This window comes from Armigeres subalbatus, chromosome 2 (assembly GCF_024139115.2).
Source record: "Armigeres subalbatus isolate Guangzhou_Male chromosome 2, GZ_Asu_2, whole genome shotgun sequence".
Taxonomy (NCBI): domain Eukaryota; kingdom Metazoa; phylum Arthropoda; class Insecta; order Diptera; family Culicidae; genus Armigeres; species Armigeres subalbatus.
This window is the reverse complement of record NC_085140.1, coordinates 461,923,223-462,045,118: the sequence shown is the minus strand read 5'-3', so window position 1 is coordinate 462,045,118 and position 121,896 is coordinate 461,923,223. Positions and strand designations below refer to the sequence as shown.

General features: G+C 40.9%; 7 protein-coding genes across 10 annotated transcripts; 4 read left to right on the top strand and 3 right to left on the bottom strand.

Annotated features, from left to right (window-relative positions):
* Positions 1–11,482: 11,482 nt before the first annotated feature.
* Positions 11,483–12,218, top strand: LOC134213875 (cytochrome c oxidase subunit 7A1, mitochondrial-like). Its single transcript, XM_062693314.1, has 3 exons — positions 11,483–11,635; positions 11,845–11,928; positions 11,994–12,218. The coding sequence occupies exons 2-3, from the start codon at positions 11,851–11,853 to the stop codon at positions 12,138–12,140; spliced, it is 225 nt and encodes a 74-aa protein (XP_062549298.1). The 5' UTR covers positions 11,483–11,635; positions 11,845–11,850; the 3' UTR covers positions 12,141–12,218.
* Positions 12,182–22,279, bottom strand: LOC134213874 (coiled-coil domain-containing protein 28A). Of its 2 annotated transcripts, none has more exons than XM_062693313.1 (4): positions 22,007–22,279; positions 21,774–21,936; positions 12,765–12,845; positions 12,182–12,599 (listed from the first exon to the last, which is right to left on the bottom strand). In XM_062693313.1, exons 1-4 carry the CDS (start codon positions 22,148–22,150, stop codon positions 12,385–12,387), a joined length of 603 nt encoding a protein of 200 aa, XP_062549297.1. In that variant the 5' UTR covers positions 22,151–22,279; the 3' UTR covers positions 12,182–12,384. The 2 variants fall into 2 exon arrangements, with proteins under 2 accessions (XP_062549297.1, XP_062549296.1); XM_062693312.1 differs by having other exon boundaries at positions 12,765–13,058; positions 22,007–22,275.
* Positions 22,280–22,916: 637 nt separating this feature from the next.
* Positions 22,917–24,035, bottom strand: LOC134218339 (vesicle transport protein SFT2C). The gene is made up of 3 exons (XM_062697277.1): positions 23,688–24,035; positions 23,473–23,624; positions 22,917–23,354 (listed from the first exon to the last, which is right to left on the bottom strand). The coding sequence occupies exons 1-3, from the start codon at positions 23,880–23,882 to the stop codon at positions 23,084–23,086; spliced, it is 618 nt and encodes a 205-aa protein (XP_062553261.1). The 5' UTR covers positions 23,883–24,035; the 3' UTR covers positions 22,917–23,083.
* A 4,395-nt stretch (positions 24,036–28,430) lies between these two features.
* LOC134213873 (major facilitator superfamily domain-containing protein 1-like) lies at positions 28,431–32,685 on the top strand. Of its 3 annotated transcripts, none has more exons than XM_062693308.1 (8): positions 28,431–28,617; positions 28,674–28,789; positions 29,425–29,696; positions 29,809–30,085; positions 30,152–30,886; positions 30,944–31,056; positions 31,123–31,222; positions 32,101–32,685. In XM_062693308.1, exons 3-8 carry the CDS (start codon positions 29,480–29,482, stop codon positions 32,282–32,284), a joined length of 1,626 nt encoding a protein of 541 aa, XP_062549292.1. In that variant the 5' UTR covers positions 28,431–28,617; positions 28,674–28,789; positions 29,425–29,479; the 3' UTR covers positions 32,285–32,685. The 3 variants fall into 3 exon arrangements, with proteins under 3 accessions (XP_062549292.1, XP_062549293.1, XP_062549295.1); XM_062693309.1 differs by having other exon boundaries at positions 28,667–28,789; XM_062693311.1 differs by lacking the exon at positions 32,101–32,685 and adding an exon at positions 31,299–31,536 and having other exon boundaries at positions 28,432–28,617.
* Positions 32,686–43,585: 10,900 nt separating this feature from the next.
* Positions 43,586–45,601, bottom strand: LOC134218338 (KIF-binding protein-like). Its single transcript, XM_062697276.1, has 2 exons — positions 44,163–45,601; positions 43,586–44,103 (listed from the first exon to the last, which is right to left on the bottom strand). Exons 1-2 carry the CDS (start codon positions 45,470–45,472, stop codon positions 43,638–43,640), a joined length of 1,776 nt encoding a protein of 591 aa, XP_062553260.1. The 5' UTR covers positions 45,473–45,601; the 3' UTR covers positions 43,586–43,637.
* A 41,304-nt stretch (positions 45,602–86,905) lies between these two features.
* On the top strand, positions 86,906–89,308 carry LOC134210523 (uncharacterized). Its single transcript, XM_062686561.1, has 2 exons — positions 86,906–87,122; positions 87,399–89,308. Exons 1-2 carry the CDS (start codon positions 86,906–86,908, stop codon positions 89,306–89,308), a joined length of 2,127 nt encoding a protein of 708 aa, XP_062542545.1.
* Positions 89,309–89,577: 269 nt separating this feature from the next.
* Positions 89,578–91,356, top strand: LOC134210522 (uncharacterized). The gene has a single exon (XM_062686559.1). The coding sequence runs from the start codon at positions 89,578–89,580 to the stop codon at positions 91,354–91,356; it is 1,779 nt and encodes a 592-aa protein (XP_062542543.1).
* Positions 91,357–121,896: the final 30,540 nt, after the last annotated feature.

Sequence of the window (121,896 nt, the reverse complement as noted above, 5' to 3'; positions counted from 1 at the left end):
CCTTCCTCTTGTTTTTGTTAATACTCATTGCTGAGCGTGGAGACGTGACCTTCTAAGAGGTTTTTCCCAGAACGGTGTCCCTGCAGGATTACCACCGCTTGTCGGAATTTTACTTCCGCAAACGGGTCCAACGTAAAACGAAGGCACGGGTCCTTGCAAAGATCGTAACGGGATCAGTGGGTACAAATAGCGCTAAGAAGCACCGTTGAAATTAAAATAGCTTCGGGTAGTATTAAAAACTTCCTTCCGCAAGAGAGAAAGAACCGCACAGCACGAAAGCACGATGCGGTCTGATTATATAAAAGTTTATTTAATCATCATGAAATGTTCTGTGAAATTGTTCTGTAGCATACCAACTGCCGTTTTTGCAATTCTGAGGTCAATCGAGCAATCAGAACCAATTTCCAGATCGAATGAGTGACGGAGGTGTATTTTCCTATACATTTTGGCTGAAATCCCCATACAAACTTCAAATCAAATGCGCCAGCTTATGCAACAAGCGATTGAGCTGAAATTTTCAGAGATTGATTTTCTCACCCAAAGACACAATTCTGGGGGGTGCCCCGTGGAATTCGACAACATTTTTTTCTCCCCATAGTAATCTGGGCCAGTCTAGTGGTGAGGTATCCATGTAAGTAACGATAAGATAGTCGAGAGAAAGTATCAACGCCTCCCATTCAGTGTACTAGACTAGAATGCTTGAATGGCTTCTGCTATCAGCGCACCGGAACGACGCTCATTGTTGTGCGTTCGCTTCACTCAATAGGCTTCCATTGGTGAGTGTTAAAGACCATTAAACGGTAAATCATCTAACGTCCAATTTTAAAGATCTTAGGAAGCTCATAACTTGCACAGCGGAAGAGCATCAAGTTGGCTTAGATTGATCCGATTTTTTCTCATGAACTGATTTTTTTCAATGCCTGCTTGAGAACTTTACGATTACATGTTACCAAACTCTTACCATTACTGTTGAACTGTTGGCAAGCATGCTGGAATCAAAAATCGTTATGTAATTGACACATCAGGAAAATGGAAAAGCCAACAGTGTTCTGATATTAATCGCCAGATAAATTTGTGTAAATATAAGATTTTTTGAAATAAAAATTATTTTCTATATGGAAATTCAGCAGAAAGACGGATAAAATGATAAAATGACAGTTTCTCGACGCATAATGAGCAAAACGACTTGATGGCTAATCAGCGCATTTAAAAAATCGAATGTGCCAATCACTAGTAATTAAACCTACTGGGATTGCTTGTTCCTGGATCACTCATGCAGTATCGGTTGCATTGTGATGTAAACAGCGGGCTTCGATTAATAGATGTTTTACTATGTACAACGGTGTGAGTCAGTTTATCTTGTAATCTTGTAATATCAACGCACCCTCTGACCATAGCCTATCTGCACATAACATATAGGCATCTTTGCCGTGGAATGTGGTCCTTCGATGATTTTGGAACGCTAGCGAACCTAGCGGTGGAAGTCAAGCTTTACTGAACAACGCACATTAGACAGAGCAGCATCGCATGCTTTGCTTTCTCTTTCTGTCGCCCTGGACGTATGGGAGTGCCGTTCGTCGATTGTTGATACACAAGAAGCCTACTTTGAAATTTTCAGTTTGTTCTATGATGTCTATCTGTCTTGTGCTATCTGCGTTGTATTTAAATACCGCTGAACGATACGTCTACTGGGCAACACGTCCGGTGTGCACTGCACTAAGATCTCCTTAGATGCAACCGGACCGAGATCTTACTTAAGGCTCGCAAGGGTCCGTTTCGTTGTTATATGTTGCCATAAAATAGAAATATATGCACTTGCTTTTCTAAATATACGGGAATATTTAAATTTACTAATGATATTGATTAGTGACAAGTAAATTCATTCATCGATCAGATTAGAACGAGCTCAGTGCAGTTAAAATATAAACGCAATACTTAGCTGCAATTCACAGAAGATGTTGGGATTGTCCTTGAAGTAATCACGTTGTGAACACAGACTTCCTGTATTGACGGTGGTTGTTATGAATATGAATACCATTGCTGATACCGGAACAATAAGATTTTCTTCATCACTGGTCGTCTGAAAAGAGGTAGATAAAAGAATTGGGCCGCTTTCACTCGCCGGCCCGCAAAACATTAGTAAGTAATTAATCTTACTACAAAGACAAAAATACAGTTCTAATAATTCTGTCTTATTAATGGATATCACACATGCCCATCTGATACTCAACTTAACCAAAAACATATCCTCAATACTTAATAAAATGATAACTGTATATAGTTTCTATTATTGTCCATATATACCTACTATTCAATCTAGGATTCCAAATCGGATAAATTAATTCAGTTGCTAACTGAAAGCTTATCCTCAACGCTTTGGCTGTCAATAGTCTCCACAATATGAACCTTAAAGGTTATAACTTTGTTTAATCCTACATCTGTTTATATTAAAACTCAATCCTAACTGCCCCGAAACCGCTTTCAACACATAACTGCCCCGAGCACAGCCACTACATGCGACCCACAGGACCCCAATCGAGGACGGCCTACACTATACCGTTGTGAGCTTACACTCTCTCCTGGGCTGTGCGACGCTGAAAACATGCTCCTAACGTTTGATGCCTAAAAATAAAAATAATTAAACTAATTACACTAAACCTTACACTTTTGATCGAACCCGGCTGACATTCGCGTTTAACAATGTGTTCCATGAGTGCTGATCACTCATGATAACGCCCCGAATCGGCGAATAAAATTCAGTTTAACGCAGAGTTTAAACCCTCTCTTGCGCTAAGTGATGCTGAAAACCTAACTTCTAGGAATTTGATTCGTAGAAACAAATTATACTGAAATTGGTGCGTGGCAAAATAAGTTATACTATTAGCTAATTTAGTTAAACCCTGACTACCCCACATTATACTGGCCCGTTTGGAGTCATCCAGTGGCACTTGGTCTTAGCATTCATTTTCTTTTTAAATTCTATAACAATTCACCACGCTTACCCCCATATTAGTAATATGTAGAACGAATGCTTGACTATTACTATACTAAGTATAGTAAAAGACCGGAAGTAATAATTGGGCCAGCCACCACCACAACGGTGTGAGTCAGTTTATCAACGACAAAATCAGTGAGATGCCAAAAAATACGACATTCTACGGTGGGCTGGTTAGATTAGGGTAGTGTGAGTAGGGACATGAAAAACGTGAATAAAAAGAGCAGAAAAGTTTCCATAGACATTGTTTGCAATGAGTGGTAATACGAGTGGTGGTACATTAATTCAGTGGAAGTGCCCACTATTCGTACAGAGCCCATAATACGCATATAAACTCTAATGACATTCACTTTTGGCTTTTTTTATCCTATTACAGGGCTGGTAGCGACCGAAGCCACTGAAAATAGTGACTTTAGTGACCAAAGCTGACGAAAAAAGGGACCAAATAGTGACTTTCAGTTGCAAAAAAGTGACCAAATAGTGACTTCCAATTTCAGTTGCAAGTTCGATGAGACGAAATCAAGCGTTTCTGGGTCGAAGGAGAATATTTTTTCCGTAATTTGTGGCGGAAAACATCTTTCACTCACAATCTCTTAGGACAAACTCAGAAGAAAACCAATGAGTAAAATTATATTGCCCTCTCTTTTAACCCCACGGAAATTTTACTCAATATCAGTCAAAAGTAGGACTACTCAAAACTATGAGTAGTCTTGCAAGCAAATCAATTTTTTACGCCGCTGGAAGTGAGCGAAATATGGTTATCACTAATAACACCTGTTTGTCTTCTCCAAAAATGATTTCTCGGCGAAAATCTGCGTGAATGAGTATTCTCTTCTCTTGAGAATGAGTGAAAATTGCTCCAATTGATCATTGGATTAGCTGAACACCTACTTTAGAAAGATGCAGAGAATTCTACGATTTGTCACTGGTGCCACGGAACTTTCTGTAGTTTTTAGTGCGACAGGAACAACAGTACGGATCGGTTTGGTAGAAAACGAAACAAGATTATGAAGATTCATGTACAACGAGCCTGGGATTGAACGCTTGACCTTCTGCTTGTAACAAGGACCATGCTCTCTGAACTTTTAAAAAGTTTTCCTACAAAATACGCAGATTTTCCGACTTGCTGCGTATTCATGAACGATTTTTGCTATGGAATTCGACAGCGCATGCATTCTTCAAAATTGGGGAGACTTGATCTCCTTTCTATGATATCTACTCAATAAATATTTTTTAAGAGCAAACCCTTCATTACAGCTGTCCAATTAAAAAAATTGAGAACAAATTATATTTGCTTGAATTTTTTAGACAAATTTTTATATAGATGACTAATGAGAGATCAAGTATCCTCAAATTGAGGCAACAATTCAAAATCCAAAAATCCTGAAATTGTGGTGGTATGTTGGCATTTTTGCCCCATTTTTAGGGGCCCTCCTTAGCCGTGCGGTAAGACGCGCTGCTACAAAGCAAGACCATGCTGAGGGTGGCTGGGTTCGATTCCCGGTGCCGGTCTAGGCAATTTTCGGATTGGAAATTGTCTCAACTTCCCTGGGCATAAAAGTATCATCGTGTTAGCCTCATGATATACGAATGCAAAAATGGTAACCTGGCTTAGAAACCTCGCAGTTAATAACTGTGGAAGTGCTTAATGAACACTAAGCTGCGAGGCGGCTCTGTCCCAGTGTGGGGATGTAATGCCAATAAGAAGAAGAAGAAGAAGAAGATGTTGGCATTTTTATCAATGAAAATCAATCATCATATTTAGGGATTTGTGTTGTGAAATCATTTTAAAATGCATTTGGTCATTATTGGGAGATGTTGTTCAAAATTTTGCGTGACCACTAAAACCATTTTTAAGAGGAACAAAACACAGTGAATAATAGAGTAAATAAGGTTGTCAATCAAAAAAATAACTCGCCACATAACGATCTTTTGTCTAGAGGATCTATTATAAAAATACGGTATCACAATACTACTTTAGTTCTTGGTGAAACAGGGGAGAAGCATGTCTACCAAGGGGTCAAGTCTTTCCACCTTCCACTACTGTATAAAGATTGAATTTCAAAACTTGAAATCGACAGGTCACCTGATTGCATGATTGTATACCAATTTATAAATTGTGACGTAAAATACATTCAATTTGCTACTGGTGGAATGCCAATAAGAGCAGCGAGTTAAATGGCTGGCAAAGTTTCTGAGCGGATCCGTAATTTCATTTCTGCCATGAACAAAGCATCCGATGGATACATAAAGCTTTATAAAATAATCTTGGTCACAGAGCATAAAATATTCATCTTCATGAAGCAACTTCAGTCCGAATTTTGACAAACATCGCATGATTATTCAAAACATACACTGAAATAATTTTAAACCATGAATTCAAATGTTTCACACGTGATTTTTCACTATATGTAACACCTTGATTATTCTCAAGTTTTACACGTTAATGTATGGTGAAGCTTTTCTTCACTTTGGTGATGTTTAGTAAATGAACGTAACGTGGATGGCATGTGATAACTAATGTTTTCAGACTTGATAATTGTATGTGTGTGGAATGAAATGCATATTGGACATAAATGACTGTCATGTGTATTTATTTTAATTTAATTTGTTTTTTTTTTATTTAAATGCATTCCAATAAAAAGGAGAACGGATTTAATTTCTAGTTAAACATTATGTGCATGGTTTTTAAGCAATCATTTTATTGGCCAATATTTGCAATATATGTATATAAGAGTGAAACCAGAGTAAACGCAACGACCTGCCAGAGTACGCGACGTGCTTTAAGATTAATAATTATTATCACTAATAACTATCAAATTGCACTACTGTAGCGTCGCATTGTGCCATCGCGTATTCTGGCCCCATCCTAAGACAACATGTATCGTGTAAATTTTGAAACGCAACGATAGCATTAACATGATTTTTCCTCCCGGAAGGAAGCTCATTTTTCCCGCAGTATCTGTTAAATTTTGGCGATTTCCTTCATATTCCGTTCGTTAGATAGCCACATCCGATGCAGGATTTTCTCCTTGGCCAAATCTTTCTGTGCGGTCATTTTCATCTTGGCGATGGTAAATTTGTGGAATTCTCGATGATGGACAGATGCGGAAAAATGCTTCCGAAAACAAATCAGACAAAATTCCTTTTCCTAAAATAAACTACATTTTTATTCCTTACATTGAGACATATCAGAATGTTTAGTACTTACGATTTGAAGAGACAGGAGCAAAAGTTTTTCGTCTTTGCGAATAATAGCTGTAATTTTTGTTTGACTTGAAGTATGCCGCAACAATGCTAAGCAAAAATAACTGCGGATTTTGTTTGTTTGCCTCCTTGAACAGAACCTATCGATCTTGTTGCGATACTAAAATGCCAAACACGTTCGATTCACGTGGTATCTCCAGTAGTAAAAATCTTTAACAATTCCACGTTAATATGTCGTGGAGTACTTGTGAAAAATTGTTATGTCGGAATGTTTACAAAGTTAATGGAAATTACAGTGAGATTAAGATGTAAGACTTTTAGAAGTTATTCCAACCCAATCAGAATATTGCATTAGACAGTATATAACTGTACCTTGTTTGAACATTAGGTTTGATCGTGTAGATTATTTTCAGTGTAGAATGAAATAATCAGACGACTACTCCACCAATTCATTCATTCGACTGTCACTGAGTGTGCTTACTACGTGCAGAAAAAAAAAAAATTAGCATTGTTTATATTGATGTTTACCGTTGAAAGGGCCTCGCGGATGCAAATCGGATACAGTTTCGTGTGATAAATTACTTTACTCAATAAAAACGTGTTCAGATTTCAGATAATTTATCGATTTGTAGAATGTGCATTAACATTCAATGACTAATATTCAACTGAATATTGACTGTCAAGAGCCGAAAATGAATGTGCCTGGAAGTGAGCTGACAAGTGACGAAAGGTGGTCTGCACCAAAAAAATTCGATTATTTTACACTCTGCTTGGTCAATAGTTTCAAAATAGTTGAAAATAGTGACTTTTTGCGAGAAAAAGTGACTTTATTGACTTGAGGTCGAAAAAACGAACAGTGGGTAATGTCTGTGACATAACCGCTAAGTGGACGTAGGACTTAACTTGACCATGCCTTTAGAATACATAACATGTCCAAATTTCTCACATCAACTATTTTGGATAAATAATCGGCGTTGCATACCATTCCTTGGCAAAATCTTCTCATCAAACCGACACAGAAATCAGATCTACCTCGAACAAGAATCATCAAAAAAAATTCAGGAAGTATCTGTCCGGTCACGAAATATTAGCCTCGACAGTGGCAACCTTCCCACTGAAGAACTGCCTGAAATGAACCACAAGTTGGCTCAGCAGGGGATGTAGACTGTATCTCAGCCCTTCCACTGAAGAGCCTTCTAATCCGTGCGATAGCGACTGAAGGAGAACATTATTTTTAACTCTTAGCGCCTTGAAAAAGGCTGTTTGCTTCGGCTAAGTAAGAAAACGATCTTTTCAAATAACCGCGAATTTCTAGTGATGGTATAAAAAAGACTGAATGCTCTGCGAGCGAATGCACTTTTCTTTTATACCTTATTTTGAATCTTCTCTGCTTCCCAATTGGTGGGCCAATCAGCCAGTGTCTTGTATCCCGCTTCTTTGTCAGTCAAAGCGTCATCATCATCAACGCGTTCGAGAAGGGCTTCTTCTTTTTTACGCTTGTTGCTCGCTGCTGGCGTCTATTTCCTAACGGGACTTTTCGCTTGATACAGGCCAATAAGCCGGGCAAGCGAGCTTAGAATTGCAGTTCAGGTGGGAAGTACGTGTTCTTTTCTGAGACAACATTGTTAGTAGTAGAAGGAAGGAAACACCTGGACATGGGATTTCGGGTGATAAGATTTAGAATTGGTAACATGGGACGATCATTCAGTCACGTTCGCTTTGTGTGCGGTCAGTATCAAACAATGTTTATCTACATATTTTTTTTATCAATGCCAAAAAATCCAACATATGATGAAAAATCGATTGATAGTTTATTAATGTTTAAGCTGTTATCGGTGTTTTTTTCTATCCAAATAAGATTATGTGAGAGATTTGGACATCTTATGAATCTTTAAAGGCATGGTCAAGCGAAGTCCTTCGTCCACTTCGCGGTTAAATCAGAAAAATTATCCGCTATTTATGAAAATCACGCATAAAATTTTATCTCTAGAATATTGGATTTGGCACCCAAGTACAATTTCTATCCCGAAGGGTATTGAAAGCATTGATATTGATCTCTGTTATTGGCTCTCTGAAGAACCGTTTGTTTTTTGGACATACATGCTGCATCATGTGGCTTTTCTTCAGCCTGTCTCGGCTCAGCACCGATGCCGGCCGGTCTCGGCTCGACTCTGCTGCTGCTGCCGGTATCTGCTCAGCATTGCTGCTTTGTCGGGTCTGTAGGGTGGACTGCTGCTGCACTGGCTAGGTTTCGGCTGATGATGGTGGCTTCGATGGTGTCGAGCCGAAAAGCGGACTTCATTCCCTGCTAAAAGGTGTGAGTGCTGTTCAATCGATGATGCGGTTGCTTCGCTTGTCCCGGTCAGAATGAAAGGAAAAAATCGCGTTGCGCTCTTTTATGGCTTCTCGGCAGACCCAGCGGCTGCTCATTCGCTGGTGTCTGCACCAATCAGAACGTGGTAATGGAATGATGCAAGAATTATGCGGTACCCATATTTATAGGTTCCCTTGATCTCAATGTTTTTCATTGAAAACAGTTTCATGCCTATTGAAACAAGTTTGTCGGGTCTTATCAATCATGGACATGGAAGGCATACTTGAAATCTGTCGATTGAGGGGCTTACCGCAGAAATTCGTCCACTGAGACGAACGCTATTAACGTTTAAAATCTTTCAACACAGCGTAACGCGGTCGATTTGAATATTTTGAAATGACACCCGGTATAGTAAAGAGAGACGTAAGTCCTACGTCAAAAGAGACTTTTTAGTGACTAGGCCGAAAAAAGTGACCCGCTACCAGGCCTGCTATTAGATATTAATAAAAAGGTTTTAGCTCTAAAAAGTAATAAAAAAAATATTTTCGAGGTTGTTGCCAAAATCGGGAAGAAAATGTTGCCAAAAACGGGTGTTGCCAAAATCGGGGGTAGACAAAAACGGGTGTTGCCAAAATCGGGATGGGACTGTATTGGAGAGTGCATTGCTTCCATCTAAGAGTTAGTGATTAGTCCCAAATCAATATCTGTGGTAACGGATGAAAATGATGCTACTCTCATACAATAGTCTTGGCTTGTACCACCTACGAATTTGTGCGAACTGCTAAATGCTAATGCTAATGCTAATTTGTCGCAGAATAAAAATTTTTTGTCTTTATTAAAGAGTTTTTAAGTCATAGGCTGGCTCATCTCTGCAGAGTAAACATCTGGTCCGTTGTTGGTCGTCCTTCTCGAAAACCGCTTTGGTATTCGCCAACAAAGGTCTCCGCAAATGGACGTAGTCTACTAAACAGAATTCTGGAGATTACCTTGTAGGCGATATTTAATAGTGATAATTGGCACAATCGAGTCTGTACCCTTTTTTGTAGACAGGATGGCCTCTTATCCATCACGCCGGCTCCAAAGCATTTTTTCTCCCTTCCAAATCGCCACCAAATCGTTGGTGGCTCCACTGCTTGACCATCATCCTCAATCCTGATTCTGTTTGTGGCCTCTCTGTCCAATCTTACATTCAACAATTACTCAAAGTGCTCCTTCCACCTAGTAGCAACCCCTGCTCGGTCGGTCAACAGATTTCCGGAGCTGTCATTGATCATGACTGACCTACGCATGTTGCGCTGTTTCTGGCAAAGCTTCCCTCTGCCTACGAGAATACTTTATCGTCAAACCCCTGTTTGGGAATTCTCTGATGTCGTGGGAGAGAACAGCTATTGAAGGCGTATCTACTTTGGTTTAATAGGTAGATCAAATAGCACATGGACTACCAAGAGATAACATCCATTTGGTTACGCGTGTAGACTCCAGGGAATTTTTGGATGACCTGGAACGAAACACCTGTTGAAGGCAAATGTTGAAGATGCAAAACAAGTAGGTACTTAGTACTTTATTCTTCTTAGAGTGCCTTTTCATAGATTTATTTATTTTCAAAATTCTTTCTACGTCACGTGCTGTTAAAAGGGGGCCGTTAAACGAAGTGACGTAAAAAGAGGTGCCGTTCATGGGAAAACATGTAATGCCTATTTGAGAACATTTTCTACTGCATTACACAGTAGAATGATTCTGAGTTATCGAAAAAATATAACTTGCAAATGTTGCAGCTTTATACCAAAATTTGTGGTAGGTATTAATCTGATACCATTGATCATCAGAATCCATTAAAAAACGGCTGAGTTATTGGCTCTTATTTCCTGACCTCTTTTCGTGACGGTCCCGAATTTGAGACTATGGATCCCTCCTATCTTACCGTAACGTAATTCTACATCAACAAGACATTGTATGGGCAATGCATAGGTGGCGTATTAAAAACAAATTGAATGATTTGCATAGTGATCAATAATCATGTAATCTTTCTACCAAATTGGGGTTTTCTTTAATTGCATTTATTTAAAGGCTCAAGTAGCAATGACGAAGCCGCTTCTCTTTTGAAATAGTTTTACAATTTCATGAAGTTCCTCTTAGTTCTAGTGGTTAGTTTTGGAGAGAAAAAAATTAGGATAGGATAGGGCCTAGGTAGTGTTGTTTTTAAATAGCCTTGTTGTAAAGTTTTAGTGGATGATTAACGTAGCGTGGACGTTGGACGAACTGTAAAGATACAAAAATACGTATTTTCCGTGTGGAGGGGGGAGGCAAAGTAGACATTTCCGAACAGCTAACAGAGGGGTTAGACGAAGACATTGATACCTTTTAAAAACTTGTGTACAAGAATCATGTAGTCCAAGTCTGATTTCCCTTGGCCCCGAAGGGATGAACATACATCGGACAAGGCAACTCCGTATTCGGGACATTCTCAGACAACGTGGTTGATGTCATGATAACCTGCACCGCATCTACAGCGATTGCTGTCTGCCGTGGAATTAAATGGAGAGTACTTAATTCGTCTTAGACGGTTGAATACATTCCACTAAAAGAGCTTTATATATTTTTCCCATAAATAAAGATTATTAAAGATTAGCGAATAAAAGCGATGTAAATGATAATAAAAATAAACAATTATGAATATGAATAGTGATTAATGATTAAATCATATCTTTGTATGATTATGATTAATGAATTAAATAAACCATTTTTCATTAATCATGAGTAAATCGTGGCACGTACTCATGAGTTTTTTTTCTTCTTTATATTTTTCTTTCTTTTTTAAACAAGATAAGTGAATTATTCTGATTTTTTCCATCTAATTGCCTCTCCCTGTTGTAAATAGAGAATCCATTTCATGGAACTATGCATCAATCGAAAAACGATTCGCGACCAATGTGGAGCTGCCAAAAAAGTACCATCGCATTCTATTAGTTAAAAATAGCGCAAGTGCAGAGCGCAGAAACTGCAATAATACTGCATAAAGTACTCACACTGAGCATGCATTAGTTTCTAACGGTCGTCAGACGAGAAAGAGTTTCCATTCGACACTACATCGCGTGCGCTACATTTAATTCAAGTTTTATGTAAGTGTTTTATAATTTAGCAAAAGTGAATTTAATTTCAAGAGTACAGAAATAAAATTACAAATTGTTTAAAAATTAGGCTGTAATAAGCCGTAAATCCTCGAACATTGAGATTGATTAGAATCGTATGAATGGGCAATTTCAAGGATTGCATAACCGAAACAGCTGAGAAGCAAAGTCATATATTTTAATTTTCATCATACTCGTAGATCGCCATGGGACACCCCGAACCAAAGGTTTACATCTCCGATAAGCTGCCCGAATCCCTGCGGAAATCGATGCAAACTTTCCAGGTAAATACTCTGAAACGCATGTTACATAAATTTGTCATAATTAATTGTAACGATTTCACTTCCAGGCAAAGAACGATTTGCCCATCTTTCTAAAGGGTGGCCCATTTGATAAAGTGCTTTTCTTGACCACTTGTGGACTGTGTGGAATTGGTGTTTTGGGGATCGTCCATTTCATCTACACAATGGGCTTCTCTAAAAAGAAGGCAGATTGAGCGATTCTTGTGATATCTTGTTAGAGAAAAAACAGTGCAAATAAAACAGCGGCGATTTCCGCTACATAAATGTAAAAATCATATGATGTTTTATTTTCGAATCACATTGTTTTTAACATAAATTAAATTATTTGAAAAAATAATAGAAAAAAAACGAATGTCATGAGCCCCAGAAAAGTTGATTTACTGTTTCCCTTACCCAAATATTCGGAGATGCACATTTTCACTAGAAGCATTATTCGAGTCACTGCTCCACGTTGCTTGAGTGAAGTTTTTCGATTGAGAATGATAGCTGTTCCAGCTTGGCCACCAGTTTGCGCATGTTGTTCTGCGATTGAGCTTCATTGTTGCCGGCGTTGGCACCGAAGGACGCCTCATTGCCTAAGTCGAAGTGCAGCTTTGCCAGGCTTTCTTGTTGCTCCCGGATGCTTGTCATTTGCTCCATTGTGCAACCAGATCCTGTAATTAAGTAGATAAGTTGGAAGGTATGTATTTTACAGCTTTATATTTAATAACAGTTGTTACTGAGGTTGCCAATTCAAAACTATACGATTATGATAGTAGAATGGAGCGAGTATAGTTTTGAAAATTTGTCTGTTGATAACATTATTGAGAATTACTTACCGAAAGCTTTTAGCTTTCCCGAATGGAAATCTTCGAGCAAACCGAGTAGGGCCCGCTCCATGTGTCGCACGTCCGGTACTTCTGATATAAAAGAGTGATGTTTTAGTGGGCGGGAAGTGAAACTATGGCTTTTGTTCAAACTAATCGAGCTACTATTGGCGGTGGCGGCATTCGAGTGTTGCCGGCTGCTACTGGCCTGTGACTGGTCAGAAGCCTTCTGGCGGAGATTAATCCGCGAACTGAGTGGGAGATTACTGCTGCTACTAGAGCTAACCGCACTGCTTGGCGTCAGCTCTGGGCGCAGCAAGGGCAAACAAAACAAAACACAGCACGGACGGAATTTGTGGTGGTTTCAAATCATAACCGAACAGAAACATGAAAAGAAGGAATAAAAACAAAACACAAAAACTACGGTTTTAATCAAGCTTACAGAAACATAGTTGCAACCTAAATAATGTTAACCCTTTGAACACGTAGTACACACATTTAATTGATTACAAGCCGCCGTGAGTGGATTGTCACGAATCCAGCAGTCACAAATTTAAAAATTACCTACAGACATTTCCAATAACGAAATCTTACAACGCAAATCACTGCACAACTCGAATTTGTAGACACAAAACCTGCAATCAATCTGAATTATCAAGTTTATCTGCCTTATCAATTTAGTAGATTTCCAAAAGAGTGTGCGTTGTCGTTCGGAGTAACGATTTCTTCTGGGCAGTTGTATTGAATTTTGTGCACAAACGTGTTATCTACTGCATCATCTTGATCACAGAAAACCAGAACTAGCTGATGAAAAATTGGGTGATTTTTAGCTGAGATGTTTTATATGACCTCCGGTACCAAGATCCTCGATCCATTTGACTAACTCAGGGTGTCTACTGATCAGTAAAAATAAAATTCTCTGATATCTAGCATTTTTTGGGAACCGGTCAGCCTCATCGGATGTAGCGGCGGCGAAGGAAGCAGCTTTACGGCAGATAGCCGCAAATATCCTCTAGGAATTCCTTTTTTTTATTTATTTATTTATTCAACTTTCAACTAATCTAATACAATTTGTTTAGTAGCAATCGTGGTGGTTACAATGGCAGCTGTCCCTTGCTATTAATCTACACTGTACCCCGCCCATATTGGCTTCTATGAGCCTCCCGTTTTTCATCACCACACAGACGTTCCTAAGCGATGTTGTTCATGTGGTTCATGTGTTCATGTCTTCTACCAATTGCAGTGATGTCTGGTATTACAAGTTTTGATAGTCAGACAGTAAGTTTACTTCTAATTTCGTATTTCGTAAGGTGTCATTTGTTTTATCTTGTTTAATTCACCTATCACATTGTCTTACTTAGTTTTTTTGTTTTCTACGTAATTCAGTTAAAGTCGATACTCATTGTAGATTATGTTGCGTCGTTCCTTCATTTTATTTGTCTAATACTAATCTCCCAGGGTCGTTTCTGCATATATGGAAAACCTAGTTTTAAAGTTTGAAAGAGCATCGCTTTAAAGTTGAGCGAAGATAATGAAGTTTGCCCTACCGTATCTAATCGTCTTAAATCCTTACAAGTAAAATAACTATCATTATCTAAGTCGTGGTCAGCTATAGGATTCACTTTTCGGTGGCAAAATAAAGCTTCATCACGCCTATTCCCTATCTGTTAATAAAATTTATCGAGAATGAAGCCATTATTAGATTGTTAGTATACCATAGTTGTCTAGTGTGGTATTTTATATTATGGCTCTTTAATTTGGACATAACAAAATAAAAGAAGCGCCACGCTCCTAGTTTTGAAAAAACTTCTACTCAGTGAATCCTATTAATGTCAATTTCCTATTAATGTCGATGAAGTTGATTATAATTTCTCTATATATACCTATCTAGCTAGATTTAAGCGTAGCTACGACTCATCATCTTCAGGGAACACATCAGAAAAGTATTGCAAAAAAGGAGGAGATCTCACTTCATTATTACTGAGTAAAGAAGCCCACCTCATTGCATCACTATTCCAGGCTCCAAGACACGATGATGTCCGTTGGATCACATGCACTCATGCACATCCGTAAAATCAGTGCGTCAATGCCAAATTGTGACGCGGCATTGAACAAAAATACTCAACATGTGATACCACCACGACAGGATATGTCTTTGGTTGCCATATCAGTGCTAATGGCGTAAGCCCACCCATCGCGGCAAAATCACATATCCGAGGGGAGGGAATTCAAAAAACCTTCCAAATTATTTATTTATTTATTTATTTCATCTTTAGGAAAAATTTAGGGAAAAAAAGAGAAAAGAAAAAGCTCAATACTAGTATCACATTTCGGCCATCTCTTGTAGGTATGGATTTGTAGAGGAGGAACAGCTTTGGGGGAACTTCGGTACCAGTCTTTGAAACCAGTCGTCTATACGCTCAACTCCAGCAAGCGTATGTAATTCATCCGTTGGGAACAGGAAGTCCAAATCTAGTATCATCTTTAGTAGGCGATTTTGCTTGACTTGTAATTTATTGCGGTGAGTTTGAGCACAGTTGTACCAGGCAGGGAAGCCATACGCAACCGTAGGCCGGAAGATGGTTTTGTATAGCAATAACTTTGTGCTGGGATTCAGGCGAGACCGTCTTTTCACGAGCGGGTATAGAGATCTCGTTAGTTAGTCATATTTATTTTATACATGACGACACGTGACAACCAAAGTTTAGTTTTTTTATCCAGAATCACACCAAGGCAGCCAACAGTTGAAGACACCGTTGCAAGATACGTGTCTCTGCGGTAAGTATTTCGGGCTTCGGCGACGTGTAAAGAAAATCGCCTGAAATTTGGTAGGATTGGCTTTAACTTTCCATCTCTCTTGATGCTTCTGAATCGAGTCGTGTGCTTCTTGAAGTTTGTCGATCACAACATTTGGGTCGCGATGTGAAGCAATGAATCCAGTGTCGTCCGCAAACAGGTAATACTGTACCCCGTCAACTTTGACGATATCGGCGGAGAAAATGTTGTATAAGGTTGGGGCTTAGCACAGAACCTTGGGGAACTCCAAAAGGTATTCCTACTGGGTCTGATGTACAACCGTTTACCGAGACTTGGAAAGATCGGCCCGTCAAAAAACTACACACAACTTTAAGAATTAGCATAGGAAAATTTCCGAGTAGCATTTTGTGCAGTATCGCTTCGTGCCAGACCGAGTCATAAGCTTTCTCTACGTCGAGCAGGATTAACCCAGAAGATTTCCCCCGTTGGAAATTTCTTTTGACATCGTTCACCAACCGTACAATTTGATGACTGGTGGAATGACCTTTTTGGAAACCAAACTGCTCGTTCGGGATAATTCGGGTGGATTCCAAGTGCTTGTCAATTCGTGTTACGATTACTCTTTCGAACATCTTGCTCAAAGTTGGTAAAAGGCTTATGGGTCTGTAGTTCGAAGGACAAGATGCATCCTTGTTTGCTTCTGGTATGGCAACAACTATTGTGTGTTTCCAATTGGTAGGAAAGTAACATAATTTTAGACAGGCAGACATTTTATTTGAGAGAAACACACAGCCTTTCCTAGTAAGATGCTTCAACAACCAGTTCCGGATGCTTTAAGGTTGCGTATGATTTTAACTATTTCTTTAGGTCGAATCAACCAGTCGTTATCGTTGGCCGGTAATGACTGGTTGATATTATAGACACTATAGGTTCCATAGACGAGCTGAGGCGTAGGCGAGTGTAGCCAAACGAACTGTCAGTTAGTGTAGCCAAACGAGCATGACGTCACGATTGCAATCCAAGCAACAACGGAGCGTGTGACGTCAAATTCACATGATACACTGTGAAAAAGTGGAAAAACACACATAATCGAAATGACCCAACCGTTCCTGCGCTCGGCTATGGAACCTATAGTGTCTATAGTTGATATGATCAACGTATCGCTTGACTGCTTCAATGGTATCCCATTAGCTAGCTGCTTGATTTGAGTTGGCGAATCCGAAAAGTTGATATTAAAACTCGAGCGAGCAGCTTCCTGTTACAAAATATTTCCGGCCTTGTTACTTTTAGCGCAGTTCCAGTGGGAATGTCTAGCATTGAAATCACCGACTACGAAGAATGGACCTTCACGAGACCCTTCACGAGTCCCGACGAAATTGAGACCAGTTGGAGCACCGCCGTGCAATAGCAAAATATGCGGAGATGATGCATATCTCACTTCCTCCATAAATTGAGATCAATATACCGGCAGCTTCGATCAGTTTCGTCGAAATATCAATTTGTTTGAATTGTAATCCCTTTCGTCTGGCAAGTAGCACACCGCCGCCTCTGCCGACATCATCACTAGCGGTCGAGCCGAACACAGCAGAAATTTGGGTGATGAAAAGATAAATAATTAGGTCGTAATCATGTTTCCGTGACTACCGCTACGTCGATGTTGTATCGCAGGATAAAGTAAAAAAACTCCATATGCTTATTATGAATGGATCTACAATTCCAGTTAGCTATACGAAGCGACAGTCGATTAGCCATTATAAAAGTACTTCATAATAAGCTCAGAGAGAGCTAAAAATTGTTGCTCCTTGTTCCAGCAGCTTTGCAAACGCCCGAACAAATCCTTTGCTAGGCAAAGGAAATCGGTGACGGTGAATAGGTTCGGATCTTGCACATCTGTTCTCTGGGAACTCGTAACTTGCACAACTTGGGAGAAGGTGAGTCGGTCGGTTACGCACGTGTTGTTTTGTTGCCCTTGAACAATAGGAGCATTCCTAGGATGCCTTGGCACCGCAGCCGACGAAGCGCGGGAGATAAATGTGGATTTTTTGGAAAGACGCCGTCGGTTCTCTTCTTGCTGCTTTATGTAATTCGTGCGACTGGGGCAGCCGCGATAATTGGCAGTATGGTTACCACTGCAGTTGGCACATCGAATTTCGCTACGTGTGGAAACAGCGTCGTTTAAGTTGGCCTTAGCCGGAAGCTTACATTTGTCGATAAAATGTTTCTCGCCACACTTGACACAAAGGGGAGAGAGGTTACAATATCGCATTCCATGCCCAAATTGTTGACAACGGTGGCATTGTACTGCGTCATCGGATTTCCTGACAAAGTATCTCCATTTAACCACCGTGTTGAACAATGCATTGATTCCTTGCAATTCCGATAGATTTACGGAGCCTTTCTCGAAGTAGAGCAGGTACAGCACACTTTCTACAGCTCCAACATTTTTCCGTGAAAAAATTTTGATCTCCGCGTGGTTGAAGAAATTCCTTTAGAAATTTCTTCTGAAATTTATTTTAAATTTTTTATTTTGTTTTATTTTTTTATTACGAATTCTGTTGGAAATAGGAAGGGAACTCCCTCACAAAGAATAACAAACTAGAGTTCCCTCTCACTCCACGGCAGGCTACTGACTGATACTTCTGCCAGCAGCTGCAGCTCTCTTTATTTCAACAACAGGTATATACAATAATCCATAACAAACTTCCTTAATCTATACCAAAGAGCAACTACAACTAACCGGCGCCCGCTTCTAATCCATCTTTGTTCTACAGCGAAGCGTCGCACACTACCTGATATTCCAACAAATTCCTTGGAATTTTGATTCGGTAATTTCTTTAGAGAAAATTCAGAAAACTCCTCAAAGAAATTTGTTTGGGAATTTCTTCGGGAATTCCTTCAGAACTTCTTACGGAAATTCCTTCAGAAAAACATTTGCGAATCCCTTTAGCGATTTCCTCGGAAATGATTTAAAGAATTGCTTTGGAAACTTCTTCAGGTGTTCCCTTGTAAATTTCTTTGGAAACTCGTTCGGAAATACAATTGATGCAAAATTATGAGATTGTTTATATCGCTTCCGTCCGCGTGACTAACATCTAGTTTGTTTGCAGGCCACGTTTTTTGGGAACCGGTCAGCCTCATCGAGGAGAAGGATCCTGCACTCTCCGGAGGTAACGACCGCAAAGGGAACAGCTTTACGGAAGATAGTCGCAAGGACCCTGTGTCGGAAAGGGGTGAAATCGGCTTCAACGCAAGCCGTTGACCTACCCTAAGCCCAAGCCTGTCCTGAGATTGGCCTGAACTTAGTGGCATTCCGGCTCGATACACTGTTTTTCGGGATGGGGAACTCCATTCATCAGGAAAGGTGCGGCTTTCCCAGACGTCGTTGACGAGTTTTAGGAAGAAATTCTTGGCGACCGAGGGAGCTGCTTCAACATGGAATACCCCAATTTATTGGGCACGGATGAGTTCCCGTTGCATTTTGCAAGAGCATGGGCCAACTGAAAACAAGCAGTTGGGGGTTCCGCGAGAATAATGGTGTTAGTGAGGGTTGGTCCTCTAGAGTAGTAAGATAGTTCGCTGGAACTCTGCCGAGAATAAGGAGGTAGCTGGCAGGAAAGAAACAGAGATTGCCGATTTCCGGTAAATGGGGACCGCTCTTGATTTGCTACTGATCGCATTCACCCGCCTCCTCAATTCGGCGACGGTTTAAGTCGGGTAGATGCTATCTATAAAGTTCTCCCACTGTTTGGATTTTGCCTTTCTAATAACAATATTACATTGCCTGTGTTTCTCCTTGTAGGTTTCTGGTCTAAGTAGTGGTCAGGGTTCAGCTTCCTCAAAGCGAGCAGAGCCTTGCGTTTGGTTTTGGCAGCGCGTTTGGTCTCCTCGGTCCACCATCTGAGTGCTCGACGACCGGGGCGGCCACTGTATTGCGGAATGGTTTGTTAGGCAACGGTGATGACTGCTTGATACGCGCAAACAAAGGACATATTGTCAGATTTTCTGGATATGATACACTGCGCGGCGTTTGTAATGTTCCCAAATGGGTACTTGCACAAAACTTCACGCGGCGAATGACTGTCGAAAGGTACGGCCGCGCTAAACGATACACCGCAATGCTATTCACCCATAAGAATCAAGTAAACGGGGTGCGAAAAGCGCGGCGGTACCTTTCCCGAAGGGTACGCCGCGAGCAATTTCGAGAAAATCAGGCAATAGTGAGCTCGTACTCATATTTCCAACGACAGCGCCTGTTGACGTTGGCAAGGGGTTGACATCCAAATCTCTGCCAACACACCGGCAGAGATTTGCATGAGATAGTGGTAACTGCCATACAAATCCGTACAGGACGTCAATAGCGGTGGCGAAGTGCCCCTTTGAAAAAGGTCATTGATTGTGACGATAACAACTTCTTCAAACGCTTTCAACTGAACCGTGCATACCATTTTTTCTTTGCACGATCACCACTAGGTGGATTTTTTTACATTTTAACATGAATCTGTCAAGTGCAAGTATGACTAAACTAAATTCAATGTGTTACCGAATGAGGTAACAATATAGTCAACTACTAGTTCCATCCATAAAAAAAACCATCCCATAAAAAAACAACTAACACACATCCTGGACATTTTCAACAACCGGCGAAATGAAATCAGGCAACCCGCTTTTTGGAGCGAAAAAGCGACAACCCGGAAACTGAACGAAAGGGGCAACGAAGAAAGTCAAAAAAAAAAGGGGAATCGAGGAGTCAGTCGCAGACCGTTGAAGCAGAGAGTTGAAAAACGAGGAGTCTCCGTATCCAACCTCCGCGCCGTGGTGAAACGTGTTTGCCAACCCGTCGGACCACAACCAAGCCAATACAACGTCTGCGAGTCCAACCTCCGCTCCGGGAAACGGGCCAGCGAACCCGTCGGACGCCAAGCCAGCCACCAAAAGTCTTCGAGTCCAACCTCCCCTTCGGAGAACGGGCCTGCAAACCCGTCGGACGCCTCCAAGCCACGTGTAAGTCGTCACATCCAACCTCCATTCCGGGAACCGGGCTTGCGAACCCGTCGGACCACAACCAAGCCAATACTAAGTCTGCGAGTCCAACCTCCGCTCCGGGAAACGGGCCAGCGAACCCGTCGGACGCCAGGCAAGCCACCAAAACATCTTTGCGTCCAATCTCCCCTTCGGGGAACGGGCCTACGAACCCGTCGGACGCCTCCAAGCCACGTGTGGGTCATCACACCCATCCTCCGCTCCGGGAAACGGGCCAGCGAACCCGTCGGACGCCAGGCAAGCCACCAAAACATCTTCGAGTCCAACCTCCCCTTCGGGGAACGGGCCTACGAACCCGTCGGACGCCAACCAAGCCAACAAAGGTCTTCGAGTCCAACACCAAACCCCACTTCGAGGAACGGGCCAACGAACCCGTCGAAAGAACCCAGCCACGTATCGGGCCTACGACCTACTAGGCGAGGCAACGTCTTCGCCGTCGCCTGCATCCTGCCTTTCGTTCCGAGACAGCCACCTATACGAACGCTTCCGGCGACCAACCAAGCGACGTCACGTGTTCGCCGTCGGCACCATCCTGCCCCTCGTTCCGGGCCAGCCAACCCGTCGAACCAGGTCGAACCCATTCCTCCGTTCCGGGCGTATGAACCCGTGTAACGCCACACAAGGTATGTCAACAGAGCATCTTCTAAGTCGCATGACCCAACCATCAGGTACCCAACGTAAGCAAACGGCCGCACCGAATGTTAACCCTCCCCAAAACTAACCCTACCAAAATGAACCCACAATAAACAAAGTAAAATGTATAAAAAAATCTTTTAAATTAACCACTCAGCCCTAGGTAGCATGCCAGTCCGTTGACTTTCTTGTCCAGTCCGCTTCAGCCAGATTAATGTGTCGTGTGTTCCCCCAAGCAGGAGTCGTGCCGACCCTGAGAAATTAAGAGCAGAGAGCTAGTGAGGGGGACGTAAGGACGTCCACTCCGCAGGCGTACGGACGTCAAAGGAGTTTGTAACAAATGTAGGCAATTATAACCTATTTGGCCTATAAAATCTGTTTTAGAATATGACTAAACAAAAAAAACAATGCCGGCAATAATTTCCTTCTTAGAGGTGAGCTAGCCCAGGGCTGCAAGTTTTCAAGTAAAGACATTGAAAAAAATCATCCTGCTTCGGACTATAAAATCGACCTAAGATTGCGCATTCAAAGGGTTAAATTAAATAATCAAATAAATGGCTAAGATTTAGGTACGCTGAATCGTTCGCTTACCTCTTTGAATCTTTTTCGGTTTCGCCTTGGCTTCCTGATTCTTACGCTCATTGATATAGTTCAGTCTGGCCGTGGGAGGGGCATCGTTTTTCTCCGCCTTTCCCACGCTGGCAGGATAACTAGTGGAGTTCTGACTGCGACTTGTTTCGCCGCTAGAAAAAATCTACCATCAAGGGTGATAAACGTTAATCTCAATGGCTTAGCGCAAAGTTCATTAATCTCGCATGACTCACCTTATTACTAAGCACGGGCGAGATTGGCGTTTGGATTGATTTTGCCTGCCCGCTGGAGGACAAATTGGTGATTGTTGCCTGATCGTCTTCCTCGTCGTTGGAGACCAGCTTTTGCCGTTCGACGGCCGCATCATCGCATTCCATCGTACGGCTTCCTTACCTTTGGATTAATGATTTATTAGACGAAAAAACTAATTTTTAATCATTTCTGCGCGATACACGAGAGATAGCACCTCACAAAAACAAGGATGTTTTGGTTGATCTGTCAAACTAATCTGATGGTTACTCAACAATGTTTGCAGAAAAGACATAAGGGAACTCGTGTGGCACTCAGCATTGATACTTTACAGTACCGGTCAAAACGTTTGCTTCCTTTATTTCTCATGTGGTTGGCTTTCTGCCAAATCGCACCAAGTGCCAATGAAAAATAACCCATTTTCTAGCACTTAAAAATCGTGTAGCAGATCCAATCTCAAATCGTATAGAATATTTTTCCAACCTATAACTGAGGATATCTAACAACAGATGTACGAATGAATTGATATGAATTCATATTCATTTTCATTTAACGAACAAAATGTCACAAGTCAGTCAAAAAGGCGCTTGGTGCGGCTTCGCTGAACCATGTTTAATATGTTACCGATAACTAATATGACTCAGCCTTTTTATTTTATTTTGAGATTAGATTATCAATTTATCAATCGTTAAACTTACTTCCTATGAATAATGTTAAAATACATATCATATGAACAAAAAAGAGGATTGAACCAGTCACTGATTGGAAGCCTCTTTGAAAGCCCATAAATATAATGAGAATGAGAATTATTGTTAAATGTTGCATAATGCCTAGCTTAGTTGTCCCAATATTTATCGAATTCGTTCCATGTTCTACAAAAGTTAGACTATCTGATTGATTATTAAAATGTTAATGAAAGTTTATTATGCGAATTCTGTTATTTTACAAGTACATTTACCAAATAGTAATACAATTTCCATTTCTACTCTAATTATAGGGATTGCTCCCAGAGTGAATTAGTTTCAGTATTGCCACCGTAGGCATAGTTTTCTCTCTCCTCTTTACACAGGTAGCGTATTCGATACAGAACTACGGAACATTTGCCCAAAGAACTTGACTCCCGTCATGCCGCCTGGAATCGTTCCCAAGATCATCCAGAGTAGTGTTATTATTTGTGCCACCGCAAACAACACGGTAAGTGCGGTACTTTGTTCAACCATTGCAAAGTACAGAGTCGCTGTTAGGCAGCAGCTGTACGATATGGAAAGCGCTACTCGATCCCGGGAGAACATCTGTCGGAACATCGCACCGAAACCACTCAGGAAGGAAAAGCTGTAAGAGAGATCATTTTTAAAATTTGTTCAGTTCAGAATAGGACAGCGGATTGAAATGCTGCCATACATCGAAATATTGTATCTCAGTCGAATACTTTTTGAATACCAAAACATACCTCATGATGAAGAAGATGCTCCCCAACGTGTACAACAGGGCAAACTTCCTTGCCTTGAGAATCAACACTGGGATGTAGAATGTGGACACAATCATGCAGAACACTCCCAGACCCAGGCATGTTACAAATCCTACAATTCGTTGTATTCGACTCTGCAATCCGAGAAACAATTAATACAAATCGAATCAGTGTGTTCAAGTTTAACAAACGCTTACCAATTTGGGGCAGCATGTTTCCTGCGGATCCTTGAGCCAGCTGTTCGCTTCACTTTCCTGGTTCTTTCCAAAAAGTTTGCCCACCAGCCCAGGGGTGGAGATCGAGGGCATCTTTGGCATTTCAAGCTTGAAGCTTTTCTTCTGATCGCTCTGCAGCAGCAGATACTCGTCCAAATCTTTCTTTAGGTCAGCCATTATGGACCAATTATTTGTGTTATATTTGCTGTTAATGTAACTAAATCACCGCAATTAAATCTTTTGATTGTGGGATCTATCGTTCTTCGTATTTTATCTGCTGTACATTTCGTCTTCTACCCACGTATGATGTTTTGAAAGCAACGAGTACTGACCAGGTGAGTGCCTTGTTTATTTTTATGAGTGTCATTCGAATGCGAGAGCGAGATGTCATTGCGAAGATAAATGGTGATAATGGTCTGGTCGATAGTATTCTACACCGCATCGCACAGTTGCACCGATTGCACAGCGGGGGGCTAATATGCTACAGCGTTTCTGATAGTAAAGTGCACACCCTAAATTTATTTCGCTGGAAATCAGCCAATTTTTTTCTGAATTTTCCTGCAAATAATACAGTAAAATATTTCAAACTTTCAGCAATGTTGGAGTCAGAATTCCAATTTGACAGCTTTTTTGCTGGAATTCCAGCCTCAATTTCAGCAATTATTACAGTGGCTGGCTTTTTACTGATGGTTCAGCAAAAATTTATATGCATATTTTTAGGCTTCTTCTTCTTATTGGCATTACATCCCCACACTGGTCAGAGCCGCCTCGCTGCTTAAATGTTCATCAAGCACTTCCACAGTTATGCGAGGTTTCTAAGCCAAGTTACCATTTTTGCATTCGTATATCATGAGGCTAACAAAAAGTTTAGTTACTAGATAAAGATTGTCGCTGTCCGGAACATCTTTTGCTGGCGAGGATAGAGGAGCTAAATGTCAAAGAAGGAAAATCCATACGATTTGACAGCTTGGTACTCAACATGTTCCGGACAGCAGAACAAAGGGAACCGAAGCGAAAATCTTTATCTAAAATTGCCTAGACCGGCACCGGGAATCGAACCCAGCCACCCTCAGCATGGTCTTGCTTTGTAGCCGCGCGTCTTACCGCACGGCTAAGGATGGCCCATACTGAAATTTAAAAACAAGTTTCGTAAAATTCCAAGAATAAAATAGTCATATAAATTATTACCGCTCGCGGAAAACTGGATACAAGAAAAGGTTGAGCCGAGACGAGTTTAGTTCAAAGTGCAAATTAATCGCTCAGCGACGGCAGAATGTGCGGCATGCCAAATGCTGTGTAAAGTGTACCATTCGTACTTCGCGTACCTGAAGGAATAAAATAGACCCCATTACGCGGTCCTTAGCCTCTTACCCAGCAACTCCTATCATTACCTCCTCGTGGCGCTAGCCGGGATACGAGCAACCTCGGGCAACCGGGAATATCGGGTAACCAACCCCGGTGGTAACTATCGTCGTATGCTGACAGGGAAGGGGGGTTTGCACATCTTCCGAGGTGCGAATTTTACTGAGCGTCTGTCTGAAAATAGGGAGGAAAGTCCTCCAGAAATTTAGGGGGTTTGGTGTGAGGCCCGGAAACCAGGCTTTAAATAAAACTCACGCAACGAATCATCAACAAAAGAGTACACTACTAAAAATGCACACATGTTTATTGGCAAAAATCAATAGATTTAACTTATGATGTATATCAGCGCATACATAACCATTTTCCACGCGAACTGCTAATAAAATATATACAGTGATCGTTCGCTAATTGGGGCACGACCTCACCCCAACTAGCGAATGCCGTTCGCTAATTGGGGCACTTTGACAAGCGTCAATGTTGTTTACTTTTTGCATTGAACAAAAGAAAATTTTACGCGCCAGAAAATATCGATCCCGCCAAACACGGAAACAAGACGCCAACGCGTTTTTGACATCACATTCTGACGTTTAACTGCTTTTTAATTGGGTTTCGCCCCAATTATCGAACCCCCAACTAAAAAGCGCCCCAACTAGAAAAAACCCAATTAGCGAACGTTCACTGTATATCCAAATAAACTTTATGTGTGGTCTCGAATTAGCAATTATTTAATTTATGTGTGGTTCTATATCGATTATATGGAGCTATTTCAAGCATTTATAACGGCGACACATATATCTTATATAGATATTTTTGGCAGTGTACGGACCGGAACAATTGGCGAAGACCACTGCAACGAAAAGGGACTAGCGATTGGAAACTCGGTTCGTGGAACTGCAAATCTCTCAACTTCATCGGGAGCAGACGCATACTCGCCGATGTGCTCAAGGACCGTGGATTCGGCATCGTTGCGCTGCAGAAGGTTTGTTGGAAGGGATCAATGGTGCGAACGTTTAGAGGTAATCATATCAGAGCTGCGGCAGCACACACGAGCTGGGAACATCTTTCATAGTGATGGGCGATATGCAAACGCGCGTGATCGGGTGGTGGCCGATCAACGAGAGAATGTGCAGCTTGAGGATCAAAGGTCGGTGTCGTAGCCTTACAAATCCAATTACATTTTCAATTTTCGGAGTTGAAGACAAATTTTCCGCAGAATCAACGGCCATAGCCCTCCTCCAGAAGCACTGTTGATGATAAGGACGCATTCTACGCGCAGCTGGAACGTGACTACGACAGCTGCCCAAGCCACGGCGTAAAAAAACGATATAGGAGATTTGAACGCTCAGTTTGGCTAAAAGGAGAAGTTTAGACCGACTATTGGGAAGTTCAGCGCTCACCGGCTGACGAAGGAAAACGGCCTACGATTAATTGATTTCGATGCCTCCAAGAATATGGCCATCCACAGCATCTACACAGCCTTCCGTACCGGTACACCTGGAGATCACCACTGCAGACAGAATTACAAATCGACAAATATCCACTGCATGTTCACCGATAGCTGCTGTTGATCAGTGCAGCGCTCTAGCCAGTGCCTCACCACCGTGTTTAAACAGCTCTCCTGGTAGTTGGGCAACTCCAGGGGCTTTGTTAGTTAGTCGTTGAGTGATTTGACAATTCCTTAATTTTGATGAACTTGAAGAACTTTTAATTTTTACACTGGAAACACGAGAAAAAACTTCCAAATAAAAAAAAAATAGTTTTGACTTCGAGCAATTAAACTTTTATTTTTAAGGAAACGGAGCACTTTTCAATTTGAAAGTGCAAAACATTCCGTAAAACCATGTTTGTTTTTTGTCTGTATGAAGCCGGTTCCCAGCTCGTTGGTGGTGCTGTCGCTCGATGCCCGATATTCCACACTTTCTGTCTTGTCCAGCACATTTTCTTGCAGCGCTACGACATTAAAGTTGCGGGTATGTAATTCATCGTAGATTATTCTGTTGCAACCAGTGAAGCTTAGCGACCTGCAGTTCCATGTCCCAAGCTTCCAATCGGGATCCTTCATTCGTCGCCTAGGTCGTTGGCGCATTGTATCGAGTCGTATTATCTTCTATGTCGTTCGTAATGGTTGTTTTTAAAGGCAGCTTATTGGGCCTGCGGAAACATGCAAAAGCGAAATACATGTTTTAGCCTTTTTTTAAACTATCAAGTTTGCGCATGTAACGCCTGTCATCCGCGGTACAATGGCACTCTACCCAACATCGTTTTTGGTACTTCTGTTTTTGGTACCCAGTTTCTGGGTGGTATACCCGAATTCAGCTGCTCATTTTGGGTGTTTGGTTCGTACGCAGTAAGTGCTAATTATCGGCATTTAACTTCTCCTGGCGAAAACTTGCAATTAGTTGAGGTACATCTTTTTGTGTTTGCATGGCTTTTTTGTGTCAAAAAATAGCCCGTCGATACTTCCCAAGCATTGTTATCATGAATTAAACGAAATTAAAACAAAAACATTGTACGTCATATTGAATGGATGGTGGGTAGGCGTATTAGCCTTCTCTTCAGTCCCCTGGTATAATATTAGGGCAAGTGTTCATGTAGCATTTAGATTGGTATAAACGTAATTATTTGCAACATAGACTTATGCAGGGGTTCATCGAATTCACTCCTCCGATGGTTTTTGACATTTGAGCGGGTCGTCTACTCGAACAAAAGTTCATTTTGCGTTCATTCTGCGACCCGCTCAAACGTCATAATTTCTTGGGGGAGTTCATTTTGCGTTAGTCTATTGAACTCGATTTTTCTGAAATTGTTATTGCGAGAAAAGAGAAAAAAATCTAATTTTGCGGAGCAAAGAAGAAGAAGCAGACTGAGTGTCGAAAACTTCAAAATGGCATGCACTGTACGAAAAGTGTTGATATTTCTTGATATCAAGAATATTCGAGAAATCTAAAATGTTTCAAAATCACATAAATAAATGACAAAATGCCTTCAAAGTATCATAAAACTTGTTTAAAAAATATAGCGGCATGTAACACTCGTTTAAAGTTGCATATTCCCGTTGATTTTAATAATCAACATTCACACCGAAAAAATAAATCAAATTTTTTTACCGTGCAACAAGTGATTTGACGTTTGCGGAACAGCTTTCCTCAGTCGACCGTCGGACCACGGTTCGAATTTTTCAATCTTCTCGCAATACTTAGGTCCTTTTGAAAAGTTAAGCGAGATTCGTTTTATTCACCCCGTCCATGCGGTGTAAAAAGTTTTCGAGCAATCGTATGTGTACCCGCATTTTATTTTCTTTTTATTGAGGTTTTCGCTTTTTTATGTTGCATTTTGCTTTCTTTCGTTGCTTCTTTGCCTCCAGTTCCATATGCAGAAGCAGCTCCAACCTCCAATCAATCAGTCTGCTGGTGACATTAATTTGATTCGCGTCGTCATCGATTAGCATTCAAAGATTAGAATAATCAATTTTTGTTTGTTTACGCTTACCATTTTTACACAAAAGTTATTTTTTGGAGAAAAAAGTGCAGTGCCGTTCAATAGAATCAAGGTATTTTGCATTGATTGCGTCTTTGCAGTGGATATTAGAGACAATTTAGTTTCCAGATTTTTTGCTGGATGAGTCAATCTTTTTGACCCCGGGAACAGCGTCAGGAGACAAAACAACAAAAGCCAACAAAGGAAATTTCGGTGTCCAAATCAAAATCGGTCACTTCAAGACGGTGAGTGTTGATAATTTTTGCTCATGGGAAAAAGACCAAAAGGGGTGGAACTGCCTTATCAGCAGATGGTGATCGTCAGCGTCGCAATACTTTTAGACAGTCGATTCGAATAAATTAATCTGCTCTTGTATTTGCGTTAGGTTCAATGCTGGTCAAAATCTTACGTTTGCATTCATTTCACATTCATATAGATTAGAAGTTATTCGCTAATGATGCTCGTACATCAGCTTCCCGCTTTTGCCTTGTTCCAAATGTGGCAGCATATTTTTCCAGATGGTACAGTACTTTGAATATCTTGCGACATAATTGAATCTCGGCTACTAAACATTATGTCGTTTTTAAAATTACGAAAGAAATCGAAAAATACCAAGGAATTCTCGAATATCCAATCGGTTTTTGGCAACCGAGGGCTGACAAAATCAGGATGGCACTGTGTGTCACGTTTTATGTGGGGCGATTGAATCATCGTTGGTCGCGATTATTTCACACATAACACGTATAGAATAAAACTTCGTGGTGATCATTAAGAATAATTATTACACTCGCTTCATGCAGCCCGCATCGTTCAAACGCTTTTCTCCATTGTAAAGCTTGATGTTCGTGTATTGTGTTTTACTTTTCCTTCTGTTCGATAGGGCGATATATTTGAGTCTTCAGCATACGTCTGACCAGTCGTTGTGATTGAAAGGAATGCCGAGACTGTACGATGAGGATGAAGCGCGAAGACCCATCCTTCAGCAGGATACGGACAGCGAGGAACCGACGGCGGGATCGAGAATTCTGCGCCAAAGCGATGACGACGAGCTGAGCCAGGGAAGGTCTGGTTGCGGTACCAGCGCTTGTTGCAACCCCAGTTCCGCTTTGCACCGGTTTATGGCGCTGATCTTGATGTGTCTGGTAGGATTCGGTAAGTGTCATTTGTTTGTAAATTGGCTATCTCCGATTTTTGTGGAATTTCTTAAATGAACGATTAATTAATTTGCTCTTCGTCCTTCAATTCAATGCGACGCGTGGCACAGGATCGTACTTTTGCTATGATAACCCGGGCGCACTGCAGGACAAGTTCAAGTCCGACCTGGATCTCACGACGTCACAGTTTGTGTGGCTCTACTCAATCTACTCGTGGCCAAATGTCATTCTCTGCTTTATCGGAGGTTTTCTCATTGACCGGGTATTCGGAATTCGGTTAGGAACCATAATCTACATGTTCATACTGCTGATCGGCCAACTCATCTTTGCCACCGGCGGAATGATAAACCAATTTTGGCTGATGATTCTGGGACGATTTCTTTTTGGGTAAGTGACATTATTTGAAAAAAAAATCTCAGAGTAAAATTTTCCCATTCTTATTCATGTTTCTAGAATTGGCGCCGAATCGTTGGCCGTCGCACAGAACAACTACGCGGTATTATGGTTCAAAGGAAAGGAACTGAACATGGTCTTTGGGTTGCAGTTATCATTCGCTCGTGTCGGTAGCACCGTGAACTTTCTCGTCATGGTGCCAGTTTACAATTATGTTCGAAGCATCGGCTATGAAGGTCACCAATGTATGGGCGTTGTCCTTCTGATAGCAACTCTTACCTGTGTCATGTCGATGCTGTGTGCACTGGTCCTGGGATGGATGGACAAGCGAGCCGCTAAGATATTGCGACGCAACGATAACCCACCGAATGGAGAAGTGGCCAAACTATCCGACATTAGTACTTTCAAGATCACATTCTGGATGGTGACAATCATCTGCGTTGCGTACTACGTGGCAATATTCCCATTCATCGCGTTGGGAAAAGTATTTTTCATGCGCAAGTTTGGTTTCTCCCCTGAGGATGCCAATACCGTCAACTCGATCGTTTACATTGTGGCCGGCGTTGCGAGCCCTATCTTCGGATTGATTGTCGACCGGACCGGACGGAATGTGCTTTGGGTGTTTCTGTCGATTGTGGTCACCATGTTTGCGCATGGTCTGCTGGCGTTCACCTTTTATAATCCTTATATTGCAATGGTTACGATGGGAATGGCATATTCAATGTTGGCCAGCAGTCTGTGGCCTCTGGTGGCGCTGATTGTCCCAGAATACCAGCTGGGAACGGCATATGGAATGTAAGTCTGTAACAGCATCAATTATTTTACTCTAATTAATGTTTCTCTATCACACAGTTGCCAATCGGTGCAAAATCTAGGATTAGCAGTTATTTCAATGTTCTCGGGTTTGATCGTCGACCAAGGTGGCTACTTCATGCTGGAAATATTTTTCATTGGTTGGTTGGTTGGTAAGCTAAAACATACTTATTCCTTTCATTCAATTCTGCTTAACCGTGGTTGTTTGTTTGTTACAGTTTCCCTGATAGCAACCATCGTCATTTGGTTGTACAATTCCAGCAACAATGGAGTGCTTAACATGTCGCCAGCAGAGCGTGATTTGCTAGCCAGCAAAACGTAAGTAAAAATATTTTCTTTTCAATGTGGGTGCGATGGGTATGACTAATGTAACATTTGTTGAATTTTTATCCAGAGTGGGCGAGTATCAAAGTTTGTGAGGGATCCGGTTTGGAAAATGGCTGCGAAATATTCGTTCTTTTCGCTGTTGTTGTTATTGGGGTGAGGCGGGTAGAACGTGACAGAATCAAAATCGTTAGTCGAAGATGTATATTTTTGTACAAACATAAATGTAGATTGCATGGATATTATGTGATAAAATTTATATACCATAATTAGTGGAAAAAAAAAATTTAAATAAAATTTAAAAATAATTTTTGAACCTTTGTTTGTATGTCATCAAATACAATACACTCGATTTTTCAATCATCATATCGAATTCATACATTTTTACTTGGTATATCACACTATTGAAAAACTGCCAGTATCAAGAAACCCATCGAAACAAAAGCTTTTGTTGATGAGTCTATGCTGAGGTTGTGGATTCCAATCCCTCAACCCAAATCCCAAACTTTTCATTCGAATTCAAAACCATGATCTACTTTGTAGCCTTTGATCTAGGAAAGACTACGATCGCTAAACTAAACGCTAAAATAAAGATTTTAAATAAAATGTTTAAATTGTTCGTTTCGGCTTTCTCACCTGAGACGATTGTTAAATGGAAATGGGAGGACAATTCTCATATCATATAGAAAATTACTTTTTAAATGCCCTTCAAATGTCACTCTTAATCTGCTCCTCTCTAGCATGAAGAGCCCCTCAATTGACCTTGAAGATCTTGAAGAAATGATGCCCGGAATAAGCGAAAGCTTCCAATCCGTCGTAGATTCAGACTCCGATCGTACTGATCGCTAAGTAATGTTTCCCCATAATTGCAGTCTTATCGAGGATGCCAACAGCACACTAGCAGGAGTGCAGCCGGTTAGTTCGGAGGGTTCGCTCAATGCCGATCTGCAGCCGGAAGAGCAGCCAACCGTGGAATCCGAATCGATTCGTAATCGGTTTGTAAGTCGCGTGCTGGACGGGCCCGGTCATAGCGATTCGGAACCACTGATACAGTAGGACTTGGTAGGCAGAGTATTCTTGTAGTGTTCAGTCGTTCAGTGGCAGAGAAAACAAGTAATTTACTTCCGTTATAATCTTTTTTTAGGATTAGACAAAATTTTGTGTTTATTGTTTATGTGATCTATTTTCGTCTGCATGTATTTTTGTGAAACTTGCATCAGAGCACAAGTTACGTAGGAACAGATAGGAATAGTAATCAAATATTGCAAGTAATAGAATATTTAGGTATGAGAAGTTAATCAATTGATAACATCGCATCGTGTCAGAAAGTATTCCAGGAAGTGATTATATAAGGTACGAAGAATTCAAATTCATGAAAGTGTATTTTTATAAATGGTGATTATTTTACTAGTTTAATTGTTAAACAAACACAAAGACTTCACATACAAATTAAAGAATTTATAAAGTGTGTGCAGGTGTTATCTAATTGTTAGTATGAAATAACCATTTATTCTAAAGGGTGCATCATGAAGACTTATTCCACAGGTGGTCAGTGAGAATGTTAATGTGTCAAGCATGGGATTTTCTATTGAAGGTCGAAACACAAACAAAGTTGTACAGGAGTATTCGAATAAAAAATCAGAAATATGAGTCAACAAGATAGTTGTAGAAACAATCGCTCAAACAAATCGTAGGTTTTCTCTATGGTCTTCTGGGGATTTCGAACCGAAGCAGATATCGTCGAAGTCCAAGTCACCTAAAATCTTGTTCATGAAATGCTGAAAACTTTAATTAGCGTTGCACAAACTAAATTTCTTGTATAACTTGTATCAGAGAAACACGGATTTAACACGGTTAGAACTAGGTTTATTTGGAATAACCATAACTTGGTTGGTAAGGAATTGAACCAGCATGGTTGAAAACTTTCACTTTTATACCCTCTGGTTGTTTATTGGTTGCTATGGCTACCTCGACGGCTCGGTTGTTTGTTGGAATCCTGACAACGACGTTCAATGCGGGTCTCGGCAGTCCCAGGTTACTTTGTTTTTTTACATGTTTTCACCCCCAGTGTTGTAAAATGTCATTTGCATTCGTTTGTATATTTTTTTAAGAACTTTTTTCAGAAGCTAGCTATCAATTCATGTTGTATGACGATTTTATAGCGGTTAAATGGGCCTACAACTTTGTCTAACGAGACTTTGCTGTAAATATGTAATCTGGGGCGTGGGAGGCAAAATGTCATTCAAATGACATTATGTCAAATGACACGTGACATTTTGGAGAGTTTTCACTCTCCAGCCTTTGATGTTATACTTAGAGCAATGTACCCTTGGACAAAAATATAACCCTACTCAAGCGTTATGAGTACATTCAAAATTATGGAAGAAATTTTGCTTCTAAAGAAAGTTATGAACAAATTAGTCAAATGACATGCAGATGACATTTTACAAGCCTGTTCACCCCCTCTCAATCCGATATTCCTAGCTTTGATGTCAGCATTTGAAATTGAGTAACTACCAGAGTCTTCGTGGGCCGGGCACATAGCCAGAATGTCGGACAGTAATCCGAAGAAGGCGAGGTGCACAGCAAACATGGTGGATCGATCAATTGAAAGACGATTTGCGGACCCTCCGCAGACTGCGTGGTTGGCGACGTACAGCCATGGACTGAGCTGAATAGAGAAGACTTTTATGCACTGCACAGGCCACTCCGGCCTTAGTCTGATAACTAATAAATAGAGTCTTCGTGAACAGAGTTGATGGGTGCGACGTTCAGCGTTCCTCTCTCGATCAGATCCCGGATGAAGTGATGCTTCACGTCGATGTGTTTGGTTCTTTTGTTCTCCAGGTTTTTAGCCACCCACACATAGCTACGATTGCACTCGAAAATGGTCACCGGGTTGGCAGAAACATGCAGATCTTCCAAGACGCCACTGATCCATACGGCGACAGAGCGCTGCTGCATTAAGAGCGACATATTTCGCTTCGCTTGACGACAACGATACGGTGGATTGCTTTTTGATGTTTGATCTTGTAGACGAACCCCCTTACCGACTTTCGGTCCTATAATCGGCTGCCCAATCGGTGTAAGCAAAGCCGAAGAGCGCTGCTGCTTCGCTGTTCCTCTGGTATTCAAGATAAAGTGTTTTTGTCCCGCTCAAGTATCGCACCACTCGCTTCAAAGCGTACGGTCGACTAATCTTGCTGGGAACGCCCCATGTACCCGACAGTAGAAAGGCAATATTCGGGCCGAATAAAAGCAAAATTTCAATTTTGCCGAATATTCGGTTTGCCGAATAATAAAAGTTAATATTCGGCCGAATATGCCGAATAATAGCCGAATATCAGATGAAAAGTTTTAAAAAGTAAATAAATGACGTCGTTTGACATGATTTAAGTAAAATTGGTAAAACTTGGTGATAGCAGAGAAAAAACTCGACTGGTCAGGGAAAGAGCTTACAGTTTATTATCTTTTTAAAAACGCAACGCTTACTTTGCTAACATCCCCCCTTAAGCGTAAAGTTATATAACACCTAGCTTCTTCCTGTCTTCGGTATGCTTCAGATTTTGTTAGAATGTCCGCCGCTTGAAGTTCAGATGCTACGAAGACCAACTTGATGGTTTTGTCTTCGACTTGCTCCCGTACGTAGTGATGTCTTATGTCGATATGCTTGCTACGTGCCGAGTAGCCAACTTCACGTTCTGCCAGGTTGATGGCACTCTTGTTATCGCAATGGATCACCAAAGCACCGTTCGTCCCGTGAAGCTCATGCAGGAAGCTTCTACACCACATGGCCTCTTGAGTTGCCGTTGACAGAGCCATACTTGTCGATGTACTGTACCTGGTCAATTGCCACAACGCCTTCCGATCTGGTCACACGCAATCCCAGCACCTGCTTGACCGGTCCCAGATCCTTCATCTTGAATTCCGTACATAGTTGCTGCTTGATCTGGTCTACCAACTGAGATCTTTCGAGAGAATCAGGAAATCGTCCACGTATATGGCAATGATGACGACATTTCCTGCCACCACCCGATAGTAGACGCACGTGTCATGCTTCGATTGCTTGAAACCCATTTGCTTGAGCTTCGTGTTCAGCTTCCGGTTCCATACTCTGCTGGCCTGTTTCAGACCGTACAGCGCCTTCTGTAGCCTGCAAACCTTCGTCGGTGCTCGATCATCACGGAACTCTTTCGGTTGTTCCATGAAAATCTCTTCATCGTCCAAATTGCCCTGCAGGTAGGCAGTTACTGCGTCCATTTGATGCACCACCAGATCCAACTTCGCCACCAGTGCAAGTAGGTAACGCACCGTTGCGTAGCGAACGACGGGCGAGTAGGTGTCCGTACCGTATAGTTTACGCCTTTTACTTGCCAGCAACCCTTGATCACAAGTCGCGCCTTGTACTGCCCAATGGAACCATCCGCATTCGTCTTGACCTTGAAGACCCATTTGCTCTTCAACGCTTTCCGCCCTGGGGGTAGGTCGACCATACGCCATGTGCCGTTTTCGCTTAATGCACTCATCTCGCTCTCCATCGCTTCGATCGCTTCGATCTCGATCGGACCGTCCCAGCGCTTCCCGAACGGTTTCTGGATCGTCTTGACTCTGTGCACAATTCCACTCCGAAGGTTTGCTGTTTCTAATGGAAGCTGTGATATATTTGCCTCCGACTGAGCGCTCCCAGTCACTGTGCTCAGAAATCTGTTGCAGACGAACATCTTCTTTGGAATGTGTCGGGAGCGCGATGCTGTTTTCATCCTCTCCGAAGATCCGTTCTGTTGTGGATTGTACGGTACCGTCCTCTCGTGCCGTATTCCGCTCTTCTTCAGGAATGTTTGAAACTGCTTACCCAGATACTCCTGTCCATTGTCGGTTCGCAAACATTTGATCTTCTTCCCCATCTGGTTTTCAATGTAGGCCTTGGACTCTTCAAACGCACTGAACGCATCCGCCTTGGATTTGAGGAAATAAGCGAACGTCATCCTGGTAGCATCGTCAATGAACGTGACCCAATACTTGCTACCGCCATGTAACGCCTTCTCCATTGGTCCACACAGGTCCGAGTGGATTAGCTCTAGCACTTCCTTCGCTCGAACTCCACTTGACTTGAATGGAAGCTTTCGGCGTTTGCCTTCCGCACACGGTACACAACCCTGCATAGTGGTACCACTAATGTCCATACCAGTCACTATCGATGTCAACCGCTTGACGCTGTCGATGTGGAGATGCGCTAGTCGTCGATGCCACAACTCCAAATTGCCACAGGATTTTGCGACAAACGAATTGTTCTGTGCAGCGAGATTTAACTTGTACAGGCCATCTTTCTCTCGTGCCGTCGCGATAACGTTCCCCTTGGACGCGTGCACCACCTCACAGGCCTTGTCAGTGAACGTAACGCGGTATCCTTTCTTGCAGATTTCGCTCACGGACAGAAGATTGATTGCAAGGTCTGGAACACATAGCACGTATATATATATATCGAGATCGGTGTACGTACCTTCCACTTCGGCTTCGAGCTTCACGCTTCCAACAGCCGCCACAGGAATCTCCGCTGCATTGGCCACGTAGATTGATTCGGATGTCTTCTTGGGAGCCACGAGAGCCGCTTGGGATCTGCACATGTGACGCCCCGCTCCAGGTAAAAAAATACGATCAATCAGAGCATGACCATAGCTTTCAGGAATGAAACTGAGTTTGAAACGGGGATCTAGAACTGTAGCGAAGGTGAACACATTTTCATCAAAAATGTGTTTGAACCGAGTATTCAAACTTCGCAATAAGGTTTCTTTTGTAGGTTCCATTCCTTTGTGATCGTTGATAGGTTTTTTCCAAAAAGAGCCTGAGCGTTGCACTTCGGAAATGCACGAATCATCAGAGCTTATAATTCGGGTAATTTCCTCGAAAGGTCTCAGCAATTCAAGAAGGCGACTGGTAATGTTCCATTCATATTCCGTCAAATTCTTCACAGTGGACACTTCCCCCGCATAGTAGGTTACCGCAGGTCTTTGGTCATGCATGCGTTCCAACATGTAATACGAAGAATTCCAACATGTACGGACGTCTTGCACAAGCTTCCTTTGTGGCAAATCATACTTTTCTTGAATTTCAAGCAATTTATTACAGGCCAACGGGGAATGGTTAAAATGAGTTACCGCGATTTCGTAATTGAATCTTTGATGACCTTTTGCATACCAAACCCTCGAGCACGACCAACTGACGAGTGTGAATGAAACATCCAACGTTTGGTAATTCAGCGTCATCCAATCCCTTCAGCATATTGGCCGCATTGTCACGTAAAATACGATGAACAGCCCGATTCAGTATGGCGTGCTGCATATTGGCAGCCCTTTCATCGAACCAATGCGCAGTCAAGCTAATCACAGCTTTGTTGTTCGGAGACGACCAAATATCTGTCGTGAACGAGATGTAACCAATTTCCAATTGTAAATCGTCACTAATTGCTTTCTTGCACTTTTCGTACATCGCCGGTAATACTACGGACGTGAAGTGTTTCCTACTAGGAACCTTTAAGGTCAGTAGAGTTTAATAATTGAAATTTGATTTATTCTTATTTTTAAATAAACCTGTACTTCGCCTGAAGTTTAACCATTAGTCGCAAAAACCCATGATCCTGAACCATGGACAATGACTGGTGATCCAATACAATCATTTCGGCGATTGATTTGGTGATCTCTTTTGCTTACACTGAATTATCGTCCCAATTGAGATTACCGGAGATGCTTTGCAGTATAGTCGGTTGAGAAAGATCTGTTACCGTTTTATTGACCTTACGCTCTCTTTCATTTTCGCGGTAAATGCGGAACGCGTCGGAAACGTAGCATTGCACTCTACACATCTAGCACAACTAGAAATGTGATTGTTTGCTATTTTATGCATGCTGTATTGGAAACAAACGAAACCAATAGTAAGTAATACTAGTGGAGGAGCTTGGAATCACAGCACAGGAAAAAAGCCAAACAACAACAATATTGAAAAAATTGAAGAACACTTGGTTCCAAAGCGACATAAGCGAGTTAAGCGAGCCGAATTCAACACAATTTGTCAACGCGACGACGAAAAAATAGATGGTTTTGTGAAACGTCTGAAGAACAAAGTGGCCTCGTGTGGTTATAGCGAAGAACAGAAGGAGGAACATCTCAAAGATAGGATCATTGCCGATATTCACGACCACCAAGTACGGAAAGAACTTTTGCAAGCATGGAATATTTCACTGGCAAAAATGCTGAAAAAGATGAAGGAGTGCCAGCAAATTGAGAATAAATTTCAACCCGAATGTACGAGCAAATGGTGAATCCGAAAGGTTCTGGTGAAACGTCACGTGAAGCATACAAAATTACGAAAACAACGAAACTGGAAAACTCGTGTCGTTATTGTGGAGGTAAGCACAAAAAGGAGAAGGAAAAATGCCCAGCATACGGCAAAAAATGCCTAGGGTGTTTGAATAGCTCTCCTGGTAGTTGGTCAACACCTGGGGCTTTGTTGTGTTTCAGCCGGCCAATCTCCTCCTGGATTGCCTGGAGATCCGGAGCCGGTAGAATTATGTCCTGCGCGCGTTCTCCCAGGTTCATCACCATAGAGTAGGAGGTTGAGGGTTCGAGTCCCTCCAAGACACGTGGATTCTGTTCGCAAATTTCATTTCAATTTGTCCATTTCGAAACATGTGCTGTGCATATGCACAGCCAAGATATTTATGAAACAGTTGTTCCGGAAATGTTCAAAGAGTGGAACGGATTTCTGAAAGGACTTATTACAGCATAGGAATACATCTAACGCCGTAGGATCGAGTTCCAATCAGCGACTTTTTTTCATGAGATACGCGAAGTGAGATTCCTTTAATTACGAACAAGTTACAACCACCGAAGGCGACACAGGTTAAGCAGAAAATAACAGAAAAACGTCAAATAGTCAAGGCAAGAGAACTACCGGAGCTATGTAAAGGAGACAATGTATTTATCCAGCGAAGACCAAATATAACCGCAGAGTGGGAGAAAGCCGCTCTATTTAGAAAGTTCCCGGATATGTCCTACGGTTTGGAGACTCGAGACGGAAGAAGACATCGCAGGAAACGTGGAACGAAGCAACGTCAGCTGCAAGTCATGTCTTCAAAAGATGCGATTATAAGAAACCCACACACAACTATGAAGAGGAAGCAGCAACTGACAATCGGGAGGAAGATCCTGTGATCGATCACAAGAATGAGCAGTCAATAGAGGGAGTGACAGAAAAACTTTTTCAAGGAAAGATCTACGCGAGTAAAACGAAGGCCTGCGAGATTTTCGGATTTTGTTTTACATAATTACAATGATTTATGTAAATTCGATTTATTAGAAGAAGGGGATGTTCTATTTGCATTATCTTTGTATAAGTCCTCTTGAAATAAACAGTTAGCATCATGACACCGCACTGTATACATCATTAGAAAACACCCGGTTGCTGCCGTTACACCGTCCGGAGCAATGATGTAGAAAAGGAAAGGGGCTTCGCGTCCATCTGATGGAAGATGAAGCCCTGGTGAACGCCTACTGTCAGGACGATTCTGATTGTCGTTAGTTAGGCCACCGGAGTAGTCAAGTCTCGGTCTGTGGCCAGTGGCTATCTTCTGCACGATTTTGGCCATTACTCCTTGGCCGAGATGCCCCAGGCTACGATGTCACAGATTTTTTTTTTGTTCACTTGGCAAAGGTTAGCAGTTGAGATACTCACCTTGATATCAAACTCGTACAGGTTGCCTTTCATCGGAGCGGTAGCGATGATATTGCCATTCTTCTTCAGCACCGCTTTACCCTTGTGTAACAGCAAAAGATATTTTAGTTACCAGATAAAGATTGTCGCTGTCGTCGTCGGAACATGTTTTGCTGGCGAGGATAGGGGATCTAAATGCCAATGAAGGATTTGACAGTTAGGTGCCACACATGTTTCGGACAGCAGAACAAAGGGAACCGAAGTGAAAATCTGGTAACTAAAATATATTTTGTAACAGCACCAGCAGCTCCGGAGACGAGCCAGCCTCGGGCTGAAAGTCTCCTTAATAAAGACACAAAAAAAAAAAAAAAAAAAGCACCAGCAGCTACCAACTTTTTCATCGACAGCAGGTTGTCGCGAAGGTGTATAGCACCTTCTACACATTCAAGAACACGCCGAGGTTGCTGTAGCCATTGATCACGCCCTCTTCCTTCGCCATCCTTGCCCACATTTATGATCACCGGGTACGGCAGCCTTTCGATCGACTGGAAAAACGTGTTTACGTTTACCAAATAGTCACTTGCGCCCGAATCCAGCTTTAAAGCGAGTGGTCGGGATGGGATCTGCCGACCATAATGGTACGATCACATAATCCTACTTCATTGAGCGCAGTTGCTGATGAAGCTGTGTGTGGATACCAGACATAACTAAATGATCAACCTTCTCGGTTGGCATTGAGCACGAGCATGACCATGAGCATAATTGACTGCCCATGGTTGCTACTCCGTTATTGTTAGGTCAGTTGTAATTACACAGAGAACCAATAGATGAAGTTCAGGACTAACATCAACTTTCATATGTGAGGACTGGTGACCCAAAAATAAGCAATACCAGCGCCGGCCGTGTCCGAATGTAGGTCAATTAAGGAATAGGTAGGAAATTGTTGACGGGATACTCGCTTTGATAGAAGCCGACGAGTCATCTGCACTTCCACGAAAAATCACTGGTGTCGCGACCGTCCTCTGACATCTCCATGCTCTGCATATTCGTGCTCGGTCCGGCTGCTGCTTCTTGCTGATGGGTCGGAATGGCTCGACGGATGAGCTTCGGTTCGGCTGGCTTGCCGACTGCTGCTTCGATTCGGCTGGCTTACCGACTGCTGGGCTGGATGCGCCTCGATTCGCTGGCTGTTTGACGTCTACTGCAGTGAGGAAACTCTTAAAAACTCACTGCAGTAGCGCTCGTGGGACAAGCTACGATCCGGCTGGCTTGCCGGCTGCTGCTTCTTGCTGATAGAATGGCTCGACGGATGAGCTTTGGTTCGGCTGGCTTGCCGACTGCAGGGCTGGATGCGCCCCGATCGGTGGACTTGCCGGTTGCTGCTGGGTCGGAATGGCTCGACGGATGAGCTTCGGTTCGGCTGGCTTGCCGACTGCTGCTTTGATTCGGCTGGCTTACCGACTGCTGGGCTGGATGCGCCCCGTTCGGCTGGCTTGCCGGCTGCTGCTTCGATTGGGCTGGCTTGCCGGCTGCTCGTGGAATGAGCTACGATCCGGCTGGCTTGCCGGCTGCTGCTTCGATTCGGCTGGCTTGCCGGCTGCTCGTGGAATGAGCTACGATCCGGCTGGCTTGCCGGCTGCTGCTTCGATTCGGCTGGCTTACCGACTGCTGGGCTGGATGCGCCCCGTTCGGCTGGTTTGCCGCCTGCTGCTCCGATTCGGCTGGCTTGCCGGCTGCTTCACTTGATGCGCCTTGGTTTGACGTCTACTGCAGTGAGGAAACTCTTAAAAACTCACTGCAGTAGCGCTCGTTGAATGAGCTACGATCCGGCTGGCTTGCCGGCTGCTGCTTCTTGCAGATGGGTCGGGATGGCTCGGTTCGACTGCTTCCTTCTAGCGCTCCTACGATGTGCTCTCGTTGACGTTCGTCGTAATTCTCCTCGATGCTCTGCAGTGCATGCAGTTTTATAGGCAGTAATCTTCTTCTTTTTTTTTCATCGGCTCGCCATGAATGACGTGTATAGCAATAAGGGACCTCGCACAGTAACAATGGGCGGTCGTTTTTTTTAATCGATAAAACTTCAATTTATCAATTGAAATTTGTTTCAATAATTTCAAAATAATTACTTTCGTCTTTTTTTGTTTCTGCTTTTCTTTATATTGTTCATTATGGTCCATGACGCTACAACTGGGATGTTGGATATATGGGGTAGGGAGTGTGGCCGGGTTCGTTTTGGTAAACGGTCTGCCGTGTACCTATAGCGTGTAGTTTGATTAACCCTCTCTTTCCCACGACTTTTTACAAAGAATAGGAAGGAATCATCTATGAAAAAAATGCTAGAACAAAAGTTATTTGGCATAGCTTAAATTAGTGGAAAACAAAAAAAAAGTTTTTGATTGTAAATCAATAGTTACTTGATTGTTTTCAATAGTTTCACTATTTTTACTCAAAATTGATTATATTTGCAGTCTAATGAAACCATAAAGTTGTGCCAAATACTGCTTTTTGTTGTTGAAATAAATCGATGAATATTGGAAGGTGCAAAATTTGATGGAGCTCTACAGCTACCATGGGAAGGAAACGGTTAAAAAAAAACAAAATCGAACGATCGCTAATTATTTTAGTTTTGACCGCACTACACAACTCTGGATGCGAACTAAATTTTCACTTTGTGATCAATTTACTCAATTTACCCGCACAAAGCAGAACAAAATTTCGGTGACCGGCCGATCGTTTTGCTCTCCGCACCATAATCGTCCTACTCGGTTGCGCAAAAACAATACGTGTGAAAGAGTTGGTTTTAAAAACAGATTGCGAGAGTTCGGCTACGTGCCTGATGTTGGAAATTTGATGTTATCTGCAGCCTCTTGAGCTGCGGAGGACACCGAAGGTCCTTCGTAGCTTAATAGGGAAAGCACCTCCTAGCGTACTAGTTTCGTGGGATCAAATCCCACCGAAGGAAATGGTTACCCTCCAATACATTTTCTAAACTAAATCTTTCACATGTTGTGCAACTGCACAAATCGAATTTCAGACATAGTAATCCTCTCTAGCAACTTTCCAGCTGTGTCAAGTAGGCAGATTGGTCTGTATATGCCGAATGGTCTCCCGGGCTTATTAGATAATAGAACCAATTTCTGCCGTTTCCAGCGATCAGGGTCGTCCATGCATCTTTGGAGGCAGCTCCTGAACATATATCCAGTCTCCAGTTGGGAACATCCGGTTGAGCCTGTCGTGGCCGAGCGAATGCCTTAGACATCCGTCGAATATCTGAATTGTCATGGGCTGTGTACTCACAAGTATGCCCAGAAGCCTTGTTAGTTAAATGTGTTTCGACCTTCGTAGTTGATCCATTATAAATAATTCCAAAATATGTATTTAAATGTGTAAAATATATTGCACCTGAGATGAAAAATAATAAAATCTCTTACTTAAACATATCTCACCTGCAAAAAATAATGAACATACTACATATACAGAATATGCCTACGATAAAATGTTGTACTGATTGCCAAATTTTATCCACTAACCGAGAGAATGAAATGTTGAACATAACTGTAAAGTTGCTCGAAAAGATAATAACAGAACATACAAACTATGCTTTATTATTATTAATATTATGGATGTGAAATAAAACTGAGGTAAATCATGTCTCGTTAAACGAGCAACGGCTTTATTCATTCATGTCACACTTCAAATGCCTTCATTCGTTCAATTCGTTCTTCAGTTTCTTAATTTTCAGCGGCAGCAGTGCGTTCATCTCCTTGCAGACACCCATCTCGGCCTTGAAGTGCGCCCCGACGGACTCGACCTGCTCGCAGTTCTTCACAAAGTGGTGATAGTACCGGAAGCTGTTCTGCACGTTGGCGAGCTGCATCTTCTTGTCCGGGGTGATCACTTTGTAGTACAACCGCCCGATGTGAAAGAAGGCGAAAAAGACCGGTTGCAGTTCCGCCTCGTCGATTCCTTCCGGAATCTCCAGCGTGTCGAGCGGAACTTTGTAGGACTCGAGGAATTTCTGAAACTTGGCGATGCTTTTCTCGCAAAGTTTGTTAATTTTGTTCAAAGCATGCGGCGAAGGTCGTTCGTTGGCCGTTAGTGCTTCCAGTTTGCTCAGCTTTAAGTCCAACATTTTTGAGTACGTCAGCCCAAGTTCGTACCATATTTCTCTGAAAATGGAAAGGAAACTAGTTGAGTCGCGATTCATCGTTGTGACATATAAGCCTACCTGCAAATTGTTTGATAGTACGTGGCGTTCAACACCTCATCGAGCTCCTCCAATTGATCCACGCATCTTTTGTACAGTTTGCATTGGTTATCGTCGTTATCATCGAAAAATGCCAAATGTTTGTACAACGATGCAATGTCCTGCATTATCTTCGCGTACTGAGATGCTTCCGTTTCTTTCGTGTAGTACTCTTTAGCTTTATTGAGCCAGCTCAACCCGTTTAGCAAAACCAACTTGGCATCTTCAAGCGTCAAACAAAACTCGTCCGTTATCTGATCCTCATAAACCGACAACCCTTGGAGACCAATAAACCGATCAATTTCCTTAACTGGGCTAAGGGTACTTGATTTTGGAAATTCAGCACCTTCTTCCGCATCATCCTCACATAGTCTTTCCTTGCTGGTGGCCAAGATATGGATTGCATACTTGGCCCAACACCGGGCAACATCCGCCGATCGGTGCTTGTGAGTTTCGATCTTTTCAGTCTTTGCAGTTGGATTTGTTTCCTTGGGAATTACTTCCTCTTCAAAGCGATCCAGCATGTAGGAAGCTGCTGCTAGAAGATGTCTTGATTGGCTTAAATAGTTCTTCGGAAAATAGTATTGAGAAAGAGTGGCCGCATTCAGTGCCCAATCGACGTGCTCATAATCATTGTAATCCAGCTGTCGCTTCAGCGTCATATGGCAAAAGTGGGCTGACTTGACCAAGTCTTCCAAATAACCGTACACCTGGGCCAAGTAGTACAATGTCAAGGTGTGGTTCTTCTCCAACAGTAACATCCCTTTACCTTTCTCAATTTCATCCTTTGTTCCAAACAAATCCGAAATAGTCAGTGGTTCAAATTCCTCTTTATCTCTTACAGATTTATAGCATTCTGTTGCTTGATCTAAGACTGTTTTCGAGTCCTCGAAGTTTCCACGATTGCAATACAATATTCCGAGCTGATTGAACACTTCAATTGCTGCATTGACCCCGGAAGCGCTCTCTTTATCCTCGTGCACCAGTTCCAGCGCTTCTTTCAACGCCAACTCTCCGTTGCTGAGCTCTTCCGTAAATATCGAAATCCGACCTACGTCTTTCAAAACATTCGCCAGTATGCATCTTACGGTCAGCTCGGCATCAGAACCCTGATCCAGACTTTCCCGTAGGTTCTTCAACTTTCGCAGCACATTCTGCAGAATGTCACGAGCAGCGTAATGCGAGCGGAACGGCTCTGTCGGTGGATCATTCTTGCTGTCCTCGTCGATTTTTTTATGTGCCTTTTCGAAATCCTCTCGAATGTCGGATAAACTTTCCTTGGTGATGCCCATTGTTAAAACTTTTCGTTTGATCAATAAAATTGGACTAAAATACGACACAACAATCGATACTGATGTCGCTCACCACCGGGTGGAAATATGAGGTTCCAAGTACAGAGTGGGTGGTGGAAAAGGAATCAAAATAAAAACAAAAGTGCTGTCCAATGAGAGCTTGAAGTAGCTCGAAGTTTCTCCCTGTCCTGCTCATGCCCGTTTGTTGACAAAAAAGAACGAGCAGGACGGGAACAACTTCGAGCTACTTCGAGCTGCTCATTGCACGGGTAGATCAAACAACCCAAATTTTGAGTTGTTTTCGATCTGGCATCTCTTTCATTCCATCCTTTGATGTCAAAAACAGAGAAAGAAAACCACCCAACGATAGCAGTTCGATGGGGGAAGCCAACGCTAGGTTAAAGGGGTTGAACTCAAATTTAGGTTGTTTAAACCTATTTGAACTTAACATTAGGTGAAAACAACTTAATATTTAGGTACTTTTTCACACGGCATCAAACGGAAACTACTCAAATCCGAGTTGGGCCATCCAACTCAAAATTGGCTTCCCCCACCAACGGTCCAAATTAAGTGAAATGAACTTAATTTTGAGTTGTTTGAACTTCATTTTGGGTTGTCTGATCTAACCGATGGACAGCATTAAACTGTGACGTTTTTTTTTTTCAAAGTCTACGTTGGTTCATTTGGTCGAAAGGAACATTACACCGCATGAAGAAAAGTCAATTTACACCTTTACACGGTTAGATGACTTTACCCATTAATGGGTACTGTGTTATTGTTGATATTATTCCCACCGTGAAAAATTCACCCATTTTCTTCAAAAAGCGCCACTACTCATTAAAATGGGTAGTGGCACTTTTGCAAGAAAATGGGTGAATTTTTCACGGTGGGAATAATATCAACAATAACACAGTACCCATTAATGGGTAAAGTCATCTAACAGTGTAGGGTTGTTACGATGAAAGTCTGTCATTCTCGAACAAGTTAAGCCACACTGAAAAAAATCCGTAAAAATTTCTTATTTCGTTTTAAAATTAGGTTTTTATAGGGGTATTGAGATTATTACATATCTTGAATCTATTATAAAAACCGGACATAAATCCACGTGAACTATTATAAATCAATTTCGAAAACCCTAATTCTTTCGTGTATTGAACACCTCTAGCTGGATTTTACTATGGGGCGAGCTGTTAAACTTCCAACAACTTTTAAAATTGATTTTAAACATCAAATTTAGGATCTATGACTGTGAAAAAAAAAAGTTGTATTTATCTCAGAAAAAGGTGTTCTATCGAATGAAATCAACATGTTTTTCAAAATTAAAAAAACCCAATCGATTGTTCTGGCTACAGGCTGCCTTCACGAAAAAAAATCTTCATAACGAATATATTTGGCGAAACACATACATTTTTGCCATTGCATTTTCTTCATAAATTATATACCGTTTCACAATGAAGGTTATGAGGCATGTCATAAGATAATCATAACATTGTATCACAGATAACAGATATTTAGGCTAGAACAAATTTTATCGAAAATCCTGTGTAAACTTTTGAATTGATATACGTTGGCCCACTACTGCCATCTACTCTACTGATTGCGGCAGTACATACGAACGCAGCGGATTAACAACCGTCAAATGCAGCCAATGTATTTGACAGCTGCATTCGGGCTGCGTTTTCAATAACAATGATCCTTGCTCCATCTCCAACCGATTGCCAAACGCGGTCCCAATTTAAAATACATTTGAATTAACGGTTGCGGATGTTTACACACGTATCGGATGCCAGCCTCAATATCTGTTATCTGTGATTGTATTAATACATTTCATGTCGTTCGCGAATACCTTATATTAAATGAAAAAATGACATCCGTACGATTGTGGAATGAACTTCATAAGCAAATGATAACAAAACAATTAAGTTTGTTTATGCTTTTCATTATTATGATTCAATGGTTCATACACCTTATTTTCTTTGCATTAAAAAAGAAGTCGAAAGACGAGGCGAGATCTGTGATAATACAAGCTTTTTATTTTTATTTTGTTTGTTTCTTTGCTCTGTTTTTTAACTGCTGGCAAACTCATATCACATTATCCAGATTAATTTTGCCGTGATCTTAGCCGGAGTTAACGTTGAAGCCTGAAATTATCGAATGACGAGGGCGCGAATGAGAGGCGCACCACCCGTTAGTCATCGTCAGAACAGAATAGTTCACCGGGGATTATGCTGTTGCTATTGAACACAGTCACCAACTCCATCGGATCTCTGCTTTGCTAATGTGATTGCACCAGGCTCAATTGGAGACCTCTGACGCCACTGCTGCTTGTCGTTTCATGCTGCTACCGTTCGAATCCGTTGACAATTTGATCTCGGCAGTTCGATTCCGCTCCGATTCAGTCTCATTCAGGCAACAGGATTGGTAGAGAAAAAAGTTCCGCTGGAGTTGATGTCCATAGCGGCAACATAATCACCGATATGTGATCACGGGACATTAGAACAATTTTCAGAAAAATGTGTACTGGAAAAAAGACATTTTTATCGTTGTAATTTTAATCCTAATTAAATAATAAGGATAAATCTTATTGCCATACCTTTTTATGCTCATAAATGTATATAATTAGGAAAATCGACCGGAAAACTCGATCGTGTTTTCGTCCGTAATGTTTCTCTCTCTCGTTACGTCCGTAATGTTTCTCTGTAATAAAAAAGTATAAAATACACCAGGATTGATTATATCATTAAAATCACAAGGTATAGTTACCAAAATTAGCGCGCCATCCAGCTCACATCTTGAAATCGCCATGTTTGTTTTCAATTCCATTACTAATCGAAAGTATAAGTTAAACTATATACTTTTTTGCCATAAAGCGAAACTTATACTTTTCATTGCGATATGAAATACAATGCATAAACACACTAAATAAATTGCATGCAAATATATTATGAAGGCTATTGCTCATCTAATGAAATTTATATTTGTACAGGTTATGAGAAATATTAATCAAATTGAATGAATATAATAATTACTTTTTTTTACGTGTTACACCTCGGAAAAATTTTTCGCCGGATTTTGGTACCCGTGCATTTTAAATGGGGCCGGGAATTTGATTTTCCGTGCCCAAATCCCGAAAACATCGCATATGTAAAAATGCAAGGGGAAAAAATCCGCGGACCAAATTTTCGAGGTGTAAGGTGGCCTTACCCAAGTAACACAGTTTGTTGTATGAGTGTTAAAAATGCATATTTTAAGGCAGGCCTGCCCAACCTTTTCAAGCCACGGGCCAATTTTCAGACTGATCACTTGCTGGCGGGCCAGAAAATATTCGGTACATATTTTTTATACATTTTCAAAATAACCAAAGTAAAATACATTTTTTTTTCAAAATGGCATTAAGTTTTACAGAATGGCTAAAAATTTTGAAAGAAAAACTAAACACTATTTAATTGCGTTTGAACAACCTTTTCATGTGCTTATTTTCTTTTTATTTTTACATAACAGGACATTGCTTCTTCCCAATACTCGACGCATATTGATTCCACAATCAGTGATCGAATTTTGCGAGCAAATAATTAATTTGTACTACCTTCATTCTTGATAAACAGTTGTGTACTTCTGGAGAGAGAAAATGTCTTACGAAAGATGTGTCTTTCTGAAATTTGGATTCGAGCACGTTTCTGCATAGGAGGTCAATTATCTCATTTTTTGTAACATTCCAAGTATTTACATCAGTAAACGGTGTTGAGGATCTGTGTTCTCAAAAATTACCGAAAGAGTACTAGCCGCTAGGTTGCGAAGGCCGACGGAGGTCCTTCGTAGCTTAGTTGATTAAAGCACCAGTCTAGCGTACTGTAGGGTCATGGGTTCGAGTCCCATCGAAGGGAAAGTGGTTACCTCCAATACATTTTCCAAATCAATATCTTCCACATAACGTACATATTCACATATGAGTTTTCATAACATTGTAAATTAACGTCCAAGTCGGGTGGTTTAATCCCCGGAAATAGGCAATTACCTTTGATTGTACCGAAAGAGCTTGAAAATATCTGTTGAATGGCTTCGACTATTTTCTACCAGAATATGAGAAATGTATCAGTTTTCGACAAGCAATTGTGCCAAATTGTTTCAATTATATTTCAATAGTTTGCATTTTGGATAATAAAAGCTCGACGTGTTGATCACTGATTTGAAGCCATATGTTCAAATATCACAAATTAACTTTTGTGGCTGATCAACAAATTGCTTTAATTTTTATGTGGCACAACGCCCGTGTTACTTCCCGTCCTGATTCAGAAGCAGGGGGCTTTTCCACGCAATGTAGTTTCCAAGTCTTCTGTGAGAACTCTAATTCTTCACCGTGCTTCACGACGTAAACTAATACTACTGAAGGAAGCTTTTTCTTTAGAGCACACCATGTTAACAACAGCAGATATGTATTCCCTAACAAGTTCTCCGTCCTGGAAAGGTTTCATCCGTATTGCCAAAATTTTATCAACAGCAAAATTGACCCGTGCTACATTATTCGACACCGTGCTTGCCCATATTTAATTTTTTATAGTATAACCTAGTATTTATTGATAAATAATGAACAGGAGCTTCTCGAGCCAGATGGAAAAGCTTTCGGGCCGTTTATGAGGTATTTTTTCTTACACGCCGCGGGCCACAAAAAATGGAGCCAAGGGCCGCATCCGGCCCGCGGGCCGTACGTTGGGCAGCCCTGTTTTAAGCATATAGGTTTGTTATGTTTTGGTTTTATAAAAAAAAATCATTATTGCGCATAAGCCCCAAAATTTTATTCCCACCTTTGAATTTCCGCGCCGAGCACTCAGCGCCAGACTCGGCGACAAGGAGATAGTGGTCAAGTTGGTACTCCTGATTTTTTGTCAACTGATGTCGATTGGTTGTGTGAGTGCACCGGTGTCAAAAAATAGAGCTTTCAGCTGAAAATTTAATTGTCAAATGCACATTTTGACAGCAATATAGATGTATGAGTGAATAAAATGTGCAAATGCTCTATCGCGGAAGCAGTCGCTGAAGACAAGTGTCAATGGTTTCAGTGACGAAACGAAAAGTTTCAATGCAAAAAGCAATACTTTCACACGATCTAAACAGTGCAAAAATTATTGATATTTTCAACATCTTCAGTCGTAACCAAGTTTTTGACTGCACATCTCGGCACATTCACAAGACTAAGGGTCTGTCTCATTTGGAGAATTAAACTTAAAAGTGACAGTTAGAAAATTAAGAAATCACCCCGTTATAAGAATGGCTGGTGCTACCCAGCAATTCCAACAGGACATCGATGGAAAATGATTCGATATCTGTCAAAAGTAATCTTGCTCTGCGAGCAGGGTTATTTGATAATTATTGAAATGTCACTTTTAAGTTTAATTTCAGTTTAATTATCCAATTGAGACAGACCCTAAAGTTAAGTGCTAAGAGAGTTTTCAATAACCGTCTCTCAACATGATTCTGTCAAATTGAATACCAAAACAAAAATGTTGACCAAAATTTGCATGCATGCATGAAATGATGAATACCGCAGACAGACGTTTAAGCTCATACATTTGAATTCGATTTTCTTGTGTAAAATTTCAAATCTAAATACGTTGCAATTTCAAATCTAAATCTAAATACAAAGATCTTCCCGCACGGCCGCAAAAATTAATTTTATCTGAACGACTTTACAATCGACTTTTACAATGTGGCTAAGCGAATCACTTTACTTGCAGTTCTTGCCACGATATAGTAAAGAAATTGTGAAGCTGTGTGTATGATGTTTACCATCTTTTCGGAACTTTCGCGTTGGCTCTTTTATCTAGATCCTTTCACATGCGAGTTTTTTTGGCGATTGTGATTCAAAACATGTGCCTGGGCCGAAAATCGTAAAGGTTTTCATTGCAAAACTAATGCATAGTCCAGTCAAGTAGAATTGGGTCCTAAAGCCCTACCTCGTTTATGGTTGCAAACGATAGTGCATCGGTCAAGAATACTTGTACCGTTGTTATAAAAATTCTGGTAAAATTCTAAATCAGTAAAATAATATTTTTGTGTTTAAGACATTTTAAGGCAAATTTTGGGCTGTGCAACATTTCAGAACGAATGAACCATCAGCCCAAAACGTCAGCCCCATATATTAACTGTCAAAGGTTGAGTCAAGTGCCCTGCGGTGTTTTGCTAGTGCGTTTGAATCCGTACGTCAAACAAGACCGAAAATGTCGAGGAAGCATTTTTCATCTATTTTTCAATTTCAAATTAAACAATGTTCTTTTCGATTTTTGAGTCTAAAGAAAAACTGACACGTTTAGAATGGTTACCTTCATCGTTCCCTGAAAGAAAATCGAATATCGATTCTTCATTTTAGGACCCAATTGAAAAGAATTAAACAATCAAAAAATGAAATAACCCCTCCTGAGTAACAAATATCATCTCTGGCGTGCTGATAATTTTTCGATTAATTTCTCAACAGCGCGTGTGTGCATGATCATGCATTTTTAATAAGAGTCCCATCGACCAGATCGGATCAAGAAACTAAAAGATTTTGACGAAATCAAAAATCAAAACAAAACGGGAAATAACGTTTGCCGTTTGCCGTTTTAACATGTGGCGCCATCTCTTCGCTTATTGCTACTTGGCAATCCGACGGCCATGTTTTTTACACAAGTTAGTGAGTCGAACTTGAACGTCTGTCTGCGTGAATACCATTTTGATAAAATTAAAAAAGACGCAAACTAAGTACACACTTTGAATTCGTTTCGAAGCCTCGCATTATATGCGACTCACAGGCCTTGGAAAATTCGTTCAAAAACGAACGAATACTTCGTTTTTAGCCCACAGCGAGGTTTTAATTTCGGTGCACCGATTGAAGTTCGCTCGATGACGTGCTGCTTTCGGCACGAACAAGGGAAGAGGCAAATACAAAGCATTCGTTTTATACATTGAAAGTGGGGAATTTTGAACGTGGCATCTTCACAAGCCGGCTAGTGCCGAGGATGCATCGTTCGTAGGGCAGCGTGAATTGAGGATGTTTCCTTCGTTCATCGGCAGTGTTTCAGATGCGAGTGAGTGTTGTGTAAATACAAAACCGTATTAGCGAGAAAGAGGGAGCCTGCATTATATACCTCTCTTTCACACATTCATTCCAACAGATATGCGCAACTCAGTATAAATGACGCAAGAGAGTTAAATACTCTCTGCACTAGCGGGTGCTTGATTTCACTCTCCAACTGTTTCATACAACAGTGCCATATGGAGCGAGGAAGCATTCTTCACTAAGCACTTTGAAACTGTTCTCTCATGAAGCTACCATCCTCGGGAGTATAACTGGTGCTGAAGCATTGGTCATCATCTTCATTGCTTCATTCATCCAAGCCCTGGCGACTCATGATTCATTGGCGAACTTTCCATTTTACTTCTACCAAATTCATGCGCCATTGATTGAAGAAGAAAAAAAAGCTATACCAAAATCATATAATTTAGGAATATTTATCTGTAAACGAATTCTCGAATCTGCCAGATAACAATATGGCGAGTTCTCGATAAACAACAAAGTTGATCGAAAATGTTCGTTGCTTTAATCCTAAAAGATTTTGAAATTACGTTCAAAATGCGTGTTTTAGCTATACTCCCATCATTAATATGTATTTTATAACTAAACATATGTCAAAAAATAAACATGTTATGACCATGTTTGTAATATCATCCTGCAGGCATCTTTATGTAGGAATCTACATGTAGGAAATGTCTGCGAAAACCAAGGGCCTCATACGCCTGTCACTGGCGAACAAAGCTCGTGTACTCTGCATCGAAGCTTAGAACCGGTGTTAGGGCGCAATCGTTAATGTAAACATTTTTATATTCGGTTAGTTACCGCAAATAAATTCTTTTTCAAGTCCCTATAATCAAGCAGGTATCTCAAGTATATCACATCGTTATATTGCTGCATGATTGAGTGTTTAATTTTGATAAAATATCGAAATCAAAAGTGTGCATAAAAATTGCCTCGCCATAACAAAAAGGTGGTAGAGAATTAACACTGTTGTTTACAGTTTAGAACCAAATCCAGATGTCGCACATGTTGGGGTAGGGATTCAGTGCTCCGCCTTCTCCCCCTGGCGAAAACACAACAAGTCATGTACACTGAGAAAAATTTTATAGTAGAAACTACCATTTCGAGGGTAATATTGAGAACAGTACCGACGTTTTTCAACCGAAGTGCCAATCGTCTTAAAATAACTAAAATATGGTCTATCTTACTATAAAAATAGTATATTCAACCGCTTACATGGTTATTCTTACTGAAAATATAGTAAAATTGTGTAGTAAAATCAACTATTTTGTTTGAGTCTATGCTAAATAACAATTTTTGTTGTGAAATTGAAAATAATATCAATCAGATTTACTACATTTATGGTCAAATTAAGCGATTTGTCCCTTCAGTTGAAAAACGTCGGTACTGTTCTTAATTTTACCATAAAATTGTAATTTCTACTACAAAGTTTTTTTCAGTGTAGACAGCAGAAAACGTGCAGCACGGTTGCACTAGGGATCCTATAATGAGAGATATGCGAAAGCGGCTATTGTAAGCCAATCGAGCATTGAGAACTGTCAAAACGTGAGCCAAATGAACGTTGTTATTGTTGCAGATTGAGACGAGGTTGAGAGGTATTGAGATAGATTTTAAGAAAAGTTTCATCGAATAAACAATTTGTTTTACTTTCGCGAGTAGAAGTAATCTAGTTTATGTATCGTGTTTCGCCTATTTGTATTGCATTTTTATTTTAGTGATAATGCTTATTTAAACACTGTTAGTGGACAGACAAACATATTCCAAATTGTTATCAAATACAAAGTCATATACAAGCTTCAACATTTTGCGCTGCGGTAAGTGCTGGAAGCGTTTGCTAACAAAAGTAACGGCGTTGCTAAATCGTCCCCAACAGAGCTGCAATATCCACCAAAGTCAATCTAAACTTCTGCGAATCCTACCAGTGATTCTGTATGGACTAGGGATCCTACATTCAGAGATATGCGAAAGCGGCCATCTTGAGCCAATCGAGCATTGAGAGCTGTCAGAATCTGAGCCAAATGAACATTGTTATTGTTGGGGATTGAAAGGTATTGCGATTGTAATGAAAAATATTTTACGAAAAGTTTTGTCGAATAAACAATTTGTTTTGCATTGGCAAATTGAAGTAGTCTAGTTAATGCATGGTACTTTGTTCATTTGTATTGCATTTTTATTTTAGTGATAATGTACTGTTGGACGTTAGATAACGAAATCTGAAAATGCCATTATACGCAAAGTCATGTTCGAGCTCCAACATTTTGCGCCACGGCAAGTGCTGGCAGCGTTTGTTTACGAAAGTAACAACGTTGCTAAATCGTTTGGAAAAGTATTCGCACATCTCTTAATATAGGATCCCTAGTATGGACCAGTTCAGACGGTGAGGACCTACACGCAAAAAAATATTGCAGTCAAAACTACCATTCCAAGAGTTATTTTAAGAATATGCACCGGCAATTTTCAGCTCACGTCACGTTTGATTTTACCATGCGCGCAGTAAAAATCAAATGTGGCCCATGCGGAATGTTGTCACATGAACTGGAACAGTGGTAAATTTCTCTGAAACCATGGTAAAATCTACTGAAATTTCATGGTAGTTCTTAAAACGGAGCGTAGTCTACAAAATAGTAGTTTTTACCACGGATTTTTTTTCTGTGTACGCATTGATCGATGATAGGTCCGAACTTTCCATAATGGAACAGAATCTGGCAGACGAACTTGGTGTGAAAGGACCAAAAACAACGTGATGTGATATCGAGTCGGGGTCGACGGTGCAAGCACAGATAACAGATATTTAGGCTAGAACAAATTTTATTGGAAATCCTGTGTAAATTTTTGAATTGATATACGTTGGCCCACTACTGCCATCTACTCAACTGATTGCGGCAGTACATACGAACGCAGCTGATAAGCAACCGTCGAACGCAGCCAATATATTTGACAGCCGCATTCGGGCTGCGTTTTCAATGACAATGATCCTTGCGCCATCTCCAATCGATTGCCAAACGCGGTCTCAATTTAAAATATATTTGAATTAACGGTTGCCGATGTTTACACACGTATTGTATGCCAGCCTAAACATCTGTTATCTGTGGTGCAAGTGTTGCCAGTTTTTATTGAACGTTGAAACATACATTTTTTATTAATGTCATATCATCTTCTTCTTATTTATACATTAAATATTCACTCCGAAGTATCAACAACATAATCCTTGAATTTCAAAGGTCTTCTAACTGCTCGTTGAGGACGGTCCACGACTGGTATTGATAACGAAGTGGTTCCAACGGCGGTTGTGCTGCTACCAGGATTGCAATTTCGATTGTCACTGTGTCTTGATCTGATTTCCGGTTCCGCCCCGCCTTCCTCGATTGATCGCCATTCGGTGTGCTGGTAGGTACTGTCAAGTCTTGGCCATCTGAACTAAGGTAGTGATCTTCAGTATCTTCTTCTTTCCACGATTCTTCTATTCCTCTGGGTTCCCTGATATGTACACGATTGCGACGATAGCTGTTTCCATTGACTTCAATATTGTAATCTCGATCGCTCAAGATTTCCGCAACCCGTCCTTTGGTCCAAATGGACTCCAACTGAACGTAAACGTCCTGTCCTCGTTCTAGTGTCGGCAGCGATTGTGATTTTCGATCGTGATAGAATTTAGATTTGATTTTTCTCGTTTCCATCTGATCATTTACTATGGCTAGCATTACGCCATTCTAGAAGCGCCAACCAAAAATCTTTACCATCGTGTAGGGCTTTCTTGATTATGTTTTTGGTTATTTTGATTTCATCTCTGAGTGATAAGAGTTCGATTGAGCAATAATACCTAAAAGCAGTGCATATTGGATGCTGCGAATTATATCTCCGAGAGTATTTACACTCTCGCGCGCATCAGTTATGCTGATGTGCGTTGCAGAGTGGGCCAAAATACTAAAAAAAAGTCGATACTTTACAGCTAGTTCGTTGCATTCCGGGTCAGCGAGATCCTGGAATCATCAGATATTCGGGAATGGCATTTATGGAAGTCTGCTGAATATTGGCCTGCAGCGAAACATCGCATCGGAAGCACTACCGAAGAACTTCGTCCACATCTGCTGCTGCATATGAAACTAAATACGTGCATAATCGATGCTTATCGCTTCTCCACTTGGCGGAAATTACTTCGCTCTACTGCTTACGTTTTTCGCTACGTGCGCAACCTAAAATTCTCCGTAGGAAAGGGAAATCACATCACTGGTCCACTGCAGCACCGGGAGCTGAGTAATGCCGAGAACTTCTTGCACAGCGAAGCCTAGAGGGCTGCCTTTGCCGATGAAATTGCCATTCTTTACAAGGACCAGAACTCTGAGATGGGTTTAAGTGTATTCCAAGAAGCAGTCCGCTTTTTCGTCAATGCATCTTTCTGGATGAAGCAAACGTCATCAGAGTTCAAGCTAGAACAGAAGCCTGCAGATACATCATAAGCGATGCAGCTCGACCAATCGTCCTCCCTCGAACGCATCAAATTACAAAGCTTATTCTCCTCGACTTCCACAAACGGTTAAACCACCAGAACCGTCAAACAACGATTAACGAAGTGCGTCAACGCTACCAAATCTCGAAACTCATGGCAGGCTTCAGAAAAGTTTGTAAGGATTGCCAAAAGTGTAAAAACGACCAAGCCTCTCCTCGCCCTCCAATGATGAGTGACCTCATCATTGGAGGTCGACTAGCCTACACACTGACAAGACAACTGATTCATGCATCCATGCTATAGTAATACGAAACATCATGGCTCGCAGAGGAATTCCTGCACTTCTCTTCAGCGACCGTGGTACTAGCTTTCAGGGTTCAAGTAAAGAGCTACGAGAAGCAAAGCAGAATATCGATCAGGAACAGCTCATGGATGAATTCACCACATTCAATACCGAGTGGAGTTTTATATCACCTGCCTCCCCGCTCCCCGTACATGGGAGGAGCTTGGGAACGTCTGATTCGCAGCGTGAAGGTCAACTTGTCCAAGCCTTAAGTGGGGTAGGCTTCCCACTGACGAGGCACTCTTTTGGAAATCGAAAACAGAATCAATTCGAGACCCCCTAACAAACAACGACAAACTACAAATAAGCATCTAAGTTGAATTATTGTTAATTTGTGATCTCCATAGCTGAATAAAATGGATCCTGAATAATTCGCTAGACAGATTTCATTTCAGCATTTGATACAACTAATATTCGACTTGGTCTATTAATTTGTTTACCACCTTTACTTGAGGTCGAACTAACGTTGTAGTTTTATCACATTTCAGCACATTTGGGAAGTTTATCAATGTGCTGAACTAATGATTTTCAAAATTCTCTGTTCGACTATGATGTGATGCGCTAAAAGGGTGATCGAATTGAGTTTGAATAGTAGATTAATAAGCAAGCATTAGACATTCTTCAAACATATTATATATTTTTACAATTATTCTAATTATATTTTTCCGGCTACATAGGTTCTGTTTGGCACGGTGCGGTACGAATGCATCTGGAAAGGATTTTTTTCCGTAAAATAGACGAGTCGTCAGAATGGACTCTGTTATGCATAGAAAGCTATGGAAAAGAATGACATTGGGTGATAGAGAGAGAGGGTGATCGGAAAACCAGAGCACTCTGTTGTGTGATTATGGGAACCGTAGGTTTTCCACCCAGCAGCGAGGTCAACGTTTAGGATTTTTATTTTACCTTTCTCTCATTTCAGCCCTCTTCCTGTCTGTCTTCTTTTGTGCTAAGGCTTGTATGGGCGACTTTCCTTTGCTCGGAGCAGAAGCTATTATGTTGTTTTATTTCCTTTGGATTGTACTCATGCCTATTTTTCTACCATGCATCTCTCGTGTTCTAGTTGAATCGTGCGAGGGGCCTCCATGTGGTAGAAACAATTTGTATAGAATCATATTTTAGTATTAATCCTTGTTTTGACTTTCTTATTACTAGCCACTGCGCTCCTTACTTTAGCATCCCAAGTAAAGCATCGCAATTTAAAGGTATTAGCCATTACTAATAACATTTGTTTGAACTATAGTTTGAATTTACATATTACAATAAACATATACTTTTAAGGTGCCTAAATGATATATAATTCGATTTGTTAGCAATCGAAACAATAATTCTAAATCGTAAAACATTTGGAAAACCATGACATTCGTATTAAAATACCTATATTAGCAACAGCCCATCCCAAATAAGATCATTTTCTTTCATTCCGTTTGAAAAAAACCTAAAACTACTAAAACTAAGTTTATCAACCCCTCGATGCTTTTATGTATTGAATCCTCTTTTGTACGGATGAATGAATGCCTCGCCGCGGTGGCACACTGAGATGATACTGCTGACTGCTGCTTCTACTCCCGTGCTTGTGTTGTGTTCCATTCGTTTTGTTCGCATTTCCTTCGAAAAATGTTCCACCCTCCACCCAACACCACCCACCTAACAGTGAGTGGGCCGCTTCGCTCTTTTTGTTAGCCTCTCTTTGTGCTCCCGGCATCCCTCCCCTTTCCCTGATTGCCATTAGCCCAGGCTCCATTCTAAATGCGCCCATCCATGGAGCAAAACGGGCTCCGAACGAGCATAGAACGAAGCAACCCATGAGTCGACATAGAGGAGCTCCATTGGGCGTTGCTAATGGCGCAAGGTTTGGAAGGTAGGACCGAGGCACCTAACTATCATCGGGTTGGGAAAATAAAGCATGCCTTTCTCGTTTCGACGAACACAAAAAAGGATGCCGGACTGGGGAAGACTGGGGGGAGCACAGCAATGCGCTTCGTCCTTATTCCATTTGGAACACCGACCGGTGCCGTGCAACGAACTGAATGTGCTGTGTGTGTATGAAAGAGCGGAGGTTATTGTGTTGTGTGCATGTTGTATGTGGTCTTGTTTTCTTCTTTTTTGTTCTTTCGAACGAACCCGGGAGAACAACGATGGGAACGATGGCAAGGACAACGAGTGGGCTGCAGGGTTTTCTGCTACCGTCGTGCGGGGCTTCTTTTGACAAATCGGGGGATTTTGGAATAAGAATCATAACGTAAATTACTATCAAATCGCCATTGTCATCATTGTCTTATTGGCTGTTGGGTGGCAACTTTCTGTTCCAAAAATCCAAAGTAGCCTCCGGAGTCGAAAGAAGCCCCGCACAACGGTACTCCTATTCTCATCTCATCTGTTCGTTCCAGCAGCACAGTGGCCGTAGGGTAGAAAATTTCTTATCTTTTAAAATTTTGATGGTTCAATATAATCGAACGCAATTATCTTAATATTCGACTCCTCATGAATACGGCAACTATTTCAACATGATTATTAACCCTTTATAAGGCAGAAGGAATTAAACAATGCTTGAACTAAAACATCAACAAGACACAATGTTTACATGGTGTTAAACTCAAACGTATGTTTGTTAAATAATAAACAGTTCAGAAATATTGAAAAAGGTGACATTATCGTTACCATTGTCTTAACACTATGATACATTCGCTGAAAAAATTTACGCGGATACATTTGTGCCGAATTCGTTGTAACTGAATTTTCAAATGGCTTTATCTTAGTCGTTCTTTAACCGATTTTCTCAGGATTTTCACCAAACTCTTAGCCATCTCTTCTAGGTTTTTAGTTGCGTCTAGGGGTGTTCATTTTTTGCTAGAGCTGTGGGAGTTAAGCAAAGCCACTTGGCCGAAATGGACAACCAACTTGACCAAACGACGCGTCGTTTGGTCAAGTTGGTTGTTCTGCAGAAAGTACATTTTGGAACCAAATGGCTATTTCTTCTGCCAAACTACCTTTTTATATATTTTATTTTTATTTATTTATTAGTCTTCGATTTAAAAGTCGTACAGACAGATATCATTACTAACTAATCTTATTTCTAAGCATACATTTTGACAAATTAAAATCGAAATTAAAAGAGAGTGCGATGCATAAGTAAACGAAGAAAATCGGAATTTCCAACACGAACGTCAGCCAGAGGGTGGAGAGAATTGTCATTAGATGAGATTTTGCGGCGGTACAGAATTCCAGATCGAAGAATTTGCTTTAATTGTAGGAAAAGTGGTCATCATTTTACGAAATGTTTCAAGAGGCGCAATTTTTTTTGCTGCATGTGGTCTTCTTGAGTTCCATTACGAGGAATATCCATTTTGTGAGACAAAAAACCTCCTCCACGTTTGAATGGTGAGACACAAACTTTAAATTCATTCCAACAGATTATTTCAGAATTTCAAAACAATACAGATTGTACCAACGAGAAACAGATAAACGATGACCCACCGGAATACACGGGTTATTTTCAACAAATTGAAACAGTTTTTGTAAATTTAGATGGTGATTCGAGATATTTTTTGAAATTTAGCGTTTTGGGATTACAATTACAGGGGCTATTGGATAGTGGAAGTAATGTGTCCTTAGTTGGGGAACATTTTGGGAATCTTACCAGCTTTTTAGAAATTCAAGATCTGGATAAAAATATTCAAATTTCAACTGCTAGTGGAGAACCCATGAAAATCAACGGATTTGTAGACGTTCCTTTTACCGTGAACCAAACAACAAGAATTTTACCTGTCATAAGACGAGTTTATACAATCCCATTGAATTCCACCACTTAATTGTATCTTGACAGATACGTATTTCGACCTCAAAGGTAAGGCCGTCTTCAGTGTCTCGTACTTGACTCGACTTTTACCTTGCTTAGTTGTTCCTGAGCTTGGCACTCGTTGCATACTAGGCATGGATTTTTTTAAATTATTTAACATAAAACTGTCTTTCGATGAAATAGTCAATAATGTATCAACTGGCAATGTAGAATCAATTAATGAAACTCTGGTAGATTCTCACATCCTTGATGAGAAACAGACTGAATTATTAGAAACTGTAAAAAATAATTTCAAGGTGTCAGTGCCTGGGACACTGGAACCATGCAATGTGATGGAGCATAACATTGAGCTCACAGACCACAATGCGATACATTTGAATCCCCACCCATGGTCCCCGACTATTCAAAAGAAAGTCAATGACGAGATCACCAGGTTACTGGACTTGGACATTATTGAACCGTCATCCTCAAATTGGGCTCTACAGGTAGTCCCAGTTACCAAAGAGAATGGGGACATGAGACTTTGTTTAGACGCTCGGAAGTTGAATGCTAAAACAGTTAGAGATGCATATCCATTAGCCAATTCAATGAGAATCTTAAACAACTTAGGAAAAAACCGATTCTTTACGGTACTGGATCTTAAAGAATCGTTTTTACAGGTCAGAATGGCCGAAAATGCAAAAAAATACACGAGCTTTAAAGTAATTGGCAGGGGTCTTTTCCAGTATAAAAGGCTTCCTTTTGGTCTAATCAATAGTAGTGCTACGATGTCTCGTATTCTAGATAGAGCAGGCTTCGGAATTCTCACTCATATGAATAAAAACCTGCGATTAAGGTCACTCCTGACGGAATCCAATTTTCAAAGTACTCGCGTTTTCAAGGGCACACCATTCGATATGGAAGCAACGCACAACTGTCATTTTTATACATGCATGCTGCGACGCAGCAAAGCTACCCAGGTTCCATTGTCGGCATGATTCAGCATTGTTCCGCCGATAGCCGATCGGCCATCTTATTGGTCGTTCTGGACCGCGGTGAGAAGCGAGGAGTATCCCCAAGCCACCCCGACGTTACTACCGGATCCGTAGTGAGCAGAGTAATCGACTACCGACGCGCAGTTGACCGAAGAAGGAAGGTAGAGAGGAAGTAGGAAGTCGCGAGGAGTCCACCGCTGCCGCCACGTAGGCCGCCGGAGGGTGCAGGAAGCCTGTATACTGTACCGAGTGGGAGTAGAGCCGCCAACGCCGGCGTGAATGCAAGGAAGGTAGAGGACGAGGAAGGACCGGAGACAAAGAAGGAAGAAGTGGAGTGGTGGAGTGTTGCCAGGAAGAGGGGCCCCAAGCAAGACAGGTTAGCTAGGCTTAAGAAAGTGAAAGAGTGAAGAAAATAAAGTGTCGTACTGTGAAGATCCGTGGTTTTCCCTACGTTTTGATTGCGAGAGTTCCCTGCCCGCGAGTAGCTTGAGGTGAGCGTGCCGACCCTGAGGCCATTGATTCAGGGAAGCTCAGGCCATACTTACCCAATTATTACAGACTTGCTGAAAGGCAAGCCCAAGAAGATTAGGTGGAATGATAAGGCTGAACAGGCATTTATCAAGCTCAAAGAATGCTTGATATCCGACCCGGATAGGACAAAGAAGTTCACTGTCCAGACTGACGCCAGTGATGTGGCAATAGCAGGGATACTGACACAGGAACTGAAAGGAAAAGAACACATCATCGCTTACTTCTCCAGGAAACTTAGCTCCTGTGAGAAAAGATATGGTCCCACCGACAAAGAAGGGTTAGATGTTATGTTGAAGGCTCACACTTCACATTAATAACAGATTGTTCCGCGGTTACTTTCATCTGCAATTCAAAGTGGCGTCCGAGTTCTAGATTATCACGATGGTCAGTCAAATTGCAGGAATTTCTAGACCAACATTTGAAAAGGGCGTAACAACCTACATTTATTCCTTCTGATTCTTTGTCCACATACACTCACAAAAAACTCCGCATTATATTCATGAGTTTACACATGGATTTTTGCAATGGGGGTTGCCAAATGCATTCCATATTTTTGACACATATATTTCATTCGCCCGCATGAATTACATGAGCATTCATACATACTATCAATGTGGGTCATCGCATCCATGTGTGAATTTGTATGCAATTTGGTATGTGCCGACACATGATATGCATATTTCAAAACACATGGATTTTTGCCATAAAGTATGTGTCGATTTTCCTGAGTGTATATAGCTTTATATGTAGACGAAGAATCAGCAGGAATAAATTTTGGCTGTTACGCCCTTTTCAAATGTTGGTCTAGATTTGATATGACCATCAGACATAGAAAAGGACGAGACAATATCGTGTGCGATGCTCTCAGTAGGGCAGTGTGTGCCATTTTTGAAAACTCGACATCCAAATGGTATAACGACTTAAAGCAAAATGTTAATGATAAGCCAGAGAATTACCAGAATTTCAAAATTGAAAATGGGGATTTGTACAAATTCATAACCTTTAGATCCGAAAATGAAATGGGTCGTTTGGTTGTTTATTCTGATTTTTTTTAATTAAAATATTATTGGCCTAAGCTGAAAGCCGATGTTGTTTAATATATAAAAGTAACATGAATTTTGATCCACCCTGATAGTGCATGCAGCATAACACAGTGCAGAGAGTTAATAGAATTAACAGCGAATAGAGAGCGAGTAAACGAAAGAGAATGAGCAATAGTCTTGTGTGTACACATCGCGATGAGCACAGCTGAGCCAAATGAAATTTTGTTTTATGTTTTTTAGTTCCCGATACAGCTTAGAGCAGGGCAACTGTTTCAAACGCGCGTAGTTTGATATAGTCGCGAAACGTTGTGAATGTGCTAGAATATATTAGTGAATAAGAAAGAAAGTGTATTTTTCAAACGAAAGAAAGCGATCAACTAACCGGTTCTGACGTTGGAGCCGGAGTGCTTACAAAGACGATTTTCACGTACAGATGTGAAAAGAGTTTTATCTAAGTGCAGTATTTGTAAGCAGTCGAAACACTCTACAATAGAGGTTGCTAAGCCCGGTGTGAAAATAACGGAAAAACAGCTAACCATTTTATTATCATTGGGTTTCCTCCGCAGAACTCGATGAAAACAACAACAAACAAACTTCAACTCAGTCATGACGTTCAACTGAGTTCTGACCAGGAGGGTGAAACGCCTGTCATCCGCAGTACAATGGCACTCTACCCAACATCGTTTTTGGTACTTCTGTTTTTGGTACCCAGTTTCTGGGTAGTATACCCGAATTCAGCGCTCATTTTGGGTGATTGGTTCGTACGCAGTTAGTGCTAATTATCGGCAATTAACTTCTCGTGGCGAAAACTTGCAATTAGTTGAGGTACATCGAGCCTTTTGTGTTTGTATGGCTTCTTTATGTCAAAAAATAACTCGTCGATACTTCCGAAGTTTTGTTATCGTAAATTAAACGAAATGAAAGCAAAAGTATAGTACGCCATATTGAATGAATGGTGGGTAGGCGTATTAGCCTTCTCTTCAGTCCCCTGGTTCTGACGGCTATTTGTTATATTATTTTCATCGAGTTTCGAATCAGCTGGGCCAGCCGATGTGAGCTGTCAGTAACCATGCTACCATTACTCTAATAGTTGAGCAGAAGGATGCTACTCGTCCATTTCAAATGATTGCTACACAGAAAAAAAATCCGTGGTAAAAACTACTATTTTGTAGACTACGCTCTGTTTTTAAAACTACCATGGAATTTCAGTAAATTTTACCATGGTTTCAGAGAAATTCACCACTGTTTCAGTTCATGTGACAACATTCCGCATGGGCCACAGTTGATTTTTACTGTGCATACATATCGTGCATATTCTTAAAATAACCCTTGGAATAGTAGTTTCGATTGCAATATTTTTTTGCGTGTATGGACTATATATCCGGTTTTGTTCGAAGTAAATGTGATAACAGTGACTTGTTAGTTTGTCTAGATGTGTTTACCATAATGTGACCAGATCAATTTTGTGTGAGCGCGGTAAACTGTAAAACTGTTGCAACTTTAAAATTGCAGTTAAAGGACTTTCAGCTGTTGAACGTCTTTTTATTGAAGTCTCGGAGACCCATAGTGTTGTATAACAATTGACTCAGCTCGACGAACTGAGCAAATGTCTGTTTGTCCGTGTGTATGTATGTGTGTGCACAAAAGCTAAGTAAAACATTAGACAACTTTTCATATAGAAATTCTGAACCGATTTTCTCGCAACAAGTTGCATTCGAAAGGTAGTAAGAGCTTGTAGATCAATATCAAATTTTGTGACGATCGGCCGTTGGGTTCAAAAGTTATTAAGAAAATGGTTCATTGAACCCTTGATTGAACCACATAAGGTTGGTGTCTTGGCTAAATGCGAGAAAGGCAGTATCACTTTTCGCCTCCGCTTCCGCCTCCAGGAATATGATCCAAGGTTTTTGCTCCAAATTATTTCCAAACGGGTGAGAGTGTGAAACGTTCGTGTCCTGCACACAACGTACAGCAGCTTAAGCACCACTCCCGGGTTAGAGAGACTGCTGACGCTTTCTATAGATCCGGCTTTGAGACCCTATCTTTGGTCGAGTTTTCTAAAGTGGCTCAAACACTCGTGATTCTTTGACCATCCAAACGGAAGCTAATCGAACTAAGAATTAGAACGAAGATCTCAGATTTAAAAAAAAACTAATCATGAAAACAGATCACACTTTCGCGAAGAAACAATTGTATTTTAGGTCTAAGGAGGTTTACAATCTTTGGGGGGATCCTACTTTGAGCTCAAAGTTCCTAATCACTTACTTGCAAGCTTTGTTTTTACGTTGGACGTCGTTGCGACAGATCGAACTGCAAATGTGATGCACCGCATGCAACAAATTGGTTGGTCTCGCTGTCACGGGCCTCTGTAACGCGATCTCTCACGGCAACCCAGAATCGGTGACGAAGCGTCGCGATGGAGGTGTACCCTGCTGTGGAACTGTCCAGCGGCGACAACTAGTGTGAGTTCCTCTCTCTGTGTCTTGAGATGGGTACCCCGGTGGCTCACCGAGATATAAATGGATGATGGTGCGCCAGGTTAGCGGAAAATCGAGAGGGCGAGACTCTTGGTTCAGAATCTATCCTGAGGCTTCAGCAAGTGCGACTCTCTCTCACGATGTGTGACGCTCTCTAACGATGCCTTATGGGAGCCGGTTGGAACGGTCCGTAGAGTAGTGAGTTCTCGTGCACTGAGGTCGAAAAGACGAGAGATACCCACCGCGCCTTGGTTGAGTCGGCGTCGACCGAAGGGTAGATGGTTTGTCGAGATAGAGTACCACTTAGAGAGCGGGAGCGTAGAGGTAATCGTCGAGGTTTATACTCTGCTCCGGTGAGCGTAAGGCGAACTGCTATGGTGAGGTCTCTCACGATAGTGGTGGCGGGTACCGAGAGATGACCGAGAGACACTGATGCTGCCAAAGTTATGGGCTAGATCTCTCGAACGATGAGCCTCGAGTCTACTGCAGCACTGCTCATCGGTGAAGGACTTCTCATCTACTCACCGGATATTGGTGAGATCGGTGATTCCGGACAAGATACCAGTCCGAGCCTCAAGCCCTAGGGGCCTAAACCCAAGAAAAAAACCCTTCGTTGAAGGGAAGCTATACGTGTTTCACTCCTCGCACTTTAGATTAACTTTTAAGAAAAATTTCCGACAATTCGATAGTTCTCACAGATAATAGTTCGCTTATATAATACCAAAGTTTTTAGGCTAACTTTCCCTTTTAATTTTTGTCGTATGACTCAATTGCTGGGTTTCACGAAAGTGATCGGCGGCTTCCAATTTAATCTGCCTCATAGCAGGGCAAAATTTTCGGAGCTATTGTTGGATTAGGTCATCTACAAATACAGATGGGAATTTCCTTCAAGGCTAATCCTCATCTGCCATCCATTACGCGATCCGAGGATCTTCTTTCTAGATTCTTTCTCTGTGTGTACCACAATCCCGTATGCAATCCTCATTGCTGTGGGTGCGAGCCACCTCACTGCGCAGACACTCAGATTTCTCATGGTCGGTTAATTTCCTGGTTTCTGGATGGTGAGAGAGACCTTGGGGTGGTGCCATGAACACGGAACGCGAGAGTAACAATTTCTCTTTTTCTTGAGAGACGGCACAGCCACATACTGCCAGTTGTTTAATGGGATTCCTAAGGAATCTCATTGCAGTTTAACACAGAGTCGTTACAACTGAATAGATTTCAGCTCAGAATATCAAAAATCCCGTCCTATTTCAAATTACTTGGATACCAGAATCCGGCCTAAAATTTTCCCGAAATGTGAGGCTACCTTGAACACAATATTCATTTTTAGAGCACTTTTTTTACATCAAGTTATTCGACGCAACTGTCGGATCTATTACTATTGATAACCAATATTAACACTCTGCAGGTCGGGTAAATTTTCCGCGAGATTTTGGTCCGCATGACATTTAAATGGAGTGGGATTTTGGACGTTCCTTGTCAAAATCCAAGCAATCACGCAGCCAGAAATACATGGAATCAAAATCTGCTTGTAAAATTCCCAGAGTATAAGCCACAATCGATATAAAACTGAAGATTTTTTGTGGTTAAAGTTTCGTTAGCTACAAGCGGTCTTTGGTACCCAGTAATAAAATCGTCGCTTCAGTACGTAATCTATTGATACCCCCTTTAGAACAATGTTTAGCACTGCTATCATAGCAACATTTTCGTAAGTTGCCTAATCTTTAAACAAAAACAATCCACACAAATGGAAGATAACACTGCTACAAAGCTTGAGTAAAATACAAGCTATATCTAGAGATAATTTTGTCTGGGTCACAGATGCACATTTAAATCTTGGCTTCTATGATCCATATGATCGCCTTATAAAACGTTTGCTTCAATAAAAATCATATATTTTAAAAATCTAATATTTCTTTGATAATACTGAGAAATAGCTAATTTTCTATGTCGCGAGACATTATCTAGAAATAAGCTAAATGCGGGACGTTTCGCGGGACGCTTTTCAGCGCGGGACAAATAGTGAAAATGCAGGACTGTCCCGCGAAACGGACGTCTGGTCACATTAGTTTACCAAATATGTCCGTTTGTTTCCTGTTCGAAAGATAAGTGTAGACAGTCTGACACAAGTGATTAAAAATGAATGGTTTTTGAAATTTGGTGCACCGCAGGTATTAATTTCCGATAATGCGGTCACGTTTTTGGCCAACAAATTTCAGGATTTGTTATCAAGATTCCAGGTACATCACTTCAAAAATACCAGAAGAAATTATCAAAACAACCCAGTAGAGCGGGTAAACAGGCAGGGTTATTCTGGCGTGCATTCGAACATATTGCCAGAGTGATCACCGCATGTGGGATGCTCAGATCTCTGAGATTGAATTTGCCATCAATAACACCAAACATTCTTCGACAGGATTCACACCGTTTTTCTTGGCTCATGGATTTGAGTCTGCAACTGATGGAAGGGACCATCTTCAAGATAGGTGCACTTCTGTTCTGATCCATCGACAAAACTGTCGTGGCCGAGCGAATATCCTTAGGACATCCGTCGAATATCTGAATTATCATGGGCAGTGTACTCACATGTATGCTCTGACAGAACGAGTAGCTCTAGTGATACATAGACGATGTACCTAATATTCGAATTAGTATCGTCTCATTCTTTGTTTTGTTCTGTCAATCGAGCTCATATTCGTGTGCTAATGGGCGCCTACTATTCGAACGCCGATTGCTTCGATTTAGAAATTCAAATCTCATTAAAATAAGCCATGCTTTCATTTCGTATCTTCGATTATTCTTTTAACACAATCCGCTACTACCACAAAAACCAGTTCGAAAAATATAAAAAAGAGCTATGATAGCAGGCATAAAGGCCTACCACCAACCTTCAACATTGGTCAGAAAGTCTACAAAAAGAATTTTAAAATTTCAAATGCGGCTGATCATTATGCAGCCAAATTAGGTCCTGTGTACATTCCTTGTAAAATCATAGCAAGGAGAGGAGCAACATCGTACGAGCTAGAAGATGAGGAAGGAAGAAATTTAGGTTTGTTTTCAGCGCAAGATTTGATTCCGGATTAATTTATGTGAGATTTAGTTAAATGAAAGGAAGAGAGTATGGAATAGATGTTGGGAGTGTGTATTGAAGAAAATGTGAAAAGGGATGTTTAGAATCGCGTGTGAATAAATTATTGAGAATTATTTAAGAATGTTTGAGGAAATGGTGATCACCGAATGTTCGCGTAGGATTAAATAAAGATGTGTTTTCTTCAAAGGCATGGAGATTGACAATATTGTTCGCGTAGCAGTTAATGAGTAAGTATCAATGAATGAATGAAAACCAACGAGTCGGAATGTGTCTATCTGCCAATTGAAAGTGTAGTGTAAAAATCGTTCCAATGTATAGTTTGGAATGTGTGAAAATATTGGAGAAATGTGTAATTGAGCATATGTTAGCAAAGATTAATAATGGGCCCGCCTGGGAAGCAGTGTTACGATAGACGGGGATACCTTCGAGATGGTCGAGGAATTCGTCTACCTCGGATCCTAACTAACGGTTGATAACAATGTTAGTCGTGAAATACGAAGGCGCATCATCTGTGGAAGTCGGGCCTACCACCAAATGCCCTGATAAGCTGCTGTAATTCCCTAATCCCGAATTCAAAGCCCCACCCATCCACAAAAAAATGTTAATCTAACCTCGAGTCACCACAAATACGTTGGCTTCTATCCTTCTCTTACTAAATTAATAATAAGATGATATTGATTGTACATATCACAAAGAAAAGTGGCTTGGGCGACATGTTGGCATGGCATTCTAAACTTTACAGACTGTTCTCCACATAATCGATCATATCAACGATCAAAAACTAGGTACACGCAAGGATGTTATCGATCATTTAGTAATTTGCGTTCGATCATTTAGTAGTTTGTCAACAACTCATTCAAGAAGCTGAATTTCAAAATGTGTTGTATGGTGGACTTGTAGTGCGAAGGTTTTTCTACAACTCTGCCTAATGGTTCGTTGTTAGTACCGTACACTGTTGAGTGAGCTGTTGAATCTACTATCGTTTAAATTTCCCATAGTTATCAGCGTAGTAAATCACGTGCAGAGTCCTGTACGTAGGAGTAACGACATGTGTGCCCCATTTGACAGTTCTCCTGCTCGTTTGGAATGGAACACGATTTTGTATGGAGATAACAGATGAATCTTGTTTTAATTCTGACAGTGTCGACACTTTGTAATACACCCACTTTAACCACGTGCTGCTCCACATTCGCCCGGAAGTCCGCCACTGTGCGCCGTCGTCGGTTGTACAGCCGGGTGGGTTGGAGAAAATGCTTCCATACACAACGGTGGCACTGTAGCATGAATACATATCCTTTTGTGGCGCACGAAGGACGAGCAGTGCTGGAACGGGCGGCATCCCGTTCGGAGCGTTTATTTTCATTACAATTCAATACAAACGGAGAACAGAGGAGAACCTCGAGCAGCATGTATGAGGAGCAGCGCAGAATGGGGCGCTTTCGATGTTGTGCTGAGAATACGAAGGAGCTTCGTTTTCGCTTGGGTTGTGGGTGGCTGCTGGCTGGGTGGGAATTGTGCTGCCTTTTCAATAGAGCCCATTTGTGTGCTCGATTGAGGATGAGGAATAGAATAGAGCACGAGAGCGACGAGAACAAAATCAATATTTTTCCTTTATTCAACAGCTCAGTTGTTTTGTATCCTTCCAGACTATGGGGATCCTGTGGAATGGTGAGCTGTTGTGCGATGATGATAGTAACGATGACGTTGATGATGTCGCGTCGAATGGAATGAAATCCTGGGACGGAAATTTATCTTGTAACTTAATCGGTAGCAGATTTTCGGGGCTTTGATCTTTTGTTCAGACGGCTGCCAGACAATGGGGTGTTTATCGTAGCGAAAAATTGCCATCTGAGCGATGGATGGGTGGGATGGGAGGATTTTATCTTTGAACTTTATCTGTCTATGTTGTTACGAATATGACGACGGAGCCCGGGATATCATTTGCACGTAGTTAAAATTTAGTTGTTATTTTTGTGTTTTCAGGTTTCGTAAACATGGATTGGGTGCGAGACACACAAAGAAAGATTTTAGTTTTCTTAGCTACGAAGCTCTTTATTACAATAATACAAGGATATCCAGACATGAGTATAGATGGGCTAGGTTGGCTTTGGGCACGGTTGCGTAATTCTACTCTGTGCACTAGACTGGCCCAGATAACAAAAAGTTGTCGAATTCCACGGGGCACCCCGTGGAATTTCAGTCCACTCGCTTATTGCATAAGCTGGCGCATTTGATTTGAAGTTTGTATGGGGATGTCAGCTAAAATATATAGGAAAATACACCTCCGTCACTCGTTCGATCTGGAAATTGGTTCTGATTGCTCGATTGAGCTCAGAATTGCAAAAGGACCGTTGGTATGTTACAGAACAATTTCACAGAACATTTATATAGTTTTCGGCTGATTCAATTCGATCAATAAATCCAAAAGTACACAATCCAGCTCCTAATAAAACAGCCGAAAACTAAGTAAAAGTTCATTTAATCATCGTACAATCTTCTGTGAAATTGTTCTGGAACATACCAACGGCCCTTTTTGCAATTTTGAGCTCAATCGAGCAATCAGAACCAATTTGAACTTTTAGTGGAATGTCTTTACAGTGACACTGAAGACGGCCATACTGTTGAGGTCGAAATACGTCTCTGTCAATGGTACAATCAAGTGGTGGAATTAAATGGAATTGGAAAAACTCGTCTTATAACAAGGAAATGTTATCCCAAGTGTCGGATGTCTTGTCTCGCGTCGCGGTTCTTATAAGGGGCGATTTAAATAATACGTCCATAACTTTTTGAGGTTTCTAGACCCCCTCCCCCCTCTGTCACGTTTTTTTGTATACCTAGTACAAACCTGTGACATCATTTTTGAACGACCCCTAAGTGTCGTGTTGTTCTTACGTTATGCACCAACCACAAAAATAGTTGATTCAAAACATTGACGTATGAACAATTTAGGAAGTTTAGAGAGCGTGGTCCTGGTTGTCGTGGTCTGACTGCCGAGCGTGATCTTGATTGTCGTTCTTTTTCATGAAGTGATTGATGTGGTTTCGTTGATAGCGTCGTCTGTCGTTTCATCTATTCATTTATTTAGTTTACATCTAAACAGATAATACTGAATCAACAATTTGACGCCACAATACATGGTAATAGGCTGCATCTCTCCATCCTCGAATGCGCCCCACGCTCGCCAAGTCGTCTTGTATCTGGTATGCCCACCTCGCTCGCTGTGCTCGCCGCCGTCTCTTACCTGCCAGATCGAAAGCGAATATTATCTTTGCAGGGTTGCTGTCCAGCGTTCTTGCAACATGTCCTGCCCATCGTACCCTTCCGGCTTTAGCTACTTTCTGGGTACTGGGTTCGCCGTAGAGCTGAGCGAGCTCGTGGTTCATTCTTCACCGCCACACACCGTAACACTGCTTCCCAGGCGGGCCCTGTCGCGCTCGGTTCCACCCATTAGCATGTACTTTGTCTTCGATGCATTCACCACCAGTCCAACTTCACTTCACTTCACTGTTGCTTCACGTTTCAGGCGGGTGTACAGTTCTGCCACCTTTGCAAATGTTCGACCAACAATGTCCATATCATGAGCGAAACAAATAAATTGACTGGATCTGTTGAAAATCGTACCCCGGCTGTTACACCCGCTCTCCGCATAACACCTTCTAGCAATGTTGAACAACAACAACAGGCATGAACGTCCATCACCTTGTCTTAGTCCCCGGCGCAATTCGAACGAACTGAAGTGTTCGCCCGAAATCTTCATACAGTTTTGCACACCATCCACTGTTGCTTTGATCAGTCTGGTAAGCTTCCCAGGGAAGCTGTTCTCGTCCATAATTTTCCATAGCTCTACGCGGTCTATACTGTCGTATGCCACCTTGAAATCAACTAACAGATGGTGCGTTGGGACCTTTTTTTTTTTCCCTCGTTTGTCGGGTGAAGATCACTGCGTCCAGATTTTAGGACTATTGTGATATACCCTTTTGCTGTGAAATACGCAAGTTATCTCAGTAACATGTTTGTCACTGAGATACCTTGGTATCGACTGAACTCAAGACCATCTATTATTGATGAATAGAGATCCTGAGTTACAGTATGTGACTCCCCCATTCTGGCGAGACTAGCTTTATGAAGCCAACCACGTCCTTGGGGGATAAGATCCATATGTCAGCAGGCCCTAAAAGGGCTTGCTGGGAACTTTGAACCTACGTTGAGTGAGTGCACTGCAATAGCAGAGGATGTGTTCTGATGTTTCTCTCTCCTCGTCACAGAAGCGGCAATTTGAGGTTTGGATTGCTCCGATCTTTTGTAGATGGTATCTGCAGGGCAGTGTCCAGTTATTAGACCGGTGTAGATGTTGAGATCCCTTTTGTTGAGACCTAATAGTTGTTGGGTTTTCTTGTTAATCGTTACGAGCCTTTTGGATTGGCTCGTATGGGGAAGTGCATTCAGTTTGATGTGATTTGACTGACCATATATTTGTTCAGTTCCATTTTTACAGAGCAGTCTGAGATCCCTCAGGGCCAATGAACCTTTCATTAGATCCATTCCTGGTTAGCTCATCAGCAATCTCGTTTCCCTCTAGACCCGTATGTCCTGGGATCCAATATAGGTAGACTCGATTGCGTATGGATAAGTTTTTCAAAGCCAGAATGCATTCCCACACTAGCTTTGAGTTACAAGTGTAGTTATTAAGCGACTTAAGTGCCGCTTGGCTGTCAGACAAAATACATATTTTTGCAAATCTATACTTTCTCCTCAGGCATAATAACACGCATTCTAATATTGCATATATTTCTGCCTGAAATACTGTGGGCCACTGTCCTAAGTGAACAGAAATTTTTGTTGTAGGGCCATAGATTCCGGATCCTGTCAGATTATTCATTTTCGAACCATCTGTGAAGAAATTTATAGAGCCTGTTGGAACGCTGGGTCCACCTCCTTCCCACTCCTGGCGGGAAGGAATGAACACATCGTAAGGTAAGTCATAATTGACTACCGTTTCCATCCAGTCACTACAAATTCCTATTGCGGGATTTATGGCAAATTCATTTTATATGCTGAGGTGACCCGTAAGGTCTCCTGACAGCAGTGGTTTTGTTCTCTTTAACCTTAGAGCACTTTTTTCCGCTTCCAGCTTTATGAATTGATCTAACCGGGGCAGGTGAAGCATTGCGTCTAGGGCCAAAGTGGGTGTACTACGAACTGCACCAGTGATGGCTATGCAAGCGGTGCGTTGGATTTTGTTGAGCTTAGCCCTTGCAGCAGCCTCATTAGTTTTAGGCCACCAGACAAGGGAAGCGTAAGTTGTCCTGGGACGGACAATGGTTTTATATATCCACATGATCATACTTGGTTTTAGGCCCCATCTTTTTACCAAGGGTTTTGAACAAACCCAAAGTGTATTGAGACCTTTCTGCACAACTGATTGGAGATGAGAGTTCCAATTAAGCTTTGCGTCGAGTATGACACCTAGATATTTTACTTCACTTGAATAAACTAATTGTGTTTGATTCAAGAAAAGGGGTTTCAGTTGTACCTTTCTCCGTTTGGTGAAAGAGATAATGGAAGTTTTTGTAGGATTTATGCCTAGTTGATACTTTTGACACCAGGAAAAAGTGTGATTTAGGGCAGATTGCATTCTTTCCACGATAACACTTTCGAATTTGCCTCGTACAATAATGACAACGTCATCAGCATATCCAACCACTTCGAAGCCTCTTCTCTCTAAGCTGTCTAGAAGCTCATCCACCACCAGTGACCACAACAAAGGAGAAAGCACTCCGCCTTGCGGACACCCCTTGTTGCTTTAACAGTGATGTATGAACCGCTAAGCTCAGAGGAGATTTTCCGATTAGCTAGCATAGCATGTACCCAGGTAACAATGCATGGGTCGAATTTTCTCCTCAACATTGCTGACCCTATAGACGAATAAGAAGCGTTATCGAATGCGCCCTCAATATCAAGAAATGCTACAAGAGCAATTTCTTTTGCATTAAGTGTTTTTTCGATTTTTGAACTACCGTATGTAGTGCCGAGATCGTAGATTTTCCACTTTGATAAGCGAATTGTTTTTTGACAAAGGCATTGCTTTCATAAATTTGTGATTTATGTACTCGCATAGTACCTTTTCCATAATTTTGAGCATTACAGAGGATAAACTTATCGGCCTGAATGCTTTGGGGTTGGTTTTATCTCTCTTGCCTGCCTTCGGAATGAAGACAGCCCGGATTTGACGCCAATCGTTAGGTATGTGCCCCAAAATCAGACTCGCCTTAAAAATCTCAACCAAGGGTGGAACCAGTGTTTTCTCCTCTTTTGGATCAACGCTGGAAATATTCCATCCATGCCAGGAGACTTAAATGGCTCGAAAGATCTCACAGCCCTCTCAACCCTGGCCCGAGTGAAAGCTTCCTTTGCAACCTTTATTGCGTCTTTTTAGACCCAGAAACCCATGATTGGATCTCTTGTGGATCTGAGGCAGCAATTCCAGTGCCTTGGTCGCCGATGCTCGACTCAGGGATTGAATCAGGAAGTGGATCTTTAACAATTCGCTCAGTGTATCGCTAGGCTCTACAGTGAGCGAACCATCCGTCTTTCGGAGGCTACCCACACCATTGGAGTGGTCTTTTGAAAGAGTTTTTTGGAGTCTGGCCACTACGGGTGTATTCTCTATGCTTTCACACATTAAAATCCACGATTTCCGTTTGGCTGACCTTATTTCTTTATTGTAGTTCGTCAGGGTCTTTCTGTATAGGCTCCAATCGCCGGTTCGCTTAGCACGATTGAACTCCCTACGCGCAGTTTTCCTAAGCTTCTCAAGAGTTTTATTCCACCATGGAACGTCTCTACTCGAACTAGTTGATTTAGTTGGGCAGCTCTCTTGGTAGGCGTTAAGGATTTTGTTTTTAATGGATTTGGACGCATCTTCCAATTGTGTTATGGACTTGATGTGACTTTCTATGATGTACTCTTCGGATCGTAGGATAGCTGAGTAGGATTCCCAATCAGTTTTCTTAGGATCTTTAAACGTTTTTTCCATCGTTAGACCCCCTTCCCATTCGAAGATGATGTGTTTATGGTCTGACATTGATATTTCTTCAGAAACATGCCAGTTTTTTTATTTTATCAGAGATAGACCGACTACATAGAGTCAAGTCCAAAACTTCCTGACGAATGGAGTTTTCAAACGTGGGCTTGTCACCAACATTACAAATGTCAATATTCTTGGAAGAAAGAAACTGTAACAGGTACTCACCTCTGGTGTTTATATTGGTACTTCCCCATACGGTGTGATGTGCATTTGCGTCGCACCCTATGACGAAGGGGATGTTGTGTCGGTGGCTGTAGGCAACGAGCGCAGCTATTTCTGGAGGAGGGATTTCGTCCACGTCACCTGGGAAGTATGCCGAGACCACCAAGACCTCTCTACTCCCTCTGGCGGAAGGTACCTCCATCCTGACCGCTACGATGTCCCTTTTTATGAATTCTGAAATTGGAAAGTATTTACAGTTGTTATGTAATAAAATAGCCGCTCTAGGAGAAAGCTGGCTGTCATCATATACCAACTTACATGAGTGTTGTGGAATACCTTGTATTCTGGATTTATTGACCCATGGCTCTTGAATGAGGGCCACGGTTAAATTCTCTTTGGTGAACCTCCGACAGAGCACACCCGTGGCGCTCTCAGCATGGTGGAGGTTCACTTGCAGAACTTTAGTCGCCATTTCCGGGGTTCCTGCTTTTTCCGGACGACGACTGTCCGGCTTTGGATGTTGCGGATCATCAGGATGTCGTTTGGTATTACAGTCTGGGTTTCTCTCTCTTCCCTGTAGCAACCTGGCCCGCCAGTTTCGCCTCTGTGGTCAAACTGTCGCTTTTTGGGACCGTTGGGACCTGGTATTCACGGAATTTTTGAAGGATTTGCCATACAGTAGAGATCTAGTCCGTTGTCGAGCGGCCGTCATCGAAGCCGGCTTGATAACTTCCCACGAACTCATTCACTAATGGTGACAGACGACGGAAGATGATCTGGGATATCACTTTGTAGGCGGCATTAAGGATTGTGATCGCTCGCAAGTTCTCGCACTTCAACTTGTCGCCTTTCTTGTAGCTTTCAGTAGCTGTTCGGTTTCCCAGATTCTGACTATCAGTTTGTGCAGGCAAGTGGCCAGCTTTTCCGCGCCCATCTTGATGAGCTCAGCTCCGATACCATCCTTACCAGCTGCTTTATTGGTCTTTAGCTGTTGGATGGCATCCTTAACTTCCCTCAAGGTGGGGGCTGGTTGTCTTCCATCGTCCGCTGAACTGACGAAGTCATCTCCCCCGCTGCCTTGACTTTCACTGCCTGCACTCTCAGCGCCATTCAAATGTTCCTCGTAGTGCTGCTACCACCTTTCGATCACCACACGTTCGTCCGTCAAGATGCTCCCATCCTTATCCCGGCACATTTCGGCTCGTGGCACGAAGCCTTTGCGGGATGCGTTGAACTTCTGATAGAACTTGCGTGTTTCTTAAGAACGGTATAGCTGTTCCATCTCCTCGCACTCCGCTTCTTCCAGGCGGCGTTTCTTCTCCTGAAAAAGGCGGGTCTGCTGTCTCCGCTTCCGTCTATAACGTTCCACGTTCTGCTGGGTACCTTGCTGCAGCGCGACTGCCCGCGCTGGGTCCTTCTCCTCCAGAATCTGTCTGCACTCTTCGTCGAACCAATCGTTCCGTCGACTTCGACCCATATACCCGACGTTGTTCTCCGCTGCGTCGTTAATGGCTGCTTTGACTGTATTCCAGCAGTCCTCAAGAGGGGCCCCATCGAGCTCACCCTCTTCCGGCAACGCTGCCTCGAGATGCTGCGCGTATGCAGTGGCGACATCAGGTTGCTTCAGTCGCGCTAGGTCGTACCGCGGCGGTCGTCGGTACCGAACATTGTTGATGACGGATAGTTTTGGGCGCAGTCTAACCATCACCAGATAGTGGTCAGAGACAATGTTAGCGCCACGATATGTCCTGACGTCGATAATGTCGGAGAAGTGCGGTCCATCAATCAGAACGTGGTCGATTTGTGATTCAGCCTGCAGTGGTGATCTCCAGGTGTACCGATACGGGGGGTTGTGTTGGAAATAAGTGCTGCGAATGGCCATATTCTTGGAGGCGGCGAAATCAATTAGTCGTAGGCCATTTTCGTTCGTCAGCCGGTGAGCGCTGAACTTTCCAATAGTCGGTCTAAACTCCTCCTCTTGGCCAACCTGAGCGTTCAAATCTCCTATGATGATTTTGACGTCGTGGCTTGGGCAGCTGTCGTACTCACGTTCCAATTGCGCGTAGAATGCGTCCTTATCATCATCAGTGCTTCCGGAGTGTGGGCTATGGACGTTGATTATGTTGAAGTTGAAGAACCGGCCTTTGATCCTGAATATCCAAAACATTCTTTCATTGACCGGCCACCACCCGCCTTTGCATTTCGCCCATCACTATGAAAGCTGTTCCCAGCTCGTGTGTGTTGCCAAAGCTCTGGTAGATGGTATGATTACCTCTAAACGTTCGTACCATTGGTCCCTTCCAACAAACCTCCAGCGCTACGATGCCGAATCCACGGTCCTTGAGAACATTGGCGAGTATGCGTGTGCTCCCGATGAAGTTGAGAGATTTGCAGTTCCACGAACCGAGTTTCCAATCGCTAGTCCCTTTTCGTCGCAGTGGTCTTTGCCGATGGTTCCGGTCCGTACTCTCTTGTTGATTGTTCGTTGCTTATGTTTTTTTAAAGGCTGGCTTGCAGAGCCTGACACCAAACCCCCTAAATTTCCGGAGGACCATTCCTCCTTATTCCCGGTGGACCATGGTGCACAGTTTCAATCGCCATAGGACCTAGTTGGGTCAAGGAAATCCAACTCTGGAGTGAGTTGGCCAATGGCCGGAATCGCCATCGGACCTAGTTGGGTCAAGGAAATCCAACTCTGGAGTGACTCTACGCATGAAGGCATAGTCAAAATCAGCAGCTGTTAGTTATCGGGTGTTAGAACGTATAAATTTGTGTACAGAGAAATAAGTCCAATATTTTCTGATTTGATGCTGGAAGGATGTTATGAGCCTGGAAAACTCTACCCATGAAGGCATAGTCAAAATCAGCAGTTGTTAGTTATCGGGTGTTAGAACGTATAAATTTGTGTACAGAGAAGTTAGTCAAATATTTTCTGATTTGATGCTGGAAGGATGTTATGAGCCTGGAAAACTCTACCCATGAAGGCATAGTCAAAATCAGTAGTTGTTAGTTATCGAGTGTTAGAATGTGTAAATTTGGGTACAATTGAGATTTGTTTGTCTGCTTTGATGCTGGAATACTTCTATGAGCATGGAAAACAGGACCCATGAGGGAATAATCTAATTCAGCAGCTTAACTAATAGCTTGTTATCAAGAGTTGAAATGTTCAATTTTGTGTTCATAAAATTAGAGTAGAAAGTGTAAATTACAATTACAATAAGGTATTTGACTTTGAGAGTAGAGGAGAAGGTGAATGTAGAGAACATATGATAAGAATCGAAAAATATATTCGGCTATTTTCGGAAGTTAGTCTAAATGTGATGAATTTGGGACTTCTGTTTGAGCGTGTATGACTGAGCGTGGTGGAGAGGAATGAATCAGTTTTGAAACGATTTCGTTGACGCGAGGACGTGCGGTTTCATGAAGTCACGACAACTTGGTATATTGCGAACATCAGTTGAAAGTTTTTCAGTTTTTCTTTTCTTATTAACTGCCACTGTTGGGGATGTTGTCGCCTCGCCGCGTAGTATTTAGTAAAATTATTTAGATAAAACGCCAGGAGTTTCAAACATTACAAAATTTTATTTTATTGTGAAAGCTCTAGGAAAAGTTTCTTCAAAAACTTCCAATTCCAGGAATTCCTAATTCCTAATAATTGAAAAAGTATCGTTTCGACATTCATTTAAGATTTCCTTCGGAATTTCTTCCAATTCCAGAAATTATTACGGAAATGAATCTAAAAGTTTCCTTTTAAAAAAACTTCAGGAATTCTTCCGAAAATTTCTTTGTTTCGAAAATTTCCTTACGAAATTTCATACGATTCCTTCGGAATTTCCATTACCGATTTCTGTAGATAATCCTTTGCGAATTTTATTCGGAATGCTTTAAGGAATACATACGGAAATGTGTGCAGGAGTTCCTACGAACATTCCGTTGAGACTCCTTAAGGAATTCCTTCAGAAGTTTATTTAGCAATTCCTTCGGAAATTCCTTGAGAAATTCCGTTGAGAGTTTTTCCAAAAAATGCTTACAAAATCCTTCATTTTTTAAAAGCACCTTTAGAAAATTCCTTGAGCACTCCTTCGGAAATTCATCTTTTGAAATTTCTTTGGAGATTATTTCATGAATTCCTTAAATAAATTCTTCAAGATATTAAATAAGAAATTCCTTCGAATTTTCCCTGAGGTATTTCTTCATAATTACTTCAAGCAATTCCTTAAAAACATTCTCCGGGAATTCTTTTAGAACTTCCTGCAGGAATTCCTTCGAAAATGCCTTCATGAGTTCTTTCTGAAAATCTTTCAGTAATTCACTGATTTTTTTCAACAATTCTTTCTATAAGTTTTTTAGGGTTTATCATTAAAAAAAATTATAGCTAAGAAATAATTTTTAGATTATTTAATCAAGTGAATTTTTGGAGGAGTTTTTGAAGAAAATCATGGAGGGTTTTGTACAAGAATTTCCAAATTAACTTTTCAAGGCATTTCCAAAAAAGAACCTGAAAGGATTTTCGGAAATAATTCCTTAAAGAACTGTTAAAAGAGTTTTTGAAGGTATTTCTAGAAGACTTCCCAAAAATATTCCTAGAAGAATTTTCAGAGGGATCCATAAACAATTTTTTGAAGAATTTTTTGGAGGAGTTTCCAGAGGTATTTCTGGCATTTCTGAAGTAAAATCTAGATTTCTCCAGGAATTCCTTTGGACTTTTTTTTCAGTAATGTATTCGCAATTTTCTCCAGAAATTCCTTTTTTTTCGTTTCGTCCGGTAAGTCCCTCGGAAATTGCCTCAAGGAGCTCTAAAAAACTCCGGAAACGAATTCCAGAAATTATTTCGGAATTTTCTTCACGTATTGCTTCACAAATTTGTATACAAACCTTGGGAAATTCGTTAAGGTATTCTTGAAAAAGTACCTTCAGAAATTCTTCTGAGAACTCATTTGGAATTCTTTGCAAAGTTCTTGGGCGAATTTCTAGGAAATTCCTTAAGTATTTCTGAACAAGTTCCTGAAAGAATATCCTGAAGAAACTTCCGACAATCTTAGATTTCTCCAAGGCATGGGACATTCCGTCAAGAGTTCGTTCAGAAATCCCTCTAGGGATCGCATTTATTTTTAGGAAATAAATCCAGAAAAAAAATGTTGAAATTTCTCAAGATATTCCTCCAAAAATTCAAAAAAAGTTTTCTAGGAACTATTTCAAATCTTTCCTCAGGAATCCTTTAAGAACTTCTACCAGGATTTGTTTTAGGAAATTCCTTTGGACAAACTTCATGGATTCCTTACCAAATTCCATCTGCCATGCTTCACAAAATCCTCTCGAATATGCCTTCCGAAAATCCTTCACAAATTTCTTTTGAAATATCATCAGAAAATATTTAAGAAGATCCTTCGAAAAACCGTTTTAGAATTCCTTCAAAAATTAACTAAAAATTCCTTCTAAAATTCATTTGCGGATTCGTTCGCAAATTCCTTTAGGCTTTGAAAATTTACTTAGAAATTTCTTTCGGATTTTTTTTTAGAAATTACTTAAAGGGTTCCTTATCAAGCTTCTTGACAATTTTTCCTGGAATTCCCATAGGAATTCTTTCAGAACAACCTTAAGCAATTCCTTGGAAAATTCTCAGGATAATCTTCATAAAATTCATTCCATTTCCCTCAGGAATTCCTTTACAACATTCTCCGTTACTTTTGATTTTATTTCGTCCTCTAAAAAAATTGAATTTCTTTGATAATTGCATTTGAGATGCATTCGGAAATTCGGTTAGGATTTTTTTTTGAAATTTTCTGTCTTCCAGAAATTCCTTCAAAAAGTTTGCCGGAAACGCATTCACAAACTCTTTCGGGCCTTACATCAGGAATTCTCTCAGAAAGTCCTTTAGGAATCCTTTCGAAAATTCTTCACGTAATTCCTTCGGAAATACTTCTACGAATACCATCGGGAACTATTTCATTCCTTAATGAATTCCAGCAGGAATATTGTATGATTTTACTAAAGAGAACGTGAATGGATTTTCGGAAGAATACCTATATGAGTTTCCGCAGAAATTCTCATAGGATTTTACCAAGACGAGCTCGGTGATCTAGTGGCTATCGCTTCTGTCTTATAAGCAAGAGATCGTGGTTCAATTATAGGCTCATCCCATTCCTACTTTGTATTTCTCTCTCAGTTTTTTTTATTTCACGTTAATTCACGTTCTACCAAAACGATTCCTACCAAACGATTCCAAAACCTCCTGTGGCACCTATGAGTAGAGTTCTCTGCATCTTTCTTAAGTGTTCAACTAAACGATGGCTTCTGGGGCCCTCCTTAGCCTAGCGGTAACACGCTCGGCTATAAAGCAAGAACCTCGCAGTTAATAACTGTGGAAGCGCAAACACTAAGCAGCGAGGCGGCAATGTCACAGACAGAGGGGGATGTAATGCCAATAAGAAGAAGAAGTCCAAATAAGAATCCTTGCTCTTCCTCAGCATTCGCAAGGACGTGGCCAGAACAGACCTCACCTGTTGAAGAGTGCCTTGCTTCCATCCAAGAGATAGTGATTAATCTCTTACAAAAGACTATGTTTGCACCACCTACGAATTTGTGCGAATTGCTCAATCCCAACGCTAAATTCTTGAGGAATGAAATTTCCCAAGTAATTAGGAGTTTCAAAACAAAATCTCGTTTTCCTTCAGAAATTCTTTCAGAAACTCTGCCAAGAACTTTTTTGGCACATTACACTTTCAAAAATCCACGGTAAAATTGACTTTTTCAGCCATTGATTTTTTCATCCACGCCGGTTGACGCCGCCGCCGCCGCCGCTGCCGCCGATGAAAACCAACAGCGCGCCGCAATGACGCCGCCGCCGCCGGGGCACAAGTGACCACCACGCCGCCGCCGCCGATTATATGACCGGCGCACAGGTCTATTAGAAATGAGCCACGGGGTGTTTTAAAATATTTCATTGGCGATTTTTTGAAAAAAGTGATTTTTATTGTTTTCTTTTCCAATGTTCGGTATAAAAAGTCAATTGACAACTCAGCAAAGGATGAATCATAGTAATTAACCCTCAAAATTGTAAATATACACATATGTAACATTTGTATTTATAAAATCAATTTTTATACGGATCAAAAATGTTGAAAAATCATTTGTTTCTGTATTTTGAGCGTTTTAGAAGTATTTTTTCGGGATTTTTTTTTATTTTTGCACATCATATTTTACTTGAAAACCACAAAAGCTTCTCATAATTTCCATGTTCCATGTTCGATAATGGCTACTGGATGAACTAAAGTTTTATATAGAGCGAATGTCTTTTCTGTAAGTATGTTACGGAAGCTATGCTGCTGCTACACAGTGTCATATTTAATTCGTTCCATATCTGCGAGGGTTATTCATGATTTTATGGGCAGTAAACTGGTTAATGAAATAATTAATATTGAGCGTCTTAGGGGAAAATGTTACAAGGTTAAAATACTTCAAACTTCCATTTACTTCCGCTATATTCACTTATGTATCAACAGATACGTATTTCGTTTTCTACTTGAAAGCTTCTTCACACTGAAGAGTTAGTTAGAATACTAAGCCAAGTACTAAGCTATTTCGACAATCTAAAAGGTTGTCCATTTCCAAGAGAACATTGGTCTCCCAGGCGGAAGAGGAGGTGGACAAGTGCAAATTTTTTTTTATATCTTTATTAAGGATACTTTCAGCCCAAGGCTGGCTCGTCTCGTAGGAAAAAAATGTGCTAAATTTTTCAGAAGTTGCTGATTGTCAAATCTCTTCGAACTAAAATTGCAATAGTATCCAAACCTACCAATATTTATCAGAATAGATTCAGCATATGGAATAATTATAACACCATATTTTCGTAAAGTTCACCCATACCTGTTTAAAATCTTGGCCACGCCCCAGTGCGCGTGCTAGAGTGTGAAGGAATTCCTTCGAAAACTCCCACAGAAATTCCTCCACGAGGTCCCCAGGATTTTTAAAGAGTTTTCCGCAGGAATTTATTGGTAAATTCGACTGGTATTTCCTTCGGGAACAAGTTCAGAATTTCCTCAGGGAATTTTTCCAAGAAATCAACCGGTATTTTTTTCCCATGCACTCCTCTAGAAGTTCTAATTCCGAAATTCCCTCGGGTGCCTAGCCTGCCCTATGTCGATCGTACACTCCGTGTTGTCTGGAGCAAAACCGAATGTAATGTTGTTCTTCACTGCCCATGATCGCATATTTGTAACATTTGCATTTTGGTCGATTTTGAGATAAGCTCATGAAACATCTACAAATTGCTAGTTCTTCCAGATGACCAGGTGAAATTAAAAAGTTTGTTCCAAAAAACTCGAAAAAACTACCAAGTTGTTTTGTAACATTAAGCAAAGTGTACGCATAACCGTAACACTGGAAAATTGTATTGGCGGTACGCCATGTGCTGTGTACAAAAATATTCGAAATTAGTTTGCATTCAAGTACCATGTGATGGAAATGCTTCTACCGAAGATTAAAACTGGATAAAGTGTTTGCGCAATTTTTGGAAATTTTTAGAAAGTCATTGAGATTTGCATACTTATGCATATCACAAACTTCATCGTTCCATTTCTCCCATGCCTACTGTGCAGAATTCCCACTGGGCAGTCCGACAACGTAGCAGTCACTGGGCATCTCGCCCATCAGGACGGTCTAGCAAAAGATATTTTAGTTACTAGATAAAGATTGTCGCTGTCGTCGCTGTCCGGAACATCTTTTGCTGGCGAGGATAGGGGAGCTAAATGTCAAAGAAGGAAAATCCATACGATTTGACAGCTTGGTACCCAACATGTTCCAGACAGCAGAACAAAGGGAACCGAAGCGACAATCTTTATCTAGTAACTAAAATATCTTTTGGTCTAGCCCAAGATGAATACACCACTAGGTGTTCCAATCTGCCAAATTCACGATTCAGCTATCTTGGATTTTAGTATGGGAGATTGGGAGAGCCAGCCGGTTTGTTTATGTTTTGCACTGAAAATGAATTTTTCACCCCCGCCTTCTTCTCTTCCACAAACTTGGCAGATTGGGACACCTACGTGTATTCATCTTGGTCTAGCCGATAGGACAGTTCGTTGATGAATTGGCTTGTGTTGTGCTTGTGCTTGTCTATCGGCCTAACGTGAATTTTCATTATTCTAAAGTTCATAAAGGATATTTTATTCTATTACTAAAAATAAAATCGTATCGAAAATACGTGAATTTGAAACGCCTAATTTGGTTTATGTTTAACAAACATCAATAGGAGATTAGATTGTAAAACCAAAAGCTAATGGTAGTGCGGTTGAAAATTAAGGACAAAGCACAGACAAAAAGACGTAACACTAGACAAAATACCATCGACCATGACTATAACGATCAATTTGAATTTGATCGGTTGCGCGTTTCACAACTTCCTCCTTCGAGTTTGACATTTCACTCCTGCGCCTTCTGGTGACAATGTCATACGAAACAAAGTTTCGTGTAACATGCTCGCAAGATGGTGGTAGAAGAGTTGGCGATGGATTTTTCAAAAAAATGTTCAAGCTGTTACGTCTGTTTGTCTGTGGACAAAGCATCTAAATTAGCCTATGTACAACTATTTGATTAAAAAATGTACAGACTAGATTACCATCACGCGAACCCTACAAGTCTGTCGTAGCACGAGGACCTGTTTTAAAACAAACTATCAATTTTTTAGCTGCTACTAAGAGCCGCTCGAAAACGGTGGTGCATTTATTAAGGTAAATCCGAACATTCTAAAAAAATGATAACGGATCTAACCTCAAACATGATGGTAAAAGCTGGGAGCATTACGTTCACTCCCTGTGGTGTTTGTTCGGAGGCATCAGAAACCAACGAAGGCATGGTCGGATGCGACGCTTGCGAGCTATGGTTTCACTTCCGATGCGTTGCAGTTTCGGAAGAGCTCTTGGAAGATGTAGACAAGTGGTTCTGTCCTGGGAGGAGAAACAGATTCAAAAAATGTATGTGTCAAGCCGAGCCGAAATCTAGCTGTCATGAAATGTCAGTGCGAGCCGAGAACAAAACTCTCGACAAGAAAATTTTCTAAGGCAATATAACAACAATAACACACAAAACAAAATTTGGTCTTTTTAGGTGCGCCTACGTTGATTGTTTATTCTTGTAGAAAATTTTCTTGTTGCCTGACGACAGTATTTGTTTATTTGATGTGTAGTATCGAGAGCTCCCTCCCAGGTTCTGTCCATCTGAGTCCTGTCAGAAGGTGGCGGAAGAAACTCGTAAGAACGAATGCTAGCAAGAAAGCAGTGAAGTCCAAGGGAACGAAGTCACGGACACAAGACGAATCGGAATCCAGTGTTAAATCTGATCACCAATCCGCTCCATCGCTGGAGAAACAGTTGAGCGCTAAAGCGAGAACAGAAGGCCAAAGAACAAGAAATGGAAATCGAGAAAATCTTGAGAGAGAAGCGGATCGAAATGGATAGAATCTTGAAGGAGAAGCAATTGAAGATCAATAATGAGCTAAGGGAGAAGGAATTGCAGCTGGAAAAGGAAATGCTCGAGAAGGCACTTCACGAGGAGCAGGTCTATGCTGATCGTATGCAGCAGATGCGAGAATCGTATCAAAATGCGATCGAAAACATGAAAACGGAAAGTTGAAGTTGCGGGACGTTTTCCGGCTGCAGAAGAAGGATGTTCGTATAAACTACAGAAGGCGTTAAGTACGCCGTTGCGCAATCCATGCGTGTCGCTAAGAGCACTTTCGGAAAAACAGCGGAAACAACTCCAGGTATCGGAACTATCGTCAGACGAAGATCACGATTCCGTTGACGATAGCTGGGGCGTCGCATAACAGGTCCAACGAAAGCTCAATTGGCCGCACGCAATGGAATTTCCAGGAAACTTCCCATTTTCTCTGACAATCCCGAAGAGTGGCCTTTTTTCATCGGAAGCTACGAAGCCTCTAACGAAGCATGCGGTTGCAACGATGTAGAGAACTTAGTTCGCCTACAGGACAGTGTTCGTGGACAATTGTTGTTGCCAAAGTCCGTACCGAAGGTGATCAACAAACTCCGGCAGCTCTACGGTCGTTCGGAACAACTTTTGCATTTCCATCTGGGAAAAGTGAAACAATTGGACCCCCCGAAAGCAGATAGATTGGAAACGTTCATTCCTTTCGGAAATGTGGTGGAACAATTATGTGACCATTTGATAGCAGCTGAGTTGAAAGAGCATTTGATCAATCCGCTCCTCATCCAAGATTTGGTGGACAAGTTGCCGGCAGGTGATAAGCGAGAATGGGTTCGATACCGAAGTAAAAGGAAGACGGCAACATTAAGAACATTTTCCAATTTCATCTCCAAAATCGTAACCGAAGCATGCGCAGCAAATGTGAGCCTTGAGAACCGGCCTGGGACCAGGGAAAAATTACCTGTACACGCAAGTAAAGGAAAAGCCAAGGAAAAAGGAGCCGTTTACTCCCATAGTACGACCGTGAATCCGTCAAATGATGCCGCCATAGCCGAGAAGAAGCTAAAACCATGTAGAAGGATGGATCATCGACTCCGCTTTTGTCAGGACTTCAAAGTGATGAGTTTTGCTGAACGTGACAAGATCGTGGAGAGAGGCAAATTATGCAAAATATGTCTGAATGATCATGGTAACGCTTTATGCAAATTTAAGATTCGCTGCAACGTTGGTCAATGTCACGAACGACACCATCCACTACTTCATCCGAGTGGACACCATGTTGTCATGAACACACACATCCGTGCGTCTAGCGCTATTCAGTTTCGCATGATTCCGGTGAAATTGCATCAGGAAGAAAAAAACGTCACAACGCTAGCTTTCTTCGATGAAGGGTCGTCAATTACACTTGTTGAATGCTCGCTCGTCAACCGACGAGGAGCTGAAGGAGTGAAATGGTCGCTAACCATAAAATGGACTGCTGATATTAGTAGGGAAGAACATGATTCAAGGATGATGAATTTATGGATCTCTGCCGTGGGACAAAAAGAGAAACTCCTCCTTCAATCTGCTCAGACGGTTCATAAGTTGCTACTTCCGAAACAGTCGCTAAATTCGGTTGAAATCTCCGCTAAGTATAGCCATCTGCGGAATCTACCATTAGCGTCGTATTCGGACCAACAGCCTGGTCTGCTCATTGGCCTAAATAATCTTCACACTATTGCGCCAAACGAAGCTAAAATACGGAGAGTCGGAGAGCCGATAGCCGTACGATCAAAACTCGGCTGGTCGGTGTATGGTCCTACTTCAGGGCAAACAGATAGCACAATATCCGTCAACCATCATCACGGAATCAGTAATGACGACCTCTACAATTTGCTGAAGAAGCATTACTCTTTGGAGGAATCGGCAGTCGAAATATCGCAAGAAACAAAAGATGAGAAAAGGGCGCGTGGAATTCTGGAACGAACAACCGTTCGTATCGGTGACCGCTTCGAAACGGGGTTGCTGTGGAAATCGGAGGATCGTATGTTTCCCGACCGGCTGGCGATGGCGCGTGGGAGACTCAAACAGTTGGAACAACGTCTCGAAAAGTCTCCAGAAATGTACGACAAGATCAGGAAACAGGTCGAAGGGTATGCCCATCTAGCAACATCGAAGGAGCTAGCGGAAACCGATTCGCACTTGCCACTGCGCACTTGCACACTTGTGGTACTTGCCACTGAATTACGTACAAAACCCGAAAAAGCCAAACAAAATTCGTCTGGTTTGGGACGCTGCAGCAACAGTCAGCGGCGTTTCTCTCAACAGTCAATTATTAAAGGGACCCGACATGCTCACGCCTCTAACAGCGGTTCTCAGCCTTTTCAGTGAGCCTTTGGTGGAGATATTCGTCAAATGTACCACCAACTACGAATTCGGGATGCCGACAAGCAAGCGCAGTGTTTCTTGTTCAGGAAAAATCCGGAGGACGCTGAACCAAGTGTGTACGTCATGGACGTAGCTACCTTTGGCGAGTCCTCGGGATTATCTGGAGTCCAAGTCAAGACACTTTCTCATTCGCCACTGACCACCGTTCTGAGCTAGAGCCGTACCTCAAAGGTATTCAACGACCCACAAAGCGATTGGTATTAAGTTGCGTCATGGGATTTTTCGATCCACTTGGACTTCTGGCGCCGTTCACGATCCATGGAAAGATGCTGGTCCAAGACTTGTGGCGAACGGGATGCGGATGGGACGAAGAAATAGACGACAGTGTGATGCAGAAATGGAACCGTTGGGTAGGCCTGTTTCCGCAAGTAGCCGCTATCCGAATTCCCCGCTGCTACATCGGCGATTGCTACTCATCAGGAGTTGATTCACTTCAGCTGCACATCTTCATGGACGCAAGTGAGCACGCATATGGTTGTGTTGCCTACTTCAGGGCGGTCGCAAATGGTCAAGCCAAGATTACTCTGATAACCTCTTATTCGAAGGTAGCGCCTTTGAAACGACAATCGATTCCGTGCATGGAACTGATGGCGGCAGTTCTGGGATCACGACTGTTGCGCACGGTACAATCACATCACTCCCTCCCGATACCCAAATACTTTCTATGGTCGGATTCTCAAACGGCTCTCAGCTGGATTCGTTCATACCAGTTGAAATACAAGCAGTTCGTGGCCTTTCGCATCGGGGAAATCCAGGAGAACACCAATATCTCCGACTGGCGCTGGGTCCCGTCAAAAATGAACATCGCTGACGTTCTTACAAAATGGGGGCAAGGGCCTCCACTGCAATCCAACAGCCCATATTTTCTGTTGCAGTCCGAAGATGAGTGGCCACTAGGACAGTGTCCGGCAGTTGATATAAGTGAAGAAATGAGGGCTCAGGTCTTACATCACGACGTCTCTAACATCGGATCAATCATCAATGCTAATTCAACGAATCGTTTTGTTCGTCTTCTCCGAAGTACAGCCAACGTAGTTCGGTTTATTGCAAACTGTCGTCGAAAACTAGCAGGAAATCCGATTGTTGTTTCCAAAGCTACTCCGGGTCAAGAATGCTTGTTAAAAACGAAACCAAAATCTATTCAACAACCTCTTCAGCAAAACGAGTTACACGCTGCGGAGTTGATATTGTGGAAACAGGTTCAACGTGATGGATTTACGGAAGAGATAAGGACCTTACAAAGAAATCAAATATGTGAAGGTTCTCCGGGTCGAATAACAAAATCGAGCTTGATTTACAAAATGAATCCTGTTCTGGACACCGAAGGCATTCTACGGGTCGGAGGCAGACTACAGCAGGCTGAATTCGTTTCATTTGATATGAAACACCCAGTTATTCTTCCGAAAGACCATGCAATAACCAACATGCTAATCCTGCAGTACCACAAAAAATTTGGTCATGCGAATCGAGAGACCGTGTGCAATGAACTGCGTCAGCGGTTCTACATCCCGAAAGTTCGACAAGCGATTCGACAGGCTGTAAAAAAATGCATGTGGTGTCGTGTCAACAGATGTAAGCCACTAACTCCCATGATGGCGCCACTGCCAGTGCAACGAGTATCTTCACAACTTCGTCCGTTTAGCTCTGTGGGTGTAGATTATTTAGAACCCATCGAAGTGACTGTGGGCCGCCGAAGGGAAAAAAGATGGGTGGCTCTATTCACTTGTCTAGCGGTGCGTGCTGTACATTTAGAAGTAGTTCACAATATAAATACTCAAGCGTGCTTAATGGCGGTTCGGAGATTCGTCTGTAAAAGAGGTGCGCCAAACGAATTTTTCTCTGACAATGGCACCAATTTTAAAGCAGCCAGTAACGAATTGGCAAAGATGAAGCAGATCGACCAAAATTGTGCAGAAGGCTTCACGAGCTCCACATTGAAATGGAATTTCATTCCTCCTAGTACGCCGCACATGGGCGGTGTCTGGGAGTGAATGGTGCGATCGGTAAAGGAGGCATTGAAGGTACTGAACGATGGTCAGAAACTCACTGACGAAATATTGCTAACGTCTTTAGCCGAAGCAGAGTATTGAACGCGTCATACTCGTCCCCTGGTCTACTTACTACAAGATGCAGAAGAGATCGAAGCCATAACACCAAACCATTTTCTTCGTGGTGCTACTAAGAATGCGGATTTGCCGGTAGATGGTTCAGCAGATTTCGCAGAAGCCTTGCGGAACACTTACAAACGGTCACTTGCCGACCATCAACAGTCGTTCCAAATGGGTCGACGATCGGAGCCAGATACAGGTAGGAGACTTAGTGTTCGTCGTTAACGATGGACAACGGAAGAACTGGATTCGAGGAATCATCGAGGAGTTGTTCAAAGGGAAAGACGGTAGAATTCGACAGGTGAGTGTCCGAACATCTCGAGGTGTTAATAGGAAAGCTTTGCCAACCTGGCGGTTATTGAAATTCCTGGTAAATCCGGCGACACCGGCGTGGAACCGGCACCGGAGTTACGGGCTGGGGTGTGCAGAATTCCCACTGGGCAGTCCGACAACGTAGCAGTCACTGGGCATCTCGCCCATCAGGACGGTTTAGCCGAAGGACAGATCGTTGATGAATTGGCTTGTGTGAATAGCGAAATTAGAAATGAAAACAAACTGGTTAAAGTTTCTATCGGCCTAACGTAAAATTTCATTATTCTAAAGTCCATAGGGAATATTTTATTCTATACTAAAAACTAGTTGACCCGGCAGACGTTGTTCTACATAGTAGGCGAAAAAGGGCGCTGCGAAATTTCCATAAGAATATAAATTTTAGTATTTCACTATTTACTGGACTTTAGTAATGATTTTCACATGAGGAGTTATCATATAAACCCGTCGGAAACGATAACGAAAATATCTGCCGAAGGAATGAAGAAAATCCATCCAGCCGTTTTCGAGTTATGCGGATACGAACACAGACCATTTCATTTTTATTATATACTAGTCGGCCCGGCAGACGTTGTCCTGCCCATAGTAGGCGAAAATGGGCGTTGTGAACTGCCCATGCGAAATTTCCATACGAATCTTCATTTTAGTTTTTCACGATTTACTCAACCTAACTCGTGATTTTCGCATGACGAAATATCATATAAACCCGTCGGAAACTGTAACGAATGTTTCTGCTGAAGAAATGAAAAAAATCCATCCAGCCGTTTTCGAGTTATGCGGATACGAACACAGACCATTTCATTTTTATATATAAGATAGAAGATAATATCGTATCCAAAATACGTGAATTTGAAACGCCTAATTTGGTTTATGTTTAACAAACATCAATAGGGGATTAGATTGTAAAACTAAAAGCTAATGGTTTAAAACTATAGATAGTGGAATATATAGATGAGCGAAGATAAATCCGCTGTCTCCAAACGAACTGTCAAACGTGTCTCCAAACGAGCATGACGTCACGATTTCAATGGAAACGTTAAGGGCTGTGACGTCATATGCGCGTGTGCACGGGCAAAAAAATCGGTTCAGCCATGCTTTCGCTCATCTATAGATTCTACTATCTATATTTAAAACTAGTGCGGTTGAAAATTAAGGACAAAGCATCTAAATTAGCCTATGTACAACTATTTGATTAAAAAATGTACAGACTAGATTACCATCACGCGAACCCTACAAATCTGTCGTAGCACGAGGACCTTAAAACAAACTATCAATTTTTTAGCTGCTACTAAGAGCCGCTCGAAAACGGTGGTGCATTTATTAAGGTAAATCCGAACACCTACTTTTGTCGAGTTACAAATATGCGATCATAGGCAGATTCAGGTCGCTCAAAAAAGAAAAATTTAGTGTGAGGACTTGAGTTTTACTTCACGGTCTCCGATGACTTTCCACGCCAAATAGGCATCAGAATGCTTTGTCCACTTTTCCGAAGTGACGCTGTGAGTCCCTCACCCTTTCTACGTTACCTGAATAATGAAATTAGATATGGATGCATTCATATCCACTACTAATAGACAGCCGGGGCTAATTCAAGCTAACTAAAAAACATTGTTATAATTCATCCACACAGGTTTATCTTTTTAGCTAGCCTCTAGTTATCATCTATTTTAGTTAACCTTCCGTTATAGAAATCATCCTGCAAATCATCTATAACTCTTGGCATACAAGGGTTAAAAATATAAATAAGGGTTTAATCGAAATAAAAAAATCACTGGTTTGACCTCTTTAGCTTCGGTTCATTTAGCTCCCTTCATTTGATCTTGACGAGTGGGATTCATCCTGACAGTGACTACAGCAGATCCTAATGAAGTAGTTTCGTCACCCGTACTCCAGGTTGTAGTATTTCAGGACATCAAACAACATAGTACGAATTGTTGGCAAAATTGACTAATAAATCTTAAGTAAAAAGAGGAAATAGAATAGAATCGATATGATGAAAAAAACGTGCCAAAACCATTGTTGCGAAACATCAAACTATTATCAAATATATCACTAAGGAGCAATTTATTCAAAAAGAATCTGCTCATCAACAAATGTGGAGCAGCTGCAATTTTGTGCTCATTCGTTACTTTAGTACCTTGTGTAAATACTGATATCGGTAATTTTTACCACGGCAGAACGAACTTTTTTCAATAACTCTCAACCTATTGACAACGAAGTGGAACGAAAAAAAAAGTAGATTCAGCTTACCTTCAGCGCTAGAATAAACTCAACAAATAGAAAGAAGAAAAACCAAAGAAAAATTGTATTTGCATTTGCATTCTCGACATCGTCGGTTCCACCTTTCTTATGTATTAAAAGGAGCGCAAAACTTTTCAATATGCAGTACAGTTCGCTCATTCCTCGAATGTTAATCTTACATGCATACATAAAGCAGCCAGAGCTTCCGTTTCGAGGAAGCATATGCACACAATTCCTGGTGTTCCCCGTTCAAGTCGCTCAGCCTCCCCCTATTGCCATCCCCCCCATTCATTCAAACACACACACCCAGGCAGCTTCGTACGTACACAGACACATCGAAGTAGCCCAGTAACCGGTGGCAAAGCTCCTCATCTTCTGCTGTCTCCGCTCCATGTGTACAACTCGGTATTGTTTGCACAAAGCAAGCCCTGGGAAAAGTCACATCAGAGTCGTCGGCCGATGACGGTGCGCCCTGTATGTATGCAACAAAACCGACAACGAGGACGACGGCGATAACAACCGCTCCGAATCCCACGCTCTAGGACTTGATGACGGCTCCAGCAGCAGCAACAACAACGATCCGATGACAAACGAACCACCCAGCGAGCGAACGGAACGATGCGAGACATCCTTCTATAGAGCGCTCCCTGTCCCGGTCGGTGTGGTACCATTCCAACCCAAGTGCCGATAACGCTTTTCACAACAGGAAAAAGCACACAAAAACTTGTCTATATTCATGTTTACACAATTCAGCTCTCATCCGAGAACGGAAGGACTAAGGAAGGAGGGTGATGCACAGTACCACCACCCAAATTGATGATGCTGCTGCTGCCACTGCCGCTGCATGTGTTCTGGGTTTATTCGGCGCGCCGTTTGGGTGAAAGGTCGGCGGGAATAGTAGGACAAACGGAGCGGAAGGGAACCTTTATACAACCCGCTTGCAACGGCAGCAGACACTGAATAAGCTTTGTGTGAGAACTGGAAGATTCGTGAGTTTCATGAGTTTTTTTTTACTTTTTTGTGGGAATCTGAACAGATAGTGCTTGTGTATTCATTTCATTCAAGCCTTATCTTCATCATGGAATGTTAGTTTAATAGAAAATTATAATTTATTTTATTCTATAAGTAGATAATTAGGTGTGCTGTATATTTTTTATAAACCGCCTAATCTTCTCTGTACATATATCATTGACAGGATTGCATATACATATCAGACTATTTGACGTTATTTTCCTACTTAACCTTTACTTAACCCTACATAACTTCATGTTTTCTCTAATTGGATGAAACTCCTACCACTCCTATCAAATTCTTTACAATTATTAGAGATCATTAAAGAATACTAATATTTTCAGTGAAATATCAAATTTACCAATTGAATTTGAACTCCACCTTTACATTCGTCGCCATCTTTCAAATTTATTCGAAATCCTCACAGAATGAATGTGAAATTTAAAAAAATGATCAGCTTTTGAATTTTCGTCAAATATTCAAAATTAAATAACAATGTTAAGACTGAAACTTTGAATCGTAAAAGTAATTATTATTTTTGTTAACCTACGCGTCTACGAGATGTAACACAAGAAGATTAGCACCAGCGATAATTTAAAAATTATAAAGAATCCAAATGTTTTCTAAACATTTGAATTGAACAAACTAAATACAATGTAATACAGCGAAGGTGCAGTACTGAATTTCAAGAGATTAGTGCGGAAACAAATGCTCTGCTCTAGACATACCGGACACTAATGGAGATCTGTATGAACTATTGTATTTAATGACGCCCGGCCCGACCAGGAAGGCAGCTCTCGCCGTTCGTTGGTGGAAGCGCGTTGAGATTGATGACATGGCAACTGGGTGATATTTTCGATGCGATTCAATTAAAAGCGGAGACGACGGCGACCGGTGAGTGCAAAATTGTTTTGTGGCTCGTGCATTTCATTGCGCCGTTTTGTTTGACGAACGGGAAGTTATTAAACTTTGAATTATTGTGTAACGGAATAGATTCAGAATCATTACAAGTTTACGAATAAGCACAATATGCTGTGGGATTGAAAAACTCAACCAGCTCATTGACTAAATATTATTCAACTTTTTCTACGGAATTACAAATTATCTTCAATAACACGACAATTTTAATAAGTATCTAGGATAAACAAGGATACCTTGGACCATTACTAATGAATGAAATGAAATGTTGTCTAATTCTCTGCTATCTACTTTAGTCGAACAAACCACCCAAACATAAAACCCAATAGACTTCTGTCTAAAATTTTAATAGCATCATCAGTAAAAAGGTTTATTTACGCACATTGTGCTGTTGCATTCTAATAATTGTAAATTATCTTGTTCAGAATTCCGCTGTACAACAGCAGCTAAAAATACCATCGCCATGCAAAACAGAAGTGCTAATGGAGCACCTTCAAGGAATTTACGATTGTCAGGGCGCCCTAAAAGCAGGGAAAACCTAATTGTCAATCGTAAACAAGCGGATAATAGGAGCATTTACGGGTGTGACCCGTAAAAGTGATCGTAAATGTCGTACAATACTTATTACGCGCTTTCACTAATTTTAGATTGCAAACAATGTATGGCTCGATGAAATAGAAGCTGTACCAGTTCCATTAGTTTTACTTTGACTCCGTCGAACCATTCACAGAACTAAATGACCAATGAGAGTGCTCTTCATATAATTGTTTGATTTTTAATTACATCTAATTGATATCCAATGTATTAGAACAGCTTTCATAAAAATCCATACCCCCTGGTAGAATCTAACCGCATTCGTTCAATTCATTCGATTGAATGATAGACCATTATTCATTGCAATCCAGAAACCCTACCTTTGACCATTTTAACTCATGTAATCAATAAAGCATTTTTTCCCCGCTACCCACCCATTTTAATTTCCTATGAGTAGTAAAAATGCTCGATTTCAATCCGTGCCGGTGTGCATAACCGGCAACAAAAACCATTCACGTGTACTCCAGTGGATTGTTTAATAAGCGTGTCAACCACGTATAGTAACAATTGATAGCACAATCACTGCCGGGGCCGGTGATATTTACTGGAAGTCACAATCAAGCGGCGATAATGATCGCTGATAACAATCACTTTCACCCCGGTAGGGGGAATCAACGAGAATGCATTGCTTTCGTATGTGAAACGATAATTAATGATGCTTGGTTAAAATATAAAAAATTGAAAAAAGAACGCTCGCTGTAGATAATTATCTTGGTTTGTAACTTATTTCATGTAGGTACTTGCATAAAAAAAATCAAAAATATGTGTATCGGTTGAATAATGGTCACTCCAATACAGACCGTTGTTCGCTTTATGAGCAGTTTCGGACTGTTCACGAATCAGAGTTTCCGCCTGTTGCGAAAAGCAAAGCATTTTTCACATTTTTCATGAATTCATTATCACGATTAATCATATGGAGTTCCGTACATTTGGAGTTTTTCTTCTAGGCCTACCCTCTGTGTGGTGGACATGGACGTTATGTGATCCTGCGGGAATATCTCTTTGAAAATGGGTTACTTCTGGGTTTTTAATCTGTGTCATTGTGAGCCTTCTGATTTTTTATTCTCCTTCTGATCCGGAAGCGACTCAGAACATGTTGCGATTGACACTAGCTCAGCAGGGATGAACACAACTTGCCAGTAACGATTGCCGGTTGAAGCTTGAGACTGAGTGAAGTTCGTTTGGTCTAACATCATGTGGGAAACAGACTCTGGGTTTTTGAAGAATCACAATTGGAAAAATCCTTTTCTTATTTTGTGGATATCAAATGGTGATTTTTCAAAGCTCAAGTGAAAATTCCTCGCTTGCTTTTAGTGATTACAAAGGCACATGAATAAAATAAATCGGTCCATTTCAAGTCAACTATTTTACATAGAAGAAGGTTTGATTTGCCGTATTTGAATTTGACGCTCAAGTGAAATTTTCTCAATTCTGACTTCATTTGCTACAGTTTGCGACTAAATTGGAAATTAATCGGTCCTCTTTAGGACCACCACCAAATAAAATTAACATAAGAGGAATTTTCGTCGCACTGCAAAGCACAACTTAATGGTGACTGCAGAAAATTCGACGGCGTCGGTATCTTTCCCAGTGTCGGTGTATGGTTCGCAGGGATGGCGTCTGCAGCAATTCAGCGTTAAATCACGTTAAATCACGACGGCGTTAGCAGAACTCAAGTGAAATTCTCTCACAAGATTCCGACCTTAGGTTTGTTGACGTTGGTGATTGGAAATGCGCATTAATGAAAACAAATACTTGAACAGCTGGAAAGTACAGTTCTGATTTTTCATGAATTCAATGATAATGTAATTCAAAATACCAAAAGCTCGAAAATTGATCTTTCTTTATAAAAAAATATTATTTTTACGTTTTTCTCGAGTCTGTCCGATTTATTTTTATCAACGCGTCTTTCCAAACATCAACACTGAATAGCAATCAAATGCTCAAAAGCTTACCTTTAACTGCTGAAAGGCTGACCATAGCTATGGCAGGCCTGGTCGCGAGTCACTTTTTAGTGACTTGGTCGCTATTTTGAGTCTTGTTACTAAGAAATGTTACTATTTGCATCCAAAAGTCTCTTAAGTCACTATTTTTTGTAAAATGGTCAGTAAAGTCACTATTAGTATTTTTGCATTGCCAGTATTTTGGCTACCACTTCTGCCTCTTACGCAGAAGGTCGTGGGTTCAATCCCAGGCCCGTTCTATTTCTTCTACTTTTGTATCTATCCATATATTTCTCATGTTCTAGCAATTGCTAGAACTAGAAATGGGCTCTCATTCCGTTTCCATGTTCTATCTTCTACCTACATCTTGACTAGTTCTGGCGGTTCGATATGAACGAAAAAGCTCGTTTTTGGCCTTTCCATTACTACCACAATGGCAACCCGTTAACCAAGACGAACTTATGTAATGGAAACCCCGAGATTTCAATAAAATTCCACATGGCGAGTGCAGAGGCGTTCTCGGCTCACAGTGGGGGAGTGACTGCATCATCAATTCCTTCCCATCCCCGATAGACCATGAGGACGTGGCCAGCGCCGTTATTGACCATTTAAAATTCAAGAGCTCTCGGACTGTGTACATTGAGGTTGGAGAGCAAATCCCATGCTTCCATCCATTGGTTCCCTGTGCAATTGCGATTGTTCTGGTCAATCACGGAGTAGCAAATACGAAATGCACAGTCATCATGTTCATGATCAATCAAATAAAATGTGGATCTGGTAGCAATATATTAAATTTGGGAAATATGCACCCAAGAAGTTCCAAGTGTGTTGTGAAAATCGTGAGGTTATTTCCGATTCATGTCAACTATGATCTTTTTCTTCACGAATGGAATTTGTTAAAATGCGAAAGGCGAACCTCAAGTAAAGAGTACAGAATTTAGGAGTTTTGGTACCAGAACCTCGTGGTCTGCTGGGGAGCGTTGATATCCTCCGGTGACTTCAGTTTCATCACATGACAATGATGTTTGATGTTTCTCAACGTCAGGGAGAATAATGAGCGACAAAGGCGTCGATGCTAAATGGTTGTTAAATCCGTTTATGATTGTTATATCCGCCTTGCGACCCTTCGAGATAAGTCACAATAAAAAAATGTGAAGTAATTCTGGCACAAGCCACTGAATTCAAAACTTTTTGATTAAAAATATTTAAAAATATCACATTTTTATAAAAAGATTCTGTATATTAATTACAATTAAGAAAAGAAACCCAAAAAACTAGTATTGATTGTGGAGGTGAATGAATTGATCGGATTTTTAAAATCTAAAACAAAACAAAAAACTAATTAGATTTAAAAGATTTTTTTAACTCGAGATTATTTGGCCACCCATTTTTAATTAACTTTAATACTAAAGTCTGTCATTTAGAAATTAAAGTTTATTAGAATTTTTGGATTTCTAATAGGGTAAAAGACCTAAAAGTGGAGGAACTAAGCACGATCCATCACTATTTGTTCGTCTACACCACGTCTATACCTTATTTTGCTTACCTTAGATACGCATTCGAAAGCTCATCAAATATATTTTAAACGAGAAGTGATCTAATTGCTGCAGAACTCATCATTGTTACCTAAAATGAAACCTCCAATTATTGGTACAGTGTTCCTATAGTTGCGGTATTTATTAATTCTTGTTCCTATAGTTGCGAATCCCTTTGTTTTGCAATGGGACTCGCAACTATTGGAACACTACCGCAACTATTGGCGCAAATTTTTATTTTTTTTGAAATTCTTTATTAAAGCGTTTTTTTAATTTTAAAATTAAGTTCAACACTTTATTGGCGCAAAGCCGAGAAAAAGATAAGATAATATAGGGTAAAACGACCTATTATGGAGGGGTTAAGCGTCGCGTCAAAACAAAATTGATTTCGAAAATTCTTTAAAAATGAACTGTTTATCTTTTTTTACATTGCAGTAGTCGAATAGGATGCTCGTTAACTCTAGTTTCGTAAATATTACGTCAATTGTGCTAAACTTATGTTGTTTTGTTTTTATCACAATAAAAACAAACTACCGCAATAATAGGACGCAGTTGCCTATCGTTGCGATATTTTTTGAAGGTCAGTCCTATTGTTGCGGTATTGCCTGTATTTCTTATGGAGAGCGATACAACAATAATAGGACCTTAGCACTGCCGCAATAATAGGCTCAAAGGACGCATTTTTTTAAATGAAAAATGTAGATTTTTCATCATTTTGAACGGAATTTTATCAAACAAAAGGTGTTCTAGTGGTTGATTTGAAGAGTTTTATCGGATCCACAATTGTTTTTGGGGCTATTGTATCCAGGATGGACTATTTAAACACTACCGCAACATTAGGCCATACCACACCGATAGGACGTTTTACCCTAGTGATACTTTACCAGTTTTGAGGTATTTTCTCTCCTGTTTTCTTTTATTTCGCGTATTGACAGATTAACAAATTGATAGACTTAATGGGTTGCTGCGTTTAATTTGGAGATTTTGTAAAAATAACACTACCGCGACTATAGGAACACCCATCGGAACTTTTGCCCTAAGAGACCATGGTTTATTGAATTTTCAAAATTTTCCTCAGAATGCCACCTCGAGTTCAAAATCTCAAAAACTTTATTTAAATTTCTTATTAAAACATAGATTATTAACAGGTGAATTCGTATTTTAAAAATTTCTTAATTATTTGAATTACTTTGAAATTTTTTTTTTTTTTAAACAAATGGTCCTACCAAAGATGTATAAGCTTTGTGAGTCCAAAAGTCTAGGAATCAATTTGACAAATTTATATCATTCTTTTGCTGTTGTACAGAAAACTTCGAGCTCATATTAAACAACAAATGTTGTTGAAATCATTGCGTTAAAGATGGGCGTGGCCAGTAGCAGTAATCCTCATGCTTTCGTTGTTTTTGCCTTTTCTTGATTTCTGATAGCATTTAAGAATTTCAAAAATAACACATTAGTCTGCAATCTACGAATTATACCGTAACAATGCTAATGCAACTTATAATTCTATACCCGGTTCAAAACTTCATACAAAAGTCATTATTTGGTCACTTTTTCGTCATCGTTGGTCACTAAAGCCACTATTTTGAACGGTAATCATCGCTACCAGCCCTGCTATGGTGACTGACACCGATGAAACCGTTGACAGTCATCATGACTACCGACGTCGTCATTGCAATTAAATTTACTAAATTTAAATTTACTTTTCTTATATCAGTTCTCTCCTGTTTAATATGGTGGTTCAGAATAGAATCAATGAACGAATCATGTAAGAAAATTTCATTTTCAAATATTTTTTTAATGACTAGGGTAGTGAGTTAATTCCCATCGTAGTAGGTAGTGCTTGGTTTTCAAATTTAATTTATACGCCAGCCCAACTAGGTACTTACTCTAACTAAGTTGTATGTAACACGTATTTTAGAGTTTCTAGTTTTCATTGTGTACTATTAGCGCATTGAACAAATCATAGTTTATTGAGAATCGGCAATCAAAAATACCCTTCAAATTTTTCAAATTTGTCTTATGAAAATCTGTTTACGTCCATGAGAATTTTCATTCGTCCAGTCTGAAACTCGATGGATTGCTGTCAAATAAATCTGTTGGTATTGGTGTTGGTTTTAGTTTACGATTCGCGAGTATTCAGTGATTTAGAATTTGATATGACGAATGCTAGCGCCATGGACGAATTAGCGCATAATCCTACCGTGGCGAATAAATTTTCTGCAGCAACCATGCCGACGGCCATAACAGACCGTTAAGACCGCTACCGACATCATCATTGCCTTTAATTTTTCTTTGAAGAAAATTCGTCTCACATCAATCCTCTTCCGTTTAAAATGGTGGTCCCTTCTTTGTACACCTTGAGGGATATTAACACAAAAGGGCATTCATCTCTATTAATTATTCGAATTCATGGGTAAGGCGGAGTGAGCCGATATTTCGGATTTTTATTGTTTGGCCAGGGTAAAGTGGTTGGTTTTATTCTTCTCAAAGCAACATCTCTGCTGGAGAACCATTTGGATTTCCAATGTTCTCGAATCGATCCCTTGAGCCATCTTACGGCGTCCACGGAGGGAACAGAGACAGCCTCAGGACAAGTTTCCCGACCGGCGTCGGTCAAACGATCGATCTCTTCAGTGCCATGGATACCTGAATGTCCAGGAAGCAAGCAGAACGCAACGTTATTGGCTACAGCCAGTCTTTCGGCCTTCTGAAGCCAGGATGGTTTGAGGAGGAGAAGTTCATCGCTTGGAGATAGTTGACGGAGTCGCTAAATATGATGGTAGGAGGGTCGGTAGTGTTGGTGTTTAGGTCTGAGGCTATCATTAAGGTATACGCATCAGCACTAAATATGGAACAGAGGTTGGGAAGAGCCCCAGTCAACACAAAATCGTATATGATGCAACATAAGATGGACGAAGGTTTTACTAAAAAGTCCTACGGTGTACATTTTGGGCAAAACCCAGGCATTTATGATCTGAATAATGGTTATCCCTTGTCCGCTTGGGATTCTGGATCCGATAACTTTAATTAGGTGCAAGGGCCTTTCGATTGACTTTCGAACGGTATCTGCATGAAGAGCAAAGCCCAGAGTGCGGTCCAGGTGGACACCAAGGATTTTGAGGGATGTTTGGGATTTTATGAGACAGTTTTTCAGGGTGATATCGGGTAACTTATTAACTCCTTTTCTCCTTTTGCTGATGTGGAGGAGTTTGGATTTTTCGGGGTATATTGTGAAGCCATGTTTATCGGCCCATTCGATGACAGCGTTAACGGCGGATTGGATTCTTTTCCTGAAAAGTGATTTGAAGGAAGGAAAGGATTATGATGTCATTGGCATATAATAAAATGTAAATGTATGGATGGATGTTTTTGAACAGGGACTGCATACAGATCAGGAAGAATGTAGGGGTCTTGAGGAATTTCATTCTCTTGATTCTTCGCCTCAGAGCGGGTGTTGCCGATGACCCTAAAACTCCTGCTGTCAAGAAAGCTTTGTAACGACCCATGCGCCCTTTGATTCCCCATTCCTCAAGAGATTTGAGGATGAGAAAACGCCACGCACGGTCGTGAGATTGAAATCAATGATGTCCTCCAGCTCGTCGGTGCTTTTGTAGAGGCGGAAAGCAAAGTGCCTATTGCCGAGTAGTTCTTATGACTCCAGGAGAGGAATTAGTCGCCTGTTGACCATGTTATCGAAAATCTTCCCGATACAGTTTAGTAGGGTTATAGGACGGTAACTGTCAGCATTGTATTTGTTTTCGTCGGGTTTACTGTAAGCTAGTCAGAAACTTGGTTTTGGTAGCCGTTCCAGTCCGACAACTCGTGTTTCCTGCGAGGGCTGATAGTAATGTAGGGGCTCGACTCAGAGAGATGACAAGTTAAGAGGACGGTGATCCCTGACGCAGAAATAATCGTGAATGGTCCAAGATAGTTGAGGAGGCAAGATTCGGGGAACAAAAGGAAATATCTAACGCTGATGATGCACCTGCTGAGTGGTGGATGAAGATGTTACTGCCATCATTTAGGAGGGTTGGAGCATATTCTCGATCTGGATTCCGCGGGCATTGTTGGATGGGTTTCCCCATTATTTAGAATCTGCATTGAGATTGCCCATCAAAAGAACCGGGGAGGAGTCTTGTCTATGATTCGGGAAAGACGGGACTTAATTGTTTTGTTTGAGGGTTTATTAGAGGGGAGATAGATGGACATAAGGGTGATTTTTAAGAGAATGTCAATTTCGACGGCTATTACCAGTAGGAAGGAAATGGAAATATCAATTCGTTGATGGGGAATATCGGATTTAATCGCCAGGGCAGTGCCGTTGCTTGAGGATTTTCAGGGTTTTCGCAGATATAGATATTATAGTCCTTGATGAAAGTGGGGAATATTTTAGATTTTGGGGCCATGGTTTCCTGTAGAGTTATTGCAATTGTGTTGAATTTTAGAAACTTTGGTCAGATAGAAAGGATTACGATTGATTATTTGTTGGGTTTGTGTTAGCTATTTGTTGTGTTGGGGTGTGCTGATTTGTTTTAAGTTTCTGGGGGGATAGCTGGAGTCGGGTGGGTGGCTGAGGGTGGCTGGGTTCGATTCCCGGTGCCAGTCTAGGCAATTTTCGAATTGGAAATTTTCTCGACTTCCCAGGGTATAAAAGTATCATCGTGTTAGCCTCGTGCTATACGAATGCAAAAATTGTAACTTGGCTTAGAACCTCGCAGTTAATAACTATGGAAGTATTTAATGAACACTAAGCTGCGAGGCAGCTCTGTCCCAGTGTGGGGATGTAATGTCAATAATAATGAGAAGAAGCTGGAGTCGGAAACATTTTGGTCCAGAATGTCGAATGGGTTTGCAGAGATTTTCTTTGTAAATGGGGAGTGGAATTCCGTTGAGGGGTGATGCTTATGCTTAGTCACGCTTGGCTTCAAAAGAGCAGCAATTACCTGAGAGACGGTGTCGATCACTTGTGCCGAGGTTCCGTCTGTTTTGCCGGTTGTCGCTTGCTTCACGTTGAAGTCAGTTTCTATTTAGTTGCTTTCTTCCACTTGTTTCGCTTCTTCTCCTCCTTCTTCTTTTCCCGTTCTTCGATTCTGGACGTCAGGTGGGCGATGGTTTCGGACAACTTTCTAATGGCGACATCCTTTGTCTTCAGTCGGTCGGGAACTTGTGAGGCTTGTTGGACTGTGACCAATCGTTGCTGGACCTAACTAACGGCCGCGTAGACTGGGCATGACCGATTAGTTGGGCCGCATACCCGCCTTGGCAATGTAGGGGAGTGGCGTTGCATTTTTCCAGAATTTAGTGGGTCCTGGAGCAGTTCTCTTGCACCGTAAACATAGCTCTTGTAGTAGATCAGGCGATCCCGAAAGTACATCCTTGTTCTGATCCACAGGGTCTGACCTTGATGTATTTCGGCACCGACGTTCCATTGAGGGTGAAAATTATGGTTGGGGCATTTACCGGGTATTCATTTTGCTTTCGAGTGATGCGTTTGACTCTTCCTTGGTCATTCCTTCCTTCAGCTCATCTTCCGTTTTGTTTTGTATCTCCCGGCAGGAGATCCACACTTCCGCTGAGCATGCACTGGATGTAATTCCACTTTCACTGCCGTGCCGTCGAACAGAGTCATGTTCAGCAGCTTTTTCGCTTGCACTTGATCTCGGACCCGAAGAATGCACTTCGACTCCTTGACAACACAGAAAAAAAATATGAAAAATAAACAGCGCGTAAAACTTGAAATGCGGAAATTTACGCTATTCTTCGCTGAAATGGTCCTCTTCCTAACAAGATTGCTTACAACTTGCATGCAATATTGATGATTCACGTCAAATATTGTATACATTTAGGCTATATCCTGTGTGATATTACGCTAATAATAGTGTTCCATTTATGTGCATGATGTTTAGCTTAAAGTTCAGTGGATTTTTCTATCTGTGCAACCTTCAACAGCCTTTGTGCCTTAGATTTCTCCAACCATATTTCCCATCGTTTTACCAACGATGAAGGGACACAGCTGCTTTCCCTCCTTGACAGCATACAGCGAAAGAAACTGCAGCTGGCCGATGCGAACGCCGTCCATCCATTCAGGCACCGTTTACTTGCCGTCCCTCGCTGCGGGGGCTACCCACACAGTTAAAATTTCTGAAAAATACACGCTATGGAAATATTTGAAACCATATTTGTGTGTTCAATAGTCTTTAATTTTATATCCAACTTTTTCTTGTACGCAATATTGAATAAAAGCTCCATAGTAACGGCGACCTGTAATTTAAAAAAGTGATGGAACAATAAGTCGAATCGAACGGAGCCTTTTTGTTACATCATATATGCTGTAACATTTTTATACTGTGCAGGATCGCTCTAAAATTTCCTCGAATCGATTCCACTTGGAGAAAACGATTCCTCATCGATCGGAGATCATACTTGTCGGCATACACACTTGCGCGCTCAGAAAATCAGCCAATAATCCAATAAAGTAAGTTTTTTAGCCCTGACCCTTTGTTAATCATGCAAAAAAAAGTGCGTGGTTGACAGAGGGGCGGGGCGGATTAGCTTACTTTGTTGGCTAAAGGAAAGTTTCTCTCCTGCGTGTACTAGGCTTTTTGTTTGAGATTTCGTAGAGATCGGTTCCAGCATCACCCAAGCTCACGGTAATAATTGAGAAAAATGTAATCATGTTACTAAAGCCTAGATCATTTAGAAATGGGGCACTTCAATTTAGAGATAGTGGCAAGTTTTTCACAGCGTTTCATAATAAGTAAACCACTCTTATCGGTCTATTTCTTCTCACAGTTTGAAATTAACGTGGTTTCTAAATATTCACCATGCAGGAAGAGTAACGAAAAAAAATTTTGCACAGGCCTGCAAAATCCATCTGGGTCAAACGCCGAATTTTACCCTTCATTTAGTCCCATGATGACCCATTTACGTGGCTTGATTTAGCCGCAGCTGCCATTGTAGTAAGGAAGTGCTACAATAGTGGAGTCCAGTTCATTCCAAAAAATTTGAATCTATAAAATTGTCCTCAATTCCATACAACAGAATAATTTTGGGTGATTATTAACCAGAAACTGAAGATGAAGGGAGCAGTCACTACTGACATTGGCCGTATAGAGAGTTGGTGGAATTAACTAGCCAAAATCATGACGTGCGGTGACTGGCAAGTAGCATCAACAGAAAACTGCGAGAATTTCTTCGAAATAACGATTTATGGTTCGTTTCTGCCATTCATATGAAATAAAATAATAAAACTTTTGTTCCATTCTTAGAAAGTTTTCGATCAAACTAAAAGTTAAAAAATACACGCATTTGAAAGTGCCCCATTTCTAAATGATCTGGTGTTGGTTTAATGTTGGTTTTCCATTATATCGCCCAAATGAGTGTTATAACTTCTTCCAGTTGTATAATGATCGTTATAGCATCCATTTAATTGATATGGAAAAATATGCCATTTTGTCACTCGGTGAACAAACAGGTATTACGATCAGGAACTGCAAAAATTTAGTTATAGTTCAGTAAATACATTCAAAATCAGAACATTTTCCAGCTGTTCTGGAGTTTAAGTCGATTGAATAGAGAATGTGTAAATTCAATTCAATCACATAGAAATCGATTTAGTTTAGAGTTCCGCGATGCAAACAGTTGACATATGGAAAGCGGATTGTTACTGCCTAAACGCAGGTCCGTTCTGCTTCTTCTTCTTAATGGCATTACATGTCCCACACTGGGACAGAGCCACCTCGCAGATTAGTGTTCATTAAGCACTTCCACAGTTATTAACTGCGAGGTTTCTAAGCCAGGTTACCATTTTTGCATTCGTATATCATGAGGCTAACACGATGATACTTTTATGCCCAGGGAAGTCGAGTAAATTTCCATTCCGAAAATTGCCTAGACCGGCACCGGGAATCGAACCCAGCCACCCTCAGCATGGTCTTGCTTTGTAGCCGCGCGTCTTACCGCTCGGCTAAGGAGAGCCCCGGTCCGTTCTGCTAACAATCATAAAATCTATTTCATATAGCTAGTCCTACGTCACCTTTGCTTATAACTTGATTCGGCTGCACCTTTGAGATTTTTGACCAAATTTTTGAATACAGTACAATTTTTGAAACGAAAAATCTAAAAGCAGACTTGTGGATGTTATTTTTTTTCAAGTTCGTTTATTTGGTAGGCTCAGGCGTGTATAACACTTTACGGAGCCACGTTTCTTTGTGATATGTACAATCGACATAGTCTTATTATTAAATAAGTAAGAGTGGGAAATAAGCCAACGTAATCGTGGTGACTCGAGGAATTGTGGATGTTATGTTTAAGTTTACCTAATCTAATATGTTTCGCCTGTTTTCACTTTTAAAATAAGCAAGACGCTTAATAACTGCAAGTCATTGATTTTTAACAGCAATGGTTTTGCAGTTATCGATTTAATGACTTCGAAACAATGTCAATTTTCCAATTGCAGTGGATAGTTAGTTTTTTTTATTACATCGAAGATGAACTGATAATTGTTGCAGTTATCGAACACCGTTCGCTGATATACGGGAGATTTTCGTATAGGGTAACGGTACCAATAGTGGAGGTATTAGTAGATTATATATCTTAGCCAGATTCATATCTTAGCCAATAGGTAAAGCCATGTCCATTTAGAATCCGGAATCATTTATTGTATTGCAGCGGCACGGAAAGTGACCGCTGCAAGAATTCTTTTACAGCGGTTTGTCTACCTAGGCGCCCACTTGCTATGGTATAAATTTCACGAAGTTTCGTGCAGCGTGTCAAAAATTATTCCAGATGGAAGCCGAAAGCAGAGAAAAAAATCTGCACACCCACGTTGATAATCCTGCTCATCGACGATGGAACCTACGTCAAAATGGATTTCGGACAGCTTCCTAGCCAAAAATTCTACATTGTGACGGCACGAGGAGTAGTTCTTGCGAAGTTTAAGTTTGATTTTGGACAAACTTGCAAAAAAACGGATGATTATGGCAAGGGATATGCAACTGTGGGGAAAAAGACCAAAATGTTTGTGACGAATAAGACGATGGACTCGAAGCTGTACAAGGAGGAATGTCTCAAAAATCCGCGGTCGACCTTCCATAAAGCCCATAAAGGTCCCTTGAAGTTTTGGCCAGATTTGGCGAGTTGCCACTACTACCGGGAAGTCATCCAGTGGTACCGGGATAATAAAGAAGATTTCATCGATAAAACATAAATCCACGCAACTGCCCACAGCTCCGCCCATCGAGACATTTTGGGCAATAATGAAGCGGAAGCTTAGGAAAAGTGTAAAAGTGGAAAAACAGCTCAGGACGCGGCTCAGATGACCAAAATGTGGAAAAAAATGTGCCAAGGAAGTTGACTCCGGAGGTGTGCAACTTTTGATGAGAGGAATAAAGAAGAAGGTGCAAATTTTCACTAGAAACAAGAAGAAATTATTTGTATTAATAATTTTTCCTTAAAGTACAGTGAATTACTCTTGTTTTGATGTATTAACCTTCTTTGTACGTCAATCCGTTACCGAGATACAGATGATTTTATCATTCCGGATTCTAAATGGACATAGCTTTAAACTAATAAATTAGCTAACATAATGAGATTGATGTTATTTTACATTAACAACTACCAAATATTGCTTGCACTACTAATGGGTCGCTGTTCCTTTAGCGGCGGTAAAAAATAATTTTGGTTCCTATAATAGTGGTGAAATCCATTGATTTCTAATCCACTACCTCCACTATTGAGGGGTACGGTTAAATTGAAAAATTATTATCACAATTACAATTTCTAACAAAGTCAATCGCTCTCAACGAACAAACCGATTAACGTATGAATAATTGAACCGAATGGAATTAATAATCGTTTATGAATAATTGGAATTTCAAAAGTCTCCTATTTAATTATGAAAAATCCGCCCCCGAAATTAATTTCGTAGAATTTTAATAATTCATTTCCTCCTTCCGCTCGCCTGGTGGTCGTTCGGCTTGTTGCTTGTGTTCTATGCTCCGTAACCCCTCCGCCGCAGCAGAGTTTGTCATGCAAATGCAAGGCAGCAGCCGAGAGTCAACTCTTTCGACATTCTATCCGAGGTAGACTACAACTTGCCACAATGTTTTTTTTTCCCTACACTTGGTTCGTACACTGACTGCAGGAAAACCCTCCTACCGTGATGCCGATCGTGTCACGTGTGCAGGGAGAGTCAAACCACCGAAGCAAGCGGCGACGGACGACGATGACGACGTCGATGCATCCCATCAGTAAGCCAGCGCCGTCGTCGGTGGAATGGGGTGCGGGAAAGCCAAGGAAAATCCGTATGCATGGCCTACTGATGCTACCGTTCGTTGATGCTGATGCTACTTCGAGTGAGAGGAATGTTATTAGAGATGCGTTTATAATACTTCGCATTTTCCCCCCGAAGCCAAGTGGTGGCCTCGGTGAACCGGTTAACTGACGACGGTGGGTTTTCCTTTTGGTTGTAGACTTTTTTCTCTGCGCACTCTTTTTGCCTTTTTTTCTTCTGTTGGTCGCACTTCCTACAACCTGCGAGTCGTCAGACACTCCGACGGCCGTAAATTTCCACGGCAACATCGCCACCAGTCATCGGGACGGGAGTCGATTTTTTAATATCTTTTTAATATTGTCGCTGCCATCGCCGTGTTTTTGGTTTCGTTTTGATGAATAATTTACGGTGATAAAATTTGAAGTGTTAAATTATTAATCGTTTCAGCTGGTCGTTTGACTAGATTTTACGAGCGTAAACTTGATGAGCACGGTAGTAGGATAATTTAATTAAAATACGAGTAAGAGCAGGGAGTCGATAAAAGCACAATATAATGTGCTCTCTCCGGTTCGTTTGTCAAACTTCGCAATTCCACTTGCCGGGGAAGCCATGCGTAATGTACAGCGCGTTCAAAGGGGCGGAACGATGGAAACTGCAAAGCTGGCAAGTTTAAAAAACCTGAACAATTTAATATCGCTTGCAACTTAATTAAAAATAATTTTCTTTTTCATGTGGAAAATAATTAGAGGGCGAGCAGTTACTTGAGCGATAAATGTTCATGTTCCTGTCGTAGGTTCACTATCAGTGCAGCGCGGGAATCACCGCCCGGGTTCGTTATTCATCGAGCTGCTGCACTGGAAGGACTCGGCGGCTTCTGGCTCACTCACTGATTTTTTTTTATCGCAATGTGCCTATCGTAACTCAGTTCTTCCCTCTGGGGTAGTTAGTCACTGTTGGACAGGAGAAATGTGCATCATGTCAAGTATCAAGGATGGATTCAAGGGGAAAAAATGCATCGTGATTATGCATTTTATAAGTGCTTTCGTTCCGACCCACACCTTGTGTTGTGATGCGATAAACGATAAGCAGTGATGAGAGTGTAATATATTCTGCTACAATTAAGCTCAACGTTTAGGTTAAGTATCTTTGGTGTAATTATCGTTTCGCACGTTAAATTGTGTTATGATATGACTAAACAGAGAGGATCTGTTGGAGTAGATCTGTGGAAGTTTTTATTTCCTATTTATTCCATGCTAGGAGGGTTTCTGCTATAATGGACGATACCTTAAGCTAATTAGATTGCACAACAATTCGTATTGTGCAGTTAGTATTACAATGATCAGTAGTGCCATATTTTCATATATGACTCTGCATCTCCACAAGTATCACTGGAATGTAAATTATAGGTATCAAAGGGCTCATCCTTATATGTGACACAATCGTGTGAGCTAGCTAGGTGCAGCTCAGCATAGTGACCCATTGCATTGCTTGACTCACCCCGTAAGGAATCTACAATCAACTGCGATTGTGTGGCTGCTATGATCTGTCATATGAGGAACAAAGATATGCTAGGCTAGTTTATGTTATAGAGCTTGTGGACGTATCAGCATCTTCCTCTTACAAACACATAGAAAGGATAGGATTTGATTTCATCATAAAGTGTTTCCTGATAAAAACAAGTCCTACAAGCACAGAAAACAATTTTGATTTAAAAAAATATATGTATAATTTCAATAATTATGCTGCATTGTATGGCGACCTAAAATTATTTTCAATTGATTCTATAACCACCTTGTATTTGATTCAATAAAAATTATTATTATATTTGACAATTCGATACAAGCTAGATCAACAAACATAATTTTTAATTCAAAAACTTTTTTTGTTGAAACAATAATATTCATGCATTGGAATTAAAATGTATCATTTTTGTTTTAATGTGTTTTAAATTTGTTTAATATTATTGAATCAATTAAAGTAGTTTCATTGAAATATTTGTTGTCTTTCGTGATGTGCTCTACTTTCAATCAGCAAAATACAGCGGCTAATTATGTTGATGCCATTTGTTTTTAATGCGCTTGCTGATTATAACTAGGACATATTACGATTACAGTTTTTGAGGGAAAGACGTGATTCAGTTTTATTTTATTTTATAATTGTACATTTTTATACTAAGTTAACAAAGTTACAGAATCTAAAAAAAAGTCTCATCTACTTTGTGTAAATTAATTGCAAATATTTCCGTTTTTTCCATGTTGGATAGATTGTGTGAACTCCTCACTTGTACATTTCAAAGGATGAAACGCTTTCTGTAGACAATTCGGCAACTTATGCTGAAGCAGTTGCTCTTTTCCTTTTCAATGCTATGCGTAGCTCATTTCGCAGCCACACAGACTACGACTGGTCCTGATCGATTCATTTTGTTCGCTTTGTGCCTCGTCTTTTTGACACTTTTAACTTTAACAACCCACCGACTGGTCAATCCATCTCAGACCAAACCGTTTTAGTTATCACTCAGCCAGTCAGCTGTTCCAGCGCTCCTGCTATCCTAACATCATATCTGCCTATGAGGATAAACACTCTCTATCTCCCCCAACACCAAATTAGGGAACATGAATAAAAAGTCTTCCAGCACTCCAATCAAGAAAGTTTTCAACACGCCGTAAGGGATCGTACACTAATTACGTAAGCATTTTTTTTGGGGTTTTCAACCCCCCTGCCCCCATGTAAGATTTTTCATACAAATCATTTTTTATTTATATGGAACGTAAGAAAATGGCAGACCCCCTTCCTCCCATGAGCGCTTACGTAATTAGTGTACGACCCCTAAGTAAAATCAGCCCTTTCCGTAGGAGACATCAGAACCGGAACTAATAATGCTCCGAAGACTCTAAAAATTTCTTTGAATCTTGGCGGCTTCAGCCCAAAACTAGAGAAAGCTTTTCCATCAAACGGGACAGTCAGGGGGTGAGTGCCAAGACATTCGGACGAGTATGGCCCGGAACTTACCCAGCTTCAAACCTTCACTATAATGGCGGATGCTATACAAATTTGGGACTTCCACATATAGCTGAAAACTCATAAGGCTGAATACGAAAGGCTGAAAAAGTAAAAATCTTACATAGCCTCGAAGAGCTGAAAAATCGTGAGAAACCGATTGCTAAAGAAGAATTCATATTTGACGTTAATAGCCCAACACACAATTTAAGCCAGTTGTTGTCGCTCATTTTATGTTGGGGACCATATTTTTTTAGCACAGCTGTGTAAAACAAGTTGAAATGCATCGCCAGAATCGGTGCCCCCCCGCAATTGGGGCATATTAAAAGAAATATATCATGGGTTGTAGCCCCCCGAATCAGTTCATTGTCGTAACAGCTACCGAAAAACGTCTCTCACGGTATGCTACCTAAGGAGAGTGTACACAGACGTGATTAGTGAGAGATTTTCTCATTATCCTTTGTATTCAAACCCAGCTCCTTCCTTGTTCCTATTTCCTTCTTCCTTCTTCTGCCTTCCTTGTTCCTTATTTCTTCTTCCTAATTCTTTATTATTATATTATTTTTAAGTGTTGTCTAGAGAAATGGATTGCGAGTGATTTGACTATGCGTCCAATTTGGGAATCTCGAGCTCGTTCAGTAGCCGCTAGGTTGCGAAGGCCGACGGAGGTCCTTCGTAGCTTAGTTGGTTGGAGCACCAGTCTAGCGTACTGTAGGGTCATGGGTTCGAGTCCCATCGAAGTGGGTGGTTTAATCCCCGGAAATAGGCAATTAACTTTGATTGAGCTTCTTTTTTATGTTTTCGTCTTCCTTCATTTTTCTTTGTTCTTCCTTCTTTATTCTTCCCTTTTGTTGCTTATTTCTTCCTTCTTCATTTTTCTTATTTTTTCTTCTTTCTTTTTTCCTCGTTTTTTCTTACTTCTACCTTCTTCCTTTCTGCCTTCTTTTCTCTACATTCTTCTTTTTCCTAGTTTTTTTTCCTTGTTCCTTTTCCTCTAATCTTTAACTTCAATCTACTTTTTTCCTGATTTTTCATGATTTTTTCTTCTTCTCTCTTTCGTCCTTTCTTCTTCTTTCTTTTCTTCCTTCTCCCTTGTTGCTTCATCTTTCTTTCTTCTATCTTCTTTCATCATGTTTTCTTCTTCCTTATTTTTTTCCTTTTTCCTTCTTCTTTCTTTCTTCTACCTTCTTACTTTTTGCCTTTCTCGTATACTAAGTATACGGTAAAGGCTATATGATCGCTCCAAAAACAAACTTTTTATAGAAGGCCCGGAGACCCATAGTGTTATATACCAATCGACTCAGTTCGACGAATCGAGGTGATGTCTGTGTGTGTGTGTGTGTGTGTGTGTATGTGTGTGTGTGTGCGCAAAACTACTCAAAAAATGTCACTCATTTTTCGGGCACTTATCCTCAACCGATTTGCTCACAACAAGTTGCATTCGACGCAGAATCCTGTCCCATTGTTTCCTATTTGAAGTTGGCCAGATCGGACTATGGGATCAGAAGTTATGGCCAAAATACAAATTCATACGAAAAAATCGCGTAAAAAATGTCACTCATTTTTCGGGCACTTATCCTCAACCGATTTGCTTGCAACAAGTAGCATTCGACGCAGAATCCTGTCCCATTGTTTTCTATTTGAAATTGGCCAGATCGGACTATGGGATCAGAAGTTATGGCCAAAATACAAATTCAAGCGAAAAAATCGCGTAAAAAATGTCACTCATTTTCGAGCACTTATCCTCAACTGATTTGCTCGCAACAAGTTGCATTCGACGCAGAATCCTGTCCCATTGTTTCCTATTTGAAATTGGTCAGATCGGACTATGGGATCAGAAGTTATGGCCAAAATACAAATTCATACGAAAAAATCGCGTAAACAATGTCACTCAGTTTGCGGGCACTTACCCTCAACCGATTTGCTTGCAACAAGTTGCATTCGACGCAGAATCCTGTCCCATTGTTTCCTATTTGAAATTTGCCAGATCGGACTATGGGATCAGAAGTTATGGCCAAAATACAAATTCATACAAAAAAATCGCGTAAAAAATGTCACTCATTTTTCGAGCACTTATCCTCAACCGATTTGCTCGCAACAAGTTGCATTCGACGCAGAATCCTGTCCTATTTGAAATTGGTCAGATCGGACTATGGGATCAGAAGTTATGGCCAAAATACAAATTCATACGAAAAAATCGCGTAAAAAATGTCACTCATTTTCCGGGCACTTATCCTCAATCGATTTGCTCACAACAAGTTGCATTCGACGTAGAATCCTGTCTAGTTGTTTCCTATTGAAAATTGGCCATATCGGACTATGGGATCGAAAATTATACCATTTTTGCCTTTCTCGTATACTAAGTATACGGTAAAGGCTATATGATCGCTCCAAAAACAAACTTTTTATAGAAGGCCCGGAGACCCATAGTGTTATATACCAATCGACTCAGTTCGACGAATCGAGGTGATGTCTGTGTGTGTGTATGTGTGTGTGTGCGCAAAACTACTCAAAAAATGTCACTCATTTTTCGGGCACTTATCCTTAACCGATTTGTTCACAACAAGTTGCATTCGACTGGAAATCCTGTCCCATTGTTTCCTATTTGAAATTGGCCAGATCGGACAAATTGGCCAAATATAAATTCATGCGAAAAAAATCGCGTAAAAATATCACTCATTTTCCGGGCACTTATCCTCAATCGATTTGCTCACAACAAGTTGCATTCGACGTAGAATCCTGTCCCGTTGTTTCGTATTGAAAATTGGCCATATCGGACTATGGGATCGAAAATTATACCATTTTTTATGAAAAATCGCTAAAAATGTCACTCATTTTTCAGGCACTTTTCCTCAACCGATTTGCTCGCATTTGCATTCGACGCAGAATGTCTCATATTTTCTTATTGAAAATTAGCCAGATCGGACTATGGGCTTAGATGTTATGGTCAAATTACTATTTATTGTGAAAAAGAGTTAAAAAAAAGTCTAGCTCACTTTCTTAGCACTTATACTTCATCTATTCCCCAAGCAACACAATTTCAACAAATCTGGTTGCAGTAACCATATTGTGACTGAATCCGGTCATATATAAGTTACTGTGATTGATGTGCAATATATGTGTGCTTTTCAGGCCACTCGCAACAGATTGCATTCGACGTAGAATCTTGTCCCATTGTTTCCTATAGAAACTAGGCCGGATCGTACAATTGGGTCAAAAGTTATGGCGAAAATACTAATTTTAAAACTACTAAATAAAATGCCATTTTTTTGCTCTTATGCTCATCCGATTTGTTTGCAACAAATTGCGTTTGGCGAGAATTTTTTATGCATATAAACAAATATGAAAAATAAGACCAATCCACATATTGGTGTTATTTGAGATTTTTCCAAACCTTTTGAACGAACGAGAAAGGCACCATCACCGCTAGGTGGATTAATCTGGGTTTTTTTCTTCATTCTTGTTCCTTCTTCATTCTTCCATCCTTATCCTCCCTTCTTCTGTCTTCCTTCTTCATTGTTTCTTCTTTCTTCATCATTATATCTTCTTCCATATTTATCTTACTTACTCACTTGTTCTTCTTCTTCCTTCTTCATTTTTCCTTCTTCCATTTTTATCTTATTTTTCCTTCTTCCTTCTATGTTCTTTCATCAATCTTTTATCTTTTTTTCTTCTTCCCTCTTTTTTCTCCCTCCTTTCGTCTTCTTCCTTCTGTTTTCCTCCTTCCTTCTTCCCTGTGCGATTTTTATTCTTTATTCATAACTCTTCATTCTTCATTCTTTACTCTTTATTCTTTATTCTTTTTACTTTATTATATATACTTTATTCTTTGTTATTTATTCTTTATTCCTTATCCTTCTTCATTATTATTTATTTTTTATTCTTTTTACTGTATTCCCCATTCTCTATTCTTTATTCATTATTCACTAGTCAACCATTCAACATGGTTGGTACAACAACTCGTATGGTTGGGATTAATTTTATTCCATCAATTTCAGCCTTTCGATACATTTCAGCCTACTGATACTTTCAGCCTTTTGAGACTTTCAGCCTTTTGGGTTTCAACCTTTTGTGTTCAGCCTTTCGTAGAACACCTAAAACTTTTTACAAGAATTTCGACAGACCCTGAAACTCAAATCCTAAATTTCCGTCAAAGCAAATGTTGATTTTTCATTTGCTAATTGAAAATGATGAAAAAGAGAAATAAGTTGAATTAAATAACAAAAAAATATTATATGTTGTAATCAATATAGTGTTTCTTACATAGCCTTTAGACTTTGATAAGCATACCGTATGCGTGAAAATGTTTGCATCATTAAGATACATCAAAATTAAAAATTCTCAAAACATTTTGGTTTTGTTTTTTTAAAGGTGGTGTTTCTGAGACTCATGAGGCTGAAGTGATTGTTAGATTTTCTAACAACTCTGTATAAGAACCTACCAAAACCTGTAAGAACTGGGCATATACTAAACGGACAATCATTCGTCTGTATGTGGACTTACTTATGCCAAAATCATAAACGACACTGGTTTCGTTGAATGCACTGTGTGGCCGGAACGAGACAGCGACTCTCCGTTGATGCGAGTGCAAGCCACGGAGATCTGACTAGAAGAGGCAGAGTCATGGCTTGATGCTCGCCGATTGACACGATGAGGTGTGAATCTATAAACACACGCTGAAGACTTCTTACATTCCCATTCTTCTCTCATTGAAAAACGCAAAAAATTCTTCTAGCATAGAATGCAATGGTTGTTTCTCTCCTGGGTTATTCAAATGATATGAAGGTGGAAATCTATTACATTTGAGAAGCCGGTTAACTCCATTGAAAACTGCACACCAAAATAAAATTGTCTCAATATCATGGTTTTATTACTAGAACAATGATATAGAATATGGGTTCCCAAACTGTGGCGAAAGATTAAACGTGATTCACACTTTCGTTCCTATTCCGTGCCATAAATCTATACAAGCTTTTAGATTAGGTTCTAAGTAATGAATGGATAATTAGAGAACAACAAACTTACGAAGTCAATGGCCTCCTTTTATTATCCGAGATTTTAGCAAATACAATTCAAATACAATATAAATCCATTCCAAATCCAATTAATATTCAATCCAAATCCTTTCCAAATACAATCCAAATTCGTACATTAAATCCAACCTTATTAATTTTCCAAACTCCAAAATAGATGATCCTACAACTAATCCCGCCATGGGTCCTAAGTCAGTGCATTTCAAGATAAATTTCCAGATAATATATTTGGGATTGCGAACAGTTTTGTAGCATAGAATATATCTCCATTTATCTCAGATTTCATTATACACTACCGCCGTCTAAATTTGTTTTAATCAAAATCAATGCTCGTAGAACTTTGAGATCTTCTAGATCGTAAACCATTTTCCGTTGGTCTTCCATACGCACCTTGTAGTTTCACAAACTCGGCTACCATTCAAACGCCTTATGATTTTCTAAACCACAAACCATTTTCGGACAGTCTTCTAGACGCGTCTTGTGATTTTGCAAACCACAAACCATTTTCCGACGGTCTTCCAGATGCGTCTTGTGATTTAGCAAACCACAATAACAAACCATTTTCCGACGGTCTTCGAGACGCGCCTTGTGGTTTTGTAAACCACAAATCATTTTCGACGGTGCTCCAGACACGCCATGTGCTTTTCAAACTAAAATATATCATTCTTCACAATTTAACCACATGAATTCAACTCACCTCATGAAATCAGCGACAGGATCAAGAAATAGACTGGTAGGATCGCCAAAATGTGTGACCCTAAATGGCCGGAACGAGACAGCGAATCTCCGTTTATGCGTGTGCAAGCCACGGAGATCTGACTAGAAGAGGCAGAGTCATGGCTTGCTGTTCGCCGATTGACACGCTGAGGTGTGAATCCATAAACACACGCTGAAGGCATCTTACTCAAACCCCACATGCACAATAGCGCATAGTTCATGGTTCGTTGAAACTATAGTTGGGTGGGGTACCAAAAAAGCAAGTATTGTCGTAGATGTCGTTGGGGAGCGTGAAAGTTCAATTGGCTTAGGAGAGCGCGAATAATTCATTGGAAAACCTTCTAGGAATTCCTTAAAATGTTTCTCCAGAAACTTCTAAGTCCTGAGAACATCCAAAGAAGTATGATGATGGATGGACTGTAATCTAGATATTTTGGGATTTTTCTTAGCAATATTGTCGACGACTAAAGTCCTATTTTGACTCTGGGATTTAGGCTGAATGCCAAGAAAAACCCTCGAGATAACGAGATTGCAGTCGATACATCATCATACTTTTACGAATCTGAGAATATTCCAAAAAATGCTTGCGAATTTTCTTCAAGCACACATTGGGAAATTTCTCCAGAAATTTCTTGAAATTTGGATCCATGAGTATTTCAAAAATTCATTCTGTTTTTTTTTGCAAAAAAATCAGCAAAACAGACACATTCGCTCGGAAAACCCTCCGGTAACGATATCAGGAATTCGTGAAAAAAATCTCCAAACACACAAGGATTTTTTTTCCAAAACTTTCCTCATACATTCCATCACAACTTCCATCAGAAATTCCTTCGGTACTTCCTCCACGAACTATTTCGGAAATTTCTTTTTCTAAAACTGATCAAGCCCTGGGTCAAAATTCTCTTCAATAAAGAATAAATAATCTTTCGGAAACCTTAAGTAAATTATTTAAGAAGTTCATCTAAAAATTCCATCAGAAACTTTTTTTTTATAAATTATTTTAGAAATTTCTCCGGAAATTTATTTAAAAAAATCTTGCAAAATTCCTTTGAGCATTTCTTCGGAAACTCCCCTGTCATAAGACGACATTAATACTATTCCGTTAAATTCCACCACGTTTGTAACCTTTACAGATGTGTAGTTGAGGTCAAAACTGTCAGGCCGTTTTGAAGAATTTCAGCGAAAATTCCTTTAGAAATTCTTTCAGAAAAACAGGAATTATTTCAATTATTCCACCGGTAGTTTTTGCTACAGGAATTTTCTTCAAGAGCTCCTTCCAAAACTCTAGAACGTAATACTAAGAATGTTCTCTGGAAGTTCCAAACAAACCTTTAAAATAAACGAACTTTTGAAAATTCTGAAGAGTATCTTTGGAAATCTTTTTAAAACTTTGTCAGGAATGCCTTCGATAATTCATCCATGAGTTTTTTTTCACATTTCTTCAGAAATTCCGTTGTAAATGCTTTCATGGGTTCTTTCCGTAATGCCTTCGGAATTTCTTCAGTAATTCCTTCGGAAAGTCGTTTGAGAATTGCATCGGAAACACCTGCAGTCATTTTGGGAATAATGCCTTGAGGAATTATGTATGGTTTTACTGCAGGAAATTTCAAAGGAACTCCTGGAAAAAACTTATGAGGAAACCTTTGGAAAATATCAAAAGGAATTTCCAGATTTTTTTTCGAAATTTTTTTCAAGGGACTCCCTTGCGAAGATTTTCTGATTTACTCCTGAAGAAATTTCCCGAACGAATTCTTAATGGATTTATTACAACAAATTTATTGGAATTTCACCAATATCGGCGGAAAATCAGATTTTTTTTAAGAACAATTTTGTCAACTGTATAATCAGAAAAATATATTAAGCTCGTTTAGTGGAATGTATTAAACCGTATAAGACGAATTAAGTACTGTCCATTTAATTCCACCAGTTAATTTTCGTTATCTTTGCAGATACGTATTTCGACCACAACTGTGTGGTCGTCTTCAGTGTCTTGTACTTGACTCGACTTGAAGAAAACAATCGCAACTTACACTATTTATACTACGCTAGGTACCTAATCTAATCTTATTTGCCTACTTTATTTACCTATACAGTAAATTACTTTATTAAGGCCACGGTGGTATTTAAACTCAAAACAATTTTTAAACGTTTAGAGTGTCCAGGTCCACTAAGTTTTCGCACCATCGCTGGTGTCGGAGTTTATCGCACTGTAATTTCTCCGGATAAAGTGAATGTTGGATAATTTTATTGTTGCGTGAAATCCGAACTCTCACTATATCATATGATATGTAATAAGCAAAACGACCTTCAGTAAGAAAATAAGTTGGATCGAAAGATCCGTTTTTTAAAGTCAATATTTACGAAAGATCGATAAATAATCGCATCGAAAGCGGGAAAAAAAAGAAAAAAAAAATGCAGAATTAATTTTAATAAAATTATACTCAACTATCGCATGAAATACTTCAGATTTTTAATCTAATTGCATTCAATCGCATCCTAAACCAGCAGCATAGATCTCTCAGTAAAGCACTGCTAGCAAAGCCGTACCTAGCCATCAATCATCTGTTCAAAGTAGTGCGCGCATTCTTTTCATCCAACAACCGCCGGCAGTCATTCCCGCATGATGCGAATGATTAAGTGAGCAAGCAAAGTGAAGACGAAACAAATAAATCTTGACTCGTTTCAATCCGCACCACACACGTACCGCGGAATCAGATCACGGCATTGCTCATCGCCGACAAACGCGGAGAACAAAACATTCGCTCGTGCTCGACCTGCTCCTCAGTTCACCCCCACTCGGGATCGCCTGCTTCCAGATGAAACATCGA

Bases quoted from the DNA above. Each gene is read 5' to 3' on its own strand.
- LOC134213875 (XM_062693314.1), top strand. From the start codon at position 11,851: ATGGGACACCCCGAACCAAAGGTTTACATCTCCGATAAGCTGCCCGAA. The intron at 11,929-11,993 runs GTAAATACTCTG...TTTCACTTCCAG, and splicing joins AATCGATGCAAACTTTCCAG to GCAAAGAACGATTTGCCCAT.
- LOC134213874 (XM_062693312.1), bottom strand. From the start codon at position 22,150: ATGGAATGCGATGATGCGGCCGTCGAACGGCAAAAGCTGGTCTCCAAC. The intron at 21,937-22,006 runs GTGAGTCATGCG...CCTTGATGGTAG, and splicing joins CGCCCGTGCTTAGTAATAAG to ATTTTTTCTAGCGGCGAAAC. The intron at 12,600-12,764 runs GTAAGTAATTCT...ACTTAATTACAG, and splicing joins GGGAAAGCTAAAAGCTTTCG to GATCTGGTTGCACAATGGAG.
- LOC134218339 (XM_062697277.1), bottom strand. From the start codon at position 23,882: ATGGCTGACCTAAAGAAAGATTTGGACGAGTATCTGCTGCTGCAGAGC. The intron at 23,625-23,687 runs GTAAGCGTTTGT...CTCGGATTGCAG, and splicing joins AAACATGCTGCCCCAAATTG to AGTCGAATACAACGAATTGT. The intron at 23,355-23,472 runs GTATGTTTTGGT...TCTCTCTTACAG, and splicing joins AGCATCTTCTTCATCATGAG to CTTTTCCTTCCTGAGTGGTT.
- LOC134213873 (XM_062693308.1), top strand. From the start codon at position 29,480: ATGCCGAGACTGTACGATGAGGATGAAGCGCGAAGACCCATCCTTCAG. The intron at 30,086-30,151 runs GTAAGTGACATT...TCATGTTTCTAG, and splicing joins CTGGGACGATTTCTTTTTGG to AATTGGCGCCGAATCGTTGG. The intron at 31,057-31,122 runs GTAAGCTAAAAC...TGTTTGTTACAG, and splicing joins TTTCATTGGTTGGTTGGTTG to TTTCCCTGATAGCAACCATC.
- LOC134218338 (XM_062697276.1), bottom strand. From the start codon at position 45,472: ATGGGCATCACCAAGGAAAGTTTATCCGACATTCGAGAGGATTTCGAA. The intron at 44,104-44,162 runs GTAGGCTTATAT...TTCCATTTTCAG, and splicing joins TACTATCAAACAATTTGCAG to AGAAATATGGTACGAACTTG.
- LOC134210523 (XM_062686561.1), top strand. From the start codon at position 86,906: ATGGAAATCGAGAAAATCTTGAGAGAGAAGCGGATCGAAATGGATAGA. The intron at 87,123-87,398 runs GTTGAAGTTGCG...ACAATCCCGAAG, and splicing joins CGAAAACATGAAAACGGAAA to AGTGGCCTTTTTTCATCGGA.
- LOC134210522 (XM_062686559.1), top strand. From the start codon at position 89,578: ATGGGATTTTTCGATCCACTTGGACTTCTGGCGCCGTTCACGATCCAT.